This window comes from Canis lupus, chromosome 13, assembly GCF_011100685.1.
Source record: "Canis lupus familiaris isolate Mischka breed German Shepherd chromosome 13, alternate assembly UU_Cfam_GSD_1.0, whole genome shotgun sequence".
NCBI classification, from domain to species: Eukaryota; Metazoa; Chordata; class Mammalia; order Carnivora; family Canidae; genus Canis; species Canis lupus.
Window position 1 is genome coordinate 29048357 of NC_049234.1, and position 121896 is coordinate 29170252.

General features: G+C 37.6%; 1 protein-coding gene and 1 non-coding gene across 5 annotated transcripts; one reads left to right on the forward strand and one right to left on the reverse strand.

Annotated features, from left to right (window-relative positions):
• Positions 1 to 15911: 15911 nt before the first annotated feature.
• On the forward strand, positions 15912 to 121384 carry EFR3A (EFR3 homolog A). 4 transcript variants are annotated; one of them, XM_038555535.1, is made up of 23 exons: positions 15915 to 16043; positions 53111 to 53187; positions 57635 to 57762; positions 59140 to 59290; positions 61266 to 61387; positions 64837 to 64986; positions 65553 to 65690; positions 72636 to 72714; positions 76465 to 76600; positions 77309 to 77476; positions 82265 to 82379; positions 83567 to 83618; positions 86149 to 86321; positions 86971 to 87046; positions 91278 to 91439; positions 92064 to 92195; positions 93348 to 93415; positions 94341 to 94468; positions 103676 to 103767; positions 108640 to 108688; positions 114036 to 114139; positions 114661 to 114710; positions 119008 to 121384. In XM_038555535.1, the coding sequence occupies exons 1-23, from the start codon at positions 16034 to 16036 to the stop codon at positions 119111 to 119113; spliced, it is 2466 nt and encodes an 821-aa protein (XP_038411463.1). In that variant the 5' UTR covers positions 15915 to 16033; the 3' UTR covers positions 119114 to 121384. The 4 variants fall into 4 exon arrangements, 3 of the variants coding, with proteins under 3 accessions (XP_038411463.1, XP_038411464.1, XP_038411465.1); XR_005368728.1 differs by lacking the exons at positions 114661 to 114710; positions 119008 to 121384 and adding an exon at positions 107414 to 107656 and having other exon boundaries at positions 15912 to 16043; positions 114036 to 114128; XM_038555536.1 differs by lacking the exon at positions 15915 to 16043 and having other exon boundaries at positions 53111 to 53257.
• On the reverse strand, positions 110752 to 110896 carry LOC119865470. The gene has a single exon (XR_005369113.1). It is a non-coding gene; the product is annotated as a U4 spliceosomal RNA (small nuclear RNA).
• Positions 121385 to 121896: the final 512 nt, after the last annotated feature.

Sequence of the window (121896 nt, forward strand, 5' to 3'; positions counted from 1 at the left end):
TACCTCTGCAGAGAGGGTTTCTGGGTTAGAAGATTTTGTTTTTAATTGTGTTTCCCACGAGTAGACACTGGGTTGTCAGCCCAGCTGAGGTCCCAGATGACAACCAGTACCAGCTGCCAGCCATGGGAATGAGCCATCCTGGATGTCCAGCCCAGTAAGCCCTCAGATGACTGCAGCCCTGGCCAATATCTGATCATAATTACATGAGGGATCAAGCCAGACCCGCTAGTTGAGCCAGTCAATTCGAGAACCATGAGAAGTTAACAATGATTTATTGTTTTAAGTCACTAAGTTTGGGGGGAATACATTCTACAGCAAGAGATCACCAAGACGGGGCAGCCTGGGTGGCTCAGCAGTTTAGCGCCTTTGGCCCAGGGCGTGATCCTGGGGTCCTGGGATCGAGTCTCCCATGGGTCCCTGCAGGGAGCCTGCTTCTCCCTCTGCCTGTGTCCCTGCCTCTCTGTGTGTGTGTTTCTCATTAATAAATAAATAAAATATTTTTAAGAGAGAGATAACCAAAACGAATGACTCTTGTTCTTGGAAAGTAAGAACTGACTAGTACTAGAACCTCTTCTATGCGGTGAGTGTCTTGGAAGATTAGGGTCCATTCTGTCTCTGAAATTCCCTCTTGAACCTGGTGTTACTTTTTGCACAGAGAGGTTACTGATACCCATCCCTGCTTAAATCGTTTTTTGGACAGTGGGGGTTTCAGTAAAGTAAAAACAACAAATCAGAGGCAATACATGCCAATCCAAATAAATTGAATATTTTTATCTAACAACTGCTTCTAAAAACCATTTTCTTCTGTTTATATACTCCACATATAATTTCCCTGCAGTTTAAAGCCAATACACCCCAAATTATATGCGGACAATTATATGCAGACCAAGACTTTCTCATTTGTTCAGAACCATTTCCAAGCTTTGACCTTGGTTCACTGGGCATTTCATTCCAATGTTTATTTGAGGGGACACCATGTTGGGTTCTGTGCCTACTTTTTTTCCCATTTCAATGCTATAATTGAAAGCTCTCTATTTGTTGACCACAGGGACCTCTTTCACAATACACTGTCAGGATTGGAACCAAATAGTTAGGCAGAAAGAATACTATCTGCAGGGACCCATTGTTCCATTTCTGTGGAGCATCAGCCTCTGTAGAGCCACCTTTGGGTTATGTTTCTACAGATGCATGCTGTCTCTGCCACCTTGACTTTCCACACCTCTGACATATTACTGACTCTCAGGTTTTTTGGTAAAAACAATCCAGATGCTGTCTTTCTGCTTTTTCCAGGATTGATAAATGCCTTTTAGTTGCAATTTAAATTGAATTTTGAGGGATCCCTGGGTGGCGCAGCGGTTTGGCGCCTGCCTTTGGCCCAGGGCGCGATCCTGGAGACCCGGGATCGAATCCCACATCGGGCTCCCGGTGCATGGAGCCTGCTTCTCCCTCTGCCTGTGTCTCCGCCTCTCTCTCTCTCTCTGTGTGTGACTATCATAAATAAAAAAAAAAAAAAAAAAAAAAAACTTAAAAAAAAAAAATAAATAAATAAATTGAATTTTGGAAACTTTAGGCTGATTTCCTTAGTTGATCTGGAACTTCCTAACATGATTCATCTTCCACACAGAGACTCAGCAAGCAGAGGTTCACAGCTACCAATTTCCCCTTCTTTCCCCCATCCATTTTAAAAAAATTTTTAGAATTATTTTACTTATTTATTTGAGAGAAAGAGAGAGTGCACAAGTAGGGTGAGCAACAGGCATAAGGAGAGGGAGAAGCAAGCTCCTTGCTGAGCAGGGAGCCTGATGGGGGACTTCATCCTAGGACCCTGGGATCATGACCTGAGCCAACAGCAGATGCTTACCCAACTGAGCCGCCCAGGTGCCCCACCCCTACCCATTTTTTAAAGCCTCATGGCATGAATCAGCAGACCATCCATTTATAGAGAAAGGGTTGTGTAAAGATGTCATAAATGACAACCAGACCACAAAGTCTGTTGCAGGTGACCAGCTCCTATCTGATGGGCTGAAATCTCTCATTTGCCTCTGTTTCCATAGAGCCTGGGATAACCATGTAAAGACGGGAAGTAAAAAGGTTCTCAAGCAATTTGGAAAAGTCTGTTGAAAGAGTGAGTTCCGAAGCATACATCCATGGTTTCAGCAATTTCATCTTCAAAAAGACAAACTATTAGTATGCACCTCCCAGGGCAGCAGAGAAGCCTAAAAAGAGTAAGAATGTAGGCAATGCCCTGAGTATTGTGTTGGCTCCTCACAAAGCAATAAATCAATCAGTGTCACCTTTGATTATTGTCTCATCCAGGGCAGTACTGTGAGCAATGCATTCTGTTGGAGGCACTGTGCAAGAGAGACTTTGCAAGATGTAGAGCTACGAAAAGAGAAGAAAAGGGAAGAGGAGCAAGAGGAGGAGGAAAAGCAGCAGAAGGGAAGGAAAAGGAGAAGACGAATGAAGAGAGGAAATGACCAGAATGATGAAGGGCCTTGACATAATGTCAGATGAGAATTCTACAGAAAATAAGACATCACACCTGGAGAACATAAAGCACAAAGATCATGAAAACCAAAATGCCTCCTGGTTGAGGAAACAGATCTTTGATCGTTTAGCAATTGCATACTTAATGCTGATCTTGTGCCCCGCATACTCAGTCATAAATGCAGGTACAGTAACTGCCTACATGGAGCTCATAGTTGAAAGGAGGAGAAATCAATCAAATAATAATGAAAACACGTTTGATGTCCTGTTGTCTTTTGCACATTTAGAGTCCCTTGAATTCCATGGCACGAATTTTTCCTTATACTAAAGCAAAAGGTTACTTCTGAGTAAGAGGAAGGTAAATTAGACATCATTGGTATTTTCTGCTTTATACTTTTCTGTATTTTCCAGATTTTCTATAATTGGCATGTATGTCTTTTAAAAATATATCTTTTTCATTAGACAGATTGTATTTTACTCTCCAGCTGGAATCTTTGGAACCTGCAAAGATTTTTGGTTCCTGTGATCAAAAACTATTTTCTACTACTCTGCATCATTATAACAGCATTTGGGAATTGTAGTTGGTTTATGTGAGATTATACTAAAGTTATTAACATCATATGTCTTAATATGACTGGGGAAATGTGCTTTATTTAATTGTTAGCACAATTATAAAACAAGTAAAGCAGGTCAGATTATGTGAGGAACAATTTTATTGAATATCAGGATAAATAACCGGAGGGGGGGGCGGGGGCTATTCTGAAAAGATTTGCAATTAAATTTAAGGCAATTTTAAAACTGACTTATTAAAAGTGTAAACTCTGGCACCTGTTTCGTTTAGTTTAGTTTAGTAAAATTGTATTAGCTTAACTCTGTGGCGAATGAACAACCATAACAACAAAATCAATGACATTTTTTTCTCTTCTTTTCCTCCGCAGCTCATTCTTCATGCTGTGTGTGTTTGTCTGAATCATCGCATGGTCCCTTATGTTCATACTTCTGTATCTCACCAAGCTTGCCTTGTCTGATACCATGTAGAAGTGTATAAACTTCGATGGTTTTGGACAATTAGTTTGCAACTTAGCTTAATAGCAAAATAGGGAATTCCCTTTGCCACATTTCATGAATCACTTATAGGGTTTTTGGCCAGCTAATCCCCTCTTAAGGAGAATAGATTCCTCTTCATTTTGCTGTTAAATATCTATTCCTGTAGACTTCTTTCCTCTCCACTTCATGTCTTCTTCATTTCCAAATTGCACAGGTAAAAATGCTCTCTCTCTCTCCTTGATAATGATCATTAATTGCCAAACTCAAGGACTTAGTCCTTTCCCCATTAAAGACTTCTGTAAGTTAGAGATTGCCATCATCCTTAAAAGAGCAAGATTGCCCATTGGAGAGGAAAGCTTCACATGTTTAGAAGAGCCAGACCTGAAAGCCCTAACCTTTGTCCTTCTGAACTTCATCTTCCTCCTTGAGAGAGACGATCACTTCAGAGAGATCCAATGGTACCTAGTGTGTTTCCACCTGGAGGTGATCATTTTTTAACAATCTCTTTCTCAATATGACAAAAATGCTTTTACTAATAATCTAATAATCAATGAAATCAAATTTTGATTTTTTTAAACCTTTAATGTAAGGGACACCTGGCTGGCTTAGTCAGTAGACCATACAACTCTTGATCTTGGGGCTGTGAGTTTGAGCCCCATGTTGCATGTAGAGATTATTTAAAAATAAAATCTTTAGGGCACCTGAGTGGCTCAGTTGGTTAAGTGTCTGAATCTTGAGTTCAGCTCAGGTCTTGATCTCAGAGTCCTGAGATCAAGCTCTGTGTTGGGCTCCACCCTCATTGGGGTATCTGCTTGAGATGCTCTCTTCCTCTGTCCCTCCCTCCACCATACGTGCATTAAATAAATAAATAAATAAATAAATAAATAAATAAATCTTAAAGAAGATCTGAAATAAAGCAAATAATTTTAAAAGAATCTTTAAAATTAAAATATCATTCAAAATCAGTAAAATAGTTCAGATACAAACTGAAATGTGCACTTCCAAACACTATTATGTAGCAGAGCCTGCAATTCACTATTTTAAAATTTCAATGCAAATAAAAACTCTAAATTGTTCACTTAGATTTGAAGTCCCTCAAGTTATATTTCTTAGTTTTCATGGTCATGGTGGTATCATTCATTTTAGTTTCACTCTTTGATTGCAGAGATGTGTTATACCACAAGATTTGGAGGTGAGAATTGAACCAGAAGCTAGCTCAAATAATCAGAATCACTCTGAACCTACTCTCAGAATGAACATGTGTAAGTGTGTCCATATGTGTGGCAGTCCATTTCTATAACTGGTAGTTCTTGAAAGTATTCCATATTGATTATGTTTATTAAGGAATATGCGATTAAAATGTGCTAATTACATATAAATTATTAGAACTCACAGTAACCACAGAAATTGATTAGAACTTAGACCAACAAAAAATTTTTTTAGAGAATATGTTATCACTGACATTGTTTATAATAGCTGGCACATGATAATTAAAAAAGCAAACACACTTTTTTTTTTTTTTTTTGAGAGAGAGAGAAAACTTGTTTGCATGCACTCAAGTGGGGGTAGATATTGCTGATCCCACTTGAGTGAGAGAGAGAGAATCCTAAGAAGACTCCTCCCAGTGTGGAGCCTAGTGCTGGGTTGGATCTCATGACCGTAAGATCATGACCCAAGCCAAAACCAAGGGTTGGAAGCTTAACCAACCAAGCCACCCCAGGTGCCCCCCTCCTTTTTTTTTTTTTAGCAGACACTTTTAATTAATATATTTTTTATTGTTGTCAAGTCCTCTACAAAGAATGCCTTCTTTTATAACTGGCATCTGCGATGAACCATACCTACCCACTGCTTTTGGTAAGCCAAGGAAGAGGTCTTTTCCAGACCCTCTATCTAATAAGCATTCCCCTAATCCCATTTCTTTTTATCACAGGACACTATTTGCTTTACAGCACTTAACACAATTCATAATTAGATATTTGCTCATGTACTTAACCTACTGTCTACCCTACGACACTGCAATCACCATGAATTAACAATGGTTGGTTGTGTCTATCCCAGCACCCATTGGATGCTTGGCATACAGCAAATACTGAATACATTTTTCAAAAATAAATGAACGCATGCAAGAATGAATAAGTTAAAGTCTTGTTCATTTAGCAGTGGCAAGGGGGATGACATGATGTAATATGGGATTCTAACTTATCCAAAAATAAAGCAGTCTTGTGGCATGACTTGGTGTGCCCTGGCCAATATTCTCACCCTATTTAAAATCACAATATATTGAAGTATACAAATCAAATGTCCATGTGGTAAGAAATATAACCATCCAGAAGGCCAGGAGTTTGTACTGGCCTTAACAGTGCATTCTTTCTTATAGTAAATATAGATAAGAAATCAAACCAAGATTTCTCAATGAACCACAGGACTGCGGCCAAGATAATTAGGTATGTGCTTCAAACAGTACAGTGACTAATTTAGAAAAAGTCCCTAAACGTTGGGAGAAGGGAAGGAATGGATAGATGAGAGCAATGCCTCATCTTCACAAAAGAAGACACAGAGTATTTGAATCTTTGAGCCTGGGTCCCCCTTCCCTAAGACCATTTTATATGAATCTACCAGACATGCCTCTTTGATTCCTCTCTTTCTATATAACATTGCTAGGATTCCTGGGTGGCTCAGCAGTTGAGTGTCTGCCTTCAGCTCAGGGCGTGGTCCCAGAGTCCCAGGATTGAGTCCCACATCAGGTTCCCCACAGGGAGCCTGCTTTTCCCTCTGTCTGTGCCTCTGCCTCTCTCTCTGTGTCTCTCATGAATAAATAAATAAAATCTTTAAATATATAATCTTTAAATATAAATATATAAAATCTTTAAATGTATATATGTATATTTATCATTGCTGATCATTTCCTATGCTGGCTAAAACTCTCTTGTAACTTAATGTAACAGAATGACTATACTCCGTGGGGTCAGATAGAACTGATATAGGACCCTGGCCCTGATACCTCCATGCCTGTTTCTTATCTCATAGGGTGCTATGATAATTCAGTGACATATTAGCCTCCTAGATTAGTCTATTTTGAGAAGTAGTGGCTTGACTTATAATAATCATCTTAGGTGTGCCCACAGGTGTGATCCTCAGCAGTGAGATGTGTACTGTCCATCTAGGGTAAATTAACTGCATTGATCCTCCCAACTAATGGCCTCTATATATGCATCACCTTTGCCCTATAACATTGTAGTTTGTGTCACTCTGAGGATGGTCTCCATCACAAGACTTGTTTTGACTAATTAAGTAGTAGTAAACTGGACTCATGCCAAGACTTGAGAAAGTGTTTGCACCTTGGTACTTTCTCAGAACCCTGTCACTGTTATGTGAATAAGCCTAAGCTAGCCTATTTGGAGGATGAGAGACCATGTGGATGAGATCCAAATATCTTAGAAAAGGCCATTCATTCTTAAACCAGCCAGTTTGCTGGTAACCCAACGGCTGATCACTTACGCATAGATGCATCTAGCCAAATTCAGTCAAACTTAGCCCAGATAAGAAGAACCATCCAGTTGACACAAAAACTCATGAGAATATGCATGGCTATTGTTTTAAGCCTCTGAGGTTTGGGGTGGTTTGCTGTGTAGTATTACTGCAGCAAACATAACTAATGTACCATCTGTGTAGCAGCTACAGTTGATTGAAACAAGAGGTATACCTGACTCAAACCACACCAATCATATTGTCTTGGGAATTTAGGACTAGAATGAACAGAGAAGAGTTCAATTTGGGTTGCTGGCATTTTTTAGTATAGCAAATAATAAAATTTGAGGTCTGTGGAATGGCCATCTGTAGTTGTGTGAACTACATAGCAAAATAATCAGTCTGCAGAAGATAGGCAAGAGACAGCCATGAGGAAGATACACTATTTCCAATGTTCCTGATTACTTTAATTTTAATTCCAAGTCATTTTGAGCTTGCTGCATCCTGCCCTTATATTCTCATAATAAAGTCCCTCCTTGTGTGTGTGTGTGTTTAAACTACATTCAAATGCTTTCTGATACTGTATTGAGCAGGTATTTAGTTGAGCAGTAGTTCTAAGATCCACAATTTCATCAATTACATGATAGGTATATTTGCTTTTCCTATAGTTAGCCCGATAAAGCTTTTTTTTTTTTTTTTTCACCCAATGTGGGGCTTGAACTCATGACCCTGAGATCAAGAGTCACATGCTCTACCTATTGAGACATATAGGCACCCCGGCTCAATAAAACTTTTGTCTTAAATATACCTTACATATATAATTTCATGCATCGCATTTCTTCAATTGTAAAATGTCATCAATTGCAAGATAAACTATGATTTAATCACAGTGTTTTAGGGAGAAACAAGAAACTCAATAAATGTATTTTAAAAATCGATCAATAGAGCATATATTCACCCATATAATTATAGTGTACTTTCTCATTAATTTCACAATCTAAGTTTGACTTTAAGCCTTCTTCATATTCAGCACCCAAAGGTTCTTCTGAATCACATTTGTCTCTCAACAGCTATGTGGTTAATCATGAAGACATACTGGTTTTCATGAACTTGATCTCAGCCTCCATTGCTACCTTTGCTTCGATGGTAGTATTTTGAGGCTAATCAAAGCATACATGAGTTTTAGCTATATTTGTTATCTGATTAAGTTCATAATGATGAGACAACAAAAGACAAGCTGAAGGCAAAAGGCAAACTGACATTCCACATACCCCTCCCCAAAGTATGACTGCCCAAGAACAAAGGAAGGAAAAAAAAAAAACAAAAAAAAACAAATGGTCAGCTGATAAAGATCACAGTTATAAAGGACATGAAACTCCGTCAGTTTGTTTTCAGGCATCCAAGAACAAAGACCAGTGCTTAGGTGTCTGTCTCTGTGTCCTGAAGCCAGGGGTCTTGATGAGTCAGTGGTTTTGGAAAGTTCATGGGGACCCCACCCAGTCACCTCTTTAATGTTATCTACTATGCTAGAAGACTCCAAAGACATCATTTACTCCTTGACCTTGATAAGGAGGACATGATCTGTTCTATAAGGCATGTATAAGGCAGAGGCCTAAGTCCTAGGAAGAACAGAAGCATGAAAGGGAACAGAAAAAGCAGCTTTTCTGTGGAGTCTCTTTAAATTCCCTGTGTCAGGTGGAAGCACAGGTAAGAGAGCCTAGGCTTGCCACTCGTGACTGGTGTCTGCACCTGGGGTTGGCAGGCTATCTGGAGGACTGAGCTCTTAATCCATGGAAACTGTCACTCTCTCCAGGTACTGTCTGAACTGAGTTGAATTGTAGGACACCCAGTTGGTGTCCAGAGAATAGCTTGTTGATGTGAGGAAAATTTCCCATGCCCTGCCCCATCCTCCCACATCCCCTCCCTCCAAAGTGGTACCTAAAATGCTAGGTACTAGCTAATTCTGGCTCTCGTATTTATTTTACTTACTTATTTACATATATATATATTTTTTTAAGTAGGCTTCATGCCCAGCACAGGGATTGAATTCACAACACCAAGATCAAGACCTGAGCTGAGATCAAGAGTCAGATACTCAACCAACTGAGCCACCCAGATGTCCCTAATTCTTGCTCTTTGAAAATCCAAAGACCCAAAAAGGCCTACAGACCACTCAAAGTGTTACTCAAAATATAATCCCTTTATTCTCCAATAAAATATGTTACACAACATTCTGGTGTTACCCAACTGGTTTCAGCCACCTGCTTGTGATATTTTTTTCTTTCCCTCCTTCCTCCCTCCCTTCATTCCTTCCTTCCTTTTGTCTTTCCTTTCCATTATTTCAAAGCAGGAATACCACTCCACTCCCTCATTTCATTGGATATAAATAGGGTTTGGCTGTAACTGGGTTTCTGCTTGGAAGACATAAATTCTGGCTTTACTTCTAACTACCCCTCCCCCCATTCAAGATTCAAGGTAAGCAAGAACAGCAGTGGTATTACCTAACTGCAACTCTGTTGCCTTAGTTGAGACAAATTGCATAGGCAGATATTTCTGCCTCTCTCACTCTCAGCTACATAAAAGTCTGGGATGACACAATTTATGGACAAAGATTTCTCATAGGAACTTCACAAGTATTTCAGGTTTCATTGGATGCAATGTTTTAAAACTTATTTTAAGGACGCCTGAGTAGCTCAGGGATTGAGCGTCTGCCCTTGGCTCACAGTGTGATCCTGATCCAGGATCCCCTGAGTCCTGCATCGGGCTCCCTGCCGGGGCCCTGCTTGTCCCTCTGCCTATGTCTCTGTGTCTCTCATGAAAAAAATAAATCTTAAAAAAAAGTATTTTAACTTATTTGAAGACAATATTGTACTGTCACCATTTATTGCCACCTTCTCAAACAAGAGGAAATCCGACAACTATATGGTGTTCACTTACCTCTGTTTTGACTTCGAACTTTCTAATTGATTCTTTCTGGCTTATCTCTTGACTTAGGCAAAAGACCTTATGGACAAAGTATCTTGTGATGAGAACCAGAACTACTCCCTGAAAAGGAAAGGACTTCTCTGATACAGCAAGACTCCATGTGACCCCAAGACAATGATTGACTTGACTTCCACCGCTCACCTGCAGGTCCTCACAGACCTTTGTCCCACATTTTCCTTCTATAAACCTGAAAGTATTTTCGGTACTGTGGAGACAGTCTTTGAGATGTTAGTCCAATGTCTTCCTGGTGTTGGCCTCGCTGACGTAAATCCCCTTCTTGTTGCACCACCATCATCTCTCTGTCTTTGGATTTTGTTAGTGCCCAAATGTGGTGTTTGGGAACCCAGGAGCGAGGTGTTTTGCATTCTCACAGGAGGGCTACAACTGCAAATCAGTTTCCAGTCTCTAAAAGGAGAATCGGTACAAAGCCTATTGACTTTCTTATGAGTCTTTGAAACAGTTGGAAAACGTAATTCCTCTTCTGAAGCATTTCACAATTCTTTCCAAAAGGCAAACTGGAAAGAGACAACAATTGTTGCTAGCTGCACCACCATCTCCTATCCAGCCCTCTGATCTGCTTGTCAGTTGACTCTTTGTACTATCTGTAGTCAGAAATCTGGGTTTGGGGGCCAACAAACCTGAGTTCAAATTCCAGGGCCACTCACCTGACTTTAATCTAAACTCCTATTAAAACAATAGGGCTATTCATCTGCTCAGTTTTTGTGACGATAATGTCAGAAAATGCATGGAAGGTACTTAGCATGCTACTTGGCACAAATTAAGATCTTGATAAATTATACTTCCTATAATGATTTTTTTAAAGATTTATTTATTTGAGAGAGAAAAGGAGAGAATGTGGGGTGGGAGAGAGAGAGAGAGAGACAGAGAGGGAGAGAGAGAGGCTCTCAAGCAGACTCCTTGACGAGCACAGAGCCAAGGTAGGTCTCGATCTCATGACCCTGGGGTCATGACCTGAGCTGAAATCAAGAGTTGGATGCTTAACCGACTGACCTACCCAGGCACCCCCCCCATTAATGATTTCTATACAGTATGGATTAGTTAGATACAGTTGTAATGATAACTAGTAATAGTGATTATGGAGTACATAGATAACCACCCCTAAACTTAAAATAAGTGGCTTAAAAATAACTATTTAGCTCATGTTCCTGTGGGTTGACAACTGAGCCAGATCTCAGTGGAGCAGTCTTATGTTGGTCTTGGCTAGACTCACTCTTGAATCTTTGCTGAACTGATGGATCAATTGGTTCTGACTAATTGATGGTGGCCTCATTTGGAATGGTTGGGATGACTGGGGCCTCTCCTCCAAAAAGGAGCCCAGTCTACACATTTTCTAAGTCTCTGCTTGCACAATGTTTGTCTTTATCTTATTGGCCAAAGTTGTAAGGTCAGCCCAGATTCCAGAATGGAGAAAGTGTACTTCTTTTGGAAGGAGTCAACTGCAAGAGTGTGTATACAGCCTGGTAAAGAAATTCAAGCTATTGTTCCAATCTACCACAAAAAGCCTCTTCTGCTCTTTGATTTACATGTTTGCTTCTCATCTCTATATCCTTTACATTGATCTCCTCATTCCCCCTTTTTCTCCCTCAAATGTTTACTAAGCCCCTAATATGTTCTATATATAGGAGATACAGCAAAAAATAGTATTTCATTCCAGTTGTCATAAAAACATTGTAAAGGAGTCACTGCCGAGAATGTCACTATATTTAAAGTATTTTTTCCCTCTTAGAGCAGCTCCACTACACTCTGTGTTAAATGCTAAAGCTAGCTAGCATTTTAGTAACAATAAGAGATAATGCTTTCCTCTAATTGTTTAAAATGATAGTGTTTCTAAGGAAGGGTTTCCAGCTGTTTTGGCTGATTTAATCAAGAGCTCCTAATTACCTCAGGATTTTGCTCCCTATCCATTTGCAAGTGTCTTTACAAAGCACAGAGGAGGATGATTTTGGTTCATGGAATGTTTGGGGGATTGTGCCTTGCAGTGTTCTAGTTGGCACAGAAAGGGTAGCTAATGACCTTCTGGGTTAGAGGTTTATCCTTTTCACTTGTTCTCATGTGTGTTTGCAACTACTTTGGCTAGGACATGAGTGAGAAAATTACTCTAGAATTCAGAGGGCAATGATCTCAAAACGCATGACCTTGACTGGCAGCAGAAATTGTCCAACTGACTCTGAGTTAGAGCCTCATTCACTTTGCTCAATTCTTTCCTAGGGCAATGGAGCTCAACGTGGCTGCATACAAACACCTGGAGAGCTTTTAAACTAGGTCCAGGCCCAGACCATGCTGCAGACCAACTATATCTGGATTTTGGGAGTAGGACCCAGAGATGAGTATTCTTTAAAGCTCTTCTAATGAGTCCAAAGTTCAACCAAGTTTGATAACTATTGCCTTAAGGTAATTCATAAAATATCACAACACAAGGGAATGTCTCTTGATTTTGAATTTGAGGAAAAGTCCACAGAAGTCATGGATTGTCAAAAGGTCAGGTAAGGGGGAAGGCAGGATTCAAACTCAGGTTTTCTAAATCCAGTGTCTGTGCTTTTTCTATGCCTCCTAAGAACTGGAAATCCCCAAGTCACTATTAAGCAATGGGAGAAATAAAATGGAAATGTATGACACAAAAGGCACATCATTGATGTACATATTGAACAAGAAGGAAAACTAAGCCATGAGAGCATCAGATTGCATCATGTTGGCCTATTGGGAATAATCTTTTCGGAAGAACAAATATCCTTGCAGTTAATTCCTATAAACTGTCAATTTTCTGGCAATTACCTTGGGACACTAAAATGTGTGCCAATTAAAAATGAATTGTCTCCGTGCCCGATTTAGAAATTGAAACAAATAGTGGGCTAAACTGGAAGCAGCTATTTTGGGCAATGTGGCCAAAAGCTAATGTTCCAATAGGATGCCAACGATGATCGTTCTAATATCATTTTAACTGACAGTATCAGGCAGGCATTCTTTCTGGAAGAGGGACCTAAGTGGCTCATGCCTGGGTCAGCAAGACAGGGCATGCAAGTACAAAGTGCTGGGCAGTGTGAGGACTGACAGATGGATAAAGCCCAATTCCTACCACCCCAAATGGGGCTTTAAAAGGGGAATACAGGCAGAGGGTTTGGAAGGGTGTTTGCAAGACAGAAGAAGTGGTCCAGGAGAATCTACCAGTCTTAGACCAAGTCTAAAGAAGGTGGCAGCAGAATTAGTGCTCTCAGAGAAAGAGGGAAGAGGGTGCATAGGCAGAAGGTGATCCAGAGGATTTGATAGGGAAAGGGGTCTGTATGGTAGCTCTGTTACCCAAAGCCCATGTGTAAACCAGGAAAGCACTTTGGCATGTTGTATGCCATCCTGCAATTATGATGACACAATTATTATTTCTGACTTTCAGCCGTCCTTCCCTAGAATCTCTGGCAGCTGATTTAATTTCTGGCAACAATACAAACCAAAAGACCAAGGAGACTTAAAAAAAAAAAAAAAAGAACCAAACTCATTATGGGCCAGACTATCTCAGGACTTCTGGGATTTACATCTTTTTTGAGTAGTGTAAGTGGAGATGTCTGTCCTTTGGAAGCATATCCTCCTTCAGCTTACACGGGGCACTGTGCCCTTTGGATCTCCTCTATCTCTGTCTCTTTGGCTCCACACCCTCCCTCAGCAGGTTTTCTCTGACTCCTGGCTTTAGCTTCTGTCTGCAGGCCAAAGTTTCCCATGTCTCCAACCTTGAGATCCTCCATCTGTCTTCAGCCTGGTATGCCCACCTGCCTCAGAACGATTCACTCGGATGTCTCCCTTGGATGTCACTTCCAGCTTAATGTGTCAAAGAGAAACTCACATCCTCTCTTCACACCCTTCCCCTAAAACAGCATTCCCTTTCAACTTGTCTACTGCTTTCTCAGTATCATTCGTTTCCTTATTCCAGCCTTGGAGTTACATAACACTAACAGATGCCTCTCTTTTGCTCCCAAGCCAGCAGCCAACAGATTCCAGGGATTCTTCTGCTGCAGTAAGATTCAGCTCATTCCTTTTCCACAGCCACCACTAAAACCAGGCACCTGACACTCCCTACAGTGTCCATGCTAAGGACTCTCCTCCATGGTTTCTGTGTCATGCTGTCCATTCCGCCGAACCCTGCTTCTGATTATTTAATGCCACTGTCCTCATAGAGAATGTAGAATGGCATCTAATTCCAAGTTTGCAAGGTTGTTCATTACCTAGTTCTATTTTAGCTGTTTTTTTCTCACATTCACTGAATAAATACATACTTTGTTAAACAGTCATTAAATGAAAATGCTCTAGCTCCCTACTGCATGCCAGGCAGGGATACATAAATATGGATAATGGTTTGTGCCCTTTTCTGAAAAGTGCATAGTCCAGTGGTGGAATATAAACACTTGATTAAGACTCAATGGGAAAAGTGCTATCGTACAAGTAAGCTAAGATACTGTAAAAGTCTCAGGACAAAAACATGGGAGCCAGAAAGATGTTATAGATGATAAAAATACGCATCAGTGCATTGGAGGATAAGGAAGTGTTGGCCAAGTACTTGGTAGTTTGGCTTCTACCCAAAGCAAGAGAAGATCTGGTGTTTGGCCACTGTACATACTTTCCTCTCACCAGCTTCCCTGATTCGCTCTTCATTGCTTTCACCCTCCCCAGCCTCGTGAAGGGCTCCCCAGGTCTTTGCTGATTCAAATTCTGCTTTCCTCCAAGTCCACCTCTAGACTCCCTTCTCCCAAACCCTTCCTGGATCTTATCTGCGCCTTTTTCCTCTTCTCCCATCACCGCGCGTTATCATGTCTCAACCAGAGTGCTGGCATCACTCTCTAGGACAAGTTCTCAAATCAAGTATTTATTTGAAGCCACCCCTCGTGTGATCCAGTGCGTTTAGCTCAGGACCTCTGAGTCTGCTTTTCGACAGTTCCCATGTGAATCAGACACCAAAAGACCCTGAACCACTGTGAGAAACACTGTTTTGGATCTTTGTGGCTTCCTCCTGTATCTCCACGCAGGCTGTCCACAGCCCACGGGGCCTAGCAACGTGTGTCGTCTGCTCAACGCTCCAGGCTCCACCAAGTGTCTGCTCAGTTGGGTGACTATTAGGTACAAAGATTAATGACACTGAGTCAGGAAAAGCGGCTCCGTCAAGTGGATGGAACCGCCCTCAACGTGTCTGGAAGTCACCAGTGAAGCAAGAGGAAATGACATCTTCTGTGCTCTCAAAAACCGCTCAGCCTTCACCCCGAGTGACCTGAGGGCGTCTCTAACCAGGCTTCCAGAGAAGCAGAACGCACTGCAAGTTCGACAGCTTTGCAAACAAAGCCATCGTGCATGGCCTCCCAAACATCACCGAGACGCGGAAATCGCGAATGCGCCGCGAGTAAGGACCCAGGGAAACCAACGGGGACCTAAATAAAGCCCCAGGGCGTGAGCACAGAACCCGGTGCGCAGCTAGCCCGGGACACTAACCGCCTTCCCTAGTCCCCGCCCCCTGCCCCGCCGGGGCGCTCCTGGGCGGAGCTCGGCCGCGGAGCGGAGGCGTGGCCTGGAGGGGCGGGGCCTGGAGGGGGCGTGGCCTGTAAGAGGCGGGGCCTCTAGGAGGCGTGGCCGGGAGGAGGACGGGCCGGGCGGAGGCGGAGCTCGGCCGCAGGGCCTGGAGGAGGCGGGGCCGGGAGGAGGCGGGGCCTGGAGGAGGCGGGGCCGGGCGGAAGCAGGGCCAGGCGGACGCAGAGCTCGGCCACAGGGAGGAGGTGGGGCCGGGCGGAGGCGGGGCCGGGCGTCGGCGACGTGCTGACGTCAGGGCGTGGGGACGCCCAACGCGTCGTCCGGCGCGCAGCGGGGCCGGCGGTGGCAGCTGTCGCTGGCTTCGCTGCGTGCGGCGGACGCCCCGCGGCCGCTCCCTCCGCCCTCCGCCCTTCGCCTTTCGCCCGGTCCCGGTCCGGGTCTCGGCGGCCCGGCCATGGTGCGGTCGGCGCGTCCTGCGCGGCCCCGCTGAGCCTCGGGGCGGCGGCGAGCGCGGCTCGGGGTCACCATGCCTACCCGTGAGTGGCCGGCCGAGGGTCGTCGGGCCGGGGGTGGGGGCGGGGGTGGGGGGGCGTTGGGAGGCGGCGGCCGGCTGGGCGCGCTCTCCGCGGTGGCCCGCGGTGGTGGAGCGGGGCCGGAAGTACCCGCCACTCTCCTAAGTCCCTTTCGCTTCGGCTGAGTCTTCCTGCGGGGCGGCGTGAGCCCATTGCACGGACGGGAACACTGAGGCCCGAGCGTTTAAGGACGCGCGGCCGGTCGGTGGCTGAGCCGGAGTAACGCAGACCTGTGGGACTTCACAGTCCAAGCTCTACTCCAGCCTTTTTGCAGAGCTCGCGGTGGGGCGGGGGGGTACTTTGTGGAAATTGCTGCAAAGAGCTGCGGTCGCGTGGCCTTGTGAGCGGCTCAGGGACCAGGCATCGCCGGGTGGGACGCACGGGTGCAGGGCGTCCGGGGGCCCGGCCCGAAGCCCCTCCTCCAGGGCTCGCGGTCTGGACTTCGTCCCCCCCTTCCCCCTCCCTCCGTCCACAACGCCGAAGTGAGGTGTTCTTTGGGGAACTTGTTAAAGGCGCATATGCCCCAAAGTGTGGCTGTTGGAGCACCTGCATCAGATCCACCTGGCTGCTGGTTAAAGAATGCGGTGTAGGGTTCCTCCCTAGGCCCCCCGAAGCTTGCTGGCTTGTTAATAAGCGGCCTCGGTGTTATTGAGGGACCCCCCCCAACACACACACACACACACCCCGCCAAAGTTTGAAAAACCCTGGATGTGGGCGACGTTTTGGGGCCCCCCCGGGCAGGGCAACACTACTAATGATCCATTGCACAAGGACCCAGAGAATTGCAGTGTGACTGTAAAACCCAGTGGCCCGTAAGTGTCTGTGCAAACTAAGGAGGCTGATGGAGCCTCGGGCGGGAGGAAGCACGATGGTGATGGATTGGAAACGGTTTTCGGTCGGGGGCTCCGGAAGCACCTGCACCCAGTACAGAGGCCCCCAGGCAGGCTCCCCTTGCTTCAGATTCGTGAACTCCTCGCCGTCCTTCCTTGGGGGGGGCGGGGAGGCCGACGGGGCGCTGCGTTTCCAGGTCAGCCTCAAACGCAGGCTTTGCCTACCGGTGGGTAAGGAGGAATTATTTCCTGATATCAGGAAGGTTTATATGTAATGCAGAGGCAAATCATAAAATGATCTTGATGGAACGAGGACTTCTAAGTGCTACCTGTGTGGGGGGAGGTGGGTTTTGTTTTCTAAACACAGTCCTGCGTGTGAGCACACGGTCTTGGATTTGTCTTCGTTAAATATGTCAGCAGTTTATGTTTTCATTGCATTCCTTTAGATGGGGTCCATGCCATTCTTCGTATTTCTGGATTCGTGCCACCTTATCCAGGAATATTTGAGATTAGCATAATCTCACTGATTTTACTGAGAAAGGAAAAGAGAGGGAATAAAGACCTAGTCCTGAAAGTTAAGGCTGCATGTGGGATTTACTGGTAAAATGTCAAGATACATATGCTAAGAAGTTAACCAAAGTTTTAGCTCTAAGATTATCTAGCTTCATGGAGTGGATTTAGGAAACTTGCTTCTTTTAAAACACATAATTTGCAATGCAAATTGGACCGTGCTGTATTTGCATAGTTATGAATGCAGATTTTTCTGACCTGATTGGAAGCAAGTGAAATGTTTGAATTATCTGTCATTATTGTTGATGTTTATTATGGTACAGTTTCCTTGGTACAGCACAAAAGTGTGGCACCAGCTGGTAGTATCCCTGTTGCAGTGCTAGTGTTCGTGTCGCTTTTTGTCTCCTTTTATGGCCAGAACCACCAAAGTTGCTGCGATAGTTGTGGACAGTAGTACTCCTCAGAAATTCTGAGAAATGTAAATTTCAACATAAGCAGAGACAACAAAATTATCACTCTCTTTGGGAACTCTTCTCCCCCTTTTGGGGGGTGTTTTTAGGAAGAAATCTCTCCAAATAAACTGATTTTTTTTTTTTTAAACCTCAGCTGAGTTCAGAGGCTCATTTGTAAGCTCAGCCAGTTAATCCTTAAGGCTTTAGTGAATTAATGTAATGATTTGATGTGGGAGATGATCACTAGGGTCTCTCAGACTCTGTAATTCTGAAAGTGACCCTTGTGCCAAGTCTTAGAATCATTCTGTTCCTGTTTTGTTGCTTATTTGGAATATTGATAGTCTCAGTCATTGAAACTGGTGTTAATAAGCAGAATCTGATGGAGCATGGTATACCCTTGAAGACTAAGAGTTGCATTATCTCATGAATGTTAACGGTAGCTTCATTGGAATTATTTTGGAGAGCCATAAACTCTTTTTTCAGAAAGCAACTACCTGGAAGGATGCCTGATGGGAAGCTGCTGCGACACAGGAACAATTCTGTGGTTATGCCACTCTATATTCAGCCAGTAGTTTGCAATGATCACTAAGCACAGATTTCAAGAGTGTTTTACTAAATGATCTTTTCAAACCTCCACATCTATAATTTGATACATAATTTATCTAAAGGCCTTTATTTCTTCTCGTTTCAAAGGACCATTAAGAAACATTTTGATCTTAAGGATTTTCAGACCCTGAATAGAATTCCAGTGGAAGAAATGTTTAAGTTTCTTAATTCAATTATTTTCTTTTTCATATCAAGAGACTGAGACCCAGTAAGTTTCTGTAACTTGGCTAAGGTCATACGTGGGATAGAATCAGGACCTGAACACTGGGCAGCCCTGGTGGCTCAGTGGTTTAGTGCTGCCTTCCGCCCAGGGCCTGATCCTAGAGACCCGGGATTGAGTCCCATGTCGGGCTACCTGCATGGAGCCTGCTTCTCCCTCTGCCTGTGTCTCTGCCCCCGCGCCCCCCCCCCCCCCCCCCCCCCCCGTGTCTCTTGAATAAATATATAAAATCTTTAAAAAAAAAAAAAAGACCTGAACACTGATCTGCTCCCTGTAATCCTTAACCACAAGGAGCATAGTTGAAGTTTATTTTTTTTTCCCCCAGCACTAAGTTGATCCTGGTTTAGCCTCTCCCCCAACTTTTTCTCCCTGGGGTTACATGAGGACAAAAGTAAGTTTAGCCAAAACTTAAGTCAGACACGTGCGCTTATAAGAAAATCTAACATTTTTACCTTTGCTTCTGTCTTGTCAGGGGACTCTGGGCAAAGGCCGAGGATTTCACAGATGTGCTCAGTAGATACTTGGTTGTACAGGCACAGACTTCCCTTTTAGTAAACTGCTTGCGTGAAAGAGGTTCCATCACTGACAGTTTGCCTAAAAACAGGTCCAGTAAAATGTTCTCTTTTATGATCTTTGTAAATTATTGTGTATGGCCAAGGGGAACTGAAACTCTTAGTTACCCATTGTTTACTATAAATAACTATACTTTCAGTAATTTGTGGTTAAGGCTTTCTTTTCTCCCTGAGATGTTGGCATTGATATCTGATCACATTTGTTAGGTTATGATAATGTGGTCGTTCCGTGTTTGTTTTTTCCCCCACTGATGGGGCTGATTATATTTAACTTGTTTTTCAGTCCATTCTTAAGAAGGAAGTGCAAAATACTGATGAATTGTGAAGTGAAAGATGGATGCTGGTTGAAATGTTTCCCTTCAGGTGTGCATTGCAAGCAAATGACCTATTCCTGTCTTGGGAGGCTTTTGTGTTGATTAGTTCTCTACGCCCCTCCTTGCCCTCCCACCCAGTACCTATGTGTACTTGCCAGACGTACAGCTGAAGAATTCTCTTACTCACAGTGACCTTTGGCTTGACACTGGTTACTACCAGGTCTCCTCTTTCAGTCTGTTCCCACCCATGGGACATATGACATTAAAGATGGTGTAGGTGGAGGCTGGGGGAGAAACAGCCAGAATTTGGAGATCTTAACTTTAGTCAAGTGAACGTGACTAAAATTGTGTTCAAGCTGTCACAATCACAGAAGCAGTGACTGTCCTTTTCATAGGCATACCAGCCATTTCCAACGTATGGATTACATTATAAAAACTTAAAACTTGCTGTTAGTAATAGAGAATTAATTATTGAATACTGTTGTGTGCTAGGCAGTATAGTTTGTGCTTCACATGATTTAGCTTATTTCTCTTCTCTGTGGGAAGTCCTATTTGACATAGAAATGGAGAGATTGAAGCTCAGGGAAGTTAAATAACTTGCCTAATGACAGTAAATGGTGGAGTTGGGATCAGAACTAGATGGGTCTGACTTCAGAGTCCCAGGTAGGTTGGTTAGGTTTTTTTTTTTTTCCTGCTGCACTGCTCTGAGCCAGGCAGGATTGAAATCTACCAGACACTATCAGTTTCTTTTAACACCATTACTTTGCTTAGCACTGTGCTTAATTATGTAATAGGTACTTGGTAAATGTTGAATAAATGAATGATTGCATCTTAACTGGAGTCACAGAAATTATTCTTTGGTTACCAATACCCGAAATAAACTTTCTTCCATTTAAAGTGTTGTAAGAGTTCTATAATTTATAATTAAATTCTTAGCAGGCTTCCCTATAACATTTGTGAGGCCTGAGACAAGAATACAAATGGAAGCTTGCAAATCATAGTCAATCAGGATTTCTCAGACTTTGCTCTGTTGATGTCTTGGATTGGCTAATTTTTTTTGTTTGGGAAGGGGAGGGCTGTTGTGTGCTTTGTGAGATGTTTAGCAGCAACTCTGACCTTTACCCACCAGAGGCTGGTAGTAAATGCCCTTGTTCCCCAAAGTCTTGTCTATGAAAACTGTCTCCAGACATTGCCAGATGCCCCTTAAGGGTCAGAATCATCCCTGGGTTGAGAATTACTGGTTTAAAGATTTAAATGTTGTAGATCAGTCTGTGCCTGCCACCGGGCCTGCTTTCATATCCAGGGTCCCTGCAGCCTACTCCCCAGAGATTGTCTTCTGAAGGCCCAGAGGAACTTGGAGGGCTGGTTGATTCACCAAGGATCTGTTGAGTCAGGGGGAGGGTCTCTCCTGACTCTGATTGGGGATTGACCCTGCCACATTCCTTCAGGGAGCCTGGGCAGCGCGTCCCCTTGGTCCATACTTCACTTTTCCATCTCCGGATTTCCCCAGTTCTGAGTACCTTGTAAAGCTGTACTACCAGAATAGAAGGGTAGGTGAGAGGAGCGAGTCCAGTGTTTTGGGGAACTCTCCATCACTGGGGTTGATTTGGAGTGAGCAGCTTGAAACAAAAATAACTTCTGCCATCCTCTGGCTGTCTAGGCAGTGGTTTTCAGTGTTGCCTCTCTGTTCCTTTCTCAGCCCACAGATCCCTCTAGAAAAAAAAACAAAACAAAAACAAAACACACACACGCACAAAACAGGCCTTTGTTTTGGGAGGCAGAGGCCCCCCCTTTTTTTTTCCGGAGTCAAATATGAAGGTCCTAGTTCTTAGGAGGAAGCTACATTTTACCCATTAACATAGCTCTGCTTTGGTATGGGGTGACCCAGTTGTCAGTTAACGGTGTTTCTGTAGGAATGAAGTGGATCACAGAGGACGAATCTCATTTTATATGCTTTGTCATGCTCTCCCTTTGCATATTTGTTTATTGCTGCCTACGATTAGGTATTATTAGATAACATGATTCCAATTTTTATTAAAGAAGGAATCACTATGCAGGTTTTTTTTTTTTTTTTTTTTGGTGCAATAAAGGTGGCTTAATTAAAGCATGGGGACAGGACCCATGAACAGAAAGAGCTGTCATGTAGATATTTTTATTGTATTTTTGAATCATACAGTCCTTCTGTATGAACAAACCAGTTGTGTTACAAGCTCCACTTTTTTCTTTTATCTTTTTTCTTTTTTCTTTTTTCTTTTTTTTTTAGATTTTATTTGTTCATGAGAGACACAGAGAGGCCGAGACATAGGCAGAGGGGAGCCCAATGCGGGACTGGATCCCAGGACCCTGGGATCACGACCTGAGCTGAAGGCAGACACCCAACCACTGAGCCACCCATGTGTCCCACAAGCTCCACTTGACTGCTTTTGAGGAGCCCCTAGGAAATGAGTAATATGTCTATATCCTATAGTGGTAATAGAAAGGTTTTTATTGATAATGTTGAAGGAAACTGGTCCCTGGCATTCTCAGAAATGGAGAGGAGGGCACAGAAGATCCTAGAATGTCCGCATCTCTTGAAGGAGTAAAGGGTAGACTAGTAGCTATGAGCTATTTGTTGAGGCTAGGGTTTCTTAAATATTTTTGCATAATGAGCCCTGTTGAGAATCTGATGAACACAGTGATTATTGTTCCCCAGAAGATGCAAATTTTCACACAAAGTTTTGCGTCTAGTTTCAAGATAATCAAAAGCATACTGAGATGTGTATCCCCTGGAAGAATGGAGATCACCAGAGCGGCAGTTGTTCTTTGGCCAAAGGCTTAGTAATTCAGGTTGTAGAAAAATATCCTTATTTGCCAAATGTATCATGCCATTATTTTTAAAAAATTTGGAAGAGTCTCTGGTTCTAATTTTTATTTTTTAAATTAAAAAAATGTTCATATATTTTATATACTTGTATATATTTTGTATTTGTAAATGTTTATATATATTTTAAGTACTTTTTAAAAAGATGTGTTTATTTAAGAGACAGCATGCATGGGGAGGGACAGAAAGAGGGCAACAAGCAGACTCCCCACTGAGTGGGGAGCCCTACGCAGGGCCCAATCCCAAGACCCTGAGATTGTGACCTGAGCCGAAATCAAAAGTTGGACGTTAACCAACTGAGCCACCCAGGTGCCCCATTCCAAGTACTTTTTTCTTTTACTTTATTTCTTCCTAAAGAAAGAATCTTTCTTTTACATCTTTTTATTATTTTCTCTTACCTTCTTGCTAGCCTGATGAAATCTTTTAATTATAATGTGGGTGAGTATTCAGTAAGGCTTTTCTGAATTCAGTAGATATGAAGAGTGTTAACTTAGGAACTTAAAAGAAGGAACTTAAAAAATGAAATTGAATTGAATTTTATAGCTAAAAGGAACATTTAGTGAAGTCATTAAGAAGAAGGATAAACCAAATGGGTTAAGTGTGCCATTCAGCTGGGTAATGGTGTGGTACTAGGAAGGAAGGTCATCTGAATACTGGATGGGTGTTCACAGCTACATACCTTCATACTGCCTTCATAGGAGTTAGAAGGGTATGGGATAGAAGTGTTACAAAAATCTGTTTTGAAGAATTTAAAGTTAATGTCAAATACAAAATCAATATCTGCAGTATTTATACAAGTCAGAAACAAAACACCAATCCTTCGTGGTTAAAGCTTTGACCTATGCTTATATAAGTCTAGGTACAAACAATTGGTAAAGATTTGGGGGGAAATGATTAAATGATGAATAAAGAAATGCTAATTAAAAGCCAAAAGCATTTTTGGATTGTCAGATTACCAAAGACTTTTTAATAACAGGCCAAGGTGGTGTGGTACAGTATTAAAGGCAGAAGTTTAGGAATGCCTGGGTGGTTCAGTTGGTTAAGCATCTGCCTTTGCCCTGGGTCATGGTCTTAGGATCCCGGGATGGAGCCCTGGTGGCAGCGCAGCAGCCAGCCAGTGGGTTCCTGCTCAGCGGGGAGTCTGCTCCTCCCTCTGCTTCTCCCCACCACTCCTGAGCTTGCTCTCTCAGATAAATAAATAAAATATTTTTTAAAGATTGCAGTAATTTATCGAGTGCTCGAATAATGCTTATATTCATTGACCTAGTAATTTAACTTTTGGGAATCTGTCCCTAAGAAATAACTAAAAATAGACTATAGCAAGCTATACCTCTGCACAGAGATGTTTATCACAGTAATATTTATAAAATGGTGAAAACCCAGAAACTTTAGTAGGCAATAATAGAGAAGTAGAAATTGAATGTGGAACATTAACCATTAAAAATCATACTTTTGAATGTGCTGAGGTCATGAATTGTTTTTATCTTCTTTGTAATTTGTGTTTTTCAGATTTTCTGTAGTTAGCATATATTCTATAATCAGAAAAAGATGCTTCAAGTTTTTTGCAGATTTCACAGAATTTTGTTTAAAAAGTTTAAAAAGCTGAAGTGAAACATTAAAATATTGTCCTGAACTGGCTTTTCCTTTGGCCCACGGAAAAGAATTTTGATTAATTGATCAAATAGTGTTGGCTGTATATAGGAAACCATGGCATTTGTTGTGTGATTGCTATTATCATATGCTAGGTAATGTAAACTTCTTTGAGTTACTTTGAACAGTGGTTGGTGAATAATGTTCTCGAATAGGAAGTAAAATAATGGGGCTTTTTTTTTTTTTTTAAATCATTGGCATTGTATTCTATTCTGGAAGGAGGGAGAAATAATCTGATTTATTTAGTGGTTTAATCATGAAAATCTGAAAGGTTGAGAGCTGAATCATTATGTGTGGGTTCAGTTTATTGGGAGTTTGTAGGGCTTGGGTTTTTTTTTTTTTTTTTTGAAATGATTGTGTGTTGTAGAATGAACACAATTCTAGGAAGTATGATTATAAAATGAATGTTGGCAGCTTCTCCTATGATTAATATGTCAAACCTGTCAAAATTGTCTCATCATTTCTATTTGTCAGGTTCATTCAGTTCTTGAAATGAGCCTGCTCTCTCGCATGTGCTCTAAGGCAAACGGGAGCTACTATAATTCTTCCTCTTTCCATGTAGGCTCTTCTTTCTTTTGCATATATATTTACTGCTCTTTAGCTTCAGGTATTATGAGATAGCATGATTCTATTTTTATAAAAGAAGGAGTCACTACTCAGGTTTTTTTCATTGTACTTCTGAATGAAGAGTTTGCATTATTCTAAAATTAGGCATTACATCTTATGCTATCCAGTCTTTAGGAAGAACAGTCCTTCTAAATGTTTTTTATTTATTTTGTTTGTATCCTTATTTGGTGGGTTATTCAGCTGTACCTTTTCACTACCTGAACTCCACGGTATTCCTGCTGCGGTAGTTTTCTGGGTAATGCTAAGTGTTCTTCACACCCCTGGTATTTAATTGGTTTTTGAACAGCTGTCTTGGAAATTTGCTATAAAGTTCTTGGTGCTGTGGTTTCACTTAACTTTAAGTGGATCTCACTCCTGCTGGGCAGAGAAAATGAAATATAAGGTTGACAAGTTTGCCACTATCAATTCCTGGAGCTTGATAAACTTTGGAAAAGGTATTATGTTAGGCTAAAGGACTGGCCTAGAAATTAAAATGAGTGGCCCATTTATGAATGAATATGACTTAAGTGGATTTTTGAACTTAGTTATACGTATTTTTATTATAGCTGTTAGACATATTAAGCGGAAAATAATAATACTTCTCAGGGATATTTAGACGCAGTAGAATTTATGTATTTGTGCCTTAGAGGTAGAAATATTTCATGAACATGTGATTAGAATCAACAAGTTTTAAGGACAAGATAGTTGCCTCTTGGATTATTACCATTTGCTATATATGCTTCCAGGAGGGCTTCTGCAGAGAGGAGAGCACTCCAGGCAGATATACGGTAGCAGGGATTTGGGGTCTAAATCCTGTCTGCATGTCTGCATTTCTGCCGTCCTCTTAGCTGTGCTGTGCTGTGCTGTGCTGTGTGGACTGCAGAGGGCCAGCTTCTTCTTCAGTTCACAGCCCCAATTTGAAACCAACTTAAAGGACTTGTCTAATCCTGTCATCTTCTCCCTCGGTTCCATCCTGGTTCCTTCCTTTGGGAAGTTCTTCCAGGTGTGTCTTACTGCACCAGGTTAAGGAAATGCAGCAGTTCAGGTGCAAGAAGAGATGGTGGACATCTGTTCCAGTCAGTTCTATGTATATTACCTTTACAAAAGCTCCATTCCCTGACATAGGATATTTCTTTGTTAGTTCCTGAGAATTTCATGTTCTTGATCCACATCAGAGGGTGGCCCAAGGGGAGCTTGACATACCTTTAGAGCCAGATTTTCCCAAGTGTCTTCGGTGGATGTATGAGCAGGTGGGCTTCTCTGCCTGATTCAGCCTCAGCTGGAGTTGCTCTTGGTATTGTGGGATTCTGCATTCGATTTCAGTAGGGCAGTAATGTTGGCTGCTTTTAGACAATTTGAAATTTGTAGTCTCCGACAGTAGAAAATGCCCTCCGACAAAAATATAAGGTGTTTCAGAATCAAAACCTTAAGAACCTAATGGCAGAACCCAAAGCCATTTGGGCTGATGGCATCTCGCCTGTTCTGCTCTGATGAGCTCCAGAAATGGCGGTGTGTGCTCTCTCCTGGTAGTCCTTCAGTCATAGGTGCTGCCACTGTGCTCTTGGAGTCACTTCCAGCTTTTCTTCTGTTCCCTTTGGATTTCTCTTAGGGATTCATCATCTAGCAGGTTGTTTCATTGCCTACATGTGCCCTGCTAGGTGGGGAATCGAGAGACGACTAAAGCAGCCTCCAGCTCTAAGAATTGTACCTTCTACCTCGTGTAGAAGGGTGTGACAGATGGAGCACGCTCAGAACCCTGCTGTGGAGATTAGGGGAGATGCTGGGGGGGGCGGTGGGGGAGCATGAGTGGAAGCCTGAGGAGTCATAGGGGGAGTGTGGCTTTGGGGAAGGGGTGTGAGGAGAGTCATACAGGTGGAAATAGCCAGCAGCCAGTTAAAGTATGTCCTTGGTACTGGGGAAAGTGAAGACTTTAAAGGCTGTCTGTGTGTATGTGTGTGTTTGGTGATTTTGTCTTAACGCATGTATTCAGTCCCTACTATATGTCAATTTTTATGGACACTGAAGATATGGCAAAACCTCATACTGGACATGATGGACATCATCATGGATGTCATACCTGTTCTCTTGAAGCTTAGTCTGATGAGGAAGACAAGTCAGGAGCACATAATTACACTGACCAGACAGGAAGCTTCCTAAGTACCTGTGCCTGTTTCTTTTGCCACCACACGTAGCTTTTGATACAGTGCTTGGCCCATGGTACACATTCCTTGTATATTTGTAGAATGACTCAAATGACTAAAAGGGAAGCACTGGTTGCTACAGAAACACATGCATGAGGTTGGAGGGAGAACAGTTAGAGGTTATCAAGTACAGTAGTGAGTGATGGGCTTTGGACTTGGATGGTGGCAGTGGGGTTGATTGCAGCAGACCAGCCTTCAGCAGACCTTCCTCTGTTGAGGAAGTACAGTTGATGGAATTAGTTGTATGAGGGGTGGAGGGAGGAGGAGTTGAGTTTCACTCTGAAGTTTCAGGGTTGATAATTTGGGTGAACTGCTCTGGTTTGATACGGGGACTTTCTGGAGGAAGAGTGATCAAGAAAATTAAGATGGAACGTTGAGTCCATTTCAGGCTATGATAAGTGTATGATGCCTGAAAGGACTTTCAGAGTGTATTTGTAGGAATGACATTGGGCGAAGTTACTAAAGGATAGTTTTGTAAGGACAGAAAAGAGACTGAGGGCAGATCCTTGAGGAACATGTCCTTTTAAGGATGGAATAGGCAGAGAAACCAAGAGGTAGCAGGTGTGGCATTACTAAAACAAATACCACTGCAACAAATGTGTGACAAGAACTACGTAAGACTCAGATGGCAGTCCATTTATTTATAGTAGCATTTGAAACATTCCAGTATAGCAAGAAGAAAAAAATAAAAGCTAGACAGTCTCTTACTGTTTGATCTGATGTTATGACAATAATTTATGAAGTGTTAGGAAAAAAATTTACCTTAAAACTTAGGGATCTAAGGATGATTGTGTGTCTTAACCATGGTATATGCTGTCCTGTCCTTAAGTCCTTAACTGTCTTGTACTGCTTGCCTAGCTGGGGGAAGAGATTGTCATATTATATTTGGTTGAGAGGATGTAAGTTGTTCTATAACTCCTGGGTAGACATGCTTAATTGTGCGGTTTGCAAGTAGAAATTAAGGCAGCTCTACATATGTAATCTAAAATATTTCATGTAGAACTAAACGATTAACTTATCTCTTGCTGTCTTTTTTGAAGTCTCATTATTATGTGTATTTGTGAAATAACTGAATGATTTGCTGGCGGCAGATACAATACTTAAGTAAACTTGCTGAAGAACTGTTTTATCTCACAGAAGTGAGAGGCATGGGTACCTGAGCTGGCACCTGAGCACCTCTGTTAGCTTTGTGAGCACTGGGCATGATTTTCTTGCCTTACACAGCTAATCCTCCATTTTCACCTCCTAACCCCCAATCCATTCTTTTCTGGGTATTTACTCAGTGTAGCTCAGTAAGCAGCCTCTGATAGGGTACAGCAACATGCTGGTTAAGGGCTGAACAATTATAAAAAAATTAGTTCCAGTATACTTAGCATACAGTGTTATGGTAGTTTCAGGTATACAGTATAATGACTCAGCAAATCCATGTATCACCCAGTGCTCATCAATACAAGAGCACCCCTTAATCCCAGCCGCCTATTTAACCCATCCTCCTATCCACCTCCTCATCTGTTCTCTGTGGTTAAGAGTCTCTTGGTTTGTCTCTCTTTTTTTGTTTCCCCTTTGCTCCTTTGTTTTGTTTCTTAAATTCTACATATGAGTGAAATCATGAAATATTTGTCATTCTGTGACTTCGCTGAGCATACCTAATACCCTCCAGATCTATGCATGCTGTTGCAAATGGCAAGAGTTCATTCTTTCTTTCTTTTTTTTTTTTTTTTTTAATTTCATTTATTTATTCATGAAAGACACAGAGAGAGGCAGAGACAGACAGAGGCAGAAGCAGGCTCCTCATTAGGGAGCCCGATGCAGGACTTGATCTCTGGATCTGGGATCATGCCCTGAGCTGAAGGTAGATGCTCAACTGCTGAACCACCCAGGTGTCCTGATTTCATTCTTTTTATTGGCTGGATAATATACATATATATGTATATTTGTACACACACACATATATGTATATACACACATACCACATCTTCTTTCTCCATTCATTTGTTAATGGACATTTGGACTACTTCCATAGTTTGACAGTTGTCAATAATGCTACAATAAACGTAGATGTGCATAAGGGCTGAACAGTTTTGAAAGCTCTGCATCCAGTGGTTCTGAGACATTAATAAGGGGTGAATTTAATGAAGTATAGTTTGGCTGCTGAGCTTTTGTTGGAATGGCAGTTGATTCCACTACTCTTAATTTTTTTTAAAGATTTTTTTAATTTATTTATTCATGAGAGACAGAGAGAGAGAGAGAGAGAGGCAGAGACATAGGCAGAGGGAGAGGCAGGCTTCATACAGGGAGCCTGATGTGGGACTCGAACCCAGGACTCCAGGATCACGCCCTGAGCTGAAGGCAGGCGCTTAACCACTGAGCCATCCGAGCATCCCTACTCTTAATTTTTTTTACCTAAAATTGCATTGTATTTCAACCTTGCTAAACAATTTGAGTATTTCCATAAAAGATAATTTTCCATTTACTCTCTGAATTCTCAAGAGTAAGTTTCGGTAGTTGCAGTAATAAAATGAGTAGTACAGATGTATACAGATTTATAGGTGATTCTTTGTGTATAACATCACAGAGAGTTGCTGATTTTTTTCTTTTGTGCATTAATAATAATGTCTTACTTTTGAACTTGAGCAAAATTTGGTAATGCATTGAAATCTGTGGCATTAGATTTTAGTTTATAATTCATTAAAATGTATTAGAAAAGATTAGATTGCATTCTTAGAGTTTTGATTAACATAAAAATCAACCATGTATACTAACTGTGACCATAATGTGTGTGTGTAATAAACTGAAAGAGGGACACCTTGGTGCCTCAGCCAGTTAAGTGTCTGACTCTTGATTTTGGCTCAGGTCATGATCTCAGGGTCATGATTTTGCTGTCTTTAAATTTGGGATAAAAAAATAACTTAAAATATACATTCTACTTAGGCACATGATTACAGCACTACCTGTTTACTGTTTAATCAAAAAAATTAATCATTGTAATTCTACTGAAAATCTTCAGCATATGGCATAGACACTTTGGGTATTGTGAAATTTATAAGACTCAGTACTGTATATTACATGTATTTGTTCTAAAAATAATCTTGGAAGTTATAAGCATCCCCAACAGATTTAACACTTTTGTTATTCTATGACTAATGAGGAAATACACATTTGTTAAAATTTAAGTAGTTGGGGAATTTTAAAGCTGTTTTGAAATTTGCTTGATATAGTCATATCCTACTTGTGAAATATTCAGAGAATTTTTAATTAAAAATAACTCCCATCAACCTAGTTAACTGAGAAAAGTTTTAGTCATTGCTTTTGGTAGATTTTGCTCAAGTGGGTGACAGATTACTATCTTTTGATTTAAGGGTATATTTTTCTAGACTATATGCTTTAGTTTATTTAAGTAGAAATGGTATTTGTTGGTGTTTTTTTGAAAAAGAGCTTAGCTGAAAAGCTTCAGAAACCCTCATCCCTATATTTTTTCTTATCTGGATTTTCACTGTGTATAATAGGGTAGCACTAAGGTTTTAAACCTGGACCTTAGTATTACAGATAAATATTAAGATCACAATAGATACAATATAGGAAAGAACTGTTTTTTTTTTTTTTTAAAGAACTGTTTTTTAAAAACACCTTTATTAAGGTATAATTTGCATCCCATAAAATTTACTTGTTTTAAGTGTGTAGAAAGACTTGTTTTTTTACATGAAACAAAAACCTTATGAATTACTCAAGCATTATAAATATGAATTTCCAGATGCCCTACTTTTTCTTTTTTTAAAAAAAATTTTTTAAAAATATTTTATCTGTTTATTCGTGAGAGACACAGAGAGAGGCAGACACACAGGCAGAGGGAGAAACAGGCTCCTTGCAGGGAACCTGATGTGGGACTCGATCCTGGGACCAGGATCACACCGTGAGCCAAAGGCAGATGCTCAACTGCTGAGCTACCCAGGCGTCCCCCCCACTTTTTTTTCCTTCTAGATTTGGTTCAGTAAGACTCAGTTTGATACATATTAGGAGACTTGCTAAAATTAAAGATCTGAAATTCCAGTTCTTTTTAATTTCCTCATTGAAAAGAAGATACTTTTATCTGTGGATTTTAAATTTTACATAGTATATCTTTAAGTTTAAAAATCTGAAATCATCCAGTATCAGATTACCATAATCACAATACGGGTCATATTTGTGGAGGGGAAAATTCATTGGACTTTTTTTCTCTGCCTGCTCAAACTATGATGCAGCAAAGAATTCCCCTGTTGTCATTGCAAAGGGATAGTGGGCTGTAGCTTCAAACCAGTAATTGCTTAGATAAGGGTTTGCTGCTAGAATTTTGTGGAAGGTTACAGAGAATTGCTTCCATTAGGGTCCTTATTGGTTTTGGGACACTTGTGCCAGAGTGCTGTATTGTTATAAGCAGAAACTCACAGTGCATGGTGAGTAGGAAAGCTTTTAAGGAATCCTAGGCAGCAGTTGTCATTTGGCTGCGAGTTTGTGAAGGCCTGGGGTTTTCTCCCACTTTTCCCAATGGTTGAGTGTTCCATTCTGCTCTTGCTCATCTAGTATGCTGGGGATATGCAGTAACTTTTTATGGAGGAACTCTTAAGAATGTAACAAAGCTCATTTTCTTTTTTTCATATAGGTATATTCTTAGGGGCATTTTAGAGCTCAGAGTAACTTAGAAGTAGGAAAAGAAAATAATTTCTAGAAGTGGGGTGTTTTGTAATATGACACATTCTCAGGCTGGGTGTCATTTCTCCATTCTCTGCCATCTGACTTGATTTTGGTACAGTGGTAACAATAGTGTAGTCTTTTGGCAGCTGCATAATATTTTGACTATGTTGCTTTAGTCTCCAAACAAAACAGATTTTTTGTTTTGTTTTGTTTTTAAGCAATCTCACGAAGACAATGTAGTGCATAAACGTTAAGAGCACAGGCTCTTCTTAACTGGATCCAGCGTTTTTAGTTGTGTGACTTTGGACTTTTACCTTTCTGATTCCCTGTGTGTTATTTGTCAATGTATGATTCCTTATAAGGTGGTTGTGAGCATAAAGGAAGATAAAACCAAGAGTATAATAGATAACATACTCAAGATAACAAATATAACATATTTGTTGAATGCATTCTGAAAGAATCAGACTGACTTAAGGAATAAGAGCAGTGTATTCCTGGGGTAGATTAGCCATTTGGTTAGGTCTTCTGGTTTTCTACTATATTTTGTACCATATCCATGAAATCAGAATTTGTGTCTTATGGAACTTGTGTTTAGTATTTGCTATTTTGTTAGTATAGCCTACTACTGCTATAACAAAGTAGCACAAACTGAGTGGCCTAAACAAATTTTTTGGCTCACTGGAGGGTAGAAGTCTGAAATCAAAGTGTTGGCAGGATCTTCCTGAGGGCTGTGAGGGGGGTGTGTTCCAGGCCTTTCTCCCTGGCTTGTAGATGACCATCCTCATATATCCATATGGAATTCCCCCTGTATGCATGTTTATCTCTGGACTTCACCTCTTTTGCAAGATACCAGTCTTACGAGATGAGGGCCCACTCTGACAACTTGATTCTAACTGAATTATCTCTGCAAGACTCTGTCTCTAAATAAAGTCACATTCTGAGACATCGGGATTTAGGACTTAAACATAGTAATTTAGGGGAAGGTACACTGAACAGACCTCTAATAGATGTGTTTGAGACATAAAAGTGAAACTTTTTTGGTTAAAGTGTTTCCATTTTAAAAACTATGCTTATTAAACCTGTAAACTAATGGCATGGTCACTTTCATTTACCTAAACTTTTTTTTTTTTTAAGATTTTATTTATTCATGAGAGATACAGAGAAGGGGGCAGAGATATAGGCAGAGGGAGAAGCAGGCCTGATGCAAGGCTTGATCCCAGGACCCATGGGTCACGACCTGAGCCAAAGGCAGATGCGCAACCACTGAGCCACCTAAGTGCCTTAATTTACCTAAACTTGAGTTACACCTTGCACGTAAAGAAAATTGGTAGGATTGAGCAAAAATTCTTTCCATATCTCCATCATTTTGTATGCTTTATTTTGGATGGGGAAAGAATCTTTGAGTTTGAATGACAGGAATATCAAGGAATAAATTACATTCCTGGGGGCTGACTTCAAGTCATTTTGGCATTTGAGTTGATTTCAGGAATGATACATATCTGGTAACTATAGAACTCACTGGTCTACAGGCTATATGAAATTTTATTTGTTAGTTTCCCAAGGCTGCTGTAACAAGTTACCAGAAACTGGATGGTTTAGGATGGCAGAGAATTCTCACAGTGCTGAAAGTTAGAAATTTGAAATCAAGGTATGGGCAGGGCCCTGCTCCCCCTGAGGTTCTGAAGAAGAACCTTTTCTTCCTGGTCTAGCTCTTGTGTTGCTGGCAGTCTTGAGTTCTTAGTTTGTGCAATATTGCTGATTTCTTACTGTCTTCTCCTGGGCTTCCCTATATGTCTCCATCTGTCTCTTTGTAAGATGTCAGCCATTGATCAAGGGCCTGCCCTTATCCAATATGACTTTGTTTTAACTTGATTAGCTGTGCAAAAACTGTTCCCAAATAAGGTCACATTCGTAGGTACTCAGGTTAGGACTAGCGTATTCTTCTGAGCAACAGAGTTCATTCCACAGAACCTGTTCATTGTTTTAAAAAGTTAGTTTTACTTTTAACTTCCCTCTTTAATCCTCTAAGTATTCCTGACTAATAAATGGACAATTTTGTTACCACAGGTTAATAATGTACTGGAACCTGACAACTCAAGAGAACACTCCGTCTGCCCTGATTACTAACCCATTGCCTTGGTTTTCTAGGTGCAGAGTGAGGCTTCATTTTTTACTCTTTCTGTTTTAATAGTTTGTTGCAAATTCAAGTTCCTTTTGTTTCATGCTTTATCAATTCAGTGTGATGAGTTATGTTTGAAATGGTTGAACCTACTAATTTATAACCTGTAGATTTTATTTCCAGGAGTCTTGTAATTGGAATGCATATTACTTCACTACTGGACACATATCATCTATACCACTTTTTTTCTTTTTTTTTTAAAGATAGACTATTCTGCATAGATAGAATGGCATGAACAAATGCATGGGAAGAAAAAGTTTGGGGCTTGACTTCAGAGCTGTGAGTATTCACAGTTTCATTGTGAAAGATACTAATGATTAATTCGGGAAGTAAGACTGAAAAAGGTGAAAACTGTGCCAGGTTTTCCTTTAAGACCAGCCTGGCAAAGAAGCAGAAATAAATTGGAGAGATCTCTATTTTGGCAAAAGTACAAGTGACTTCAGTTTTTAAATCTTTAAATAAATATGTGTGTATATAGCTAAAATAGGCTATTAAATCATATACATTTTATAAAATAAGTGATTTCAGTTTTTGTAGGTATAAACTGACAGAACTATCTTACAAATTATCTAATTGTGGAGACTGTATTAATCATCTTTTCTATCATATTCTCAATATATTTCTGACATAAGTGAAATATTTCATACTTATTCTTTCTGTGTTCATTTTGCCTTATAAATTTCACAGCCTTTTTAAAAAAGCATATGGAAAATGTCAGGAATTTTTTTTTTCTTTTCACTTTCACAAACTGGAAATGCCACATTCAGATAACTTCTGAGGAGGAATAAAGGCTGTTTTTGTGAGTCTAGATTTGAACCAAAAATTCAGTGGACTTTCTTGTTACCTGCATGGCAAATTAATTTATAAAGAAAGTATTAAAGCATGAAAATGAGGGAAAAAATGGCATTGTACATCATCAGCTAGCTAAGGTCAGCTAATTAACCTTTGCCAGTGGGTAGTGTGGGAAGAACTATATCCTCCAAATCAGGGGAGCCTAGGTGGCTCAGTCAGTTAGGTGTCTGGCTCTTGATTTCCATTCTGGTCATGATCTCAGGGTCAGAGATCAAGCCTTTCAGAGTCCGCTTTGGATGTTCTCTCTCCCTGTCCCTCTGTCTCCACCCCTCCCCAACACCCCCGTCCCCCAACTGTACACATGCTCTCTCTCTCTCAAATACAATCCTAAAAAAAAAAAAAAAATGGAAATCAGTGTCCTCTGACTTACAGGAAGTGGGGATGGTAGCCCACCTAGGTCAATGAAATAGACTTTGAAACTGTCATTGGTAGATTTAGTAGGTTTGTTCTTTCTTTGCGTAATTAAAAATCTAAAGCCTGAAACACAGTGAACATTTTGACATTTAGCTTTTAAGTCCCTGTTGATCTGCTTTACTGTCGATGGCATATCCTGCTAACAGTTGCTCATTTAGATACTCCTTCTTAGGTCATTAAAAGAACATTTAATAGATTGTTTCTCATGAGGACTAGTGTAGAGGTTATTTATTACCAGAGTTTGCTATTAGCTTTTTTTTTTTTTTTATAATTAGCTTTTTATACCAGAGGAATCATTTCCAGATCCTACCATCAATAATTTAATATACTCAGAAATGATACTCATTTACATCTAATTAACAAACTAAAGTTATTTTAATATAAATCTGAAAATCTGATTATATTTTTTAAACTTTATTATTTTGTGCTGTGTAGCACATTAAATGCTTGTAGGTTTAAGACAACTGTCTTAAACCAGATTTTAGTTAGATCTCCATACCATACTTTGTCCTTGAATTTTGCATTTTCCCTCATAGCTATGAATGTAGCTATCTTAAAAATGTTCACTAAGTAATTTTTTTAATCCTTTGACATAGTCAGTAGATGAAACTTATAATTATAGATTCATAATGCCATTTCCCTGATCACAGATTTAGGGTAGGTCATATTTTGTACAAAGTGAAACTTCTCCTCCACGTCTCAAAGATCTAGAGTTTCGAGGAGAGAAAACTATATATTAATATGTGCATTTGTACAGCTTCTGCTAGTCATCATTCTTGTTGGCTTTTTTCTCCTAGGTCCCAAAGCTGAAATCGGCTGGGTTAGTCATTCTGCTACTCTAGGACAGCCTTTGTTTTTCTCAGCCTTTCTGGAATACCATTACCTCTGTTCATTTTCTTCCTGTTGAAAGGCCAGCTCATAGCTCAGCTCTTTCGCAATGAGAAGCTTTTCCTAATCATTTCAGCTCACAAAAATCTTTTCTTCTGATCTCTAAGGAATCATCTGCTTACTTTGTGTTCATGCTTGGCTAAGCTCACTGTTCTCATCCTCTAAGAAGCAATCTTAGACTTTTCTTGTTGGAATTTATTTTCTCATTTCTCTTATTTTTATTAATACTGTTTGCATGTGTGTCTTTTACCCTTTCAAACATATGAGTCCTTGTTAAGTAATATTTTCCACTGTAGATACTTTTAGAGGTCTTTTACCCTTTCAAACATATGAGTCCTTGTTAAGTAATATTTTCCACTGTAGATACTTTTTAGAGGTCTTTTTTGTACCTCTGCAATACTTTTTATATGGTACTTTTCAAATAATTGTATTCATTAATGTTTGTTTGCATTTAAGACAGAAAGCCATGTATGTTTAGAGTGATGAAAGGTTAATCTAATCTCTAGTTTGAGTCTTGACAGCACCTGGCAGACGATCCTGTTTGGAAGCTCTCAGAGAATTGTCAATAATTTTTCCCATTTCAAACGAACAAGGGGTGGTGGAAAGAGAGGTGGGGGGGGGGGTGGGGATGACTGGGTGACAGGCACTGAGGGGGGCACTTGATGGGATGAGCACTGGGTGTTATGCTATATGTTGGCAAATTGAACTCTAGTAAAAAAATTTTTTTAAAAAATAATTTTTCCCATTTCTATCCTAAATTCTGTTCTTTCTGAGCATCCCATAATACCATCATTTTTTACATGGTGTCCTTTTAGTATTTGAGTAATACCTGATATTTTAACATTTACTGTGTGACATTCTGTGCTAAGCATTTTTTTTAACTAAAGGAAGGTTTTTGTTAAGTGTTATGAATTGCATTAGCACCCATCAGGTATACCATACCACAGTCCATCTACAGTTAGTCAAACCACAGCAGTTCATTTATGCAGAATCCATGAAGAATCGCAAAACTCTCTTCAGTTAACGGTAAAATACCTACTTAGCTCTTGGAGGCAGCTATTGCATTGTACCTTCTTCCTTTCTTTCTTTCTTTCTTTCTTTCTTTCTTTCTTTCTTTCTTTCTTTCTTTCTTTCTTTCTTTCTTTCTTTCTTCTTTCTTTCTTCTTTCTTTCTTTTTTTTTTTTTAAAGATTTTATTTATTCATGAGAGACGCAGAAAGAGAGAGAGGCAGAGACACAGGAAGAGGGAAAAGCAAGCCTCCTGTAAGGAGCCTGATGTGGGACTCGATCCTGGATCCCAGGATCACGCCCTGAGCCAAAGGCAGACTCTCAACCGCTGAGCGTCCCTGTACCCCATTTCTGAGCACTAAAATGTGAAGGAAGAGCATCCTGAGAATTACATAGAAATGATTATTAGGAAACTTGGATTTGATTTCCAAGTTCGTAAAATAGAAAACACAAAACCATAAAAATGATACATATATACTTTTACAAAAATATGAATGGAAAAGTTCTAAAGAATAATATGTTTTCTGTAGCAGAAGGAACTGTATGTATTTACAATTTTATTTATGTATTTTTAATTTATCTATCAAAGATTTTATTTATCTGAGAGGGACAGAGAGAGAGCATGCACACATGAGCGGGGGAGGAAGAAGCAGACTCCCTGCTGAGCAGGAAGCCTGACCTGAGGCTTGATCCCAGGACCCCAGGATCACCTGAGCCTAACGCAGCCGCTTAACTGAGCCACCCAGGCACCCCAAGTTTAATTTTTTTAATGTAATCTCTGCTCCCAGTGTAGGGCTTGAACTCAAAACCTTGAGAGCAAGAGTCGCATGCTCCACTGACTGAGCCAGCTAAGTGCCCCTATGGCCACAGGAACTTTAAAACAAACACAATTTCCAAATCCTCTCTCCTTCCCCAGATTTTGCTAATAAGGCACGAAACAGAGTAATGTATACAGTGAACATACCAGGGTAATGTTGATGCAGCATGGCGTAAAAGTTATGCGTGCATTAGAAATCATGAAATGTACAGAGTGGAGCATTAGTTCAAATACTCTGATAGCTGTTTCAGAGGCTTAGTTTGTTGTTCTCAGATTGCAGTATATTAGTCACAGAGTTTCAGAATGTATTATGTTGATTTTACAGGCCAATAACTGTCTCTTCTGTGATTTCAAGTTTATTTAACTTCCTTGTAAATATGTATTATTATCTATATATAGTTAAGATCAACAGACTGTGCTACTGGTTGTTTTAATGTTATGGTATCACATTTTAACAGTAATGAAATTTAAGAAAGAAGAAAAATTTATTTATTTTTTTATATGATCATGAAATCAAAGCCTTAAAGCCTTATTGTGACAAAATAATGGAAGATGAAGTATTATGGCATACACATGGTGCCAAATACTAAAAATTCTACTGAAGCTAAATACCTGCCTGCTGCCAAAATTTACTTTCTGTATAGCTCAAGAAATACAACCGATTTTTTGTGATAACCAACATTAAATGTTTATGTATTTTAAGTGTGGGTCAAATGCTCTTTTTCTGTTACAGTATTTTGACTATAACTGATGTAATCTAAAAAAGATTTTTTGATTCTGATATATCAGAGAGGACTCCAGATTTCCAAGATTTCATTTTGTTTTCACAGAGAGGAAAAATGTGTATCACTGTAGGCTTGCTTTCTAGACATTTCTAAATTCTTACCTTTGAGCATCTTTCACCCTCTGAGTCTTTCAAAAATGAGTCAACCACAGCCCTGTCCTTGAGGAGGTTACAGACCTCCAAGAGAAATAGATTAGTGGTTAACTATGGTTAAACACAGAGTGGTGGTTGTGGTGGCAGAGGAGAGTGGGCTGTGCCCAGCATCCGGTGGTCATCAAGGACAACTTCCTTGATAAATATTGCCAGACAGGGGCTGGGGTGAATGGGTTAATAGGGGAAAGTAATGAGAGTGAGGCCTGTCCTCTTCTTCATACATGTTAGTTTACTCATGCTTTTGAAGATGCAACATGCAGAACATAGCCTTTTCTACATCCAAGCTATAGATTTGTTAGATGAGCTAAATTCAGATGTCGGTGGCAATGATTAGAAATCTTCTAGGTTTGTGTTTCCCTAACATGAAGTTTCTGACCCTGACAATGTTCTCACACCCTGGATTGAAACATACTGTATGAAAAGTTTAATATTCTTACTTTAGATGAATACTTGGTACCATTGTGGCTTTAGACACAGAAGTAAATGTGGTCAACCAAAATCAATATGACATTATTTGGTTATAGGTGATCTTGCATATACTCATACAAACAAAATGGCTTTTAGTGAGACTTTAGTGAGACTCCTAGTCTTAGGAGCCAGGATAGGTGTATTAAGAAGTACTCACAAATTGGGGCACCTGACTGGCTCAGTTGCTAGAACGTGTGACTTTTCAGCTTAGAGTTGTAAGTTCGAGCCCCATGTTGGGTATAGAGATTACTTAAAAATAGAAAATCTTATAAAAACCCTCACAAATCTTCAGTTAGTTTATAGTTAGTGGTTGGTGTTTATTGATTTGTATTTTCTGATCTCTACTTAACCAGAAATTGAATTTTCATATGTTCATTATTGCAACAAAAAGGAAAAGGGAGCTCTACTCAGCTCTTAGGAAATTTGAACTACTACGACACATGGGAATAACTGAGAGAACAGATAATGGATGTGAGATTACAAAGCTGTGAGAGCCTTATCAGCACCTGGCCTTTTAGAACTTCCTGTTCATCATAATTTCCTGAACATTACTGACAGTACTTCCGTAACCACAATCTTAAAATTGTCTTTGATGATGAAAAATACAGTGCGACAACTAGAATTTTTTTTTTTTAAAGATTTTATTTATTTATTCATAGACACACAGAGAGAGGCAGAGGGAGAGGGAGAAGCAGGCTCCATGCAGGGAGCCCGATGTGGGAGTCGATCCCAGGTCTCCAGGATCACACCCCAGGCTGCAGGCGGCACCAAACCGCTGCACCACCGGGGCTGCCCGACAACTAGAATTTTTGAATTTACCTTTCCAGATTGAGAACTTCTTGAATGCACCTCTTGCATTTCTGGCACCTTACATGTAGAAGGAACCTTATAAGCCTAATCTGATGAGTTGAATAGTCATGAAAAAGTTAAAATGCTCTTTGAATAGTTTGTCTTTGAAAAACTCCTCAAATGTGGAACTTCTGTTAAACTGTATCTGTTACTAGAATTAAGACCAGTGCCGAATTCTTGATTTTATTAGAAGAAATCTCTGCTTTTTTTTTTATACTTGAACATTGAACACCAAGTGCCAAATAAAGGGTAGGGATCGGCAGACATAAAATTTTCTTCTGATTGTTATTTTAGTAGAACCGTTGTTTTTTGATTATCTCATTTTAACCAATTATTTTATCCTTCATTATTTACTCAAATTATAGAACATAATCTAGTTCTAGATTTTGGGTAAAATATTTGTATCTGACTAAAAACTAGTTAAAACAGTAGTGAAATATTACTAGATCCTTGTGAGGGATATTTTGTATTATCTGTTATTTTTTTTTTTAATTAAAAAAAATTTTTTTTTAAAATTTATTTATGATAGTCACAGAGAGGGAGAGAGAGGCAGAGACACAGGCAGAGGGAGAAGCAGGCTCCATACACCGGGAGCCCGATGTGGGACTCGATCCCGGGTCTCCGGGATCGCACCCCGGGCCAAAGGCAGGCGCCAAACCGCTGCACCACCCAGGGATCCCCTTATCTGTTATTTTTAATAAGAACCTACAATCATAAACTATGTGAACAGTCTTTTTTCCCCTCCATATCAACTGTAGCGTCTCTTGAATACTGATTCTCAGTCTGGATATTCTGAAACTGCCACAGCTGTGATTTATTTTTGGTTAAAATATTTAATCCATCATGAAATTTTAATTGACATTACCATTAAATCTGAGATTTGTTTTTAAAAATGATCTTAATTTCTTTTTTTGGAGTGTTGTTTGAAGTCCTTATTTCTTTTATCTATGTAATTGGTATTTTTGTAGAAGGTACAACATTTGGAAAGCCCCTTTGTTTTTCTAACACTTTAAAAAAAAGGATTAATTTGTTTATTCTGTAGATAGTGTGTGCAGGCAGGGGGTGGGGCAGAGGGAGGGGAGAGACTCTCAAGCAGACCCCCTTCTGAGGGTAGGGCTCCATATGACCCTGAGATCATGACCTGTGCCAAAATCAAGAATTGGACACTTAGCTGCTGAGCCACCCAGGCTCCCCTCTAACTCTATTCTTTTTTTTTTTTTTTTTTTTTAATTTATGATAGTCACACACAGAGAGAGGCAGAGACACAGGCAGAGGGAGAAGCAGGCTCCATGCACTGGGAGCCCGATGTAGGATTCGAACCCGGGTCTCCAGGATCGCGCCCTGGGCCAAAGGCAGGCGCCAAACCGCTGCGCCACCCAGGGATCCCTCTAACTCTATTCTTTTATAGTTTTTACCCATTTTGTTTTCTTTTTGTTTTGTTTTTCTTTTTTCTTTTTCTTTTTTTTCCTACTTCCTCCTCTGCTGATCATCCCTTACATGTTTACTTTCCCCAGGGTTCTCTCTAACTCCTTCCTGTTTTCTTTGCTGACTCCAGCTAGCTGCTTTGCTATCACTTACATGTTTTTAGTCCTTAAGTTTGTATTTTTGGTGTAGATCACCTGCCTACGGTGGAATCTCCTACTTTTACGATTTTACCTCGTTGAGCTTTGACAAAACAGAATTTTTTTCCGATACCCTCCTCCCACCTCAAAATATATCTTCCTCTGTTTCTTGTTGGTCAGTGGCTCCACCATCCAACCATTTCTCCAAACTGTCCCATCTCCTTGTTATTTTGACTCCTTTGTTCATTTGATTTCCTGGTCTGCTTCCTCCAGGTTTGTCTAGCCTTCTATGAGGTTGCAGCGCTTTATACATGTTTGCAAATGAATACCACACTCTTGTTTAAACCTCAGAACTTTAACATATATGGCTTCTGTCGCCTGGAAGGATAATCTTCTCTTGGCCTAATTCCTAGTTTTTCTTTAAGACTTAGTCATTACTTCTTGCAAGAAGGTTAGGCGTTGCAGTACTGTTCTCCCAGAGTGTCCTGGTGTGCTGTAGCTGTTATCACACAGACTTAAGAGTTCTCTCTGTGATTATCTTCCACGACCAGGTCATCAGCTGCTGAAGGCCAGAGACTGTGGCCTGTATTCATATGCTCTGCATTTAGCCTAGGTCATGGTAGGCCTCTTATTAAAAAGCTTGCTAAAAGAATAAATGTGATTGGTTGGGTATATGAGTTTTTCCCAATCAGATGTGCATCTGAGGCATATGTGTGTGTTGATTTTAAGAGGATTGCAATGCATCCTTGTCCCCTTCTGAGTTTGGAACCAACTGAGAGAAATCTAAAAACCAATCTAATGCCAGACAAAATATTAGCTTTGTTGCTAATAAAGCTGGGTCGGAGAATGTGACTTGACTTTTGTCAAGGACTACTTGTCCTCCAAATCTAGACTTTTCAGCAGTGTGTCTAAGGGACATCCCAGGTTGGCAGAGCAGACATACTTACCCAGACTTCTTCAAGGAGGACATCCTGACTCCCAACTTCTTGGTAACCCCATTGTGCCATATAGAGACCGGCTTCCGACCCAAATATGCTTATCACATAGAAGCAGAAAGAGTGACTTGCAGAATGCAGACCTGAAAAAGAAACCCTTAAGAGTTCATTTGTTCTTTCATTCAACAAATAGATATTGAGCACTCACTGTGTTCTGTGTTCTCGGCATTGTGTAAGGAAGTGCAGAGGATACAGATTGGGGGCTTATGTCTTAGGGCATGCTTAATTCCTTCATTCTGACTCACCAGTATAATAAGTCATTCTCATAACAGAAGTCTTCTCTAGAAAAGGTGGGGATAGAAGAATAGAGTCATTTTTCCAAATGTATAGCTATTTCTCCACCTGTTGCATGTAAAATAATTCTGAGGACTATGATAATTTTAAAGACACAGTGGCATGAAATACAGAAAAGCATACCAGACAGTCTTTTAGGAAATGGAAAGATTTCAAAGGTCTTGTTATGTTTTACAAAAAATTTACAAAGCCTGATCATGATCGTTTGTTTTCCTTTGCTTGCAATACTTAGGATCTTAAAGTTCATTTAGTATGTCACCCTGATTTATTTCTAGCATGAGTCTGCCAAGTATTCGTTTATATGAGTTACTTAGAAAATCTAGTCCACAGGGAGCTATGGTGGCAGCATTTCAAAGTAATGAGGAAGTTCTAGAGATCTCAGCCTCAGCACCAGCTCATTGTTGGCAGTAATAGGTCTTTATCACGTCAGCAGCATCTTCTGTGAAATGGTTTCCGAATGCCCTCACATTTATCATTTCTGTCAGTGTGTTTAGTGCTTTATATGATTCATGTATTGTAATGTATTAGATGGTCATAGCGCGCAGCCTGTATTATAACTTTCTGTCCGTTGCATAACTTAAATAAGGACAGTGTCCCAAGTACCTAAAGGACACGATAAGAAAAAGTCATATACTTCTTTAATTCATTGTACAAAGCAAGTGGTTCTCTAGAGCAGTGATTCTCAAATTTGAATGTGCATGAGGGTCATAGTAGGAAGCCAGGGTGATTTTTGGAAATAGAAATTCCTGGTATCCCATACCTAGAGATGGACTCAGAAGGTCGTGGGTAGGGCTAGAGAGTATTCAGTTAAAAAAATACTCCAGGAGACTGCTCTTCAGATGATTTATAAAGCACCCTAAGAAAAGCATTGACTGTACTATGGAAACACTGTTTTTTGTAGGATTTCTTATGAAGTAACCTCATGAGGAGAATAAACACATTGACACAGTAGAAGGCTTGCACGTATTGACTTCACAGGAAATTGAGGATAATGGTAATTGATTTCTGGTGTGATAGTGTTTATGGTGGAAAAAATCAGCATAATTGGGTATATATAATTCTACTCAGAGACTGAGGGTGAATTCAGTCACTTGCTGTTATTATGATTTTGTTTGCATCTGTCTTTTGTTTTTAGAGAAAGAATCCTTGTATTTTATAACACTGATTTCTTATAATCCTGCATTTATTTGTAGGTCTTGATGTTAGGAGCCAATTTTGTGAGTTAACACATCTCACAATGCCTAGCTTAGTATGTTGACTATTGTAGGCATTTTATAAAACATTTAATTATAAATGTCCAGGGAGTTTATCAGTTAACGAGCTTTATACAAAAATTATTACAAGTGATAATCAATATATTAAGGTAATTATCATATACTAGAAAAATTAAAGCTAGGTACGCTGTATTTTTTTTACTCTATTATTTTTATTATCAGTCTTTTGTTTCTTTTTTTTTCTTTTACCTTTATCTTCCTTGGCTGAATTCTTGCCTTTTCCTCATTTTGTAGCTATAATAGAAAATCTGATTACTTTGTTAGTGCCCTTAGGTATATCCCAGTACTCACTCTAAGAGCACAAGTAGGGAAACTGCAGGTCCTGGTTTGCCTGGAAGGGTCTGGGTCTCTACTGCTGGTCCGAGCATAATTATTAGCATCTTCAGTCAATCTAAAGATACTCAAGTACTCAACACTCCTGGACCCTAAAAGCATCTGAATCAGTGATTTGCAAATTGAGTCCTTGCCTTCACTTCTCCATAGGGGTCCTTCAGCACCTCTGCAGGCTTATCTTTGTGGTGTTAAAATCATGCTTCTTCCTGTGTTTTGATTTCTTTTTTTAAAAATTTTTAAATTTTTTATTGGAGTTCGATTTGCCAACATATAGCATAACACCCAGTGCTCATCCTGTCAAATTCCCGCCTCAGTGCCTGTCACCCAATCACCCCATCCCCCCTCCCACCTCCCCTTCCACTACCCCTTGTTTGTTTCTTTCATGTTCTGTCTCCCTCTCTGATACTTCCCACTCATTTTCTCTCCTTTCCCCTTAAATCCCTTTCACTACTTTTTATATTCCCCGAATGAATGAAACCATATGTTTGTCCTTCTTTGACTGACTGACTTCACTCAGCATAATAACCCTGCAATTTTATCCACGTTGAAGCAAATGGTGGGTATTTTGATTTCTAATTTGAGGATCCTAGACCCCCACTTTCCAGGATCCTTTTGTAAGAAACACTAGTAGCATCCTTATTTTTAATGAGAATTTTGTTTTTATGTGAAATTTTTAATTTGCTTTAATCTTATTTTTGAACTATAGAAGGTTTTGGCTATTTCAAAAACATTTTTTGCCCTTTCAAAATGGTTTCTAAATGGGTGGGACTTCCTGGGCCATTTGTTTATGTGTAGGCATTGACAAAATAAAAACAGTTTTCAAAAAGGCATAAAAAAAACAATATTCCATGGTGTTCGTGAATACTTCTTCATACTAAGGGTTCTTAACAAGAAATTCTAACTAAAGGAAAGTTTTAATATCAGTTTCTTTTGTCTTCTACCAAATTAAAGGAACTTGCCGCTAGTCCTTTAGGTATACATAGATCTCCATTTCTGTTTATCTTTGAAGAATACCGTTTCTCCTTACGGTAAGATGCTCCTGTACTTTTTGGCTAGCTTTGTGGTATATATACACCAAGATTTGCTCTGAAAAGTGGAAAATAAATTTTTGAAGGAAAGCTCCAGCAATCGATTTGTTGAAATATACTCCAGAGATGAAAACTGTCAGAACCCATAATGACTTGGCCACATGTTTCCCTAGTTGGGTATTCAGTCTCCTTTTGAGGATTAGGGTTTTGTTGTTGCTCTTGTTGTTTTGGGGTCAGCTAGAGTCTTTGTTAGACTATAGTTTAAGACTCTTAAAACACATCAGTGCTTAGGATTTTACTTTCTCAGTTCCATTATAAATTCTACACAGTCTAATTTGTCTTTTGCCCTTTCTCTATTTTTCTGGCTTCTAATCATAATTTTTTAATTTATCTTTAACCACTCTATAATTCTCCCCTCCCCTGAAACCTATTAATTGTACAAAGTAAGTATTTATGCAACAGAACCATGGTTTGCATGAGGAAGGTTGTTGCTCACATACTTTTGGTTCTTTTTAAAACATTTATATGTTTTAAAAGAGAAAACGTGATTCTTTTTATAATTTTTTTTTAAAGCAGTCTCTTTGCCCAGTGTGGAGCCAACATGGGGCTTAATTCACAACTCTGAGATCAAGACCTGAGCTGAGATCAAGAATTGAATGCTTGACTGAGCCACCCTGGTGCCAGTCTTTTTCTAATCTTAGCAGTACTACCAACAATATCATAGAAGACATTTAGTATTTTATATGTTAAATAAGGGAATCACATACCATTTTAGTTTTTAATTCTAACTCATCTAATTACTTACCTCTGGAAATTGAGACACAAGAGTGCTGTACCCTCCTTCCAAGACTGCCATCTAAGCACATTTGAAGAAGGCCTGTGGCAGGCAGGGTCCAGGGATACATACGGTCTTAGAAGTGGAGATGAACCACATGTTACATCCTAACCGTGGTGGAGACAGGTATGAGTACTTTTCTTACCTGGTTGCAGCTCTGGTTTCTGTCATCCATTGGATCCTTTCTTATTTCTTGTTTAAGCCAACATCAGATGAAATGGAGAATTGTATTTTCTGGTTTTAGTATTTGTGGTAATTTCGTTCTATATGGTGGCTCCAGGTTTTCAAATGGAATCTTGTAGGATTATATTTTCTAAAACCCAGGATTATTCAATATTGTTTCTCTTTTAGATAACTCTGCTGAGTAATATTTAATTTTTTTCAGTTAAGTATGATAGTATACTATAAACTTAAATCTAAGTTTAAATCTATAAATTGACTAGGGAGAATGTCTATTATTTTTTTTCTTTAAAAATTGTGATAGTGGAGAGAAAACAAATGTGGAGTATAGACAATCATTTGTTGACTCAAAAAAAGCTTTTTGCAAAACCCTGTGGATAGTATATATCTCTATGTAGGTTTGAAAGTATATCAGAAATTTGTCTGCATTGTGCCTGTTGTATAGCCAAGTATTGCCATGTAATGGAAAGAGCAACTTTTTTTACTTTTTTTTATTTTTATTTTTTTAGATTTTTATTTATTGATTGATGAGAGACAGAGAGGCAGAGACACAGGCAGAGGGGGAAGCACACTCCCCGTGGGGATCCTGATGTGGGACTGGATCCTAGGACCCCGGGATCATGCCCTGAGCCAAAGGCAGATGCTCAACCACTGAGCCACCAGGCATCCCGAGCATCTTTTTAAAATAGAATTGAGCTTTAGTTCCATTTATTGCCTTTGTTGTCCTCTTTTTCCATGAGGTTTATGTGCCTGGGAATAAAGAACAAGTAGTGAAATTGAGAACGAAAGGAGAGAAGGTATAGAATTACAAGTGGAAAGAATCGTGTAATAAAATATTCCTCTAATGGATTAAAATCCTCTTAAAAGGAACACTTTCCTGAAGATAAGACTATTTTATTCCCGTTTCTTTGACCCCATATCTAATTAGTCACCAAACTCTTGATGCTTCCTTTGTGCCACCTCCCACGTTTCTTCCTTTTTAAGCTGTGGGCCATTAGAAAATGCATTTTGGTTTTTCCATGTGTCATCCTCCATAGTGATGTTTGCATTGTTCCGTCTGACTATAATTGTCTCTCCCTGTCCCGAGTTTATCTTTATAGTTCAGTGTATTTGTTCTTCATGGGAGCTCTCAGCTCAAGTTCAGTGTCCTTCATAAAATCTCTCTTCACTTGAGCTAGAAGTGCTTCTCTTTCTTTTGAACTTCTATGAGTGACCCTTATAGATTGGATATCCCTTGTCCTTAGATGTTTTCCAAATCTTATTTCAAAATCAGTTTTTAAACCTTTGTCTTTTTACAAAATTACCTTTTTAATCCCCTGTAGTTCTTTACATAGTGGCTGTATACATGTTGAAGGGCAGGAATAACATCCATAATATAGGCTTTATGTATAGCATATACATGTATGTTTATGTGTCTATGTACATTTCTATATTAAGTTTTTGGTACTTGGGAGGGGTATGTATGAGTGGGACTGTAGTATTACTGAGTGTTTTTAGTTATTATTCTAACATTAACTGAATAAGTAACTTGACTTTTAATTTTAACCTTGGAGAAAATATATGTGTTGCTGACTTTTAATAGGGTTCTGGATACCATAGAGCTACAGTTTTTGGAGTGATGAATTTGTAAAATCTTCTGAGAGAGTAACAGTCTGTCCCTTTTCACCTTGATTATGGATGGCCGCCACTAGGTCTAAAAATAAAACACGAATTGTTTAAAGTGATTTAGTGGACATTGTCATCTGTTTGTCGAAGAAATCTTGTTCTGACATGTAGTGTTTTGTGGTGGACAGCGTACTTTCTTGATGATTATTTTGAATCTTATAACACATACCAGAGTAGATAATAAATTTATTTAATCTGTTAGTGAACTTTGGGTCTTCATTTAATGAAGGAACATTTTTTTAAAAAAGATTTTATTTATTTATTCATGAGAGACAGAGAGAGAGAGAGAGAGAGACAGGCAGAGGGAGAAGCAGGCTCCATGCAGGGAGCTGGATGTGGGACAGGATCCCGGGACTCCAGGATCACGCCCTGGGCTGAAGGCAGGCGCTAAACCACTGAGCCACCCTGGGATCCCTCTCAGTGAAGGAACATTTTAATAAATGTCTCCTATATGCCAGACACGCACAACAATGAATAAGGTATATGGACTTTATATCTGGTGGTAAAGGCAGGCATGTATATAAATAAGTATAATAAATTGCAGATATACAGTGAAGGCATAAATGACCTAAATCCTATGATCATAGCCATTCCCATTTAAAAGTATGAAATTTAGTAAGCCCTAAAAATGCCAGTGAATTCCCAGTATATTATTTGAAAGAATTAATTGAGATAATATAATTGCTGTGTAGAAGATACAGATACCATTATATTCTGCTTCTATAGATCACAAAACAAACCTATTTTAAAGTCAGTTGGTCCTCATAATAGGATCCAAGCATTCTTTAACTTCAATGACAATGTTAGTAGTAACTTATTTTTGTTTTAGAGGATAGCTTTATCCAAGTTCCCAGTGCTATGTTGGTGTTTAATAATAGAGACAGTAATTAATAGTTAAACAATGGAGGCTTTAGTAATTTCCAGTTAGATTTAACTTGTCATTGAAAGTATAAGTAGCTTATTTTAAAAGGAGTCTCTATTAATCATCGAAATCCCCCAAACTCGCAGAGCTGCATAGGAAGACAAATGTCATCGCAAACCAGAAATGCTCATCAGTTACGCAGAATTCTCCCAGAACCTTCATGGGCTCATGTGCCTGATTCATCCTTCTGTCATTTCAGCTCTGAGGTTTTCTGTGCAGCTACTCAGGTCCTACTGTGAATGCCTCTGTGGGTCAGGGTGGGTTGGAAATTCATTTTAACACCTCACCATCGAAGAAGAAGAAGGTTGCCAGAGGTCAATACAGTCATACCTGTGTGTGATGAGGACCAGGAGACATTGGTGAATCCTCCTAAGAATGATGGTAGGGGAACTCAGAAGAAATTCTTGGAGTGTCTTTAAAAGAAGTGGTTAATTCAGCAGTATGCACAATTTGCTTAAAAATGTATTACATGGCTTCTACATTGTAGGTCCTGCATACGTATATCGATTTATTAGTACCCCTCACCCTGAGAAGTAGGTAGAGTGGTTGTACTCAGCCCATTAATCAGAGTGCTCCATGGGCCTGCCTGTACACTACTGGAATAGGCAGCTTGGTACTTTTGGGGGGTCAGTTTTTTTGTTTCCATCTGTGCCCGTGTTCCATTTTTCTGTAGTTACCACTTTGGGACTTCCTGTTTCTACTGGCATATCATAAGCAAAATTCTGAATTCCACCTGCTTCAGGAGAATAGAGGACTCCCTTCTTATGTACTAGAATTAAATGGTAACGGAAGAATTCCTGTTTGTTGTTCAGACTTGCCAGTTGCATGAGGCATGCTGTGATATGCTTAGTCCTTTCGAAAGAGAAAGTTGGGAATGGGTCAAAAATAGCATGGTTTAGGGCTCAGATGAGGAGTTTGTTGGAAGGGATTAGAAGAAAGGATGAGGAGGAATTGAAAGAATGTTTTAAGGAAAAAAGGTAAGTAGCTTTATTCTCCTATTAAACTGTAAAAATCTGCTTTTATTAGACTAGCAACTAGCTAGACCAACTAGCTTTGGTCTTGGCAGCAGAATTTGATATGGATATATTATCAGGTTCTTGATAGCTTTACACTTGATGTCAGCAACTAGATAGATAAGTTACAGTCCATTAGTATCCTCTACTAATTAATTACAAGTGAAGTGAACCAAAGGTACTTCCTGAGCAGTAGGGAAAGGATCCAAAAGCAGGAAGATCGACTAGAAAATACTCTCCTACAACATGAAAGACTACATTCAAGTTCCTGCAGCAGAACTCGACAAGCCTTATGAATTGACTTCAACAAGGGAGTCAACCCCTTTTCTGTGGCTGAGTAGGTCCAGTTATTTCATTTTACTTGTTCTTGTGATGTTTATGAGTTTAGTATTCTCTTCTTTAAGTAGTTAATAATGTTTCTTTCATGATTACTGATGCCACAGTCATTTTAACCTTATGTTATCATCAATATGTGATCGCTTTATAGAAATCTCAATAAACTGAAAAATTTTAATTCTGGTTTCATGTATCTTCTCTAAATAGGTAGCTTTTCATGTATAGTAAGTAGTCAAGAAGGTATTTCTGTTTCATTTTGGGTCTTCTGGAAAAGGTCACTGTGATCATTACTTCCCTGTATGTCGTGCATTCCTAGTCTGGGAGACAGACTCAGTCTTCCAGTTGTGGTCATTTGTCACAGTTTGTGGAGAGCTAAAATGTTTAGTGTAGAAATTGTCTAGTACTTGCATAGTGTGGCATTTACCCTTTGAAGTCGTCTGGGCTGGACTCTGCTCAGCTGTGCTCCTTAGCAACTGGGTGATACTGGACAGATGGCCTCTCTAAGCATGTACCCTTTTAACCCCATACTGACTGTTTGGCGATTTCCTGTTTACTCATGTTTCTGTGAGTAGACCTGAGCTTTCTGAAAGTAGGAGCTGGATATGGTGTGTATTAACAAGTTCACATCTTTTCTAAAACCTCTTTAAACCAATATATAATATCCAAAAGTGTCAATGTGAGGAAACCTAATAGCTCTTAATCTTTTCTTATTGAAAATAACATAATTTTCCATTTTGATGGGGAACTTGAAGCAGTGAGACTTGTTTTTCAGTCCCTTTGCAGTGGTAGCAATTCGAGCGTGCTATATTTGGCCTTGCATTAGTGTTAGCAGAGTATTTGTCTTAATCTTCTTATCAGGTTGCAAGCTTTTTTCATCATTGCATTACCTAGCTTGGTGCTCTGTATAATAACCACTCAGTACATATTTGATTTTATTTCATTAATATTTATCTGAAGTATTTTTATATTGGTTCTGATAGAGAAATACTATTTTAATTGCTTACTGGGCTTCTACCTCCCTCTCCTCCCCGCTTCTTTTCCTGTAATAATAGGACCAGTGTTTTTGTTTTTGGATTCAAAAAAGAGTTCAGGTGTTTTGGTGTTCGTTAATCTGAAAAATTCCCCAGTGGACTCTGGAATTTTTTTTCTTCTGTTAAAGTAGAAAACATCCTGAACAATGGATGGCATTTTATACTACCAGCACGTGGTGCCAACTATATATTGCTGACATTAATTCACTATTTTTAAAATAAGTTTATAGACTCAAGGGCAGGGATCTTGTCTTTTACACTTTCTTATGTCTGTGGCATCTAGCATGGTCTTAGGCATGTAGTAGGTACAAATTAAGTATTTGGGTATTGACTGATTTGACCACTAGTCTGTGTGGTGTTGTGGGAGGAACATGGGGTTACAGAATTAGACACCAGACTCTCACCCAGACTTGCTGTTGAGTAAGTTACTGAGTCACTTCTGCTGCACTTCTCACGCCTGTAAAGTAATGGGAATAGTACTTCACCTGTTTTCTAGAAGTCTTATTATATATGCACAGTGCTCTGTGATCACTAAAGATGCTGCACACATCTTAAGTCTGTCTTGTTTTTATCACTTTATTAACTCTGTTCCCCTGCACATCTGGACTCAACCTTACTTGTTTTACCCATTGCTGGGTGCTCAGTTGACATTTGGTATATGACTGTGTGCGTAAGTGATGTGTACTTAATGAGTAAAATGAGATCTGGAGAAGTTGTCTCTTGTCATAAGCTTACTCAATGAGATAGTAGAAGTGTGCTTAGATCCGACTTCTCTTAACTTCCAGCTCAAGCAGTCTTACGTACCATGTTTTGGTTTCTAAATACATGCAAATGCACACTTACACAGAGACACACATACCCCAGTTTCATGGAAATAATTTTATAAGACTCCAGACCAGCATTCCTTTTACTAGTTTGAAGGAGAAGAAAACTGATCCCTCTCACTAACATGGGGTTCTTTCCAGATAGCTGATGTGCTTTACCCAAGACCATGTAGCCACTTAAGGGAAAAAATCGAAATGAACCCAGGTATTTTGGATCCCAATCCATTGCTCTTTCCAAGATACCAACTGAAACTTTACAGAGCAGCCTTTGAGCATTTTTGAAATTCCTGGACTTTGCTTTGAGGTTGTTTCCCCTTCTAGCGTAGTTCCTTATATGATGAATTCAGTAGATACACGTATTAATTGTTTTCACCAGCCATGCTGGGTGCAGACTGTCTTTCAAGATTGCTGTGGCTGGGGCTGTGAGTGGATTGGGCCAGGCATGGGAGTGTGGGATTGGAGGGTGCAGAAGCTGGTTGGACACAAGATTAGAAAGTAAGGGGGTACAGATTATATATTTGCTTTATAGGGTGAACTTGGTAGGGGTGTGTGTGTGTGTGTGTGTGTGTGTACACACACACGCACACACATACCCCTAAATGATTTGATTTGAAACTTTGGAATAATTCATTAATATATACTCACTTTGGCCTGTGTCTTTGGGGAGGGGAGAGGACATTTTTCATTTTAGTACTGGAATTCGCATTCCTGTTCTCTGTTACTACCAGTTTGCAGTTTTTATTTGAAGTAACTAAGTAATATTCAGAAACGTGAATTTCGGGGTCAATTTACAATATGAGTAATCTTTGTACTTTGTGATTTTATTCTTTTTTCAACAGGAGTGTGTTGCTGCTGTTCTGCTTTGCGTCCTCGCTACAAACGCCTGGTGGACAACATATTCCCTGAAGATCCAAAAGTAATTTGATCTACATCTACTGATCCTTCTCTTTGCTGACCCATCCTTCCCCCCTGCTGACCTCCCTAAGGTTTCCCTAATTTCATTTCTCTACTTTTACCCCTAAATCTCATCATGTACACTGCTATTTTTATATTTATCTTTTTCCCCACCTTACTTTTAAATGACCCATGCTTGCTTGTCTAATTTTCAGATCCTTTTCATAGATTAATGTACATTTGGAATGATGGACAGATGGTATTCTCTTGTCTAGAGAGTTCCTATATTTAATACTTTTCAAAAATTTATGAGCTAGTGCCAGGTTATTTGTACGAAAGGCTAAGAATATAACTGTGAACACTGACATGGTTTTCTGCTCTTACCGAGCTCACAGACAAGGAAATTGGCGATTACAGTATTGTGTGAAAGAAGCTGTGATAGAGAGATGAAGTACCCCGCACTCCTGGAGTAGGTCAGAATGGCGCCTAATGTAGGCCTGGAGAACACAGGGCTGAAGGAAATGAAATCTAAGCTAAGGTCTGAAGAGTAAATAGTTTGTCCACACGGTTTTCAGAAGAGAATTGAGAGGTACAGGAATATTCCAGGCAGTTTGTTCTCTTTTTACTTAAATGCTTTTAAATTTTTATACTGGTTACTTTATTGTGGAAGATTACTGTTTTCAGAGCAGCTGGATTTGAATGATTTTGTTTGATACTGCCCTAAATTTTCCAAGATTCCTTTAGTCTAGTGTTAAATGGATATGAACAACAACAACAAAAAATACTAGATAGGTTTGATTGCCTTATTTTATCTTTTTTTTTTTTTTTAAGATTTTATTTATTCATGAGAGACACAGAGAGAGAGAGGCAGAGACACAGGCAGAGGGAGAAGCAGGGAGCCCGATGTGGGACTCGATCCCCGGCCTCCAGGACCACGCCCTGGGCCGAAGGCAGGTGCTGATAAACCTCTGAGCCACCCAGGGATCCCTGATTGCCTTATTTTAAATTGTAGCCAGGACAGATGCCTGACTAGCTTAGTCCACAGAACATGTGATTTTTGGTCTCAGGGTTATGGTTATAGGTTCAAGTCTCATGTTAGGTATAGAGATTACATGAAAATTTAAAAAGTGTTTACAAAAAAATAAATATAGCCAATTATAGAAACCTTATTGTTATCTTAACATTAATTTATATATTTCATGATATATGAAATATCTCATTTTTAATCAAATTTGATCTAAATGTTCAGCCATTTAAAAGAGGTTAATCTTACATACTATTGGCTGCCAGATACCTGGATAATTTGTCGCAGATAAAAGCCCTAAGGTATGGTACCTGCCTTTAGTAGCTTTCCATCCATTAACTGATGTAAAGCAACTGCATACTAAGTATTAAATCACAATGCATAAGTCAGTAAGCAAAATGTTAAGTAAAACAGGTGGTAAAGTTTTTGCCTTTAAAGCAGAGAGGTTTTACTATGGATGGCATTCTTTGGGATGCATTCTCAGAGGAAATGAGATTTGTTGAGCTTTGAAGGATGTGTGCCATCTGGAGAAGTGAGATTAGTCTCTTTGTTGCAAGTGAGGGGTCTCAAGAGAAAAGGCAAAAGGGTGCAGGAGAAAGCAAGGGGTACATTTGAGATCAAGAACCTTTGAAAAAGGTTTATATAGCCTCATTGTAGAGAGTGATGGGTAGTAATCTTGACCACAATTTCTGATTTGAAATTCTAGTCATGTCATTTAATAGACTGAATATTCAGATCATTGCCCTGAGGAATCTGGGACACATGGTTACTGAAGATAAGGTGGAGACCAGACTTTGGAGGAATGTGAATGACAGACAAAGCTTCTGCTTTATCTATTTTAACTACTAGGCAGTGAGAGAGTTTTGAACACTTGTGACCATGAGAGTGATGACCCGTAGATTAGATTACATTAGTGATGACAGGTAGAGAATGGTTGTAGAAAGAATCTTTATTTTTGTCAGGTACTGATTGATTGAATGCCAAGCATTTGGATAAGATTTGTTTAAATGGAGATTTATAAAATGATTTTTAAAAAGTTTACGTGAACCTTGGCATACGTGTGGTAATCATACCCATTTGGCTTTATTCATTTTAATTTATCGACCACCAACAAAAAAATATTGTGGTATAACCAAAACAGATCAGGCAGTGGGTGCCCAGAGTGCAGAGGTCTACATATTCTAGTCCCTGCCTTGAAAGAGTGATCCCGTGAAGGGGACAAATAACCAGACCATTTCTTATAATTACTAGCCTTGTGATCTTGGACAGGTGCCTCAGTTTCTCATCATGAAATGGAAATTATAAATAGTATCTATTTCATAATATTCTCATGAGTATTAAATGAGTTAATATAATTCTTTGCTTACCTGTTCTTCCCTAGTGTCTATGACAGTGCCTGGCACATGGTTAGCACTTGATGAGTATTCATTTAATGAGTGAAAAACAGTACAATAAAATAGAATAGGATAAGTACATTGAGCTAAAGAAACGTATAGTAAGAGCCTTGCACCCAAGCTTTGAAGGACATTTGGGAGGGTGCATTGAAGGCCTTTTGGAGGACATTGAGATCTGCAGGATGAGGAGGAGTTATCCAGGTGAGTTAGAGAAGCATCCCCAGGCAGCATTGAGTTGAGTGAGAGAAGTTATGCACAGATGAGTCAAACTATGATTCCTTCAGTGCATGCTGCTTTTTATAATGTTGAAAAGCAGAGCAGTGGTTGCCTTGGGAGGAAGAGATGAACTGCAAAGAATATGAGGAATCCTTAGCAAATAATGGAAATATTTGCATCTTGTATGTATGTATGTATTTATTTATTTAAATATTTTATTTATTTATTCATGAGAGACACAGAGAGAGAAAGGCAGAGACACAGGCAGAGGGAGAAGCAGGCTCCATACAAGGAGCCAGATGTGGGACTTGATCCTGGATCTCCAGGATCACACCTTGGGCTGAAGGCAGCGTTAAACCACTGAACCACCCGGGCTGCCCTGTATTTTGTTTTTTAGTGGTGGTTTTATAGATACACAACTGTCATAGTTCAAAACATGTACTTGGATATAGTTTATTGTATATTAATTATTCTTCAACAAAATTAGTAAGGTATAAAAAAATGGATTAGAGAAGTTGTATTCAACTGATGATGTGTAGGAACCAATACAAAAGGAGAGGTTAAAAAAAACAGGAAAGAGAGAGGCTAAACTATTGGAGCCATGAAAGGCAAATAGTAAGAACATAGGCAAACTGATTTCTCCAAGATGAGTCCTCCAAAAATAGGGCACTTTCACTTTGCATGTGGCATGGTTTCTTAATTCAGCTTCTTTTGACCTTTTGATCCAGTTAATTATTTGCTGTTGGGTTAGCCTATGCATTTTGGGATGTTTATTGGCATGCCGAGCCTGTACCACAGATGCCAGTACACCCACCATCCAGCTGTGACAACCCAAAATGTTTCCAGACACTGCCCTGAGATAGGAAGTCACCCTGGTTGAAAACCACTGGTCTAGAGGGTACTGAGAAAACAGGGGTATTTTGCCAGTAAATTCTAATCCGATGATTTCCATCTTCTCTGAGAGGAAGAAGAGCTCATTTGATGTCAGAGAGGGTAGAAAGGTGGCAAAGTAGCAAGTTTGAGGAAAACCAAGTAGGTAAAAATAGGAGGGACTGGTGATGGAGCAGTGGCAAAACAGAACATCGAGGGGCCAGCTGAAAATGCAGATTGTAAAATTTTTAGTTGTAGAGTCACCATTTAATATAATTTCTATCTGCCTTCCCATGTCCTCCACCAGTCCTAAACAACATTTAGTTATATGAACTATATATGACCAACATATAATAGATGATGTAGATTGATCATTGATTTATTGTCTGAGAGTGAGGAGTACGCCTGTCACCTTTTAGAGGGCAGACAAATGAGAGTTTGCCAGTTCCATACCAGGGGCCTCTTGTTTTCTTTAATAGTGGCTGAGCAGAGATTCATGCAGTTCTTAATACTTTCTCATTTATTAATTAAAAGAAGGCTTTATAATGATAATCAAGTTTTGAGTCATTTTAACATGTTCACTGTTGTATATGTAAAGGAGTAAAATAGGCTTAACAGCATAGTATAAGATTTCAAATTGAAATAAATCTGTTTGAAATCTTTTCAGTAAAATTCATTCCATTCCCTACATATTGCAGTTAGTTGAGCTGTTTCTCTATTTAGGAAAGTGTTAGAATAATTCATTGCATGTGAAGGTATATTTAAATATTCTGCCTAAGTGGGGGCATTTTTTTAACTTTCTGAAAATTGTATATCCAGAATGGTAAATATTTACAGTAAGGAGGTTATAGCCAGAAAGGTTTAGCATAACTAATGGATTAATCGTGAATCCAAAAAGGGGACATGTGAATGAAGCAAACAACACTTAGGAGTACAAAAAATAACTTTGTTGTTCTTATTTTTAGGATGGCCTTGTTAAAGCAGACATGGAGAAATTGACATTTTATGCAGTATCTGCTCCAGAGAAACTGGATCGAATTGGTTCTTACTTAGCAGAAAGGTTGAGCAGGGATGTTGTCAGACATCGTTCTGGGTAAGGAAACTAATTGCTGCTTAATACTGTATCTCTGAGAACTCCTCCTAGGCTAAATCATTCTATGTATTGTTTTGTCATCTAGTCATGCAAAGATAACATGTAGAGGATAAAACCCTGTAATATTTTATGAGGATATGTGTAATGCCATAGATATTTGCAGCTTTTATTACTTTCCTGATGGTCATGTTTGTTTTTTTTTTTGTTTGTTTTTTTTTGATGGTCATGTTTTAAGAATAGACACATGCAAGCTAATAGAGTTGCCTTTAGCTTAAGCATCCATAAGTTTTTGGTATTTTAATATTTCTTTAATGGAAATAGTAGAAATTGACTCCTTTAGTGTATTTTTACCTATCAGTAGTAGAATAATAAAAGAGAACATTAGGCTCAGATATTAAGGTCCAGAGAATGTAAGTGTGCTAATTTGGAACTGTGCTAGCTATATACTTACCTATAAATAAAGGTCTGCCATCTTAATCCATTCTCTATGCTTAACAGTAGTAACTTGGATAATTTGGGTTATAAATAGTTTTCCATATTCATTTTATGATTCTAGTTTTCTTAGAGTAGTCCATTCTTCGAGTGATACTGGTTTTCTATGCTTCTCTATTGTTACCTTTTAGAACATTTTAGCAATCTAGAATTATTGAAACAAAGTTATCTAAAGTCAATTTTAATTTTTAGTGTAAGCTTTAAATCTGATGAATTGTAAGGTTAAATTTATTAGATGTTTCCTTATGATACTCTATTGTTGCTGGTGATGTTTTATATTCAGATTTACAAACAGATTATATTGGAAACTTTAGACACATTGCTTTTTTTTTTTTAATTTTTTTATTTATTTATGATAGTCACAGAGAGAGAGAGAGAGAGAGAGAGAGGCAGAGACACAGGCAGAGGAAGAAGCAGGCTCCATGCACCGGGAGCCCAATGTGGGATTCGATCCCGGGTCTCCAGGATCGCGCCCCGGGCCAAAGGCAGGCGCTAAACCACTGCGCCACCCAGGAATCCCAGACACATTGCTTATAGTAACTATTTTGGGTCAGATACAAAGATAGATGGTTAGAAGTCTGGAAATTAGAAGATGTCCATGTTTCCAAAGAAAAACATACACAAAGCTAATGTTAAGGAAGCTCTGAAGAGTTTGGAAAGGAGAAGAAAATGGAGTAGTACAGCATAATTTTTGTACACTTCAGCATGAGGGTTATTATATAATCTGTGATCATTAGTGTTTGTGAGAAATAAGATTTTACTTGGGAACTACTAAATTTGCCTTTCTCTGTTCTGCGCATTTGCATATAATTATTCCAATGAAAAGCACCTAGGAGAATTTAGAGAGCTAGAAATGCTTTGACATTATTTTTTTCTTACACTTAGGTATGTTTTAATTGCTATGGAGGCGTTGGACCAACTTCTTATGGCTTGCCATTCTCAAAGCATTAAGCCATTTGTAGAAAGCTTTCTTCATATGGTAGCAAAGCTGCTAGAATCCGGGGAACCAAAGCTTCAAGTTCTTGGAACAAATTCTGTGAGTAAAACTGTTCTCTAACTTTCAGGTTAATTAGCGTATCTAGACTTGATTTCTTCTTAGAATGTTTTTACCTGATAAAATGCTCTTGTGAGGGACATGTGGACAGACAACGCAGATGTGGGTGGTTAGAACACTGTTCCTAGGGGTGTCTGGCTGATGGAGTCAGTGGAGTGTGCAACTTGATCTCGAGGTTGTGTATTCGAGCCCCACTTGGGGTATATATAGAGGTTATTTAAAGATAAGATCTTAAAAAAAAAGAATAGTCTCTAGTTTTTTCTGTTGCTCCTTGTGAAATATGTGATACTAACCAATCGTAAGGAGCATCAGGAAATCTGTTGGCCATAAAGTAAGTTCTTCAAACTCAGAGGCAATATGATCTTCTATAAATGATCATTTGGTCTCTGTTGTTACTTGCGACTTTCAATAAGTGAAAAGTGAATAAAGTTTCCCCTTCTAAAAATTTTCCAGAACATTTAAAATTTTAATGGTCATTTAAAAAACTTCTGATTTATTTAAAAGTAATATGCTTATTATAGCACATTAGGAAAATCAAAACAATATGAAAGAGTAAACAAGACTCCTGAAATTCCAATATCTAGAAGTAATCTTTCAATATTTTTCTTTTTTCAATATATATTAGAAAGTGGGAAACAAATTATAGGTAAACCTCTGTGTGTTTTTTTCCCCATTTACATTTTTGAGCATTCCCTGATACAATTTAAGGTTTATTTTCATGAAAACAGGGATACTTGGTGTAATATTTTCTGAAACTTTACATGGTCAGTGTGTAGTATGGGAATCCTGACAATTGGAGTCCAGTCAAATCCCTGCACTCTAATGCCAGTCCCACCACTTATTAAAGTGTCACTTTGGACAAATGATTTCACCTCTTGAACTTCAGTGTTCCTATCTATAAACTGAGGATAATGATACATTCCTTACAGGGCCATTGGAATGATTAAATCATGTCAAAACACGTAGCACAGAATATGGGACACAATAGGTAATGAATGTCAGTTTAATGTCAACCAAGTGTAGTATTTGTGACCTTTTTCTAGATAACATGGATCATATAAAATTATTTAAAAACTGAGAACTTAGCTCTGGTGGAATTAATTTAAATTGTTTTGGTATCATAATTTCATTTTCTCACATTGATTCTATCCTTATTTCAGTTTAGTTTTCAGGAAAAAATTGGTAAATTTGGTTGAATCCTTCTTTTGGGTATAGCCTTTCAAGCTGTCAGCCATATCCTAGCAGGTGTTTACATATATTTAAATATGCATGTAAAATATGTTGCTTTGGGCTGTACACAGAAGTAACATATCACTGAATGAATGGAAAGCTAATGAACAAAGAAAATACATAATAAGGAGCCTTAGGGCCAGGTCTGTGACATAGGTAGGGTATTTGAAACTTCCCAAATGTGTGGATATTTCTTTTTTGTTTCTAGAAAGGAGTTAGAATGTATTTTATCATCTCAGTATTTTCTTCTCTGTTGAGTGTACATTTCCTTCAGTTTATGTTCCCTTTCCATGTCCCATCTTATTGGTATGAATATTACTCATTCGTGTGTTAAGTCACAGTTGTCATGGAAGATTTGCTGCTCATGATTAAAGAATAAAATTTTCTGCAGGTTTGGGCCTGAGGTTATCACTGAAGCATAGTCAGTATCTAGGAAATGGAGAAGAGCTTTAGAGTAAGACCTTTGCTTCTAGAGAGTGGGATCACTCACTCAAAAGAAACTGAATTAAAGTGTTAAAGTTAATATTTATAATGCTATATTCTTGATTTTCTCAAGTTTATTAAAAAATTCCTTTTATCTATATGTGGCATTTGTGGTATGTGTTTCATTTGCAGCTTATTTGATAGTTCTTGTTAATGTACCAAATAATAGATGAAAGTAAATGTGTTTCATACGTTCAAAAAGGCACTAACATGTTTATATTGGTTTTTGTTTTTTTTTTTTTAGTTTGTCAAATTTGCAAATATTGAAGAAGACACACCATCCTATCACAGACGTTATGACTTCTTTGTATCTCGCTTCAGTGCCATGTGTCATTCCTGTCATAGTGATCCAGAAATACGAACAGAGTATGTATTATTTTACTGTTATGACTTATTATTTTTAACTAGCTTTTAGTGGGCAAGCTATAGTGTTAGTTTACACAAATCAAAACAAATGGAGAACGATATTTTAAGACGGTGAAAGAAAGCTGAGAAGTGATTTACTAATTGTTTTCAGATACAAACACGCTGGCATGCCATAGGTATAATGAATTTTCCTCAGTTTAGTATTGGCCATATAGAGTTAATGGTGTTATTCCTTTTTTATGAGTGTAGAGCCTTAGAAGGAAGAGATAACTGTAACTATCTTACTAATTTCCTCTTTTTTCCAGTTACCATTAAAAATCTTTTTTTTCTCTCCCTAAAGGACATTTTTAAAATGTTTTATAAAATTTGTCTCTGTTATGGGACACCTGGGTGGATCAGTTGGTTGAGTGTCCGACTCTTGATTTCAGCTCTTGTCATGACCTTGGGGTCCAGGGATTGGCAGGATAGGGCTCTCTGTGCTCAGCAGGGAGTCTGCTTAAGGTTCTCCTTGTCCTTCTGCTTCCTCCAACCCCTCACCAGTTCACAGGCTCACACACGCTCGCTCTCTCTCAAATGAATCTTAAAAAAAAAAAAAAAGGGGGGGGGGATCCCTGGGTGGCTCAGTGGTTTAGCGCCTGCCTTCAGCCCAGGGCATGATCCTGGGAGACCCGGGATCAAGTCCCACATCAGGCTTCCTGCCGGGAGTCTGCTTCTCCCTCCACCTGTGTCTCTGTCTCCCATGAATAAATAAATAAAATCCCATGAATAAATAAATAAAATCTTTAAAAAAAAAATTGTCCCTGTTCTCAGAGGCTGACATTAACTTTTTAATGGGGCAAAAAGGTATAAAGATTACTTAAAGAAAAGGATATTTTGTTTTTTTGTTTTTTTTTAAGATTGACAGTTTTGTTTTCTTTTAAAATACAGTAGATATGCAGAATATAGTATTTTTTTGTTTAGTATTATGAAGAGTAGTAAACTATACACAGGTGTTTCTCAAATTTTGGTTGAAGTGAGTTTCACATATAAACCATTGTAGGTGAAAAGTGTGATATCCACAGTATTTATGAAAGGACATATTTAATAAGCTCAAAATTTAGGGGTATATGGGTGGCTCAGTCAGTTAAGTGGCCAACTCTTATTTCTACTCAGGTCATGCATCATCTCAGGGTCCTAGCATCAAGCCACAGATTGGGCTCCACACTCAGTGGGGAGTCTCCTTGGGATTCTCTCTCTCCTTCCCCTCCCCCCAAATAAATAAATAAACCTTTAAAAAAAAGTTCAAAATTAATTACTTAAGATGTCTTATTTTTAGGTATGTACTGCCCCCTAGTGAAAGATCTTGTCTTTTGAACATATTTTCACCCAATGTTTTTGACTAATGTTTACAAAAAGAAACTTGAAATTTTTCTAAATATAAATGAAAAAGCCTTATGGTACTTTTTCCCAATTTTGGGTCTTTCCAGAATTATATGATATATGAATTCCAAAATGGCATTTTGTTTGAATCGCTATGAAACAAATCAATGAGTGAGCTAAAATGCTTTTAATATACAGGGTTCAATTTTTTTTCTCTGCTTTGTTGTAAGTAAAAGTCCTTTTGATTTTCTTCTAGCATATTAATACTCCTTTTTTAGATTCTTAGTTACTTATCATTCCCTTTATTTTCAGCAAAACTGTATCAAATAGAATTCAGGGGGCTAGTAAACAGGGCTGAAAACTTAAGATCTTCTTAACATATTTACCCTGCAGAAATGGTTTCCACCTATAAAGTTGTATGTGATAATTTTAAGTTCTATTTTCCTAAGCAGCCTTTAGTTATGGTAGCACTTATCATTAGCATCATAATGATAGCGGGAACACCCAACACTTACTAATTACTGTGTGCCAGTTTATTTTATTTAATACTTCATTGGCTAACCACTGTACATAAATTAACTCATTAACTCCTTTAAGTCCTTAGAACATTCCTGTGCTTTAGGCAAGACAAATTCTATTTTACTGATGAGGAAACTATAAAATTCCTTTAAAGTCATGACTAGAATATATTGGTTAGGCCAGATCCTGATCTGAATTGGGTGCCAGCTGTGTATCTGTAGTAGCTATAGATCGTTCCATCACCATCTGTTGCCCTCCCATTTAGGCTTCTGTGTCACCACGAGGTATCAGCGCCCCCTCCTTGTTTGTTTGTGTGCTCCGTGCCATCTCATGCTTGGTCCTTTCATCACCGAAGGAGTAACAGCAGGCTAACCAAGCAGACACCACAACAGTAATATTAGGCTTGCCTGCTTGTGATAACTGTACGAGAGTCTCTCAAGTGACATGTATAGACACAGCTTCCAGATAGGCAAAATCTGTCTTTATGTCTCCTGTTCACTTTCTTACCTGTTCATTATCCTGTTATCCTGTTCTCCGTTGCCATTCCTGAATGCCTATGTTATGTCCTCATGGGTTTGTAAAGCACGGTCACCCCCTTCCCCATATCTTTCATTCTTCAAAACCTGTAACTATTAGAAACTATGCGGGGTAAGCTGAATAAACCTCTGTTGGTGAATATTTCCAGTAGTAGCAAAAAAGGCGGTAAATGATAATCAAGGGCAGGAGAGGTTCTCTCCCTGTGTGGATAGATTTTCAGCCATACATATATGTGATATATGTATACGTGTGTGTGTATGTGTGTGTGTGTGTATGTATATATATATATATATATATATATATACATACACACATACGTGTGTGTATGTTTAAAAATGGCTGAGGTTATCTGTACTCCCATTTTGATAGTTCTCATTTGTCACAATACCTTTATGGGAACCTGTTTAGTCTTCCATCCGTGTGGACTGTGGGAAGTGAGAGGCCTTTGGAGAGAAACAGTGAAAAAGAGGAAGCACTGAAGGGTGTTGAGGAAGAGTGAAATCCTGTTTCCACTCACTTCTGAGACTCCTGGGCAAGACATGGAGAGAATCTAGTTCATACTGGTTTGAATTATTATCATCCCCTTAGGAAAATTTAATGCTTTTGATTAAATTCTTTTTTATTGAAAAATAATAATAGACTTGATATTATTATATTTTATGGCCCCTTTAAACTTTAAAATGCTGATTTTTAAAAGATGGTATTCAAAGTAAATCTTGGGATGCCTGGCTGGCTTAGTCAGTATAGCATAGAGTTCTTGATCTTGGGGTCTTGAGGTTGAGCCCTGCATCAGCTGGGGGGAATGGGGTGGGTAGTGATTACATTAAAAATTAAAAAACAAAAACATAAAGTAAATCTCTTTTGGAACTGCCATATCTCTGTCTTAGATTTTTGAGATTTTAATTTCTTAGATTTATTCTGTTATTTTCATTTTGTTGACTTGAAATAACAATATTTATTTGGCATCCATTCTCTTAGCTAAACAGTCAGACTTGTTTAATCTTTCTTAGGACTTATTTTTTTCTTTTTTATAGAATCCGAATTGCTGGAATCAGAGGTATTCAAGGAGTGGTTCGCAAAACAGTTAATGATGAACTCCGGGCTACCATTTGGGAACCCCAGCATATGGATAAAATAGTTCCATCCCTCTTGTTTAACATGCAGAAGATAGAAGAGGTTGACAGGTATTGGATAAAGATATTAGGGTTGAGGGTGGTTACTTTTGTATATGTGTATTTGTGTTTGCTTGTCAGGATAAGCAAGTTTTGTCTTTAGTATTGTATAAATAGTGGTCTCGTAAACTTGAATGAGTTTAAATATGTGCCCTTTCTGAAAAAATTATTCATTTCTAGGCTTAGTAGACAACATATTCTTACTCATACATGTAAGGTTTTATTTCTTTTAGAATAAATTTATACTTGCTGCTTGTTATTGAGCATCCAAATGCTGTTTGAATTAATACTAAAAGTAGCAAATGTGTGAAACAAATTATAGCTGAACATCTGTTATTCTTTAGAGATCCTGGATGCTTTTTCTTAGGCAATTAGAAGTAACCAAAAGAATACTGATAATAATGATTGCTTTGTCATTTTTATAAACAAAAGGTTAGACTGTGTTTCTTATTCTTAAGTATTTTGGGAAAAAAGGAAAACATTTTAACATTTCTTGAGTCAAGTCTGTTCTTTTAGTTGTTAGAACTGGTGCTAGAGTTCTTGCATGCAGCTTTCTTCATTTCCCTTTTCCCCCCCAGTCGTACAGGTCCTCCTCCTTCCCCTTCTGCAACTGACAAAGAAGAGAATCCCGCTGTGCTGGCTGAAAACTGTTTCAGAGAACTGCTGGGTCGAGCGACTTTTGGGAACATGAATAATGCTGTTAGACCAGTTTTTGCGTAAGGAGTTGGCATTTTCCTGGTTATTTGTGGCTGGGCCATACTGATTCTGTGTTCCTTTACTTAACAGAGGACACTTTTTGTGAGCATGCGTGCATTACTACTGGAAAGTGTAGTAGCATTGTAGGGAGAGTACAGGAGTGAACCCAACATCATGTGTTTGAGCGCTGTTCAACCACTACACCAGCTTTTTCCCCTTAAAAATGAAATACAATCATGTGCTTGATAGTATGAGTATCATTTATCGTGAATTTCTACTGCCAGCATTTAAAATGCATATGCACAGTAAAATATTAACAGTGTCCTAGTGTGATACATCTTGTTTAGTAACTTCTATGGTCATTTCCTTCTAGTCCCTGGCTTCTGTTTCTTGACTGGCTTTCTCCACTGGCCAGACTACCTTAGTGCATGTTCACTTCTCTAAATTTTGCCTTATATCTGTGACTGGTCAGAGCAGGAGTATTGACTGTCTTATTGGTATATCTGTTTCCCCCTCAGGGAAAATATATTTGTGAACTTTGAGTTTCTCCACAGAGATATTATCTCTTAAGACTTGTTGTCAAGCTTCTTTTGGTGTTCTAACTCAATTATCAGATAATACATCTACTGCATAATATTTTGTAATTTCTGGCCATTTTTGCTGATTTTTATTAATCATTTGCCCATCATTTTCCCTTCCTGACTGTAATAAAGTCTTAATAGCATATATAAAGTTGTCTAACATCCCAGAATTCTTTATATAAGGCAGATATTTGGGTTTAAAGTTGAGCTTTAGTTATAAGAGTCTATAAACCACAAAATTATATTAAAATTACGAGAATCATTAGGTATCCAAAAAAATCTGTGATTTCCCCCACTGCCCAAAAAAGAAAAATTGAAATCTGTTTAATGACTGGGCTTATGGAAATGCTAGTAAGGAAATAATCAAAATTATGTCAGATATAACTAAAGGTAACTAAAGATTTATTGTTTAGTGTCCAGACCTGCTGATTTAATATTAGAATTCCAGTTTTTATCGTAATACTTTTATTAATTGAGAGGTAATATATAAGGCCTTTAAAATCTAGAGAGTGATCCTGGAAGAAAAAGACTATTAAATTAACTGTACTTGAGGTGGGTAACCTGAAGTGGGCTATGTTTTTTATTGTGTAGAACTTGATGGCCTTAAATCTTGATCATGTGTTAGTTAATTAAGTTGTTAATTAAATATTTAATTATATATTTGCTAGTTAATGAGCTAATTAAATATTAAATGCCCTAAGTAAGATACCAGGTATTTTGGAGACTATATACACAAATAAAGCTTTCCTAGTCCTCAGCAAACTTCTGGTGGATGATTGACATCCACAGTAATTTTAATACAATATGTAGGTTATAAGAAAGGGCCAAAATGTGCTGTAGCAGTTCAAAACAAAGAATTCACGTTGAATTGGGGTTATTGGGGGTGATCTTTTTTGATACTTAGGTGGATAAGCAGATTTTAGCTGGTTGAGATGCATGAGGAGAGGCAGAGACGTGGATTTTGAGAAACAGATTAGTTGATACCATTAACTGGAGTATCAGAGTTGAAAGGTTAGTGTAAAATGACAGATAGTTCAAGCCACACTTTAGGGATCTTATAGTTTTATATTTAAATCTGTATGGAATTCGTGCTTTTAGCTCAAAGATGTGAAATGACCATAATTGTCCTTTGAGAAAGTTAATCAGATGAGCTATGAGGATGGATTTGAGCCAGGGCCAGTATGTCACGAGGTTACTGTAATAAAACTCTGGACAAGGTGGAAGAATCAAAAGTAAATGGTACCATGTTTGAAGAGGTAAATAAAGTTCAGTTTTCTGCCTCTTTAGCAAAGTGGTTTTGAACTTTATAGAAGAGTCATGATACATTTTTAACTTCAGGGGCATTTTACAGCTTCTTTTAATGATAAATGACTCATTTTAGGAGGTTTTGACTTTAACCCTGCAGTTTTTTGTTTGTTTTTTTTTTTTTAGGAAAAACAGTATTTCTTTATGTACTATTCTTAAATACTTAAAAATGTATCCTGCTATATTCACTGTTTATTAAAAATGTGATATTCAAAATTTCTGTTAAATTATTTTCCTTACTAGATCAAATAATAATTGAAATAAAAAACCTGCTTGACTGTCAAACTAAAGCATTTTTTTGGAAGTAATTTCCCAGATCAGTTTTCCTAACTTACGAACTATTTTTTGTAGTCATTCATTAACTAGAAATAAATTGCCCGTTAGGAAACGAATCTTTCTTACTACTGGAAGATTTCTATGAGGTACTAATTTTGCAAAGTATGCTACACTGTTGTCATTTTTACTCTTACTTAAAAAAAATTACTTAATATATCATTGAAATACTGTTTTTTTTTGTTTTGTTTTTTTTAAGATTTTATTTATCTATGAGAAACACACAGAGAGAGAGAGGCAGAGGGAGAAGCAGGCTCCATGCAGGGAGCCCGATGTGGGACTCGATCCCGGGACTCCAGGATCATGCCCTGCACTGAAGGCAGGCACTCAACCACTGAGCCACCTAGGCATCCCGAAATACTATTCTTACTGCATACTTTTTTTATATACCTAAAAAGTTAATTTAGCATTGAAAAAAAAATTATTAGTATAAAGATAAATGATTTTAATAATTCCTATGTAAAATAGTTTTGCCTTTTCTTTCTACTTCCTTTTCTTTTTTTTTTTTTTTTTCTCTTAAGTATGCTCCATGGCCAGTGTGGAGCCTACATGGGGCTTGAACTCACAACCCTGAGATCAAGATCTGAATATTCAACCGGCTGAGCCACTCAGGTGCCACTATGGCTATTTTTATATGCAGAGATTTTTAACTTTATATAGTTTAAGGTTTTTCTTTTTCTCTTCTTTGGATAGGAGGAGGGAGGGAGGAGGAGGGAGGGATTAGGGGGAGGGAGGCGGTGGGGAGGAAGGAAGAAGGACGGAAGGTAAGGGGGAAGGAAGGAGGGCTTAAGGAAGAGGTAGTCCTTATTCTTTATGTCTTTATTTCTTCTTTCTTCTTCTTTTTCTTTCTTTCTTTCTTTCTTTATTTCTTTCTTTCTTTCTTTCTTTCTTTCTTTCTTTTCTTTCATTTTTAAATAGACTATTCATGAGAGAGACAGAGAGGCAGAGACATAGGCAGAGGGAGAAGCAGGCTCCCTGCAGGGAGCCTGATACGGGACTGGATCCCAGGACCCAGGATCACTACCCGAGCCAAAGGCAGACACTCAACCTCTGAGCCACCCAGGTGTCCCAGTATTTCTTTTTAAATTATTAACCTTAGGATTGCCTATTTCATGTTTTGCAAATTATGGTTGTGATTTTTTTTAACCGGACTACGTTCAGCTCAAGATTTTTGAGAAGTTTAATAGATTAGGGTTAAAGTGCCATATATTTAGAGATGTATCTTGGTGTAGGGTATGGTCACTCAGTTATCACAATTACTTTTTGAATGTTTTGAACCTAGAAAATTTAGTCTTTTTTTCTTTCTTAAGATTTTATTTATTTGAGAGAGAGCGCGACAGTGTTGTAGGCATACAGAAGCTGAGGGAGGGAGAAGCAGACTTCCCACTGAGCAAGAAGACTGACGCAGGGCTCAATCCCAGGACCCTGAGATCGTGACCTGAGCCTGAGCCGAAGGCAGATGCTTAGCTAACTGAGCCACCCAGGCGCTTCTTAGCCTTGACTTTTTAGAGCAGACGTAACATTGCTCATTGAATACTAGGGCAGAAATTTTGGGTGCTAGGGTAGCAGGGAAAAAGAGATAAGGATTGAAATTAAAGTTGATGTTGTACATTGTGAACACTGTGCTTGGTGATTTTGTTAGCTTTATCTCATTTAATTTGCACAGTGCAGTTATCCTGTTAAGTGGAGGGTATTGTCATTCATGTTTTACAAATGAAAGGCTATGGCCCATAGCTCTGAACTTTGAAGTTCTTTGCATTGATTGATTCTGTACTTGTAAAGATTTTATAAGAAAATTTAAAAATTAAAATTTGACATTTGGAGACAAAATTAGACATTTGGATATAGAATATCAATAGCTGTGATAAAAGGTAAAAGCTTTTCATGTTTCTTAAAGCTTTGCACCAGAGTCAACAGAGTGAACTGGTATGTTTGACCTTTGGTTGTCTAGAAGTAGCTTAAAGTGAGAAACTGGACATTTCTTTGAAGTCACATTTTTTATTTTATGAATTATTGAAAATTTTGCATGCCATTATATGATGTGTCCATAATTTTTGCATATATAAAAATAAGGCATTTTCTTTTTTCTTCAAGTCTGAGTGAAATTGTTCTTCTACTGAAAGGAATAGTAAGGTGAAAATTTTATATTTCATCTGACCCCTTAGTCTGACTATGCTTATAGATCTTTTACTAGTGTCCATACTGTTGGAATTGAAATATTTTTCATTCGAACTGAATATATTCTGTCCCAGTTCTTGTTTTAGAAGTTTTAGAATTGATTAAGTAGGGCAGCCCCAGTGGCGCAGTGGTTAAGCGCTGCCTGAAGCCCGGGGTGTGATCCTGGAGACCGAGGATCGAGTCCCACGTTGGGCTCCCTACATGGAGCCCGCTTCTCCCTCTGCCTGTATCTCTGCCTGTGTGTGTGTGTGTGTGTGTGTGTGTGTGTGATGAATAAATAAATAAAATCTTTAAAAAAAAGAAGTGATTAAGTGGAAATTTTTTACTTTCAAAGATCTCACCCAGTTGCATTTGTGACTCTACTTTTTCTTTGTTACGCATCAGTGACTCCTCAAAGTAAAACTCCCCACCTGTTTTGCAAAGATAGTAAGAGTAGTAAATTGTGTATGTATAAGTCCAGGACAGTGGTTTTCAGAAGTTAATTATGCTTAAAAATCTCAGGGATGTGTAAGATCTTTGGTCCCATCGTTCTTAGGCCTGGGGCCTAGTAGAGAGCCCTGAAATCTGCCTGTTGTGTTTTTTTAGCCAAGGTGATTTTGATGCATGTGGTCTGAGAAACATGATTTGAGAATCACTGATCTTATAAATTTGAAATTATTTTCCTCTCCCTCTCCCTTTCCCTTTACTACTAAACTTGCAGAAAAAATAGGATCTAGTTGCTGCTTGGTTCCATTGCAGTTTGACTTCTGCTCATGCCAATAGGTTGGGGCTCTTCTTACAAAAGTAACCAGTACACTGGACCTGTAACATTGCTTTGCTTTTCTCCTCCAGAGATAGGAGCAGCGTGTTACTTCTGTGTATTAGATAGCCTAAAGCAACATTGTGACAAATTAGTTACAAATTTAAATATATATAAACACCTGCCAGCATATAGACCAATGGCTTGAAAGGCTATAACCAAAAGAATGATTCAACCAAATTTACCAATTCTTTCCTTGAAAACTAAACTGAAATAAGGATAGAATCAACGTGAGAAAATGAAATTACAATACCAAAACAATTTAAAATTAATTCCACCAAAGCTAAGTTCTTGATTTTAAATGCTAATTTTATATGATTTATTTTGTCTAGAAAGGGCCCAAGATACTACACCTGGTTGAGATTAAGCTGACATTTGTTACCTGTTCTGTGCCATACACTGTGCTACATGTTTTCACATGACTTCTTGTTTAATCATCCCAACAGCCCTGTAAGGAATGTGTCATTACCCCCAATTTACAGATAGGAACACTGAAATTCTAGAGGTGAAACCACTTATGTAAAGTGATAGTTCATAAGTGGCATCTAAATGCAGGGGTTTGACCCCAATTTTCAAGATTCCTATACCAGTGGTAAAACATGGAGCATGACGTTTGCTGAGGTTTTTTTTTTTTTTTTTAAATAGAAAACTTTTATTGGCTTCAGAAAATTCTCACTTATCTCTAGTTTGCTGTCAATTTCTAAAATCACAAGCTTTTTTTTTTTTTTTAAGATTTTATTTATTTATTCATGAGAGACGTAGAAAGAGAGAGGCAGAGGCAGAGGGAGAAGCAGGCTCCATGCAGGGAACTTGATGTGGGACTTGATTCCGAGTCTCAGCTCAGGATCACATCTCCTGGACTGAAGGCGGTGCTAAACTGCTGAGCCACCCAGGCTGCCCTTGTAATTTTTCTGCTTCGAATGGTTCTTAGGAAATATAACATTCATTTTTATATAATATTTAAAGTTTAACATTCAGTTTTTTGGTGTAAAGTTTAATATTTTCTTTTTCTTCTTTAGGAATAAAAGGTTAAATGCTTTTGTCTTAATAGCTACTTTTGGCTAGAATATTTTTCAGTTTCACAAATTAGATATTGTATTAGTGTATGTGTGTGTTTTAACTTGTATGTTTGGTTCTGTTGCTCAGCATTCCTTTTTGCCTTTCTGTTTTTTATTCTGGAATCATTTTTTTCCCTCCTTCTAAAGTAAATCCTCTAGAAATTGCTTTATCGCATGTCTTCATTTTATCCACATTGAAAGTTTTGCTTAGCAAATAATACTAAGCTGAATTAGCAGATCAGTACTCTGAGGGTATTATCCTATTCTCTGGCTTCTCTTGTTGCTCTTGGTGAGTTACCTGGGAATCTAGTTCTGTTTCCTTTAGAGGTGAGTTGTTGTCCCTCTTGGACCTTGTCTTTATCTTGATGAGATTCCTGAACCTGAGGATTAGGGGTTTGATCGTTGGTTGGCTGTTTTTAATTAGAAAAAATCTCAGTCAAAAAAAAAAAAAAAGAAAGAAAAAATCTCAGTCATTGGCTCCTCAAATGGAGCTTATTCTCATTAGATCTTTGTCCTTCTGAAACTCTGGCTAGAGGCGTCTTGGGTCTTCTCCCTCCTGACCAAGCTCTTAAGCTCTCCTAACACATTGTTTTTATTCCTTTGCTTTTCTCTGCTACATTCTAGGATAAATTTTACATATTGTTTGGGGTGCTAGAGGAAGAATGTAATAAAAAAAAGGAACACTTAAAGTAATTTTCTTGTTAATTACAGGCATTTAGACCATCACAAACTATGGGATCCCAATGAATTTGCAGTTCACTGCTTTAAAATTATAATGTATTCCATTCAGGTAAGGATTGGTTTAAGTATTTATCATATTTATATAAGTAATTTTGATTTTGTGTCAATAAACATATCAGAGTTCTAGAACACTGTAAAATGTACACGTTCTTAATTTAGTTTTTTGTCTCATTTTATTTACCACTTATTTTCTTATTTGCCAAGATGAAAAGATACTTAATAAAAAGAAGTAAAAGATCTCGTGATGCTGTTTATTGTTCATTTATTTGAATATATTTATTGTGTTTATATTTCACTGATAAACTGATATTGGAATTGAAATTTATTACAGTAGCATATAGCTGATAATAATTAGTATTTATTGAGTTTTTACTGTGTGATAGTGCGTGTGTTAACTCCTCTAGCCTTAATAGAACCTCATGATGAGATACTCTTATCTACTACAGAGGACCACAACTTGGTTCTCCTGGAAACCTGAACAGACCCAGGTGGCTCTTAATTCAAGTGGAGATTTTAAGTCCTTTTTTTTTTTTTTTTTTTTTTAAACACATTCTATATTTTTTATGCCCTGAAAAGTCATCGTTCAATCAAAGGAGATAAGATAGTAAGAAAGCAGCATGGCTTTTACTATAGGTCATACCAGGATTCACATCCTAGATGTGCGGTTTACTGGTTGTGTGAACTTGGGCAAATTATTCAGTCCCTCTGAGTTCTAGTTTTCTCATTTCTGAAAAGAAAACTTTAATGCATGCATTGAATGGATCATTTATATTTTTAAAATAGAAATACCATTTTATCAAGTGCCAGTTGTACTAGGTACTGTGTACATAACTTACTTGCTCTCTTGTTTTGAATCCTCATTTTTTATAATAGATACTGTGATTATTCTCCTTTTGCAGATCAGGAAACTGATGTTTAGAGAGGTCAGGTATGGCACTAAAGGGAACACAGGTAGAATGCGAAATCACGGTTCAGATTCTGGTCATTCTGTTCCACAAGGTTTGGTCTAAACCAACCAGTAAGTTAAAGTTAGCATACCATAATGTGGGTTTTTGATAAGTGGTAGTTACTATAAAGCTGCTTTGGATGTAGTAGGATAATATCAAAAATTTATATTTCTAGTTTTATTGAGTCATAATTGACATACAACATTGTGTGGCTTTAAGATGTACAACATATGATTGGATATATGTATATATTGTAAAATGATTACTGTAGTAGTTTATTAAAGATCTGTCACCTTACAAGTCTTTTGCACAAAATAAAGTGATAAAGTCAAAGAATCAATAAATACTTACTGATTAAAGATTAAGAAACTCCTGGTCCACAGCATTTCTCTGGACATAGCTTTAAGTACAGCATGTTTTATAAGTCCATTGATCACAGGTTAAATAGTAGTACCCAGTAGAATGAGAATTTCTGTTTAGTAAGACTTATCTTGATACAATTAAAACTTGTAATAAATTTGTTTTAATTGCTGTTTACCATAAAATTGTTTATGGGAATCATTCTGAAGTAACATTTCTTCCTCTCTCAGCACAGTAAGCTAGCTAGCCTGACCAGGATTTATATCCCTAAGGGGTTACATAGACATAATTTCAGGTAGTTTCAAATATAATAGGGCATTTGTGGTAAAGGGAAAATATTTAAAGCTCATCCTTTGTGCTAAATTGATTTGTTGAAGGTAATAAGGTGTTGTGTTTAAGAGCTGGGCCCTGAGGTTGGGTTAGGATTCACAGCTAGGCCCTCCCTTAGAGTTTCTGCGTGATCTTTTACAAATTACTGAACTTAAAATTAAAAACCTGCCTCATTTGCACTGGGAAGTGTACAGTGGAACTGCTGGTGTGGATAAAATGTGATACTACATATACAGTGGGTAGAACAGTGCCTGGCATCTGCTTCTGAATCAAATGTGTTCTTCTGTTGTCATTTTTGTTTGTTTAATGTTGCAGTAACATATTATTCCAGGAGTCACCAATTAAAGAGTAAGTAATAATGGCTAAATTGAACACGTTTCCTGTAGTAGATACAATTTTAGGTTCCTTTCACAAATGAATTCATGTGTCACAACGATTCTACAAAATAACTGTTTTTATTTTCTAAATATTGTAGATGAGGAAAACTGAGGTTTAGAGAAGTTAAGTAATTCTCTCTTAAGCTGTACGCTATTAAGCTATTAAATGATGCAGCCCAAATTTGAATTTGGGCAAATCTGACTCCAGGGCTTATATTCAAATAACCACCCTATTATGTTGCTTCTTAAAGGCTACACATCCAACAATATTGCTCTAAACTTCAGTGTGAGGGTGAGTTTTACCATAGGTACACAATAGCTCAGTAAAACTGCGTGAGGAACTTTCAGTGTTTAGTATAATTAACATCATTGTAGTTTTGTTCCTATCACTCCATACACTTTTCATCCAAGGTGGAATTCTTGAGCTCTTGTGGACAGGTGCTATGCTTTGCTTAGGATAGCCCTGCTTTATGTAGTTATTAATACTCACTCTCTGAAGTGTCCTGGTTTAGACAATAAGTCAAATTGCCATTGTATTTGTAAGACAGACCCTACCGTGAGGCTCATGCATGAGAAGCATACAGCTTTCTTGGCAAGAAGTTCCGTTTCAGGTTTTGTGTACGTGTGTGTCTGTCTGTCTGGGATTCATCTCTTTTTATGTTACAGAAAGTAAATGTGAAAATGTTTACCTTGGGTTGTTATAAAAGTAGATGTATTGTGATAAATACCAGAAATACTTGATGGCAAATTTGGTTATGTTGATAGAGGTGGAGGGAGATTCTTTTTGCTTTTGAGCAGAGTAGCCATTATGTGTTGGACACTGCTTTTGACATAAAATAACCCATTCCAAAGGCTAGAAAAGTCACCAGTGTCAAAACAGAGCGGTGGGGCCTGAGGGCAAGCAAACACAGACATGGAGATTCAGGGCCATAGCCCATTTTGTTTGTTTTTGTTTTTTTACAGCCTAGTAGTAGACCCACTCGTGACTTCTGGGTGTAGTTACTAGTTTAAAAAAAAAAAAAAAAAAAACAACCACCACCAAAACTTTGCTACTCTCTTAAAAAAAAAAAGAAGTAAGAAAATATTCATTGTAGTAAACATTTTCTAGCTATCTTATTTTAGATTTAGGCCTCAATATCGTTCATTGTGATTGATCAAATTTATTTATGATAAAATTGCCTTTGTAAAATTGCAAATCTTCCAATATTTCCTTGATTTAAATTTAATCAGGTATACACCGATAACATTTTCATTTTCATTTTCATATTGGCTTTTGATGAGATGGGAGTTTTGACTGTTTAGCATTGTTAGGTATCCATAATGAGAAATAATATTTATCTAGTTTGGGTAAGAGAGAAGTGCTGTAAATATCATAATCTGTTTATTTTAAATATTTGTCCTATTATCAAATTATAAGAGTATATAAATGTTCTTTGAAATTACAGAGAAGTGTGAAGAGAATAAAAACTTGGTATGAATCCTGGGCACTGTCAATATTTAGGTGTATATAATTCTAGTCCTATATATTGTTTTAAAGAACTGATTAAATTTCATTAATCATAGTATTTTGCAACTTTTTTCATACAGGGTATTATGAATGTTTTCTAGTATCCCAGTTTATTCTTGAAAAGTGTGTTTTTTAATGGCTACATATTTTTCTGTGACATGAGTATACGTCTCCGGCAGTTGGACATTTAAGGGACATATGATTTTCCCTTCTTAGGAATTCTATCAGTATGCATATAACTATTCGTACATCTTTGTGTACTGTTTTGCTTCTTTTAGGCTCAGTATTCTCACCATGTAATTCAGGAGATCCTAGGACACCTTGATGCTCGTAAAAAAGATTCTCCACGGGTTCGAGCAGGTATCATCCAGGTTCTATTAGAGGCTGTTGCCATTGCTGCTAAGGGTTCCATAGGTGAGTGTCAGCAAACAAAACAAAACAAAAAAACCTAAAACAAAAAAATTAATGCAGTAATCTATTGTAGATTTTTTTTCAGTAGATACAGCAGTGTATAGAAAACTCTTTAAAAATACTTTAATGTTTTTAAATGTGCTATAATTTCTCTTGAAATTTTGGGCTCCCTTGATGACTCTCAGACTTCTTTAATGCACACTTAAGCCTTTCCTCTATATCAGTCTCCCCTTCCTCCTTTTTTCTTTTCTTTTTTTTTTTTTTTTAATTTTATTCATTTATTCATTAGAGACACAGAGAGAGAGGGGCAGAGACATAGGCAGAGAGAGAAGCAGGTTCCCTGCGGGGAGCCCGATGCGGGACTCAATCCCAGGACCCTGGGGATCATGACCTGAGCTGAAGGCAGATGCTCAACCACTGAGCCACCCAGGGGTCCCCCTCCTTTTTTCTAATAAAGAACTTGAAAACCAGTTATGTACTAGACATTTGGGAGGATATAGATCCAAATGTTATTATTTCTATCAAATGCTGTAATTCAGGGCAGAATTTGCTTGCATATCATAAGAAAACCAGAGTGCAAACCAGGCATGGAAAGCGGGTTGGTAAGAGCAAAATAATACATCGCTTATTTGGCTAGAATGTGTGGTAGTGTGGAGGAATTGGTTTTGAGTGTATAATACTGGAAAAGCTCACATTAGTGTTCATTTCCAGGACCCACAGTGCTGGAAGTCTTTAACACCCTCCTGAAGCATCTGCGTCTCAGTGTTGAATTTGAAGCAAATGATTTACAGGGGGGATCTGTAGGCAGTGCCAGCTTAAACTCAAGTTCCAAAGACAATGATGAGAAGATTGTGCAGAATGCTATCATCCAAACAATAGGTGAGTACATTTCACTTTTAAAAACTTTATGTAAAACAGTGATTAAAAAGCTCTCACTGAAGGATATTTGTCTCTAACAGTGCATTAATCAAAAGTGAATTGTAGCTTTAGACTTTTAAAAAACTTACATTCCAAAAATAAACATAATAGGACAAAGAACACTGTATATCCTTCACCCAGATTCATCTGTTAATCCTGTATGCCATTTATTTTATCATTTATGTTGTTTCTTTTCCTCCTTCCCTCTCTCCATTTCTCCATGTGTGCATGTATGTATATTTGTGTGTACATATATATACATTATACACACACACACACACAGATACATACATACATCCTCATTTATCCCTAAACCACTAAGACACTAAGTGCATATGCATCATGGTCTCTTACCATAGAGTATTTTTCCAAAGAATAAGATTCTTTCTTATGTAACCAGAATATACTTACCAACATCCATGAATTTAACATTGACATAGTACATGAATCAGACTTCCATATTGTAGTTTTGTCATTTGACCTAATACTTTTTTTTTTAGAGCATCTTTTTCCTTATGTCCAGGATTCAGTCTAGGATCATAAATTGCATTTAGTTGTAATACTTAAGTTCCTTTAGTCTTAAGTTCTTTTCAGTTATGATACAGTTTTGTTTTTTTATAAATTTATTTTTTATTGGTGTTCAATTTGCCAACATATAGAATAACACCCAGTGCTCATCCTGTCAAGTACTGATACGGGGGTTTTTAAGAGCATACCACCCCCATCCAAAAATTTTTCCTCTTTTGGGTTTGGTGTTTGCTCATTCCTTGGCTGAATGCTACATAAGGGATAAGGTTCTTGGATGATTGCGTACAGAGAGGTACACAGTGTACTTTTGCTTCTCATTGGTGATGTGAATTTTGATCCAAGTGTTCTGTTTCTCTGTTGTACGGTTTCAGTTTTTATCCTTATAAACAATAAGCCATCTTTGAGGATGTGCTTTTAGACCATGTGGATATTCTGCTCTTCACCCAAACCTCCCCATGAATTTAGTAACCATTCATAATTTTTACCTGAACCTGTCTTTACTGTCATGTTGCAAATGGATGGTTTTCAAATTCCGCACTCCCTCCACAGCTGTCAGGTGGCACTCAGTGTTCTGCGGTGAGCAGGAATCCCTTTTTCTTCCCTGTGTATGTATGTAGGAATGCGGGTATTTATATCTTTATTATTGGCATGAGCTTATGGATTTATATTTTCATGCTTCATAATTCATTCTGTATTTATTGTTTTATTTTGGTGCTGAAATTGTCTTAGATTTGGCCAGTTGGAACTCCCATCTTCCATGTCTTTGTAACTTTTCCCCATTTCTTTTGAGCATAGCCTTACTGGTTTAAGCTGTTTCAGGCTCATTTTATATTTCCTGCTGCAGCCATGGAATCCGTCATTTCTCAAAGTGCTGTGGTTTATTTTACTGGGGACTGATATTAGAAACCAAGTTATGGGTACCGATGCCTTTGGCTTTAATTTCATTTTTTTTTTTTCTTAAAAACATGACTAAAGTACAGTAAAAGTGTAAAGAACTTCCTTTAAAAAAATTTTTTTTGGGGGGGGAAATAGAGTGATCTGACTGTATTAAAGTAAAATATAAATTTAATTCAAATTTAAGTAAGCACACTCCTATTCTCCTTTAACCTTCCCCTCCTAATATCTTTAGAATACCCAGATCACGTTTTAGTGTCACTACGTGATTTCTGTAATAATTTCAAAATTGAGTTGTATCCCTGGGGTTTAGTGCCTAATTTCTAATGGTTGCTAATAGTTTCTGCTAAAAATAAAGTCATATTTTATTTTGGAGCCCAGTTTATATCTTTTATCTGGATAATTTTTCTGTATGGGGGCTACTTATTTAAGTAGTCCTTTGGAATATGTAATATAAAGTTTCTTTTTTATCTTCTTTCTGAAGTTTTATGGATATGCATATATGCATTATGCATCCAGCATTCAGCACTTACATATTGAATGTGTATGTAGCAGGCCCCATACTAGGATTTTGTGATGCAGGTAGTTTATCTGCTTAGTGCTATACCTCTATTTTACCTAGCTATGATCTTATGTGTGCAGAAATTATCCTCATGAGGGCAAAGGCCCAGGTGTGTCTTATTCAGCACAGTAAAACATAATAGGTGCTTAAGATTTTGGAGTGAAAATACAAAACATAATGAAGTCCAGTATTACCATGGAATCTCAGTATAGCAGAGATATTTTTGGTATTCTTAAACCAATTAGATCAGTGTATAGTAAATGGTAAATGTAACTTTTATGGTGATTCTTAAATTTATTTGGATTTATGGATTTTCTGTGATATTTTAAGATAATAAATCAGCTATTCCTGTCTTCACAGAATTAAATTGCTTTAGTGAATTCCAGTGAATTCACTGTTGGTCTTTCACTCCAGAATATTTATTTTTTCAAGTATTTTATTATAAAATATATATGCAGTAAACTCAAGCAATATTTCTGTGACATAACACATTCAAAATAACATGTGGAAATTAAAATGAGAGAAAAGAAGTGCAGTGTGGCACAGTGAGTAAGATTTTTGTTTAATCGGATTTCTGATTTCCTCAATATTTTCTTTTAGAAGTTTTCAATACTTAGATAGTTACCAGGTTGTGTGGATATTGCTGTTGGACTAGGGAGCAGGGCTGCTGTGCCTTTGCCACTTGAAGATATGAGGCTGGCGGCCAAATTCTTTTTTTTTTTTTTTTTTTTTACAGTGATCAAGAACCTAGCTCCCTGCAGTGTTCTTTCCAGTTGGGGATTAGGTGGGGCTCCTCAGCACTTCCACCCAGTGGTTCAAACACAAATAGTGGGCTCAGAAAATTAATTCCTTTCAGGACTCTCCTCACAGTTGATTATGTTGGAAACTTGATGCCCTCATGGTAATGACTGGGTTGCTTGGAACAGAAAATCCGTGTCTAGTTTTGCATGGTGATTAGCAACATATCTAATTGGGTTCTTGGAAAGTTAAAAGTACCTTACAGGGAGGAAAGAGAGAATAATGATAACATAGGCTTTGGAAATGAATAGCCCACACCTCAGGCCTTACTGTTAGCTGTGTAGTTGTTTTTTTTTTTTAAGATTTTATTTATTTATTCATGAGAAACACAGAGAGAGAGAGAGAGAGAGAGAGAGATAGGCAGAGGGAGAAGCAGGCTCTACGCAGGGAGCCTGACATGGGACTCGATCCTGGGTCTCCAGGATCACTTCCTGGGCTGAAGGTAACACTAAACCGCTGAACCCTCAGGGCTGCCAGCTGTCTAGTTTTTTGGTTTGAGTTCTTACCCTCTCTAATCCTTATTCCCACAAGTGGTAACTGAGGTTAATAAGAAGTAGTTCCTAGACTCATATGGTTGTTGTGAGGATCCAAATACAAAATAGTTTCTTAACACCATAGATAATGCTCCTGAAGTGTTAGAATAATATACTTTATGTGGATTGCACAATGTTAAGATCATGAGATTTTTGCTTGCTGAAGTGTGTGATAATAGGAAATGACTTTTATCCCCAGATCTAATCAGATGATAAATAGAACAATTTTAGTTTGCATAGATTATTCATTCCTATAATAATAGCTGAAGAGTTAAATTGAAAAACTAATTTATTCTTAAATAAGCATTGAAAATGAGGTTTTTGTAATGATTATGTTGCATTTTGAGAAATGAACAAAACCAGCATGATTCAGTACCTGTTCTCATTTTTCAATGAAACAACAAAGTTTGAAGTTTGAGTAAGTGATAATTAAATGTTTTAAGTCTTCTAGACTAAGAAGTAAAAAACTACAGCAAATACATTTAATATCCACAAGATGTAAGAGTACATGAGAAAAATGACAAGTAAATAACATTTTGTGGGATTTTGTGTGTGTGTGTGTGTGTGTTAGTTGAATTATATATATTGAATTAACCCACTGGGTAGATTGTAAACCTGGCTCATTGTAATGATATTCTACAGCATTTTAGCAATTGTAGGAAGCCAAAGTATTGTGACCTAATTTTTGACTTCTTCACCAAAATTTGGCCTCATTACTGACTTTCTTACCAGAACAAGAATTTAGGCTCACAATATATGAACAAGAGTTTCTTAAGAAACACTACCAGAGGTTTTTTTTTCTGTTTTCTAAAAGTCCAACTCAAATTGATGATGGTTTACCATCATAAACCATATGCAAAATACTTTTTTAGACATTTACTGTTTTATGTGTTAGTCTGTTATACACATCTTACACTATACATGAGTAAATGATTTTGAACAAAAGAAATTAGAGTACCTTAAAAGTTTTTTTTTTTTTTAATTTTTAAAATTTTAATGCAGTTCAAATCAGTGTGCCAAGTTCATTTCAGCTCCTTCACCCCAAACCTGGGGGCAGGGACTGCTTCAGTTTCTCTTTGTGATGGCTGAGGTATAAAGGTGTCTGCTGTATTGAACTTTACATTTCATGTTATCTTTACTTTTCTTGATCTTGATGGATATGGCATCCTTTTGCCTGGCCATGAGCAGAAAGTCCTTGATTTCTTCAATTCCGTGAGGCATGGCTACGATGGGCACAGGGGAGCACACGGCCAGCAGAGCAAGTGACAAGAAGGGAGAACAGAAAAGGACTTTAGAGTAATATATATGACTTAAAGACATTGTTTTACCACATATTGAAAGCTTTGGTTAAAATATATTATGATTTTGTGTTATGGAAAAATAACTGTTTTAATTAGTAAAATTTATCTTAACTTTATCTTAATATTTTCATAGGATTTTTTGGAAGTAACCTACCAGATTATCAGAGGTCAGAAATCATGATGTTCATTATGGGGAAAGTACCTGTTTTTGGAACATCAACCCATACTTTGGATATCAGTCAACTAGGGTATGCGTATGTAGTTTTCCCTATGTTCTCAAACTATAAATTTTAATATCATCTTGGGCTAAATTTCATCTTAATGTTATAAAATGTTTTTTTTTTAAATCATTCATCATAAAAATCCTATGGAAAACATTATTTTTGTGGCACTAGATTGCTAAGCAGTTGTTTTTGTTTGTTTGTTTTTAAAGATTTATTTATTTATTCATTCAGGGAGAGCGAAGAGAGAGGCAGAGACACAGGCAGAGGGAGAAGAAGGCTCCACGCAGGAAGCCCGATGTGGGACTCAATCCTGGGTCTCCAGGATCACACCCCGGGCTGTAGGCAGCACTAAACTGCTGTGCCACCAGGGCTGCCCAGATTGCTAAGCAGTTGTATTACCATTGCCTGATTTTACACAATCAGTTTTCAGAATCAGTTTTCAGTATATCATAAATTCTCAAATTTTCTGTCTTACATTAACTAGATTGAAGGTTAATTTATCCTGGACGTTGTCTATATACATACATAATATGTGGTACGGCTTCAAGTTTCTTATAAAGATTTTAAAGATGAATGTCAGTTTTGTCAAATGTTGACTTATTCTTTGAATTCTAGAACTGAAAGTGATTTTTAAAGATCATATTTTTTGGCTTCATTTTATAGTTTGATTTGATTTTACAACATGCTAAAGCTTTAGTTTGGAGATATTTGTGAGTTTTTAATTTAATAAAGAAATGATAGTCTTATTTAATTTATATTTCTTTGACCACTAATTAGATAACCTTTTTCCATTTGTTAGCTTTTTAAAAATTATCTGTTCGTAACTGCTTATTGATACATGTTAAATAGATATTATGTTTGCCATTTATATTCATGGTAAGTATATTCTCAAATTTGCAGTGTCTTTTAATTGGGGTTGTTTCATTGTGTGTTCATGTAATCGATTGAATTATTGAATTTTCACATCATTTGTACTGTTTTGAGAGCCAATAGCTTTTTAATTTTTTGTCTGAATTTTTTGTTTTCTACATAGAACTCTTTAATTCATATGAAATTGATGAGTATAAAGTGAGTCATGACTTTAGCTGGTTTGGAAACCATGTATTTAATCAAAATGAATAGAGTTTTAAAATTAGGTAATATAAGTAAATGAAATAATGTCAATTTGAATTACTACTAATAAGATAATACCAGTATTTTGTGTATCTTAGGGATTTGGGAACCAGGCGGATTCAGATAATGTTGCTGAGATCTTTACTTATGGTAAGGCCTTTAAAATAAGTGAAGAATACACTTAACATCGTTGAAGAGGTTGAAAAAATAGCTTCACATTATCCACTTTTCTCTTATATTGTAAAATACTGCTTATGGTTAGTTTTTTCCTATGGCTTATATACTTAAATTTTTATTGTATTACTGTTTATTCCTCACATCTCCTGTCATCTTATTTATCTTCATAATGATAAAACATACAGAAGATAGCAAGTATTGTGTTTTTATACACACGAAGATGCCTGGGCTCATTGACTTGGAGTAGGAGGAGTGAAAGAGGTTCTCCAAGGACAATAAGCTGAAGACTAGAACTTGGATGTGAAACCACGTTCTTTGTACAAATCATGCTATTTTCTTCATATACTCACCAAATAATGATTTCTCATTTGGAAAATAATTCAACTATGAAGAGCTAAAAAGTAACAGCATATTTAAAATGTGATGACCTCTAGTTATGATTATTTTCATCTTTTTTAAAAAGATTTTTTAATTCATTTGAGAGAGAGAGCAAGAGCATGAGTCAGAGGGTCAAAAGGAGACAGAGAAGCAGGCTCCCTGCTGAGCAGGAACACCACCCCACCCCCATGTGGGGCACTATTCCAGGACCCTGGGATCATGACTTGAACGGAAGGCGGATGCTTAACCAACTGAGCCCTGTGTGCCCCTTATTTTCATCTTTGATTTAACTCTATCTAGTATAATGCCAAGAACAAAGTAGGAGCTGATTATTTGGAATGTGTGTCCTTTCCAAATCTTTTTTTTTTTTTTTTTTTTAAGATTTTATTTATTTATTCATGATAGACAGAGGCAGAGACACAGAAAGCAGGCTCCATGCCAGGAGCCTGATGCGGGACTCGATCCCCGGACTCCAGGATCGCGCCCTGGGCCAAAGGCAGGCGCCAAACCGCTGAGCCACCCAGGGATTCCCCCCTTTCCAAATCTTTATCTTTTAAATTTGTTTTAGGAAATCTTTACATGATCCCTCCCCGCTTTTTTTAAAGATTTTATTTATTCATGAGACACAGAGAGAGAGGCAGAGACACAGGCAGAAGGAGAAGCAAGCTCCCTGCAGGGAGCCTGATATGGAACTCAATCCCAGGACCCTGGGACCACACCCTGAGCCAAAGGCAGACGCTCAACCGCTGAGCCACCCAGGTGTCCTGATCCCTTTTTTTAAATAAATATTTTATTGCTAGGGATTTGTACAGAAATATCTCTTGTGTTTCATTTTTAACTCTGGTTATGGTACTTGCCATATAGAAGTTTTAAATCTAATATAGCCAGATCTGTCAATCCTTTTGTATGTGTTTTGTGCTTTTTTATTTGTATCTTGTTTAAGAACTTTTGCCTACTCTTAAAATATGAACACATTTTGTTTATTTTTTTTAACAGAAGTTTTTAAAATTTGACTTCCCATAGCTAGGTATTTGAAGTTTATTTTTGTATGTGGTGTGAGACTTGAATATGTTTTTAATTCTTCTAGGCGAGCAACAGTTGTCCTACCAAATTCCTTGCCCATTTGTAAAATCACCTCCATCCTGTAATAAGTGCCCAAATACAAATGCTCATAATCATTTGTAATCCTGAATATAAATAGAGACTTCCCACCTGAAATTTCTTTGTTTCTAAGCCTTTTAATTAAACAAATACCCTGAGTAAATCATCTTGTCTCTAATCCTAATTGTACCAGAGTCACCTGAATGGATGTCTGTATGGTATAGTTAAAATGTTTCATAGCATTTTAAAGAGCATTCAGTATGTGCTCTTTAAAAGCTTTAAATTCAGAAGATAGGCATACGTTCAGAAATGTCAAATCAAGTAATAAAATACATCTTTCCAAAATAAAAATGTATTCCTGTTAACCTAAACTGCTTATTTTAAAATAAAAGAATAATTTGACAATTTAAAATTACCATTCATACCTGTACTATTTGCTACCTAATAATACCTTGTATCCACTTAGTACTGACTACCATCTCACAGATTCTTGACCATTCTGAGCCTGTTTTCTGTTACAAAATGGGGATACATATCGATGCCTCTGTCATAGAGATGTGGTGAAGAGGAAATTAATACTCATACAGTGCTTAGACTTGTGTTTGGCACATGGTAAATATGTGCTTTTATTAATTTTATTATTCTTATTATGATGTTTTTATAAAGTCACTAAAGTCCTCATTACTTTTTTTTAAGATCCATTTATTTTAGAGAGAGAGCACAGTGGGAGGGGGCAGGAGAGGAAGAAGAGACTCTTTCTTAATCAGATTCCATGCTGAGCATGGAGCTTGATCACATGACCCTGAGATCATGACCTGAGCAGAAACCAGGAGTCCGACACCTATGTTACCCAGGCACCCCAAAATCCTCATTACCTTATAAATATCCTTTTTGTTTTTCATTCAGACTATGTTCATACTTGCTGTTTCCCTAAATTTATGGATTTTATAAAACAGTTTAAAAAATTTTACCGAAGGACTCATGACAAAGGTTTTTTGTTTCTGTTTTTCTTCCCAATAATCAGGTAACCTCTGGATACAAAGCAAAAACAATTGTTACTGCACTGCCTGGATCTTTTCTGGATCCTTTGTTATCACCATCCCTCATGGAAGACTATGAACTGAGACAGTTAGTCTTGGAAGTAATGCATAATCTCATGGATCGCCATGACAATAGGGCAAAACTTCGAGGGATCAGGTATTGGGCCATTTTGAAATAGGCTTAATGATAATGTTTTTTAAATTCCCACATTAATATATTCAAGTATTATGATTTTTTAAATTTCAGATTTTTAGTTTTTTTTTAAAGATTTTATTTATTTGTTCGTGAGAGACACAAAGAGAGAGGCAGAGACATAGGCAGAGGAAGAAGCAGGCCCAATGTAGTACTGGAGCCCAATGTAGTACTGGATCCCAGAGTCCATGGCCTGAGCTGGAGGAGGCAGATGCTCAACCACTGAGCCACCCAGGCATCCCTCAGATTTTTAAGTTTTATTCAAAGTTTCATTTAATTGGTATTGAGACAATTTAATTATTATATTTTGGTTAATATGTTCAAAGGTCTTTTAATGTACTTTCAGAGATCTCATCTAGTAGTCACTAGTTACATGAATTTTATTTTGGTTTTGCTTTAAACTTAGGAATGACAAGGAGTCAAGATGAATTTATGAAATTCCCCTACTTATCTGGTAATTCAATAGTATCATTACATATAGGATTACTTCAAATGCTCATTGAAATGTGTTAAATATAAATAGTTCAAATTCCTAAGTATAATTATAATTTGCCTAAGAAGACATGATATGTACTAAATGTATTGTTCATTAAAAATTATATATTGTCTCTAGAATAATACCAGATGTAGCTGACCTAAAGATAAAAAGAGAAAAAATTTGTAGACAAGACACAAGTTTCATGAAAAAGGTAAGATTATTTTCTTAAAAATAATGCATGATAGAAGTTATAGCTGTTTGAATTGTTAGTTTTATATTGATCTGTGACCTTGAAAAGAAGCCATTGGATTTTGGAGTTGGAAATCTCAAGCTACCATCTTTAGCTTTCCATATTACCATAACATTCTTGATGGTGTCTCTTCCGGCCTGTGTTTAAGCATTGGTGGATGCTGCAATAGTTCTAAATTCTTGCTTTGAGTAAAATGTTTTCCTGTAATTTCTGTCTGCACTCTTCTCCACCCTAGGCACACACACTGATTCCACTTTTAATGGCTTCATGTTTTTGAAAATACTTATCACCAGTGAATAAATAAATATAATGAGTGTTTTATGTTTTTTTACAGTGTATTTGGCTTTGTTCTGTGCATTATTTGGGATATAAAGATCAGATAGGCAGATCTCTGCCCTTAAAAGTAATATGTACCTAGATTACCATTATGGTCAGTTGAATTTGATATGTCTGTTGGCAAGTAGCTGAATTTAGCAAATCACAACACCTAAAGTTATTTAGCATATTGTATAATCTTTCTGCATATTCTTCATTCAAAGCTTAAGCACTTAGTATTTGCCAGATTCTTTTTTTTTTTTTTTTTAAGATTTTATTTATTTGTGAGAGACACAGAGAGAGAGACAGAGACATAGGCAGAGGGAGAAGCAGGATCCTCATACAGAGCCTGATGTGGGACTCGATCCCCAAACTGGGATCACGCCCTGAGCCAAAGCCTCAACCATTGAGCCACCAAGGTGTCCCTATTTGCCAGATTCCGAGCTCAACTTTGAGATGCACAGCAGTATCTATGACACACTTGCCAACTGGCCTCATGATAATCCCAGTCTTGGTAGATAAGTGAGCCTGGGTCTTTAGAGGTGCAGGGAACAACAAGCAGAGAGCCCCATAGGAAGATAGGTGCAGATATCTATAATCCATGTTCTTTGGCTCATTTCTAAACCATGCTTTGTCCCTGTCAGTATCTTTTATTTTGCTCTATTACTATTGATTTGTGTGTTTCAAGTTAATGTCCCTACAGTTTAGGAAATTTATTTGAAAATTGAATTATAAAATAACAGTTACTGAATTAATGTAAGTAAAATAATTCTTTAAAGTTGGCTATATTGTGTATGAAAACAGTAGCTAATAAATAGGGCCAGAGGCATTAGCTCTTTCCAACTTCTGCTTTTTCAATATTTCCTTATTTATCCAGTTAATGAAAGAAGTTGTTTCTCATAACGGAAGAACTTTTAATCATGAGTAATAGAATGGATTTTGAAAACTCACTAACATTTAGGCTTTGACTTTATATAATGACATTAAGGAGAATTTGGGGACTATATTCATTTTATTTTATCTGATATGACAGTGATAGAAATAATCCTTCTTTTTCCTTAATTTGCTAGCCAACTAATTTTGAAAGGTTCCAGTTGAACCAAAAGATTAGACTTGAAATTTTGAAGTTGTTCCCTGAATTAGTTATCCTTCGATTTTATAATTTAAAATAACTGGTTAAGCATTTGTTACTGTTGGTATATAACACTTCTTTTTAGTATATTTTTCTTTTGGTGCAATCTGTTCATTTTTTTAAATCAAATTTTATTTTTACTGTTGGACACCCTTTTTCATTTACCTTCCAATTTATCCTGTCAGTCAAAATGCTGTTTGGTTTTCTTAGGCAACTTTAACTGGCACCTTATGGAAATTTCAACAAAGACCTAAAGAAAAAAAAATTGGAGTTCTGTAGTCGGGGGATGATGGACTGCCCTTTGGATATTACTACCCAGCCTAAAACCACTCCATCAGAATGTTTTAGGGACATATTAGGCATTGGGTCTGTGTTTGAAAAACTGGCCTGGGGCAGGAAGCCCTTACAGTTTACACTGGGAGGTGCTCCTTTACCTCTTACTTCCTAATGAACTGTACTTCTAGGTACAAGGAAAAGCTGTTGCTACTCAGTATCTGGTGTCTCATATGGCAGGGCTACTCTCTGAAAGTTGTGATCCTAACAGAATTCACCATGTGAAAGGGTTCTTGTTAACCAGCTGAAAGAGCAATTCAGGGAATTACTTTGCAAAAAAAGTACCAGTTGTTATGAAATACAAAGTGTATGGGCATTATTTAATTATTCTGAAGTGAACCAACAGTGTAGGCCCCCACATGCCCGGCTTGTCCACTGCTCCATGTCTTTCACAGCAGGTAGTAAACCCTGTTCTTTTATGAAAATAGACTCCTTGCTTTGTTTTCTTTACAGTTTGCCACCTAATTGTCCACCTATAGATTCCTAAACAATACAGTGTAGCTTTGTTAGTTTTTTGCATTTTGTGTGAAAGGAACCATATGATGCATATTCTTTTATGTTTTCTTTCATTTAGCTCTATTTTAGTAAAATTCATTCATCTGTGTAGCTGTATAGTATTGCATAACACGAATATACCACAAGTTATCTGTTTTCCCGCTGAGGACATTTGAATTGTTTCTGGTTTGGGGTTGTTACAGAAAGGGCTGCTATGAATGTTCTTGTCCATGTAGTATACCACATGTAACTCTTGTTTCTCTAAGGCCTATAGGAGAGGCTTTGTTGAATAATAGGTTCTTCAGATTTTTTTTTTTTTTAAGATTTTATTTATCCACTCATGAGAGACACAGAAAGAGAGGCAGAGACACAGGCAGAGGGAGGAGAAGCAGGCACTGTGCAAGGAGCCCAATGTGGCACTCGATCCCGTGAATCTGGGATCAGGCCCTGAGCCAAAGGCAGACACCCAGCCGCTAAGCCATCCAAGTGTCCCAGGTTCTTCAGATTTATTGGACAATGTCAAACCACCTTGTGAAGTCATCACACTGATTTACACTATTAATTTAGTACATAATGTTAGATTTTAATGTTATCTAATAACTAGGTATTCGGTAATGCTATCTAATACGATGGGTAGGTAACAGGTACAAAATCTACTTGAATTAAAGGAACCTAACATCTAAACTCTCCTATGTGCAAGCTTTAATGTTATTATTTCGGAATCCCAGGATTCAAGCATAGGGTTGGAGAGGGCCCAATACATAGACCATTGTTACAGACCCAAGTATAGAACTATTTGAAAGAAGCAGATCCTGGATTCAGAAGACTGTTGGTCTTGTTTAGTTCGCTTTCTTTAAAGTGAACATCAGATGAACCTGCTGAGAAACGGGCTGGAGTGTTAAGCTAAAGTCCACTTATGGACTTTAAGTGTTAAGCTAAAGTCACTCCACTTATGAGTGAATAGTCTGCATATTAGAATCACCTAGGGATATTTGTGCTTTAAAAATACCTGGGCTTCACTGCTAACCAGCTAAATCATATTGGGGACAGTGGCGAGGGTAGAAGCATGGTGGTCATTCCAATTTCTCAGTGATTGTAGCTTACAATTAGTGTTGAGAACCAATGCAGCAAGTTGAGTTAATTACCACATAGTAATTAACCACAGAAAGTCATAGTGACTTTAAGTGGGGAGCACACTCTTATTTCTGTTAGCTCTCATTTAGCAGTTGGACCTACCTAGGAATGCTTTAAGATAGGAAAAAATTTTCTGTTCTGTATTAGCATATTTAGATTAGTTTGGTTTAGGGGGAAACCTTTTGCAGTCCCTGGAATGTTTCTGTAACCTCTCCCTTGTATAAGGCTTTAGGCTTATACACTAATACACTAATAAGTGTATACACTTACACACTCCACACCAAAGTGTAGCAGAACCTGCAGATGCTCTTCCTTGGACAGCTCCTAACCCACCTCATAGGAGATTGCCTCCAAAGGCAAGAAAGTGTTAAGTACTTTTCTCCTTAGCCAAATTTATTATTTTTTTAATCATTGCCTAGGCTGTATTGCAGAAGTATTTCCCATAACTCTGGCAGCCCTTTCAGCCTTTTCCCGAATCAGTCTATAATTTGCTTTTATCTTTTCAAATTAGCTCTAAAAGCATTTCATTGTTTACACTGGAACTCTTTCTTAGTTGCTATTTTAATTTCTGGTTCATGCTTCAACTCTTACCTTAGTTTATAGTTGTATATTAGCATATTTGTTGATGTTGATAATTGTAATACAATTTGACCATCTGATTAATTAGCTTAAGTTTCTCTTCCATGTTAAGTCCTGTAATAAGAACTACTTTGTTATGTGCCTATGAAATCTATAGTACTTTTAAGCGAAATTATCTTTTTCCTCTGTCACTTCCCTTTTCAGAATGGGCAGCAGCTCTATCGGCACATATATTTGGGCTGTAAAGAGGAGGACAATGTTCAGAAAAACTATGAGCTACTTTATACTTCTCTTGCTCTTATAACTATTGAATTAGCCAATGAAGAAGTAGTTATTGATCTCATTCGATTGGCCATTGCTTTACAGGTATGCTTTCATACTCTTACAATGAAGAAAAAAAATTTTTTTTCTATGAACAAGACACCATCTTTAAAGTGGTGTTGCCTAAATCCAAGGACATGAATTTTAAAAGGAGGTGTGTAGTTTTAAATTGATAATTCTCCAGGTTGTGCTCATATGCATTCTTTTAACAAAGATTGAATGAACATCAGCTGTGTGCCAGATTTGCTCAGAGCCTTGGGAATACTGTGAAGAGGAGGCATCATGGCCCCTCTGCCCATACTCTCAGTCTAGTGGGGAAGAAGTCATTACACAGGCATTACTTATGTAGCTGTCTCACTGGAGTGTGTAAAGGACAGCGTGCAATAGGAATATGTGTCGAATATATATTTTAATGTAAGATATATGTGTGTATTTGTGTACCCCTCCTCCACCCCCTGGAAGACTCCTAAGAAAGCAATTTGAGAGATTGAACTCTCCTGTAAATGGGCATTTATTCTCCTTCCAGAATTCTCTAAAAAATAACTTCTTAAAAGGTAACATTTTTATTAGCACTCCAAACAACCTGCATTTTTTTCTGTATAACTATAGAGAAAACACTAATGGAGCATAAGACCTTGATCTGTTAGCTGCGTTTGTTTTTTATTAAAGGATAGTGCGATTATCAATGAGGATAATTTGCCCATGTTCCATCGCTGTGGGATCATGGCACTGGTTGCGGCATACCTCAACTTTGTGAGTCAGATGATAGCTGTCCCTGCATTTTGCCAGCATGTTAGCAAGGTAAGATGTTTGGAAAGGTCCTTCATCTTGATTTTTATATAAAAATGGCTGATTTTCTTCCACTGCTGATTATTGTTAATTTTGATGATTATATGTCAAATTATAAAGGTAATGCTATAAAAGTATGCATCACCTTTTCAGTAGTGGCTTAATTGAAACTAAAACTACAGCTAGTGTTTATATTTTCTTTGAGGCCTGCTGCTTTATTAGAATTTTTTTGGATAGTGGTCAAGTAGAATGCGTGGTTTTCTTCTAGAATGTCATGTACATTCTTACATAATTGTTTTCCTTTTAAGCCATCATGAATCTTAGTATCTATATCATTTCTAGTTATATTGTTTTATACTATTTTAGTCACTGTTTTAAACCAGTCTACTCAAGCCGAATCTCAAAGGTTGAATTATTGAAGAAAACATTTTATTAGAAATTTGTCTCGTGCAGTTTTTCAGCAGTAACTCATGAAATGGCTACCTGCACAATTTAATATGCATTTCAGAGTTCCTAATTTATGTGACAGAGAAAGTCCACTTGATCTTTGTTGTTTAAGGATACTAGTCAAGGAGAGCCTCATTTTTCTGAAATTGGAAGCACATCTCCCAGTCCATGGTAAAATGGAGGCTTTAGTGCATTCTAAGAAAAAAAACTCGTTTGTTCATTTGACAGCTGCCCTTGGAGATACACATATTACAGAAGCAGAGTGCCCCCTCTGGTTGCTCACAGTGAGTTGGAGTCCCACCTCAGAAGTGCCTTGAGATCTCACACATGCACTGCAGAAGGTGGCTCCAGAGGGTAAGGGTATCAATGGCCTTTGACTCTGCCAAGGACTTTCCAGCATAGTGGCACTCAAGAAAATTACATGTTCTTTATCCTTTGGTAGTAGGTTCAATCAAATATAACACATCATTGTTTTTTACTATATGTACTATTTTATTGTCACAATTTTGTTACCTTCTGAATTTTTAAAATAATAAATGTGTAAATAAAATGAACTCTGCATATGGGCTCTAAACATAGCTTAAATTCCAAAATAAAGTGCTGGTATTTTTAAAAATGTTTAATTTCTCCGTTTTTGGTTTTCCAAATTTTCAGAGCCAGGTCCTAAGGAATAAGGTTATTGATTTGTTTTGTTTTGTTTTTTTGGATATGTTTCAGGTCATTGAGATTCGAACTATGGAAGCCCCTTATTTTCTACCAGAGCATATTTTCAGAGATAAGTGCATGTATGTTAATGCTTTACATTTTAAGGAAGGAACACTGACTTGAGAAACCATCAGTGATGATTATAAAGGAGTAAACTGTTGTTAGATTATTTTCATATATTAAGTATTTCTGTCATTTAATGTATCTGACTTCTTTCTTTGCTATAAAAGTTCTTGTGTAGACTCATCCACACACAGAATTGATCTTTGATGAAAAAATTTATCTTTTTTTAGTATGGAGATATAATTCTTAAATGTAGCATGTTCTCATATATAAATAAGCATTTCTTTAAGAGAATATAATATCCTCTTGAAGACTTTCAATAATAGCTAGCAGTACTCAAAATTGTGGGACAGAGAATATACTAAGGAAAATCTGTATTATACCCTACATTCTACTTTGCTCTTCAAATAAGAACATATATGTGAACAATACTTTATTCAGATCTTGGGACTGTAAAAGCAGTGTAGTATTGAGAGCATCAGCATAAGATAGTATCAGATGGATTGAGAAGAAAGTAGATCTTTATGTGATTGGTCAGGTGCTTCCTGTCACTTCACTGGCTGATATGTGTCTCATTAGCAATCACTGAACTGCAGTTTGATTTTCTTGTCTCAGTTTTAATTAGCATGAAGGTTAAAGCTGAATTTAGTCCTCTTCATCATTTAATGTGTGAATGCCCACAGAATAATTAAGATTGACTTCTCCATTGGAATGTTACTGGAGAAGAAATCACAGCAGAATGCTTAACATATGGGACCCGTACCATGTGTTTTTATAGTCAGATTGGTCACCAAAAATACGCTGATTTTTCTGTTACTAATTACAGTTTTAAGATGTGTTTATATTTATATTTAGGCTTTGATCTAGCATGCTTGTGTTAACTTATTTTTGCTCAGTGATTTAAATAATACTGAATGACTTTTGTTTTGATCAACCTGACAGGCTTCCAAAATCTTTAGAGAAGCATGACAAAAATTTATACTTTTTGACCAACAAGATTGCAGAATCACTAGGTGGAAGCGGCTATAGTGTTGAGAGATTGTCAGTACCATATGTACCACAAGTAACAGGTAAGAGGAGGGTAATTGGAACTCTAACTCTGGTGATTATATTTTGGGAATTTTCCCATTAACCCAGTTAGCAATGAAGATTCATTGTTTATGCTTACTTGACCACAGTTTATCAATTGCTTAAGAGCTTTTTCACTTTAAAATTTTGCCCTGAAAAACCTTTAGTAAATCACTTTAAATACATACAATTTTATCATGAACAAATTGAGTCCTTCCTTAAGTGATAGTTTTATACTTAATATATTCTTGTACTTCAAACAGAGAAGCCCATGGAAATCTTTCTTCATTAACCTGTATTGTGTTTGCCTTATGGAAACGTGTGTAAATTGTTTAATGATTTTGTGACTGCTGTGCTGAATGAGTCAGGTAGCTCCTGTCTTGAAAGAGTACTGTGTAATCTGTAAAAGGCCTGCAGACCTTTTAAGTTAAGAATACGTTCTCCTCTGTGCACCATGTATTTCTTTCCTTTCTTTTCATTGCCTCAAATAATTCTGTTGTTTTTAAGGCAAAACTGCATGGTGTCTTGCATTCATTGTTAACAACTAAAATCGGAGTATCTCTGTCCTATGTCTTCATTGTCATTTGATGGTCAAGTATTAGTATTATAAGTATTAAATTTGGTAGAAAACCTAGTTCTTGCTTTGGGGACCTCTCTGTTCTATATGGGAACTGTTTGATTTGAGTTAGGTAGTTTTCTGGATTAGTCACTAAAAATAGCACAACCTTTGTAAATAGCTTTTTTTATAACGTGTATTTAAAACATACATGTTTATTACAATGATAGTTGATAATCCCCTGAGACATTAATGGATGCTTTTGCATTTTATTTGACATTCTATTATATGAAAGATTCTATACCTCATGAGTTCCTTGGGGACTTAAAGTGCTAAGAACAAAACAGTAGTACAGTTTTGTAATTTAAAACTTTTTTTTTAAAAAAAAACCTTAAAAATATTTCATTCTTATAATTTGGATTTAGCTCTCTTTCCTTCAGGCAAAAAGCCTCATAAACCCAGGCACAAGCACAAAGGTAAATAAATCCAAGTGTCAGTTTGACATGCCCTTCCCTCACCTGTCCTCTAGGAAAATAGCTTAATAAAATTTGCCTTTTAGAAATGGAGCCAGTAGCCCATATATTTTATGTAGTTATAAGTTCAGTGATTAGTTCCCTTTACCTTCCCAGTAGCCATAGTGTATTTTCACCCTTGTTTCCTTTTACCCTGTTCCTTTAACTCTTTAACAGATTGGACCCTTAACAAGTAACAATTTTTAATGAAAATTATGGTACTTTTTATTTTTGTAACAGATGGTGTGCTCTCCCTTTAATGGAGAATGGTATTCCCATTCTTAATGCCTCTTTATCATTGACTGGAAGAATTCTGAATATTTCAGTATATATTTAATTATATAACTGCATAGAAATCCCTCACTATGAGTAAGACTTTTTTCTTTTTAAAGGTTTTATTTATTCATGAGAGACTAGAGAGAGAGAGAGAAGCAGACACATAGGCAGAGGGAGAAGCAGACTCCCTGCAGGTAGCCTGATGTGGGACCTGATCCCCAAACCCCAGGATCACGCCTTGAGCCAAAGGCAGCTGCTCAACCACTGAGCCATTCAGGCATCCCTGAATAAGATTTTTCTTTTTCTTTTTCTTTTAGATTTTTCTGATTTATAAAAATTTCGGTAGTTTACAACCAGTCTGTGGCATATCCATCCTGCTTAATGCAGAAAGAGTCCAAGGGGGGGCAGCCCAGGTGGCTCAGTGGTTTAGCGCCACCTTTGGCCAGGGTGTGATCCTGGCGACTCAGATCAAGTCCCGTGTCGGGCTCCCTGCATGGAGCCTGCTTCTCCCTCTGCCTGTGTCTCTGCCTCTCTGTCTCTCTCTCTCTCTCTCTGTGTCTCATGAATAAATAAAATATTAAAAAAAAAATTAAAGAGTCCAAAGATGCAGTGATACTTTATAGTATAATCAATTGGTTATTAAAATTTCCTTTTGCTGTGTAACCATCAGATAGTCATTTAAAAAAATACGGGATTTAAGGATATATCAAAAGAAAAAGCAAAACGTATTTGGTTTGTTGTATATCATGCATATACTTGTCATTATTAAAATATTAGCAGCCATTTAGTATGCACTGACTCTGTGCCAGTCACTGAGATAAGTACTTACATTCATTTTCTCATTTAATCCTTAAAATAGTTTGGTGAAGAAGGTAGCATTATCTTTGTTTGCAAATGAGAATAATGAAGTGGAAATTAAATAATTTGAATAGGTAACACTGCTCTTTTATGTACATAAAGATTGTTCAGGGATCCCTGGGTGGCGCAGCGGTTTGGCGCCTGCCTTTGGCCCAGGGCGTGATCCTGGAGACCTGGGATCGAATCCCACGTCAGGCTCCTGGTACATGGAGCCTGCTTCTCCCTCTGCCTATGTCTCTGCCTCTCTCTCTCTCTCTCTCTCTCTCTCTCTGTGTGTGACTATCATAAATAAATAAAATTAAAAAAAAAAAAAAGATTGTTCAGTCATCCCTACTGATAATATTTTTTTTTTCATGTATTCCACAAACCTTGACTGAGTGCCTATACTATATGCCAAACATTGTTGTGGTTTTTCAGGGTGGAAAGATGTTACGGATTAAAATCTGGTGGAGAAGGCAGACACATGGTTGAATATAGTGGTAATTGGTTCTAAAGAAAGAAGAATGGTCTACGTAAAGTTTATTGAACTGTTGGTGATTGATATATAATAAGTGGTCCATAAATGTTAGGTGGCTATAGCATTTTTCTTTTATCCCAAATCAACCCAGAACTTGAGTGAGTAGTGTATGTCTAGGAATGTGCTAAATACTCCTTCATGAAGGGGTACAGTAATAACCCTCAGCTAGGTCAGTCAGAGGTGCCAGTGGCTGTAGTAAACTCGTATAATGAAGTATTTATGAGTATTTACAGTTCCAGCTTCTATACAGACAGAAATAAGAATGAACAGGATAGGTAGAAGTCTCTACTTTGACAGAACTGATGATAGTCTTTCTCAACCGGGTTCCTCATTGAGACCACAGAACACAGAAGATTATTTGAGTGACTATTTTCTCAGTTCCCCCAAGATGGCATTTTACCAGTTTTATTCCAGATATTAGGAAAGAAGCAAACCCATTATACAGTTTATCTCGAACAGGATAAATAACTGGACAGTTAAAGCATACCTTTAGGGCTATAATCAGAGAAGTTCCCAGGAGGCAGCTATGACGGCATTTGGTCTAGGTTTGGTGAGCCAGAGATGTCTTTCAAAGGGAACAATTCCGAGGCTGAGCCTGAAATAGGCATTAGGCAAGTGTTTCCTGCAGAAGTGACATCATGTGTGAAAGAATGGACGTAGGCAAGAACATGATTCTTCAGGGAATTAGTAGGAAATTAGTCTACTTGTACTGAACTGGAAAAGTAGGGTTGGGAATTATAAAAGCAGGTTGAATAGTTTGCACTATTGTGCAAGCAGTGGGGAGTCATGGAGTGATTTTAAACAGGGTTAGGCATTGTACAAGTATTACTCTGGTGGTAGTTTAGCAGATTGCAGACAGGTCACCCATTTAGAATGCTCTTCAATAATCTCCAGGAGAGATGACCCTGGCCTGCACCAAGTGAGAATACAGAGAAGTGGGTGAATTCTAGAAACACAAGAAAGAATTTATAAGCATGTGATTGGTCTGAGGGGATCATGAGAAAATCAAAGATTTGTCTGGGTTTCTGTTGTGGCTCTTTGGAATGATGGCCTACCACTACGGGTGAAGGCAGAGAGTATTTTCTGCTTCATTTGCTTTATTATTTGGAGAGTTGGGTGCTATGACTCGGTTTAAGTGAAGAAAAAGATACACATTTCAGATCTAATTGTCAAATGTTTTAGATCTTGGATGATAGAAGAAGGATGGAGTTTTATTAACACAAATGAATAGGAAAAAGTGGCTAGTTTAGGGGATCTGTCTCTTGTTGAGTATCTTTGACTAGTGAGCAACCAAATAGGGGGCCCTGTAAGCAGTTAAGAGCCAGGGATGGGTTTTGTGCGGGAGTTGGGAGGTTACAATGAGAATTATGAAATTAGCAGTATAGGGGATATTTACAGAAGCATGCAGAAAGGATGATTTCTCAGAGTGGAGAGAAGAGAGAATAGACTGGCATGGCTCTACCTTAGCTCTGTGGCTTGTCGACTACTCTGATCTGTGAAGCAGGGACTGTAACTAAGCCTTTTGGCTTAAATTGGATAGATACATGAAAATACCTTTGTATTTTTTATTTGTATTTTTAAAGTACTTTTGAAAAAATACTGCATATTAAGAGGAGTAATTTATTCATCTTTCAGTTGGCATTCTGAATTCTGAATTTAATCTATAGGTTAAAATAGGACAAAATAATACAAGAATACGTCTACTTTACCAAAACCTCCATTATTTACTAACCAGTATCTTCCTATAAAAGTATTTTCATGTATATATTCATCTCTCCTGGTAAAGGTTTTGTTTTAAATTTTGTTTTAAGTAAAAGCAATTGTCTTTTGTATTACATTGACTTTTTATTCCATGATGACAGTAATTTTGTTTTTTTTTTCTGTAAATATTCATGAGCTCTAGATAGAATTTTTAGTTTTTCTACAGAACCAAAAAATTATATCTGAGTAGTGTTAGCATTAAATCATGGCATTTTGAATTCTGTGTAGATAAATTACTTGTGAAATTTCATTTTACCCTAGTTAGATTTTTAATTGAATCTGAGTGGTTTAGCAGCCCTAATTGTATTTCTGATTTATTAAATACAGTGAGGTCAGTTCCTGTATCTCATTTTTTTATGTAGCCATGGAAAATTCTGTTGAGAACAATTTAATGTAGTTCTGCGCCATACTTGTATTCACACAGTTTCCTCTGTTCCTTAGCAGTGCACTTATGTACATCAAGTATAGATACACCAAGTGGCAGCAGAATATCACTGAAGGAAGTTAGGCATAGCTCTTTCTAAGAATTGCTTCAAAACTACAAGTTCTAGTTTGAAACAACGAGAAGAGGAGATGGTCACCAGTGTGAATAGCAGATACAGGAAGTGGAGCAGGAGGAGGGATAGGAAAGGGGTGAAGTCACAGCAAGCAGTGTCTGGGATTTACCCCAGCCAGTCTTGACAGGAAACAGGAGTCTCCCCAGAGGGTGTAAATATCAGACACTGAGATGGTGACAGGGCAACTCTTAAGAGCCAGCAGGATGGTGTAGTCCACGGAGGCTATGGTGAGGCTGCATTTCAGTAGGCTTGGAAAAACAGGTCAAGAACAGACAAGGCAGCCCGTGAGGACCAGGGGCATTATCTTTGTAAGCTCCATTTTAGAAACCTTACTTTCGTGTAAACATACATGATATTTGATTACAGTGGTACCTGGGCTTTTCTGCAGTCACCTGTAAGCAGGTGATTGTATAGGTCAAAAGAAAAAAGTTCTGAGAATATAACGTTAGAGTTTCCCATTACATTTTATTTTCTTCCCTTTAAAAAATGTTAATCTTACATATGCACCCTCTGAACTATGTTCACATTGATTTTTGCCACCCAGTGATCCTTTCCCTGCCCTCCTGCCTCTCGTCCCCTTTTATTTTTATCCTAGACTTAAAGCTGACTTTTCTATGCTACCCATCAGCCTTTGTATGTTAACCTAGAAATCCTTTTATGGGGTTCTTTGCGAGAAACAAATTCCTTATTTTGAATTCTGGTGAGACCTCGACAGTTGACCAGCTGAGAGGGTAAAAGCAAGTCAGCAGTAATGACCACATACTACTTTGTAGCAGTTTCCATTGATGCCATTATGTTTGGTAATTTATATCAAAGTAAATGATCATGAGATTAAAACAAAGAATACAGTGTCCAGGTCCTAGTACTAACCACAAGCAAGAGATAGAGTATTTTCAGTCAGAAAACCATAGCAGAACCATCTGGATACTGTGTCACAGTTGACTATGTATTCATTCATCCGTACCTCCAGCCCTCTTCCAGTAGAACCCGAGTGAATCCTGCATGGTGATCCAAACCAGAGAGTCTGCCACTGGATTTCTACTGTATTTGCCCAATGAGGCATTCATTTACATATCCTAGTACAAGCCCTGGCAGTAATGATGGAAGGGTGGTAGAAGAAGAATCAATCAACTCATAATAGATTTGTGTAGCCAAAAGAAAGAGGGATAAGTAGAAATAACTGGAGTAATATTTGAGATTTTAAGGAAGTGATGTAATGTTCATCTAGGCCTTGAAAGATATGAGAATATGTATTGTATAGTGGGAGGATGTCAGGAAGGCAGGTAATGAAGGATCTCCAGTAGGGGATTCCGTTTGTAGAAAAACATGGGAGGCAGAGAGGCCAAAGCGTGCTCAGAGAAGGGAAAAAAGCACCTTTTACTTGAACACTGGATAAATCAGGAAGCAGTTGAAGTTACTGTTGGTAAGATCTGACCAGAGACCTCAGGATGACTTTTTAATTCACCGAGAAGTAGGTACCTTGACGGAATGAGGTGATATTGTCTGTGCTGTGGTATATGAACATTGCCAATTTTATATTTATTGCAGTGAAAAAGAAACTAAAAATATATGAAAATGAGGAGCATGTCCATGCTCCTAAATCTGTGTGGGTGCATGTAGGAGAAGTGAGTAGGTGTCTCTTGAAAGGAGGCTTTTTGGAGTAGGATCTCCCAGGCTTCTCCTTGTGTTCCTGCTTGGGGATCACTGCTGCGAGCTGACTGGACCTCCCCAACAGAAGTTTGTGATTCTGCTTTGGTGAAGGTTCATTGACTAGTAGAACTCATTCCGTTTTAGTGCATATTTCAATATAAGTGTAAACATTTCACTCAAAAAAAAAAAAAAAAAAAAAAGCAGTGAGGCTGTTATCAGTGTCAGGATGGATTAGGTCAGTGATTCTTATCTGAGGGTGATTTTGCCCATGCCAGGGAACATTTGTGAATCCTAGAGACATTTTTAGTTATCATCACTGTGGGGCCAGGAGAGGTAGGGGTAGCCCTACTGGCTTCTAGTGGGTAGAAGCTCAACATCCTGCATTACACAGACAACCCCTCACCACAAGAATTATCTGGCACAAAATGTCAGTAGTGCCAAGGTTAAACCCTGGACTAAGCTAAGTCGTGATAACAAACAATGATAGGTTCTTAATGGTATAAAGCAGTAAATTTTTTGCTCAAACTAACTGCATAACTTCATAGCCTCCATATCTAGAATCCAACCTGATCGGGCAGCTGCTCTCTGCAATACTGCTTGTATTTTATTGGCCAGAACTAGTTACATAGCCTCTCTAAACCACAGGGAAGCTGGAATTGCAGTCCTACTCTCTGCTTAGAAGAGGGTGAACTACCATATTTGATCACCAGCATTAATTACTACCATGGAAGTCTCCCGTGGAGTTGAAGAGTGGTCAGTGAGAAACCTGTTTCTTCATCTGTGCTGGCCTTCTTGTAGTTCTTCATTCTTAACTCTTTCTGTAGAATAACATCACAGTATGTATAAAATAGGATTAGAATGGTGGGGTATTGCCAGATTATGAAGTGACTGTCAGACTCTGGACCTAAGCTTCCCAGCTATTGTTGGGAACATTCTATGTGTGTCTGGATATTGATTGCCTTAGCCCTCTAGGAGCTGGGTGGGGCCTGGGGCAGTCTGAGCCCACAGTGTGAGCAGCCTCTTCCATTTTTCTCTGACATGTACTAAACCTAATTTCAAAAGCTTGGGAAACTGCATTACTCAGTGGGCTGTATTTTAAAATTATAATTAAGACTAAAAATGATTTACTTTGAAGACATCACTATAAGAAATGTAAATGGGAGAGAGCAGTGACATGAGATAGATGCAGAATTTTAATGGTGGCACTCTTGAAAATAAATAGGACAGTGTGAAATAAACATGATTTATTAGAGGTGTTAAAATTGGGTTTAGAACTTGTCAAATAAAATTACTAATAGAAAGTTGGAAATACTGACCTGGAGCTCAGAAGAGAAAGTATACTTACCTAGTTCTGGCTATGGTTGAATAAACCTCTAATCCTTTATATTGGAATATACAAAGTGGCTTCCTATTTTCCAATGAAACCATGACTATTAGATGTTCTCCTAGCACCCAGTGCTTCCCCATTGTACTTCATTATTTGTGTAGCTATTGGCTTATTTTGGGTCTTCTCTGTTAGACTATATGCTGGTTTGAACTATATTCGGCAGTCTGTCCCTAACACCTAACATGGTGTCTAATCACCTAATAGGTTTGTTGAACGACAAAGGCGAAAATTGGAGTAGAAAAAAAATGTATGGATGGAGATTGTAATAAATTCAATTGCCCATGAAATGCTTAAGCGCAAAATGAACCAAGGAATACCTGGTGAACTTACTGGTTAGGAAGACACCCTGTTTCAGAAGAGTGGTTGAAGGCAGGATTATAACTGCTGGGGTTAAGAGTGGTAGGTAGTGACGGATTAGAACAGTTGGTGCAGACCAGACAAGTGAGCAAGTTTGCAGAAGTGGAGAGAAAGTAGATTAGCTAAAGCAAATGAAGAGCAAGTTTTCCCAGACAGGTAGTTGACTTCAGTGAAGGGTCAGGAGCCATAGAATTGAGTGGCTGGAAAAGGGGGGTGGGGCAAGAGCTATTGACTGAAGCATCAGATCCTTTCAGTCCAGTCTGGTGCATGGTAAACACTTGCACATATGGGTTCCTTCACTTAGTGCACACCTTTCACTGTTTGGGGGAGAAATGAGAGATAATCAGGGCAGTATTTGTGAGTGTTTAGTAAAAATGAAATATATTCCATTTAGATTATATAATTCCTCCTTTCAGTGTTGGCCTTTTTGTTGTTGTTGTTGTTGTTTTTATTAAACTATTGGGGGAAGGGAATTTTGCTGTTCTGAATGCTCCTTTTTGGAAAGTAAAACTAATAACCTAGTTCACCCCATCAATTTTACATTTTTAATTTGATGAAATATAAAAGTCTGAGAACACAGTGCTTTATGTGTTTAGAGCAAAAGAGGACAAACTTTTAATTTTCTGAAATTTTCTGAAATCTGAAATTTTCTGAAATCTGAAATAGGTGAAGTTCATAGATGATGTCCCATATCTAACTATCCAGTAATGGGGGAAAAAACTTTTTGACTTTATTATTTTATTTATTTATTTGTTTATTTTTAACATTTTGATTTTAGATGAAGATCGACTTTCTAGAAGAAAAAGTATTGTGGACACTGTATCCATTCAGGTGGATATTTTACCCAACAGCATTCCTTCTGATGATGTGGTAAGTCGCTGAAAGTGTATGGCAAGGTACTTTCTTGAGATAGATATTACTTTAAAAGAATTTTTTCCCCCTCTATAGTTTGAAACAGGAACAAATATAACTAAATTATCCCCCAAATCAACAGTGCTATTAGTAGATATTAATCTGATTTAGCTTTTAGCTTATTTCTTACATATTTTACTGAACTCATGTTGGCTCTCAGTAAAGATACATAAACTTAATATCGTGTATTATGAGGTTGTTAGTTTTTACATTGTAACTTAGTGTAATAAAAGGAACTGTGTGAAACAACTAAGTTTTTTTTAATCAGTAAGAAATAAGGCCTGTTAATAAATTAGGAGGCTCTCCAAATCCTATTTTTAAAGATTTATGAAACAAATTATGAGAATAAAGGAAATTGTACAATCTCATGTGAAGGCAAATACTTTATAGAAGGCTTCAAAGCCTCATCTGGGAGGGCATATTTTTTTTTTATCATCTGATAGTAACTATAATGAATTTAATGTAGGCTATACTGTATCAGTGCCCTACATACCCTTTAAGAACTGTGACTTATTTGAAATGTCAGAGATTTGATGCTCTCCTCCTGTTTGAATAGAGCATAAAACTGTACCCTCCCTAGTTTTAGGAAGAAAAACCAGCCAGCATTGTCTAGGACTAAACTCCACATGGATCAACCAGAGAATTTTTTGATAGTCGAGTAAAAATGCTGAAATGCCAGCATGTCAAGTCAGCCTCTTCCTTGGGGATTTATCTGCTGTTTGCCTACCTAGGTATTTCATGACTTCTCATGGTACAGTATAAATAGTTAACAGATTATCCATTTAAGAAAAGGGAAAGGAATTTGCCTGAATTCATGCTGTCACAGCCCACCTCACACCCCCCCCCCCCCCCCGGCCAATCCCTGTCAATTAATCTTCAAGAATTATAGCTTTTTGGTGGCCAGGCTCCAGCCATCTAGTTTACATCTTTTTTGCTGTTCCACTCCCTACTAAATAGAACCAGTCAGTTTCACTAAGAAATTATCAGCAGAGTGTCAAGATCATTTAAGAGGCAGTTAGTGTTCATTTTGAGGTATGGTGGGTATAGTTTCTTGCCAGTTTAAAGCTCAAGAAAAATCATCCTCCCTAAATACATCTGTTGAAAGCCATTTTAATGTATATACTTTTTACTAGTCAGGAGGGTATTGTGCTACCTTTGTATTTTAATGATAATGAATTTGCTCTTTCTTTTGGGGGTCGGGGGGAATTAATCTAAAGCCGTAGCTTACACACTTTATCAGGAGTGCAGTAAATATTATTGAGTAGTACTCCATTCTTCTTTTGGCAACCATTGTTATTTAAAAATATATATATATAGCACTTCAAGTTATTGCAAAGAAGTCAGTCTAATTTGAGAAAAATGAAGTGAAGAAAACATTTGTATACAGACTTACTATAGAAAGATTCTCAGACATTTTGCAATTAAAAGTCCATTAATGTATTTTTTAACTTGTCAAAGACCCTGTTTTCTCTTTGCTATAAGTTCTACGTCAGATATGCTGCCTACCAAGCATTTGAAAAATTAAGTACAGTTTATTATAAGAGTCACTTGAGCACATTGAAGTTTCAAACTCAGTTACCATTATGGAATCTGATATTGCATATTAGTAATGATAGTTCAAAAAACAGAAGACAATATAACATTACTTTCTAGGCTACAACTAATTAATAGCATGGGCAGGAGAAATTCACATCAGTTAAGTGTTCACCAGTTAATGGTATAACAAAATATCAAACTGTGAATAAATATATTTGCTAACAATCAAAGAGAAAATTGTTCATTGAAGAAAACATTCCTCTTGTATTTGATCAAAATTATTTGAAATTTTATATGCATAATCCCAGTTAGTCCTCAAATATCCACTGCTTTTAGAGCTTAAATTTAAAAAAAAAAAAAAAAAGTCAGATTGCTTAGATGAGATCATAGCAAACTAATATTTTCCCTAGATATACCTCAAATTGTTACTGTAGTCTGTTGAAATACTTGGTCCACTTGAGGTATGTCAGTACTGATATTTGCAATTCAAACCTTAGCCCACCATGATCACTCCATGAATTTTCTAAAAGTTGACATATATATACAGAAAGAGATGGATAGGTAGATACCTAAATTAAGACATTCAAGAAGATAAATGGCTAAAATGGATAGAAATGCCTCTGCTTCCACAGATAAGATTATCAGCTTTACTAATAGCATAAAGCACGATTGACGTGATTCTTTGATCTCTGGTGCTCTCAGCATTATGGGCATGATTGATACACATAATGGATATGAGTAAAACCTGAAATCCCCACTTGATTCTTCTAATAGGTAATCGTCAATGCTTGATTATTTGGGGGAATGGATGGAGGATATAAAAATTACATTTTGAGTGCATATGGAATTTTTCTTTGTACAAAAGTAAGTCCCAGTTGGCTAAAAAGAATTGTCATTTATTCTAGGACAAATAGAATCTTGTCTTTATACATATGTACTCCCTGCCTTTTCCCAAATACAAGTAAAGAAACTTGCACGTGTGCTAACGAAACAAGTCTAGCCTAATATTAGAAACTGCTGTGCTAGGTGTTGTAAAATTAGTAAGATACAGTGAAAATAACATAACTACTAGTCTGATTGGAAAAATATAATCAGATTTTATGTAGGCTCAGGGGGGTTGTACAGCCTAGGTTAGAGTTGCACATGTTGAGTAAGGCAAAAGTTCTCAAGAGTCGAAGGAATGTTGAAGCTCCTAGAGGCTGATATCTTTGCACCATTTCTCCCGAACATACAACTGGTGTTCTGGAGAGGCAAACAGACTGTAGTTTGTTTGGGCACCAAGTAAAGAAGGTGGCTTGTATTTACACTGTATGAAAAATATGAATCATTAAACAGTTGGTCCTTTTTCCTTTTTAAATGGGATTCATAAAAGGAAAGGGGGAAACGAGATGGAAGCCAAATTATAGAAAATTTTGTCACCCACCTGAGGGCTTGTGTGTGATTTGGTAGGAAGTTAGGGAAACATCGAGATTTGGGCAGTGTTGTTAGCAGCACTATGATTTTATGAAAGGAGTCTCAGAAGCGTGGCCAAATGAAATCAGGAAGAGGAGACTGGAGCTAGAGAAGCCAGCTTATAGATCCTTTTAATAATCTATGGTTGGATAAGGAGGACCCACAGTAGCCAGGCTGGAGATAAGGAAGGGGGCAGGAGAGCAGTAGCTTGTTTGAGAGTGGGATGGGCATGGCGAAGAAGTTTCAAAAAGGGAGTCTGAGAAAGAAGGTTAAAAACAAAAAAGCAGAGGGACAGAGTGACTGCATTGTGATCATCCGAATTAGGGAAAAGAAGAACCAGTAGAGAAGAGTTCTTGGAATAAAGTACTTTAACTTTCCACTTCCCTGAGATTGGAATGGGTCATAAATTAACACTTAACATGTGACAAGAAGGCTGGCCTCATGGTTCTTCTGTGTCCTTTTCCCTGTAATATAATTGTTTTGCAGGAGTCTCTAAACTCCTTAACCACATATACGAACGACAGTGGGTTTTTGTCATTGAGGTACTAGATTGCTTCTAGGTACAAATAATTAATGAGCCAGAGCCTAATCCTGTATATCTGCTCCAAATATCTAGAACAAGGCAACTGAAGATTCCCGAGTTTAATCTGACTTCAACTAGAAATATGCACCCTCAGTAGAAAAACTGAGGTAGTGGAACTCTTGCTGCTTTGATTTCCAGCTAAAGCCTTTGCATTACAGAGAAGCTAAGGTGCAAAAGCATGAAGTCTTGCTTTCGTTAGTCTTGCTGCCTTAGACTTAGCAAAAGAAGCTCATGAGCTAAAATTAGGGCTGACCAGAGGCCCAGGCAAGTACTCAGGTATCATTTTTTAACTTCTATTCAGAGACACTATAGTAACTTGGGTATATTATTCCCCCTGAAAATGTGCTGGTGCCATAAAAAGTATTACTTTTTATCATAAAGCAGTTGATTCCATGCCTTTTATATATCTCAAAGCAAGAAAGGGGAGAACCTCTTATTAAAGGGTGTTTCTGGAAAATAGGTCTTGGTGGTTGACCTTCAAAGATCCAGAATATGATTAAGATGTTGATTATCTATACTCATTGAATGCTTATCAAAGTAGTGATGATTCTTTTTTTATTTAGTTTTTTTATTTTTATTTTTATTTTTTTTTAAGATTTTATTTATTTATTCATGAGAGACACAGAGAGAGAGAGAGCAAGGCAGAGACACAGGCAGAGGGAGAAGCAGGCTCCATGCAGAAGCCTGATGTGGGACTCCATCCCGGGACTCCAGGATCATGCCCTGGACTGAAGGCAGGCGCTAAACCGCTGAGCCACCCAGGGATCCCCCCCCCCCTTTTTTTTTTTTTTTTTAAGTAGTGAGGATTCTTGCTTTTAAACCATTTTAAGTTTTCAGTTTATTTTTAATTTGTAAACTGTATATGGCACCAAAATTAATAGAGGGTGTAGAGTACTTAGTTTACATATTTTCCCTGCCTTGAATATCTCCAAGCACTGTTCACTTAGGGAAGCCTGGTACAGTCAGGGGGACTCAGATCTTGTTGCACACCCATGACGGGATGGACGTCTGTAATGCAGTGGTGGTTGGGTTGCCTCCAGGAAGCTGCCAGCCTGGCATTAATCACTGCAGTCAGGCCACTGTTAAAACCAAGGGAGAAATGGAGAGTTTTTGATATTAGGGAATATAGTCACAAATCCAGCCAGCACAAAGAAGAGAAACAATTGCAAAAGTTCTTAGATGACTTGTAACCAGGTGAAGCTGTTACTTATATTGACCTTTCTTAACTCTTTGTTTTACTTAAAATCACTTTTCTCTAGGTTAGTAACACTGAAGAAATCACCTTTGAAGCATTGAAGAAAGCAATTGGTGAGATTTTTGTTAACTCTCCTAATGATTTGCTAGCTTCTCGCTTATGAAGTGTCAAATAAACAGAAGCTGCATGGTGTTTCTGCATCGATCTGTAATTGATTTACTCAGCTACGTTTTTTAGACTTTTATGCTTGCCCTGTCTTATCATAGGTGGTTCTTTTTCTTTCTGTAGAGTGACTTTCCTAGAATTGTGAAAGCATGTCAGTGTATTTTATGCCACACTTACTTGGTGGCCAACATGCAGGCTGCACGAACTTAGGAGAAACAGCATATTTCCTTTTGTAGGAAATGGGAGGATGAAAATTCTGAATAATTCTAAGTGAATTAAGTAGAGTAACTTTTAACAGGCACAAAGTAATGTAATTATAAGCGTGTTTCTAATGGGGTAGGAGAAAGGAGCTGGCTGAGATTGTTAGCAGATAGGCATAATAGAGGACCATGTTACATCTTGCTGTTTTATCAGTGAGAACATTGGAGCAGAGAAATGAACAAACTCTTCTGAGATCATGTAGCTAGTAAATGATGATGCCGGATTTCATACCCACATCTAATTGACTAATCTTTTCACTTTGCATAAAGAATGATTTTTTTTTTCTCCTTTGGCCCTTATGGAAATAAATTTTACATGGTTTGCCTGTTTTTAAAATTTTTTAAATGGTTCTTTCAATTAAGTACTAATATAAATTACTACTAGGTTAGTGATATCTTGTCCTCAATTCATTTCTAATTGGTAAAGCTATATAGAGTGGAAATAGACTCTCATTTTTTTTTTCAGAGATGTTAGAATAAGAAAATCAGTATCAAGGAAAGTAGAGTGCTCTAGCACACATCATGCATAAAAGAAAATCTAATCTTTTTCAGCTTAATTCATTAGAGGATTTAAAAAAAATTTGTAATACAACATCAAATTTACCAAAATAAAATTAATTGAATTCAGTAAGCAATTTTGAGTACCCTTATATAATGTACAGGATATTTTGAGATATTTGAAGATGAATAGGACATGTCGTGGGGTGCGTAGTTGGCTCAGTTGGTAGAGCTCATGACTCTTTTTCGTTCCCCCTTTGTCTTAATTTAAATTCAAGTTGCCAACATATAACACCCAGTGCTCATCCATCAAGAGCCCTCCTCAGAAGCACATGACTCTTAATATTAGGGTTGTGAGTTCAAGCCCCATGTTGGGCATGGAGTCTACTTAAAAATAACAGCAACAAGATAGAACATGTCAAGAAATCTACAGTCTAGGACAGTGGTTCTCACGGTATGTCTTGGACCTCTGGATAGCCTATAGTGGCTCTTTCAAGGGATCCTTCAAGCAAAAAAATTTCATCATAACATTAAGATACTATTAGCCTTATACTGCATCAATTAACATGAATGAAGGAGGCAGTGGTATCACACTAGACCAAGAGTCATCATGTCATATTCTTCACCACACACACATATTTATTTTTAAATGATATTTTATTTCATTTGTATATGTTCTTAATTAATATAAATTATTTTATTAAATCTCAACCCATGGGTACATCTCTGGGAAATACACATAAAGCACTTCTTTGCCTTGATTTGTAAGCTGAACTAGTTGACTTTTTTTTAAAGATTTATGTATTTGAGAGAGAGAGAGAGAGAAAGGTGTATAGAAGCCGGGGGGTGGGGGACAAACAGGGAGAGAACCTCAGGTAGACTCCCTGCTAAGCAGGGAACCCAACACAGGGCTTAATCTCATGACCTGAGTTGAAAAGTCAGATGGTTAACCCACTGAGCCACCCAGGTGCCCCTGAACTAGTTGATTTTTTAAGGAACGCCGTTTTTAGTTCAAAAAGAAAAAGAAAAGACTAACAGAAAACCTATGGTATTTGGTAGGCATTTTCTGGAAAATAAATGAAATGAAGCTGTGACTTTAAGGGAAAAAACAAACCATCCTCACTGTTTTTGCTTCTAATGATAAAATTAGCACTTTGAACAAAATTAAAATTTTAAAACTTTTGTTCACCACTATGAGTTTGACAGCACCCAGGTATTTAAAGATGCTTCTAATGAGATCAGTGGTGGTAACTAACAAATATGATTTTAAAAATACTGTGTAATGAGTCATGTCTACATTTAGACAACCTGCATAAATCACTGGATCAGTATTCCAATTAGCAATAATCACGCCTCGGATAAACCTCATTGGCTATGATACTGCCACTGCTCAAAGCTTGGATCAGTATTTCAGATGACCATTGCATGATGTTACAGAATCATGCATGAAGATTATTCAAAGTGTAAAATTGACCAGTAGATTTTAACCATAACCAGTTACACAATGTTTATTAGGAAGATTTTTTAAAATAGAAAGTTTAATTTTTTTTAATTTTAATTTTTTTTAAAGATTTCATTTATTTATTCATGAGAGACACACAGAGACACAGAGAGAGAGGCAGAGACATAGGCCAAGGGAGAAGCAGGTCCCGTGCAGGGAACCTGATGTAGGACTTGATCCCAGGTCTCTGGGATCGTGACCTGAGCCAAAGGCTGACGCTTAACTGCTGAGCCACCCAGGTGTCCCTATTAGGAAGATTTCAAATTTCATATTGTAACAAACTTTTAAGAAAACTACCATTTCTCAAATTTTGTTGTAGTGTCCAAAAAAGATACCCATAGTTCTGTGAAAGGCTATTAGAATACTTTTTCCCAGTATCTGTCTCTCTGATGCTAGATTCTCTTTATATACTTCAACCAAAATAACACTGACAGTGGGTTGGATACATTTGCAGCTAGAATCCAGCTGCCTTCTGTTAAGCCAAGACATGGAAGAGATTTGCAAAAATATAAAACAATACCACTCTCCTCCTGGAATTTATTTCACTTTGGAAAGTATGGTCATGTTTTCATTAAATGTTATTTATGGTACCATATAATGGTTTCATAATTGTTTTTAAATGAATTAAGTATTCTTAAGGTTTCTCAGTTTTGTATTGTAATCTAAAACTATTAATGGATATGAAAATTTGGCTTTCTTACAACTTTGAAGGATGTAAAGGACTCTTGAAACCAAAAACCTTGAGAACGGCCTAATGCGTGGCAAATAGATTTGGTGCCTGCAGGTCAAATTTAGTTCAAAGTATCTTCAGAAAGAGTGCACAGATCAGGGTGCATCTGCCTCATCTCACCCACGTACCCTTATTTTCTACTGCTTTTACATGACCTAATTTAAACACTTCGGTGTCCTGCCTGGCCTCAGGCACATTTGAGCTGCTTGCCCTGGTCTAGTGAAAAACAGAGTGGTGATAATAATTCTCTGTCATTCAGAAGTGTATAAATTCTTCAGTTTTGTTAACCTGCCACAGTTTTAGAGGAAAAATCGACCTCTGTTTCCTTTCTACCTGCTATTTCTATTTCCGCTTTTTAAAACTAACCGATTGTGACCTATAGATTATCCGCCTCAAAAGCAGCCTGAGTTAAAGAACATTGAACACAAGTGCATTCATCCTATGAAATTCTCAACCAGGAAAAAAACAAAACAGCTAAAGAATTGCTGGGGGGTTACAGTAGACCATTACCAATAAGCCATAAATTAACCCTATTTCCATATTCTTTTTTTTTTTTTAAGATTTCATTTGTTTATTAGAGCCAAGCAGGGGGAAGGGCAAAAGAAGAGGGAGGAGCAGGCTCCCCATTGAGCAGGGAGCTGGACGCGGGGTTCGGGGCTCAACCCTAGGACCCAAGAGATCATGACCTAAGCCGAAGACGGATGCTTAACTGACTGAACCACCCAGGATCATATTCTGAAGCAGATGTTCACACTTATATTAGTAGTATCAAGATAGGCATTTATCTTACTGTCTCACAAACTTTGGTCAGGCCTCACATCATAAAACACGTCTTTTTAAACTGTCAACAAGTGCAAAAGGCTAAAACAGTAAGGTTCCAAATGACTCTATTTCCACTATGACATTCAGTATCAGCAGACTTTTTTTTTTTTATTAAATTTATTTTTTATTGGTGTTCAATTTACTAACATACAGAATAACCCCCAGTGCCCGTCACCCATTCACTCCCACCCCCCGCCCTCCTCCCCTTCTACCACCCCTAGTTCGTTTCCCAGAGTTAGCAGTCTTTACGTTCTGTCTCCCTTTCTGATATTTCCCCCACATTTCTTCTCCCTTCCCTTATATTCCCTTTCACTATTATTTATATTCCCCAAATGAATGAGAACATACAATGTTTGTCCTTCTCCGACTGACTTACTTCACTCAGCATAATACCCTCCAGTTCCATCCACGTTGAAGCAAATGGTGGGTATTTGTCATTTCTAATAGCTGAGTAATATTCCATTGTATACATAAACCACATCTTCTTTATCCATTCATCTTTCGTTGGACACCGAGGCTCCTTCCACAGTTTGGCTATCGTGGCCATTGCTGCTATAAACATCAGGGTGCAGGTGTCCCGGCGTTTCATTGCATTTGTATCTTTGGGGTAAATCCCCAACAGTGCAATTGCTGAGTCGTAGGGCAGGTATATTTTTAACTGTTTGAGGAACCTCCACACAGTTTTCCAGAGTGGCTGCACCAGTTCACATTCCCACCAACAGTGTATGAGGGTTCCCTTTTCTCCGCATCCTCTCCAACATTTGTTGTTTCCTGCCTTGTTAATTTGCCCCATTCTCACTGGGGTGAGGTGGTATCTCATTGTGGTTTTGATTTGTATTTCCCTGATGGCAAGTGATGCAGAGCATTTTCTCATATGCATGTTGGCCATGTCTATGTGTCTATGTCTTCCTCTGTGAGATTTCTGTTCATGTCTTTTGCCCATTTCATGATTGGATTGTTTGTTTCTTTGGTGTTGAGTTTAATAAGTTCTTTATAGATCTTGGAAACTAGCCCTTTATCTGATATGTCATTTGCAAATATCTTCTCCCATTCTGTAGGTTGTCTTTGAGTTTTGTTGACTGTATCCTTTGCTGTGCAGTATCAGCAGACTTTTAATTTAGTGTCTCATGTACAAGGGCATGAATATTTATAAAAGAATTATCCTTCAGGTAGGGCCCTGACGTTGTTTGGTTTATAGCAGGGTGTCCTGCTCCTGCTTTTTTGGGGAAGAGAGAGGTAGTCTTTAAGAAAGGAACTTGTACGATATAGCTTTACCTTAGATTAAAAAAAAAAAATTTTGTGTATCTGCTCTCTAGTGTTACAGACATTTCAAGGATGTTTGGTCTTTTGCTTTTTTCCTTTTAAAACTAGTCTTATAAATTACCTTTATTTTTGATTTATAGATTATTTGCTTTTATGGTCATTGGCAAGGTTCTGTGAAAATCTGTATTCTCTTTAATGGGTCTTTGTAAACATTTATATAGATACCAGTGGAATGGAAGAACAGGAAAAGGAAAAGAGGCGTCTTGTGATAGAGAAATTCCAGAAAGCACCTTTTGAAGAAATAGCAGCACAATGTGAATCCAAAGTGAGTAAGCCACAGGGTAAAAGGGATGGAGGAGGAGTTTTATTTTGTGAACATTTTCTTAGTCATTAGGTGGTAGGTTCCATGCTTTATGCAGATCCACAGAACACAAGGTAATGAATGTATCAGGTAGGGACTGAAAACCCTGACAGCCTGGCTAGGAGGCCTCAGTGATATCTGTGTGTAGTACAAGCTGATGGAATGCCAGATCCCAAACTGAATGGTGAAGATTATTGTTGCCCTGATACTTTCTGGGCAGTAGTTTTCAGGGACTTAACTGTGAGTGTTTTGTTTTATGTGTCTCTTGGTTTGTTTCTACCAGTGAGACTAGGAAATGGATGAAAGAGGAACTTTACATTAAATTCCAGTGTATGGGACAGAAGAAACCAAAACATGAAAGTACTTTGTACCATCAGCTTCATGGTTTCACTTATGGCTTTCCTCTGTAGACTGTGTTTGTATTAGCACAGATGGGTATTAGGGAAATAAAGAAATCCATTCTTAATTTTTTTTCTCCATTGTAGGCAAATTTGCTTCATGATAGACTTGCTCAAATATTGGAACTCACCATACGGTAAGGATTTTATTACTACAACAGCAATAAAATAACAAAATAGAAATTATTAAACCCCTATATAGATTTGTGGTTGATTATATTTTTAGGTAATAGTGCTTTTCAGTTAGGCAAACACAAGATCACAGAGGTGCTTCCGTCTTGGTGTCATTCTGTTCCCTGGACAGACCTCGATAGGATTGCTTCTAGTGTCTTCTAGCTGTCCTAGCTTTCCTTTTTAGATCATTCCTTCCTTTAGCCTGCTGCCATAAGGAAATCTGGGTAACTTGGAAGTCTCACATTCTAATGATATGTTTAACCAGGTAATTTGTCATATTTAACCATTTTGACCTACAAAAAACTGCAGTTTTATATGGTTCAACCTCACCATTGTCTCCAGGGCAGGACTAATTGTCCCTATGCATACGGCTCGCTTGAATCATTAAATTTTCCTCAGTCATACCTATTTCAGTCCTATTGTAACTTTATGTCCCAAACATAAGGTATCTGACATACTTGATCATGGCATTACCTGCTTGTATCTGGTGGTTCTTAAGTAGAGAAGCACGGGAGAGAGACAATGACAGGTTCCCTATAGGGAAAGCACTTACACAGGTCCCTCTGCCGACCTCCGTGTGGACGCTGGCCTGTCTGAGGGAGCACAGTGGATGAGCTGTAGTTCAAAGCTATGCTTTTGGAGGTTTTTTAATACATCAACTGTGTCTTTTATATCTTTAACTTGATTAGCTAAGTCTGTGTTGCTTCAGCCCCAGTATTCTGTAAATAGGAAAGTCAGGTACATGCTATAGTCCACTTGCTTTTTTAGTTCAGCCTTTTTTCTGCTGTCCTGTACAAAGCATGTTTTCATCAGTATCACCTCTTATTCTAGGCGTTTCCCCCTCTGTTCCTGCCACCCCCACTAAGCTAACAATTACTCATTTAAAAATTTTTGGAACAGAAAATCAGACTATAGTATGCGATATGTGATATACCTTAGAATCAGATAAAATTGATGGCTGTGAGCATTTAGTTATTTGATGCCTGTTAATTATAATAGTAATGGTCTATTTTGTAATTGATCTTATGCAACATGTTTTATATGTTACTTTTGCTAATTCTCACCACACCCTTGAAAAGATAAGTAGGTGCTTCTCCAGCCCCCTCACCCCCTGCTTCCAGGTAAAAACAGAGGCTTTATTTAGAGAAATAACTGGCTGGAGGTCACCTGGCTACTGAGTGGAAAAATCAAAATTCAAATCCATAACTGTTCTTAAAAGGAATATTGCTAGAACCCCACCATATTACATTTAATCACATCGTCATAGCTCTGTGGATTTAGTATTTTAGGATAAAAATTATGGCTAATCCTCTTTTATTGATATTGCAAATACTACTAATAACATTTATTGAGCACTTACTACTAACTGTTAGTATTTATTGAATACTTACATTGTTCTAGGCTTTATATTAAGTGCATTATTTCATTTAATATTTATAACAAAAACTTAAAAAAGGGTAGTGATTAATTTTACTTGACGAATGTAGAAACTAAGGAACACAGAAGTCAGGTGACTTATCCAAGGTCACCTAGTTGGAAGGAGTAGTTCTGGATCACTTACATCATATGAAGAAGTCTTTTGTTCTTGTTGGATGGATTTCTTCTTGTTCATTTCCCTGCTCTCCCTAACAGACAGAAGGCAGGGTTTGTGCCCTTGAGAAACAGAAGAGTCTTATACTTCAGTCTCCATTGTTCTTTCATTCCCTTGGACCTGCAATAAAGAAAGTAATAAGAAATGCAGAGAAGCAGGAAAATATAGTAAGAGTAGGCAGCCCCACAGATGATCCAGTTACTGGAATTAGTAGACAAGGACAGAAAAATACATACACACACGTACATTAAAGAACTTCAAGGAAGAGAGTCACATGTTTTAGGAGAGAAGAGGAAACTAAAAAAGAACAAGGTCATAATGCAAGAACAGAGTGACACAGTGTGTGAAGGGAAGAATTTCAGAGGATAAGCCTAATGGTATATTGGGACGCTACAGAAGAACACTCTACATTGCTCGTGGGAATGTAAAATGTGTACTTTGTGAAACTTTAGCAATTTCTTACAAAGTTAAACACATACCTGCTCTTGATCCTGTAATCCCATTTCTCAGTATTTACCCAGAGAAATAAAAACTTATGTTCACAGAAAGATACAGACATGAATGTTGTAGCAGCTTTTTTTATAATTTCCAAATGTCCATTAACAGGAGAGTAGATAGACAATAGACAAATAATGATATTCTTAATATAGTGAAATAATATTCAATAAACAGGAACACTTTTTTATGCTAAAAAAATAAACACATTGAACAAAAGACATAAAAGAGTATAGCTTGTATGGACAATTCTTTACAGGCTGTATGTATAACTGTGAAATTCAGGAACAAGCAACTCTAATCGTCAGCAGGAGAGATCAGAACACAGTTGTTGGATGTGGGGATGTGAGAGTAGTGAGAAATTAACTAGGGACACAAAGGAACTTTTTGAATAGCGAACATGTTCATGATCTGTATTGGGATGTGATTATGCAAGTGTATATACATTTGTCGATTCTTGTTGAACAGTATACTTAAAATCTATGCATTTAACTCTGAAAACTATCCCTCAGTAAAAAAAAAAAAAAAAAAAAGAGAGGTATTACAAATACTGAAATGGGGATTGCAAAATAATTATTAGTTACAGAAGTAAAATAATATGTCAGGAAAGTAGAAACAACTAAATAGCTTAAGAACAGTTTACAGTTAGATAATTATATGAAATTAATATTTGTGCATACATTATTTAAATTCATTACTATACGAATGGTAATGAAAATGTATTCCCATATATTCATAACTATAAAACACTAACTCAAAGAACTATTTATGACTTACATGAAATAATCCTGTCTCTGAAATATGCATAAAAATACTTCATAAATGAAAACTCATACCTTTGAATAGAAAGTATTTTAAAGGCACCAGTTCTCTGCAGATGAATCTTTAGTTTTAGTCAAAATCTTCACAGTTTTTGTTTTTTTTTTATACTTGAACAAATGATGCTAAAGACAGTGTGTAGAAAATCCAATAGAAAACAGTCAAGAAAGTGTCATGGAAAGAAAAACAGGGAGCCTTGCTGGGTAGGAAAGCATGGTAGATCTTTGGTATCTACAGTAGGATGGACTTGTGTATAGTTAGGTAGACTAAAGGAGAATTTGAAATATAAATGTCCATGGTTTTCAGGGAAAAGAGCAGGTATTATGTGCAGTAAATCTTGTTTGGACAACTACTAAAGACTTGACAAAGGAGGGAGGGTGGAGGATTCTTCACTATTTTTACCAAAATAGAAAATTTTAACTCTGTTTAGGAAACTATGTGGAAATACTAGAATTTATATAGGAATATTTTTTGTGATTTTAGTCTAGGGAAAGTATTCCTTAGCATATTACAAAGCTGAAAGTCATAAGAGAATGGTATGGATTTTTTGGTACGGTTTTTTTCGGCAAGACAAAACTCAAAACACAAGGTTCAGATTCAAATAGTACAGTTGTGGAAAAGCATTTGTATCATACAAAAAAAAATTAGTTTCCCATACTGATAAGATAAAAACATTGGAGTACAAATATAGGAAGTGGACTCAAATAGACAATTTGTTTTAAAAGAAACAGAGTGGATACTAAATCTTTTGTAGATATCTTAGTGATATATACTACTAGTGGTAACCCCAAAATTAAAAATGAGTGGTTCCCCTTTTGCCTGCCAGATTGGCAAAGATTAAAGAAAAAAAGAGAACAAGTGCACTCCGGTGTTGAAAGTATAAATTGCTAGTAATCTGGCAATATGTATCAAAGTCAAAATTGTGAGTATACTTCAAGAAATTCTGTTTGTAAGACTATAAACCTGGAGACAATAAGGATAAAAATGATAGGTGCATATATCCAGTGGACTAGATCAATGAACAGTATGAAATACTATGCTGTCAGCAAAAAGGATACTATGTGTACACATGAAAGATATCTCTGCTAATGAAACAGAGCAAGCTTACCTGAATGGATGTAGTGTAATCCTACTATAAGAAATTGTACACACACATATTCAAAAGAAAATGTCTGGTTTAGATTTAAGAACAGCTTGATAGTACTACAGTCCTTTCCTCCATAGCCTTGTAGCTAACCAGCAACGATAACGATGCAAGGTGTGTCTCACTCTGCTGTGTGCAGGTAGGTAAGAGAATGCTCTGTGAAATGAACGACTTCCAATGTATCTGTTGACAGTGACTTGTTCTCTTACAGCCCTCCTCCCAGTCCATCAGGAACGCTGACCATTACTTCTGGGCATGCCCAGTACCAGTCTGTCCCAGTCTATGAGATGAAGTTTCCAGATCTGTGTGTGTACTGAGTGGCTTGCTCATGAAGACCTCAGCATAGGAGCCTAAAAATTAAGGCCACACCGAGTTTTCAGGGTTTACTTAATGCGTGTTAACATACTTCTGGAGAATAATGGTGAGACTTCTCTTTAACCACATGCTTGGCGCATACCACATTAGAAATGGTGGAACCGAATGTGATGTGGAGTGCTTTTGAAGATGGATTTCTGTCCTGATAATTTCTTTTGCGGTTCCCGTTGGCTTTTGAAGTTCGACATGTATTGATCTCCCATTATTCCATAGTTAAACAGTGTATTTTAAACTTTTCACAAACATGTAATTTTTAAAAATTTGCCTTCAGAGGGTTGAAGATGTATGAAGTGTCTACTGTATTTCTTCAACATCTACACAACCGCTTAGAAATAGAAGTGCTTTTGTGTTCAGTTATCTGCAAAAGCAAATACATGCAAATATATTGCTAATCTTGGGGCTGAAAAAGTGTTCTGTGGCTTGTTGTCCCCATGTTTTAGATGTTGTGAATATATAACAACATGTGATAGACATTCCTCAACTTGTTTATGGTAATACTCCTAGAATATGACCAACCCTACAATCGCCATACTTAAAAGTGTCTAGTTCTTGTAATACTGTGTTTTCTGCCAAGGGTTTAAGCATTCTACTTGAGAGAAGCTTAGAGCTTACTCTTGGCACACCAAACTGTGCAATATTTTTTTACATCATGAGATGTATTAGTTTACAAACTATACTTTGAAATTATAGTAGTATTTTGCTGTGGCTCCATTAATTAAATGAGATCTATATTTAGTGTAGGGAAAAAAAAGACATTTAAAACAGCTACTAGTTCACCTGTGAAGAGTGTGTATGTTTTGATTTCTATCAGAAGCACATTATTTACATTTTTATATTGTGCATTGTTTAAAATCTTCATAGTCAAAAAATTCTCCAAATGGACTTTTAATTTGTAAATTTCAACTGTTAACCCATATGCATCTGTTTAGGATTTGTTCTATTACATTTGAAAAGAGTGCCTATGGCTTTAGCAGGCAAGCTAAGGATCCTCAGTGTAAGCTTCTGTTGATTTAAGCTATCAAGATTACATGTGTACTCTACACGTGTGCTCACAGGCCCTTAGTGTTTTCTTAAAATTATGTGCATTTTAGTGAATTCCATCACACAGCGAAAATGAACAACTTTCTTTGCAACTCTTAGAAAATTCTCGTAGGACATTTTTATAGAATAACCTGTTTATAATTATATTGCCTTTTCAGATTCAATTTCTTTTTACAAAGAACAAATATACATATCAAAATTTGTAGTTCAGAAACTACTTTTGTTTTTGTTTGAAAAATTACAGTGAGAATGGCAGGTTATAAGTTTGTGTTTATGATTATTGTGTACCTTTACAACAGAAAAAAGTCAGGAAGTGAGAAAAGAACAAGCGTACCCCATATGTTTTGAATAAACAAGTACAGTATCTTGAAAAATCTTGCAGAAGATCCTGGTCATTTAAACCCATAAAATGGTACTCAGCCCTCCTGGGCAGTGTTAAATGTAGGTAAGCAAGAATAATAGTGGAGATGTTGAATGGCCTTCTTGCAGCTGTCAGTATAACTTTGCCTCTTGATCAGGTAAAAAGTTTCATCATATGATCGGCCAAGTTTTAATTTTTATTTCCCTTTTTTTCTTCTGTATTTTTAAAGAAATCTGTTATTTTTTTGTGCATTAAAAAAAATCTAAGCAGGGGGACATGCAAAAACAATCATCATCCACTTGGATGTCATTTTATAGATTAACACTGTGTGCTTTTGTATGGAAAAAATATATATAATTTAATAGTATAAGTAAAGGAGATCTATATTCATTTGCACTCATGTAAAACAAACTTTGCTCTACAAAATGTCAAGTTTCTGTGCTTTAAAAAAATGCATGTATTGCATGTAAAGGAAAACCATTTGAATTAATGTTTATCACACCTTTCTCTCAGTCTGTTTGTAAACTGTTGTTGTGGGGTTTTTTTCTTGTTCTTGTTTTTAAATCACAGTAGACGTCTGTATATCCTAGATTACTGAGCTGGTCTTGTTAATGATTCCCCAGAAGTGGAGCTTTTCTTTGATTTGTCCTTTCCAGGAGATCACAGGAAATCCTGCCAGGTAATGGGTGTACTATATTAGAGCCAATTTGGAGACTGAAAGTTTAGGGTTTGTTGAAGTTCATTGTATGGCTATATTTTTGTAGATATTTAAAACTTAATAATAAAACTGTTATCATTCTCTTTTTGCGTATACACTTGCTTCATTTTTTTCCTTGACATTAATTAGCTAACATAAACATTCCTTATATTTGTGTTGCCTTTGACTGCTTATGTAGAGTTTATCATTGGAGTTCGTCTGAATACACACACACACACACATGTGCACACATAACACCCTTCATGCTCCTGAACTCATTAGCTTTTAGAATAATACCACACTTTACCAGCACTTAACATCTGTCTTCATCCTGTCTGAAAATGGAACTCATTTGTCTTTCTCATGCCAATATATGTAATGTATCAAAGTGAGGTTTTTTTTTGAAATGTAAAAATTCACTTTGCAATTCGTGTAAGCAAGAAAACAAAATCAGATCATTTCTGTAGAAGTAGATATTTGTAAGAACTATTACACTTACTAAATTAAGTTTAATATTTTGCTTTAGTTAAAAATGAAGAGCTTTTATAAAAACCAAGCTGCCATGTGGATGCGTCTTCACATAGTGGAAGAATCAGAACGGTAACTGCCATCATGACGAGATGCAG

Excerpts from the sequence above, each read along its gene's own strand:
- EFR3A (XM_038555535.1), top strand. Across the intron at positions 53,188-57,634 it reads TATTCCCTGAAGATCCAAAA|GATGGCCTTGTTAAAGCAGA; the intron begins GTAATTTGATCT and ends TCTTATTTTTAG. Across the intron at positions 64,987-65,552 it reads AAGATAGAAGAGGTTGACAG|TCGTACAGGTCCTCCTCCTT; the intron begins GTATTGGATAAA and ends TTTCCCCCCCAG.